This window comes from Zalophus californianus, chromosome 14 (genome assembly GCF_009762305.2).
Source record: "Zalophus californianus isolate mZalCal1 chromosome 14, mZalCal1.pri.v2, whole genome shotgun sequence".
NCBI lineage: Eukaryota > Metazoa > Chordata > Mammalia > Carnivora > Otariidae > Zalophus > Zalophus californianus.
The window spans coordinates 67,693,669-67,837,847 of NC_045608.1; the positions used below are offsets into that span (position 1 = coordinate 67,693,669).

The window sequence follows — 144,179 nt, forward strand, 5'->3', positions numbered from 1 at the left end:
ATCATTTAATCCTCTCCACAACATCATCAACTCCATCAGAAGGGTGAGATGTTGAGCACAGAGACACACAGTAATTTGCCCAGTGTCACACAGCTAGTCATCACAGGAGCCAAGAATTGGACACAGGAAGTTTGGCTGCAGCACTCACACTTTTTAACTCTCATGGTTGGTCTGGGGGAATATTTACCAAATTATTGCCTTCGGGAATTAGGTAGCTTAGCTCCGCTGAGAATACTTTGAATCATCAAAAACAAGAACCACAAAATGCTGAAGGAAGAAATATTTAGATAATTCTTTCCAAAGTGGCACAATCTATATCCTAATTTCCCCGGCTGTAGTCAGCCTCCAGCCGCCTCCTTGATTCCGCCCTCACTGCCGTAACCTGTACTCTTAGTCACTTAATATCTTTTAAATCAATTCAATTGTTTTGCTTAAGTAAATTATTTTAAAAGGAAAGTGACCTCATGTCACTATTGTAAATGGAAAAGAGTATCATTTACCTTAAGTAAGTGGTAACCTAAAAATAAAGACCATAGAAACAAAACAATGTCAATAAATTACAGTTAGATTCTAGTGCCTGCCAAAGGCTCTGAGCCTCAACGAGTGACGTTCTCTTGGCTGAAGCAGGGGAGATTTAAGCAAGTGTTAGAGACGTATCAGCACCAGAAGTAATCAGAAGAATTAACAAAAAACTGAAAAAAAAAATGATCACAGCTTTCTCTGTAATTTGGGATAAGGAGACAGAAACCCCAAAGGAACAATGGTTTAAGCAAAAATGGAAGCTTACTTCTGTCTCACACAGAAAGTCCAGAGGTAGTTGGACTGGGACTGGTGTGACACCCCACAGGGTCATGGAGAAGCACGTTCTATTTTGTGGTCCCATCAGGTGTGGCTTACAAGGTCACTTCAGGGCCAAGATTGCTGCTCTGATACCAGCCATCACATCTGCCTTCCAGGGAGCAGCAAGAAGGAAAGGGGAAGAAAAAGGAACACTCCTTCTCTTTAAGAAAACGTCCTCACTGTGGCTTGCGTTCCGTTGGCTAGGACTTAGTCACATAGTCAGGGAGCCAGGGAAAAGTAGCCTTTGTGAGGGGCAGCTAAGTGCCTAACTTTAAAAAAAAGGGGAGGGAGTTCTATCATTAGAGAAAAAGAGGGAAGTGGGTGGACAATAGCAATGTCTGTGATTTCATGGCTTACCATGCTGCACCAGTGCGGACCCCTGAGTCAGCCCACGCCCAGACCTGAAGCAGACTGCTCCACCTGCCTCTAAAGTTGGCCTTACCCCCTGCTGCTCCTTTGGACACCCCTGAGCTGAGGAAGGCACTTCTCTTTCCCCACGAAAGTTATATTTTGTTAGTAGGCCCCTTGAAGCCAGCCCTGCCCTCTGGGTCCACCTCCTACAGACGTGGCCTAATGCCATCACAGAGAAAGGAGCACTGCTTACAAAATCAGTCGGACCAGGATTTGCTTCCCGACCGGCCCCCGACTAGCTGCACCAGCCATCACTGATTCACCCTCAGAGATTCTCCCTCACTGAGCCTGACACCACAGTGCCAGAGGCAGGGGTCCTGGCCACGGGCTGGAAGAATCCATGGCCCTAGATCCAGTTACAGGCCGTAAATAATTCTATCCCGATGCTCAAGGAGTCGCACTTCTTACGGGGAAGGTATGCCACGTGTGACCCAAAGACATATTCAAAAGTCATTCTCAACACGAAGATATATACAGAAATTGCCAAGGATGATCTTAGCAACTGGCAACAAATTGGAGATGGAAACCCTTTCATAGCAGAGGACCTTCAATTATAACCCGAGGAGGGAGGAGGATATGGCATGAGCGGGGGAGGGAGGAAAGTTAGGGGACACAGCAGCTGACGAAGACGGATCTCAGATGCTGGGCTCCCGCCACCTGGATCACTGAGCCTGAGGGCACCAATCCAGGGTAGGGCTGGGATCACAGGCTTTTACAGCAGGCAGCAATCTGGGGGCCTCAGCCCGATTGTTCCCCGCCTTTTTAGAATCAAACATGCCTTTTAATAAGATCACCCCAAAAGGCTTCTATTTGAAGAGTTGCTTGCCAGTTAAATTGTACAAATGAGAATTAATTCATGTTTCCTGCCTTTTTCACCTAAGAGGGTCCGGTGAGCATGGGCAAGATCACAGGACCAAGCCGGGCTGACGGATGCCTGACAGGTGGGTGTCCTGCTCAGGCTCATGTTGGAGAAAAACCCACCACTTTATAAGGAAGTTTTAAACACCAAAAATAGCTGGTCAGCCAGCCCCATGCTTGGCCTCTTTTACCTTCTTTGCAGATCACCCCCCTCCTCCCAGTTTGGAAAGAGCTAATCCTCCCGTCCAAGCCCCTCGAGTTACTGGTGGGGAAACGAGGACACAAAAGGGGGTGTGGCTTGGCCAAGGCCGCACAGCTCTGGATTGACAGCTGGCATTGGAATACGTGTCTGCGGACCCCAGGGGCCCTGTCCTTCCCCCCTCCACACACTCCAGCCGACAGCACAGCGTGGGAACCAGCGAGGCAGAGTCTCAGGAGCGGGGGGTGGGGGGTGGGGGGGTGGGGGGGGTTGCTCCCAAGGCAAGAAGTTGAGAATCATCCACACCCAAGGATACAAAGCAGAAAGGACGCCTGGATCAGAAGGCCAAGGCTGCGCCAAAATGCCAAAGGTGCCGTAAATTAAGCCGCCAAACGTGCCAGACTCGTTCTAATTATCCAGCGCGCTGACAGCATGTCTGAAGGCTGCAGTCTTTATGACGAGTCCCATGACATTAATTTGGCTTGTTATATGATCTTGTACAGGTGATAAGCGAAAGTATTGTTTTCCCCAAATACCGTCTAGATCCAGCTCAGAACAGACCACCCAGAAAGCAGTTGTCACCGGTCATGCTTAATAGAAGAATAAATTGCATTATGTTTTTCCTCCCAGCCCCTGAAGAACTCCCTGACTCCCTCCTATGAAGCGTCAAACATCCTGTGACAGTGTCGAGGCAATCAAGCGTTAGCTTGGTTTTCTTAGCAGCTGTGTGACCTTGACTGAGCTCCACTCTCGGGGGTCCCCAGTTCCTCCATCATAAAGGGGTAATATTAGTCCCTGGATTAGTTTGCTGTGGCTGTCAGACAGATGGCCCATGGACTGGGGAGCTTTAGCAACAGAAGTGCACTGTCTCTCAGTGCTGGGTACCGGAAGTCCAAGATCCAGGTGTCCACAGGGCTGGTTCCTCCCGGGGGCAGTGGGGTGTCTGTTCCACGACCCTGCCGTGGCCTCCAGCGCGGTCCTGGGCCTTCCTTGGCTTGTCAACACATCACTCCGACCGCTGACTTCACCTTCACTTGGTGCTCTCCGTGTGTGCACCTGTCTCCACATCTCCCCTTTTTATAAGGACTGCGGTCATCTTGGAGAAGGGCCCACCCGTCTTAACCCGTTCCACCCGCAATGACTCCATTCCCAAATCTGGTCACATTCTGAGGTTCTGGAGGTTAGGACTTTAGCATATGAATTGGAGGGGGGAACCCACTTCAACCCATAACTCTCCCCCTTCCCCCATCTCAGCAAGGCCCACAAGCATTACATAAGGCCATGCAGGTGACAGTATGTAGGGGTAGATAAAGCAGACAGGATGGAAGAGACCATGGGGTCTCTCCAGGCCATGGGTGCCCCAGGGATGTGGCTGTAGCACCTCCAAGAGGCGGGAGCCTGGAGGCGCCAGGGGTTCGTGGCCATTCCAGAGCGCTCGGCAGAGAGTGTGGGTGGGCAGCGTATCCATGCTTCCCCGAAACTCTTGGTGTAAAAAGGGAAACTCATGAAAGTGTTTTCAGAGGCAGGGCCTGTCGGTCTGCAACTGGCTGGGGAGTCTTTGCTTTCGTTCCTGCCCTAGCCAAGGGTCTGCTGCGATCTACAGCAAATTTGCTTCACATAGACTCTCTTGGTGCCCCCAGTGAGCTTGCACACACGTTAGGACTGAAACGGAAAGGATTGCTGCTAAAATAACTCAATCCCGCATGTGGCCCTTTCCTGCCGCCATAGAGAAATATGACCTGGTCCATCTGTGCCAATAGCCCAGCTCAGCAGAGGATGAGGGTCACCTGCCCCCCCGGGAGCTGCCCCTGCTCCCCTCTCCAGCCGCCTGGGCCACCCTCTCTGCTGGCGCTCCCTCCCTCCTGGCGCACAGAGAGTAGAAGGAACTTGTCCCAGGTCCCGCAGACAAGTGGCAGAGCCAGCGGTCAGACCCGGCCAGTGTGGCTCCTAAACAGCATGCTTGCATCAGGCTGACGCTGCGCCCTACGCAGACCAAAGGTCCTTGGTGTAGGATGTGGTGTTAAGGAAAAGACTCCATGGAGGGGCTTAGCCTGGGAGAAGTGTGGAACTTTCCGCTTTGTGCTTTAGATTCTTCCAACTAAGCTCCTTGAAGAAGAGGGGGCAAGTCCTGGGGAGCAAAGACTGAACCCGGGACAGGTGAGCCATCTGGAGTGGGAGGAGCTTTTTTCATTAATTGATTGATTTTATTGGAAATATCAAACATACGGACAAGGACAGACAATAAAAAATCCTCCCGCCACCTGGCTCTATCAGATTTAACACTAAACCATATTTACTTCATATTTTCACTTCTAAGAAATGGAACAAGAGCTGAGCTCAGGTGCCCTGTGGACCCCTCCTGCCCTCCTTCTCCTAAAGCATCCACTGTCATGCAGTGGTTACTCCCATGAACATTTTCATCCTTTCAATGCACACTTATGCATCCATATGCGTTTTGTAGTACTGACCTGCAGGTCCTCAAGCTTGGTCCCCGAGGTGCCATACCGAACCCTCCTTGCGTGAATTGTTTTCTCCACTCAGCCTTATGTCTTTGTTTGTAACCATGTTGATACATGTGGCTGTGGTTCATTCATTGTCACTGTTACATAAACAGGCCACAAGGTCAAAATTTTATTTTCTGGTTGTGCCCCCCCCCCTTTTTTTTCCTGTTACACATGATCTTAGAAGAAGATTCTCCTCCTGACAAGACTCCCGTGCTCCCCTGTGGCAGAGACCGAGAAGTGGGGACGGGCACCCGGGGCGATGAGGCAGGGGCATCTTCAGCTCTTCTGGCTATTGCCAAACTGCTCGGGAAAGTGTTTCTCCAGTTTAGACTCCCACTGGCAAACGTTGGAACTCACCATATCCTTGCCCACACTTAGTATTATCAGACTTTTCTGTTTTTACCAAGCTCATGGGCATGAAATGGTGACTCACGGGGATTTCAATTTGCATTTCCCCTTATTAGCAGTGAGATTGAGTGGCTTTTCACGGTTTTACGTTAAGGGCCTGAATCTTTAGGTATCTCCCCCTGTGAGGTTCAAGGGGAAGTGCCAAATAGCCTGAACTTAAATCTTTGTCCGGGCTCTCAGTAACTCCAGAAACTCTCCCAGCCCCTACGTAAGATATTCCCCGTTGCCTGAATAGCCCGGAGTCGTGGATCTTGTGGACGCTGAAGGGGAGCAGTGAGAGAGGAGAAGGGGCCTGTTCCAGCCCATCCATCCACAGAGGCTGGGCCTCCGGTGCAGCACCCATGGTGCGGACCCACGGCATGGGAGGGCAGACCACTGCAGAGCTCCTCAGTGATGGTACAGGAGCCCATGACAGTACCAGAACCTTCTGGAGAGAATGTAAACAAGAGAAAGAGTCAGATCAAGAGACAGCATGCTCCCCCCTTGAGCAGAAACCACAGGGAAATTCTGGGTGATATGCTCTAAGTAAACTCTAGGGAAATATAACAGAGGATAGAGAAGTACACAATTTTAAGTGCTCGGCCCAACTGATTTTCATGAAGTCAATGTATTTGTGTAATCACTACCCCGATCTGGACAAGAACATCACCAGCCACCCCAAAAGTTCCTCTCATCTACCCTCCCATCACAATTCCCTCTCCTCTCCAAGGCAGGGCTACATATATATATATATATATATATATATATATATATATATATATATTTTTTTTTTTTTTTTTTTTTTAATCTGTTATTCTGGCTGTTGGAGGGTAGGAGAACACAAGTTTTCTGGATCTTCCCTTGAATCTCACTAGGGAAGTTACCGAAAGTCTTAGGTCATCATAATACCATATGAATTTTAAAATATTTGAGCACAGAGCCTCCAAGGATAGCACAGTGTCTGAGGTCCCTTGCTGGGGCCTACTGGAGGGAGGCAGGTTGGTGGTTGGGATAGGGCTGGAGCCCTGGGCTGGGGAGTGGCTTGGTGCAGTGATAATTTACCAACTGGGAGGACAGATAGTTCTTCTGACATGGACTTGCTATGTGTGTAGCTGAGGCTCAGCAGAGGGTGCAAGTGAGAGAAACAAAGCCACTTAGAGGCCTCCGTAGTGCAGGTGAGGGAGGGCGGTGGCTTGGCATGACTGTGGGGAGAGAGAGAGAGAAATGAATAGCTTGTCAGGATATATTCTGGTGGAAGAATTCACAGGATCTGGTGATGGATTGGAGGCGGGGGTAAAGGTGAATGAAGGAGGTGTACCCAGGGTTCTGGTACATCTGCCAAGACAGGGTTGGCCCAGAGGAGGAGCAGAGTGAGGGCGAAAATCATGAGCTCTGTCTGGGACACATTACATCTGAGGTGCCTCCAAACCCGGCACGTGGAAATGTCAAATAGAGAATTAGACATAGGGTTTGGAGCTGAAAGAAAGATCTGGATTGAAGATTTAAGCCTGGAGTCACTGGCTTATGAAGGCTGCTTAAGACCCTGAATGTCAATGAGATTCCATGGACCTAACCAGTTATTGTTAAATAGACTTGAAGTGTGTTAATGATATGAAGGCTATGTTTTTAAGAGTCCTTATCTTTTAGACAAATATACCAAACATTTACACATAAAATAGTGGGGAGTATGGTACTTTACCTCAAAGTAAACCAGGGGAAGAAAGACTATTATGAGTACGTAGGCCTTAAGTCGGTAATTGTTGAAGATGGGTGATGAGTACATAAGGGTTCATCATACTCTTCTTTCTATTTTTATCTATGTTTGAAATTTTCTATACCGAAAAGACTGAAAGAGAAACGAGGGTGCGACAGAGAGCCTTGAAGACCTCCAGCATTAGGCCGTCCAGGGAGGGAACGTGGAAAAGCCTGTAAAGGAAACAGAGGAAGAAAGCCAGCCAGTAGAATGGGGTCCCTGTAGTTAACGGGAGGGAGGGACCGAAGAAGGAGCGAGATGGCAACCAGCCTGTTAGGGACTCGGAGGGCAAGTTGGAGAGATGTTTGGTTGTGTCTGCCGGCTTTAACAACATGGAGGCCACTGGTGACCCCAGCAAAGGCAGTGACGAGAAAGCAGGGTCAGGGTCAGGACCCCACCTGGAGTGAACTGAGGATCAGGAGACGTGAGAGAGGGCAGGAAGATGTGTGGAAAGCTCTTGTGACAAGCCTAGTTGAGAATGAGAGCAGAAGGCGGGCAGCTGGGAGTAAGGTTTTCTTTTGCAACGGGAGCGACAGAGCATTTTGATCCAAGAGAGAAGGAGAAATCAAGACGCAGGGTGGGGTCAGCGAACCAACGGAGTGAGGCTCCGAGGAAGCCCTTGCCTCTTGTTACAGGAGGGCAGGGGAGAAGCCGGTGTGGACGAGGCAGGCTGGAAGGCTCACAGGCCAGTGCCCAGCTGGCGGCTGTTCTTTCCTCTTCCGGGAGCAGGACACTTGGTCCTCCGATGCCTAGGATGGAAGGGCACATAGGGAGGTTGGGGAGAGTGAGGTCTACTTGAAAACGGTCGTGGAGAATGAGCCGTGGGCGGGTTAAAGGAACCCTGTCAGACTGTCTCCCCCACCCTCCAGTCACCACTTTGTGAATGCAGATTTTAATTCTTGTTTCAAACTCAGAGGGCAGGACTGCTCACCAACGTTGCAGGAGGACCAGGAAGAGGAAGTGTCACCGCACTCGGGCTGGAAGTCACTGGGACACCGAAGAGAGGGGACCCATGCCCTGAGAGCTGGAGGCCACCTCTGAACAAGAGACAGGGTCAGAACTGACTCAAGACAAGGCTCCAGGAGTGACGGGTGTCCCCACGCTTGGCAATGGTGTGTGAAAACACCGCAACTCCAAACTGGAGATATCAAAGAGCAAAGTAGCCACGAAGATCGGCTTGATTCCATATTTCAACAACTTGCCCTCTTCTGTTTATTTCACAAATAAACATTTTACCTTTTCTCTTTCTCCATAAACTGTGTATTCATATAATCTGGCAGAAGGAAAAGAGATGGGTGACAGTTTCTGGTTAACTACTAGCACTTAACTCTTGCTTTTTCTTTATTGTTCAGAAAATTGATCTTGACTTAAATATTTTTCATTACCTCCCCCTTTTAAAGGCTGATACATCCCGCAACTGGCTGTCTCCCCCCAGATGGCAGTGCATTTATTTAAACAAAAAATGTAGCCACAAGCCCGTTATGCACACACTGCCCTGCACTTTCTAAGCCACGTCTTCAGCCGCAGCAGGTTGGAGCTTCATACAGACTCATGTTCCACGCAGTTGGCAAGACGGGGTGGTGGTTCTTTTCATTTTTCATTTTAATCTCTACTTGCCAGGTGAAGAACATGGGGGCCCGGGGGGAGGCATGATTTGCCAAGACGAGCCGGCTTGTTAAAGGAAGTTTCCACTGGAGCTCATCCTCGGGCTCCCTGGTCAGGGCTCCAGGAGTCAAGCGTTGGGGTCGGAGGGTCGGAGAGGCTGGGGGGCCGGGGGCTGGGTGGCGGGAGGGACCCCAGGATGAGAGAGCCGGCCGGTCCTCGGGCGCCCTCTCCTGGTGTCGCATGGTTAACCAGCCGCAGCGGGTTTGAGCAGGAAGTCTTCTTGTCCCCAAAGACAGCAGCCCTCCCACGGCCGAAAGCTGTGAAAAGCTCCTTCCCTGCCAGAGAAAACCAGCGGCCTGCCAGGCTTGGGCCATCACTTAGACGTGCTCCAAGTTAGAACAGAACTCTGCTTTTCTTGAGCCAAGAGGAAAGGGCCAAAGAAAACCCTAGTGGGACCCCCAGCCCCTCACGGCAGCCTACCCCTCTGCAGAGGGACAATGACGGATCTAGTGACTCACTCCTTCCCAGGGAGCAGCCTGTGGAGGAAATGGCCCGGGGAGTGCATGGGAGGAGCTCCGTATGGACGGACCTCAGGAAGGTCCTGGTCTCCAGGAAGGAAAAACAGAAGGACTGAAATCACCATAGTTGACAACAGTGCTATCTCCAGGGTGTGCGCGTGCCTGGTGAGCGGCCGAGGGAAGGACGGTGAGGGCCTCGGCTGCACTGGGAGCCAGCTTTCCTGGCCGCGCTGGGATGCCCCCTCTAGCTTGGTGGCGGGGACCAGGACAGACCCCCAAGGGGCCTGCCTGCTCCTACAGGCACAAGATGGTGGGACCACCGGGTCTGGGGTGATTTGCTGATCACACCTGTAGCCAGAATCATTTAACCAACTGAGCCACCCAGGCGCCCCTAGCCAGAATCATTTAGATTTCACTTGTCCCAAGGCTAACATTTCTAAGGACTTTCATTGTGGACTTCTTACCAAAAGAAAAGTCTTGAGTCCTGATTCTTCTGTGTCTCAAACCCCATCTTTGAAGAGAATAAAGCATAAAGTAAAAATACAAACAAGGAAACAATGCAGACCTTCAAAGTCATGCTCCCTTATCGCCAGAGCCCATGGAACCTCCATCCCAGACCCTGGGAGACACATCTGTGTTGGCTCTCTCTGTTGGCAGGGCAGGACAGAAGAGTGCAAGACCAGCTGTGTGGGGCTTCCGAGACGCTCCGGGTGGTCAGCTTCTCATCCAAGAGAGGAAAGTTCCAGGATGGAGCTCCTGGGAGGGGAGCGTTCTGTCACCTTTCCTGGGGCACGAGGACGCGAGTGGACGCAGGGAGACAGACGCTGCGGTGCCCGGCACATGTCCAGAAAGGCACTCACCTCTTCCTGCGTTCGCACAGCCATTCCTTCTGCCACCTGAGGGCAGGTGCCGGGTGCCCCCACGTGCCCGACGCCGGGCTAGGCTCCGGGGAAGATGCAGAGAGCAAGGAGACGGTCCTTGCCCACGAGTGGCTCCAGAGGCCAGAGCAAACAGAAGCTTGAACAACCATCACTCTGGCAACACGATGCAATACAGGCCCCAGCGTTGTCCCAGGCCCCGGGCCATGCTGTGGGAATAGCCCGCAGTTGCCCTGCCGCTGGGGTATCTGCGCCCCCACCTCCTTCAGGGGCTGTTCCGACTCCTCTGTGCTGGAGGCCTTCCCTGACCACGCCCCACTGCCCCCTGTCCTGCCCCCTGAGCCTGCTCTATGTTTCTTCAAGGCACGTATTCCCACCTCCTGGGCTCACACTGATTGATCATCTCACCCAGAATGCCAGTTCCATGAAGGAAGAGACATGTTGGCAGCTTGGAGTCTGCAGCTCCTGTGACAGGGCCTGGCACAGAAGCTGCCCGGTGCCTATTTGTTAAAAAGAAGGAAGGAAGGGAGGGAGGGAGGAGGAGGGAGGGGAGACGGGCAGGTGCCGTGACTCTTCAACCCTGGCAGATCTGCGAAGGGCTTCCAGGAGGAGGTGGCCTAGGGCCAGGTCTTCGAGCAGGAGTGGGATTTCCCTGGGTGGAGAAGAGAGGCCAGGCAGTCAGGCAAAGGGAACGGCACCTCCAGAGTTAAGGAGACTGGAAGGAGAGCCATGGGCCAAGCGCGAAGAGCTTGGAGCAGAGCTGCAGGAGAGGAGGCCACAGTCATAGATGGGACAGCTCCTGAACAGTCCGGAGGGTCAGGGCCGTGTCCTTGGGCTGCAAGGAATTGTCTAGAGCAGTTAAGCGGAAGACAAGGAAGGGCGGGGTGTGCTGGGATGGAGAGATGGAGCCCGGGAGGGGGACTTGTTGGCAAAGAACTACTTGATTTAGCAGTGTCAGTGCCAGCAGAGTGGGAGGACATTCAGGGGGCCGGAGGGTCCCGAGCACAGAGGCGTAGCCCAGGCAGAGCCTGGGAGGCTTCGTGGAGGAGACATGCTCTGTGCAGGCCTCCGGAGGCCCCCAGACTGCACCAGAAGGAAGGTGACCTCTGGCTCAGGTGGGTCCGGGTGCCACTCGGTCAGCAGGGTGAGAGGAAGGAAGGCACCAGGGCAAGCTCTCAGCAGCTGACAGCCTCCCAGATGGGCATACTCACCCCGCCCCGCCAAGACGGCTAACTCTGGCCAGGAAACCCCTGTGTAGACAGGCCCACACCCCAGCCAGCCTCCCCCTTCCTCCGCCTGGGCTGGCCTTGAGTAGCCTCTGCCCACCCCTTGCCTGGTGCCATCTCAAGGCTGGAGACTTGCCCCAGACACAACTCAGCCACCCACCCTGCTCCCGGGGCCCTCCTTGGCTCTGTCCCAGGCCGGGGCCCGCTCCCCACACGCCACCCCCCCCCCCCCCCGCCATTTGGAGGACGCTGTGCTTTGGGTCTCTCCAGGCCAAGCAGAGCCTGGGGGAGAGGAGGCACAGGGGCTGGGTGTCCTCTTATCTCTGTAGCTCTCTTAACTGTTGCCTCCTCCAACCCCTCCTTCCCACCCCCACACGGGAGAGCAGGGCAAGAGGCACCCCAACACAGCCACCTCCCCCTCAAGACCCACCCACCGCCAACATCAGGCTCTGGAGGCCTTGCAGAACGACACAGACACTGACAATTAGCAAGTCCACAGACGTCACCCCACCCAAATTTGGGGAGTAGGGGAGACACATTATCTTATATATAGCACTGTTCCTTATAGCTCTAAAGTCACTTTTTGGAGCACAAACATAAAAAATGTATTATGTATGACTTGATATCACATTTGATATATTTAGATAATTTTTCAGAAAAGAAAACCAACAAAACCTCTCTGGGAAAAAGAAATTCTGTTTTCCCCCAAATTTCCAGGTTATTTTGGGTGCCTTCCTGGCTCTCCTCTGGCGAGCCAAGGGGTTGGGCCCCATCTCCCAGCCCCAGGAGCCAGGCTCTGGGGAGAGGCGAGCGAGCAGCTCTTCCTCGGGCACACACGCCCCACCGAGGGGTGTCAGATTGATTAACTTCTTGATGGTAGAGAGCTCCCTAATGTTTTTCTTTACAATGTCTCGGCTCTAGACGATCGTGACCCAAGGCAATTTACAGTTACTTCCATTTTTTTTAATGAAGTCTGATTTAATAGTCGGAATGGTTAATGGCCTCGTCTGTCACACATAATAAAACAGAGCCTAATTGTATTTTAAAAAGGCCCTTTTGGTATGAACAGAAGCAACAACTTGATTGCATTCTGAGAGAGGGTTTTGGTGTGTGCTAAGATGGCTTTTCCCAAGGGCACCAGACACGTTGCCCTGGGTTGCCATTCACCCTCCCTCCCCCTCCACCCCCCTCATCCATAGGTCTTGCTTCTAAAGGAATTTCTCAATTCCCCCCACAGCCAGTTAAAACCCGGGGCCATCCTGCCAGCCTCCTCAGGACGCCCGTCCTGGGCTCCCAGGGCCTAACACACCCTGCCATAATTATAGCCCTGCAGGCCCTCCCACGGAAGAAAATGGCCTGACACCCATTTTATACCTGGGAAAACTGAGGCTGGCTTGTCCGACTGGCCCGGAGCCCCAGGGCAGTGAGTCAGTGCCTCTGGTAGCCTCTGCTGTCAGCTCTGACCACCGACGCTCTCCCCCCGCCCCAGCCAGACAGCCTGCTGGCTCTCCTCCCCGAGGCAGCGTGGGGCCCCTGTGAACCAGGGGGGCCCGTCCGCTCCGCATCACTGTGGCTGACCCCCGAATGCAAAAGCCACAAGGACACAGAGGCAAAGAGAAGTGATTCACGCATGAGCACAGGGCTTGTTCAAAGGGACCTGAGGTGAAATTTGGGGTCCCTCCTCAAATAACACACTTGCCTTTTATAAAATACAAAAGAAGCCTCCTTCCTTCCCGAGAGCCTGGAGCCGGGGGCTCACGCACCAGCCCACGGAGGCAGGTTGTCACAGGGAAGGGCCTGCAGACCCAGGGCGGCCTGGCCAAGGCGGCTAGCCAGCACCACGCTGGGTGCACAGTGACCCTCTCCCCGGGACAGAGAGATAGCGAAAGGAGCATGGGACCCGGAGTCATGAGGCCACGCGACCTTGGGTGTGTGTTCCCTCCCCGAGGGCCAGCTTTCCTTCTGGAACACACATCCTTGCTCTTCACACCTGCCCTTCCCTACCGCCCGGCCGCGGGGTCGTCCCCCCTCCAGGCCCCAGCCTTCAGTGGGAGCTTGGCCAAGGGCGGATAAGGGTGCCAGGTGGGCCCACAGAGTCTGTCTGGAGTGAGACCAGATTTCTGCAGAAGAAGAGCCCGGCCAAGGGGGCGGCTTGGTCTCGCCGAGGCACGCACCCTGCGGTCCTAGAAATGGGGCCTGTCTGGACATTCCCATCCTGCGTCCTGTAGTCTCTCTTAAGTGCTGGTGCCCAAGTGGAGGCCGAGGAGGAGCGTGAAACATGTGGACTCTTGTCCAGTGTCTTTGGCCAGAAGGGTGGGTGCCTGGGAGAGTCATCCAGGCAGGACCGCCGCTGTTCCCCAGGGCTGGCTGGGCAGAGGGCCTGAAGGCTGGTGCCAGAACTTGCAGATGTGTCTGCGGGCAGAGCCCATGGCTGCAGGCTCCACTGATTCTCTGATAAGGGGGAGGGGGTCATGAGGATGGGGAGCCTTCTAGCCCCTTGCTGCTACTACGTACAGGGGAAAAAAATGGGCTTGGAGTCGGCCAGACTGGGTTCCCGCCTGGCCAGCTTCCAAAATGTGTGTTTGGACAGCCAGTGATCAGGACGTGGAGGGGATGAGCAGACCACACAGGACCCTCCTCACCTAAGCAGAAAGCCCTATGGCTTAGGGGCAGGTAACAAACACTTCGGGGAAATGGGGAGGGAGCATGTGCTCTCTCTCCCATTCTCTCTCTCTCTCTCTCTCTCTCTCTCTCCAATCTTCAAGCTGAAAAGGACAAAACAAAAGTGAGTAGCAGAAATGGCTACAGCAAAGACTCTGCTGGAAAGAAAATTAAAACGAGCCCTTGCGAAGAGAAAGCTTGATGACTCTCAGTATTGCCAGAAGTTTCAACTGGGCACAGGGACAATTCTCTTCGGGGACATGAGAAGGAAAGATTTCCTCCCGATTGTCTCTGGCAGCCCTCCGGCAACTCTAAGTATAGTAAGGAACCTCAGGATGAATCTGGCATCTCCCTTCCTTCCCTCCTCACCCAGCCCCAGCCTCGTGAAACATGCCCGGTGTGTGTTGTCTTTGTCCCCTGCCCCCTCCGGCATGCCTCTCCAGGGAAGTCCCAGTGCTGGGTAAATACAGCGTCCATCCTGTCTGCTCCTACACTTAGGGAACGGAGCTGGGGAGAAGCACGCAACCAGGCTGGATCAGTCAGTGTAGGTCACGCTACGGTAACAAACAACCCCCAGACCTCAGGGCCTTGCCACTGCAAAGGCTCATTCTTCACTCAGAGAGAACAGGTGCACCGCAGGGGGCTCTTCCCCGTCGCCCTCGCGCCGGCATCCAGGTTGTTGGGGCGGCCTCTGTCTGGGACAGGGCCCGGCTTGAGGCAGACAGAGAAGAGAACATGGTGGACACACCTGATGTCACAGAGCTTCCGCTTCCCCTCCCAGGTCCCTGATGAGTGCAAGTCTCCTGGCCAAGGCTGATGTCACTGGGTCAGGAAAATAAGAGTTCTCCCCCAGGGAGTGCTTGTGACTATTTTTGCAAAATAATACAGTCTAGCCCATGGTGGGGGAACAGTCGCACTTGCGAGGCATGCCATGCACCTTGAGTGGGCTCTGGTGCCTCCAACGGGCCTCCGTCTGCCCTCTCCATCCGTCCCCCAAGCCCCTAATTCTCTACTGGACGCGTTCTGCACGCTTCTCAAATGCCCGAGCCCCACCCCCCCAACACACAACTCCACTCTAGCTGATGACTGTCCTTAAATCGCAGAAGACACCTTTCAATGCCTTCAGCACCAAAGCGACCAACTTAAAGGCCCAAACACGTGCTCCCCGCCTTCTCTCCCCTGTAGTCCTGAGCTCTCTGTGTTTCTATCCAGAGACTCTTCCACTGGGGCACCAGACTTCATCCCCTTCACCTCCTCCCGAACACCCCTCTGTCCCCCTGACACACCGCCCCCCCATATTTCCTTCTCTGCTGCATCATTCTCCTTAGACTCAAACATGCTGCTTCATCTAAAAGCACTCTCTTGACCCCACCCCCCTCTCCAGCTCCCACGTCACATCTGTTCCTTTTTATGGCAAAATTCCTACAAAATGTGGTTCTGCTCTGTCTCCAATTCCTCAGAGGCCCTTCTCTCTGGGCCTGCTCCACCACCCACAGAAACGGGTCTTCCTGGGCACCCAGCCCACTCCACATGGTTAATCCGATGGTCAGTCTGTCCTCCCCTTTCTCGGCCACCAGCAGCATTTGACACACAGTCCTGTCTTCCCTGAACCTTGCTCTCAGGGACAACGCTGTTCCTTGCTTGTCCTATTTCACTGGTCACTTCCGTTTGACCTCCTTACTAGTTTCAACTCGTCTTTCTGACCCTTAAACTTCAGAGAATCCGGGACTTCACCCTCACCCCCCCTTTCCATCCACACCGGCTTCCTCCGTGGCTCACAGACCCACGGCGTGGAGCACCACCTGCAATCCTGATCATGTCTCCACGGACATCCCTGGCCCCATCATCACCCCTGAACCTCAGCTTCATCTATGCAGCTGCCTGATCAACAGCTCCATTGGGACACAATTAAACAGGTCCAAAACCAAACTCTTGATTTTAATCCCAAACCCATTGTTCCCGGCCCTGCTGTTGACTTAACCGTTGTCTCGGTTGTTGGCAGCTCCACTCTTCAAGTTAGTCGGGTCGGAAACGACAAGCGTTCCTTGACTCCACATCCTCTTACTGTGCTCCCTGCTCCTATCCTTGCCCTTCCTAGGAGGGAGCGATCCTTTAAGTCGAAGTTAAAGCAAGGCCTCCTCAAAATCCCCCAAGGCTATCACCACAGAGTAAAACCAAGTGTACCCGCCATGACCAACAAAGGCCTGTGTGACCTGGTCCATTGCTCCTACCTCTCTGTCCCTCCAGGCCTGCACCTCAGCCATCCTGACATCCCAGAACTCACTAAGCAGTTCCCACATGAGGGCTCTGCCTTGCTTTTCCCTCAGCCTAGAGTGTTCTTCCCCCAGATTTCCCCACGGCTTGCTTCCACGAGTCTCTGCCTAAATGCATCTATATCAAAGAGGTCTTCCCTGATCATTCCATATAAAATAGGCTCCTCACAACTTCTGTCACTTTATAGTCCCCTGCCTGGCTTGATTTATTTTCATATCATTTATCACATGTGCCCTTTTTTTTGGTCCTCTCTTCTCTCTCCCCAAAATAGAATGTAAATGCCAAAAGAGGAGGTTTTATTTGTTCTGTTCATTGATGTAGTTCCAGCCCCTAGAGCAGTGCTTGGCATGGAGTGGGCCCCCAATAAATATTTGTTGAATAAATGAATGTGTGAATGAATCCATGGGGAAGATGGCGGAGCACAGAGACAGGAAGCAACTCACTCCCTTGGCACTCAGGGCCTAGGCTATTTTGAGACTTCTATTTTGTGAGACGTTAAGCTTCTTTACTACTTAAGCTATTCTGAAAGGGGTTTCTGTTCTTTTCACTCAACAGCATCCTAACTGAACCACTGCCACATAGGCCACTGGACAGGGAGCAAGAGTTCACAGGACCCAGGCAGGAGAATCCTGTCAGCAGCCAAGCTGAGTAAAGTCCATCCAGGGCAGCATGGGGTCAGGGAGCTGCCACCTCAGATATGGTTTTAGGGGCCTCTCTCCCAGCTTCCCACCTAATATGGTGGGACAGTGCCTCAGATTCCAGCACTATGCTAGCAGGGCACCGCAAAACCCCACAATCGCCCAGAGCTCTGGGACCCTGGGTAAGGAGCTTGGAGAGAGAAAAGGTCACACTAGAACTCTGGTACTTTCCCCTTTAACCCCACAGAGCAGCCCCCTCAGCCCTGGTCCATTCTACTGCGGGGCCAGATCAATGTCAGCCTCCTTCCAGAGAGAGATGGAGAAAGAACCAAGTAGTAGTAGGCCATCTCTATGGGCCAGGTGTCCTACATGCATTTTACTATTTGATCCTCACCTGAAAGGGGGCATAGAGCATGGGTTATCTCCTGACACTATCCTTCCTTTCTGTATTGTTAAAATTCTCTTAAATTCACTCTGATCAGGACTTCACTCCCAGCACCCTACCAAATAAACTCCTGTTGCATTTGTCAGTGGCCTCCAGGTTGCTAAACCCAGTGATGCCTTCTCAGTCCTCATCTAACTTGACCTCATAGCATCAGCAGTTATTTGACAGGTTGACCATTGGGGGAAGTCCCCCAATACCACACTCACCTGCTCTTCCTGTTTCCTTTCAGGCAGTGCCCCATCAGTCTCCTTTGCTGGTTCCTCCTCATTTTCCCAACCTCTGGAAAGAGGAGTACCCAGAAGCTCAGTCCTTGTATGTCCTCTCTCAATATTCATACCACTTCCTTGAAGATCCCATCCATCCCATGACTTTATATTTATCCACTGTTAGAGACTGAATGTTTGTGTCCCTCCCCACCACCCAAGTTCATGCTGAAGCTCTCATCCCCAGGTGTGGTGCTATCTGGAGGTGGAGTCTTTGGGAGGTGATTAGGTAGTGAGTGCGGAGCCTTCATGATGGGATTACTGCCCTTATAAGAAGAGGAAGAGACCACAGCCCTCTCTCTTTCTGCCATGTGAGGATATGACAAGAAGGTGGCCATCTGCAAGCCAGGATGAGAGCTCTTACCAGAACCTAACCCTGTGGGCACCTTGATTTTGGACTTCTTAGCCTCCAGAACTATGAGAAATAAATTCCTGTTGTTTAAGCCACCCAAACTCTAGTATTTTGTTATGGCGGCCCCACAAAGACACCTGCATACTTACCCATCCAGTGTTCTTCATCCCTTTCTACGTGGTATCATTTCCATTCTGATATCATTTCCTCTCAGCCTGAAGAACTTCCTTGACTATCTTTCCTTGTGTGGGTCTTGCTAGCAACAAAGTCTCTCAGCTTTTGTTTATAGGAAAATGCCTTTATTTCATATTCATTTTTGAGAAATATTTTTGCAGGATATAGAATTCTAGGTTGACAGGATTTTTTCTTTCAGGGCTTTCAAGATTCTTTCATTGTCTAGTAACTTATTTTTTTTTTTTTTAAGTTGAAGATATTTATTTATTTATTTATTTATTTATTTATTTATTTATTTGAGAGAGAGAGAATGAGAGATAGAGAGTACGAGAGGGAAGAGGATCTGAGGGAGAAGCAGACTCCCCGCCGAGCAGGGAGCCCAATGCGGGACTCGATCCCGGGACTCCAAGATCATGACCTGAGCCGAAGGCAGCCGCCCAACCAACTGAGCCACCCAGGTGCCCTAGTAACTTATTTTTCTGATGAGGAGTCAGTCATCATTCCTACAGGGGTGTGTCTTTTTTTCTCTTGCTATTTTTAAGATTTTTCCCCCTCATCTTTGGTATGCTCGTTTAGCAGTTTAACATGTGTATCTAGTACTTTTTAAAAATATTTATCTTGCTTAGGATTCACTGATATTCATGGATTTGTGGGTTGCTGCTTTTGAGGAAACTTGGAAAATGTGGACTACTATTCCTTCAAATAATTTTCTGTCCGATTCTCTCTTCCGGAATTCCAGCTACTTCAGTTGAAAGGCACACTTTCTGATACAGGTCACTGAAGCTCTATTCATTTTTTTTTTTCAATATCTTTTTCTCTGTGTGCTTCATTTGGATATTGACTGGTCTTCAAGTATATGGTTGAATCCAATCTTCTAAATTTTTGATTGCATATATTGTATAATCCAGTTCCAGGGTTTCCATTTGGTTCTTTTTTTAGAATTTTCATATTTCTCCTGCAATTTCCCAACTCATTACCAACTAATCCATTATTCCTATTGGTTCTTCAAAAAACTTATCACATTTATCTTAGAGTCTTTATCTGCTGATTTCAACATCTGTGTTATATTTGTGTCTGCCTCTGTTGACTGATTTTTCTTTGACTAGGGTTATACCTTTCTATTTTTAAAAATTCCTTGGAATTCTGGTTTGTATGTTGGACATTATGAATGACTTATTGTAAGGCTCTAGATTCAGTTATCTTCCTCTGAAGAGTGTTGTGTGCTATTCTAACAAGCTGTTAAATTACTGGCAGATCATCTAAATCCTCAGATGGCTTAACTTTAGGATCTGTTATGGTGGGTTTATTTCAGTTTTGTCCTTAGTGGTAGAGTGAATCCCTTAGTCCTGGGATATAGCTTTACTTCTAAAGTGTGGGCTTTCTGGAGTTTCCATGGAAAGTCTGAAACTAAAACCCCAGTAACTTGAGTGCAATGGGAAGCTGAAATTTCTGCTCAGTTCTTTCAGCCTTCCAGTTGTTGATTTCCTTGAGGCACCTTGGAGTTTTGAGCCCCACAAGCACAGTTAAGGAATCAGGCAAGGATTTGAGAAGAGTTTATATACAGATTATAGGGCTCCCTGCCCGATGACTCCCGCTTTCCTCCTCAGTTTCCAGCTTCTCTAAAAGCCTTAGCTCAGTAAGAACTCTGCTTGAGTTCTTCCACTGTGCATTGTGTGGGCCAGTGTGTACCCTCAGCAAAACACTTGTATAAACGTGGGTCTCATTCAGTGTGTTCCCTTCTCTCAAGGACTGAGTCTCCTCCAGTAGCTGTTTGCGTTAGGTCACTCTCCCATGCCTCCAGAGTTATCATTATCATCAGCACAAGAGTTAGTCTGCTACAAGCTGCTCTGTGATTACCAGAGGCTGAAGGTTCAACCTCTTGGCTTTAGATACTAGCTATTATTTGACAAATCTCAAATTTATATCTATACCCTTGATATCCAGACTTGTATATTCAACAGTTTCTATAATGTCAAATAGGAACTTCAAACTGTACATGAACATAAGTATTCCCTTGATCATTTCCCTCACAAAATTACTCCATCTATAGTCTTCCCCCATCTCAGTAAATGGTACCTCCATCCTTCCAAGCAAACTTTGGAGACATCTATGCTCCTCTTTTTTCCTCACATTCCACAGCCAATCCATCAGCAAATTCTTAAATGCATATCCAGAATGAAATAAAATACTTGAGATTTGCATAAAAATAAAGTGGAAAGGGAAAGGGGGTAAGAGTATAAATGAAACAAAATCAGCCACGAGATGGTAATTGTTGCAGTTGGTTGATGGGTATATGGTTACTTGTTATTCTATTCTATTGTATAAATGTTCAAAATATCATATATATAATCAAACCACTTCTCACCACCTCTATCTTTACCTGGTCCAAGTCCTCACCATCTCCTGCCTGGATTATTTCGTATGGCTTCTATCCGTGCCTCCGTACAGATATGTCACTCTCAGCTCAAAACCCATCAATGGCTTTCAGGCTATTTACTTCTTTTTTTTTTTTTTAAAGATTTTATTTATTTATTCATGAGAGACAGAGAGAGAGAGAGAGAGAGGCAGAGGGAGAAGCAAGCTCCCAAAGAGCAGGGAGCCCGATGCAGGACTCGATCCCAGCACCCTGGGATCATGACCTGAGCCGAAGGCAGACGCTTAACCATCTGAGCCACCCAGGCGCCCCTGGGCTATTTACTTCTTAAAAAACCCACGAAGACCTTAGAATAGTCTACAAGGCTCTCTGTTACCTCTCTGTGTTTATCTTACTCTTCTACCTTCTTGTGACAATTAGTTTGTAGAATGTCTCCAAATTTGAGTTTTTCAACTGTTCATCATGATTAGATTCAGGTTATGTATTTTGGCAGAGAGCTGGTGGTGGCTGAGCCTGGGTGGCAATGTGAAAAGTCATGTGTCCTCCATGGCCATTTGAACCCCTTGTGCTCCAGAACTTCTGTGTGCCACTTTCTCTCAAGAATGTGTCTGAAGAAGACACCATGAAACCATCCCAGTAAAAATGCCTTTGTCAGGCCCAGAGAGGAGAAGGGTCTTGCCAAGACCAAATAGCTATTGGTGACAAGTGGGTATGAGACCTTAGGTATCCTGGGTTCCAGCCCAGTGCTGACTCATTTCGAGTTATTACGGTCTTGAAACCAAATCCCATCTGCCTCCTGTCCCACTCTCCAGGATGTTACCCTCCCACCGGCCCCACCTGGTAATCCACAGGCAGCGGCAACACAGGTTCCATGACCTCTAGGGTCTTCTCTCTTTTTAGCCTTCCTTCTTGCCTGCTTTCCTCCCCTGCTGTGAAACTCAATTATCCCACCCCTCCTTCTCTGAGATCCCCCTACAAATATGCACACACACACGCACGCGTGCGCACACACACACACACACGCAGCACTAATATTCAAGCTCTCTCCAGGACCACCACCACAGTGTCTCCACCCATAGGACCTCCCAGCGTGACCCGTTAGACCCCTAGCCTCTCTGTCGTAAACTCACCTACAACCTTTTCCACCCATCAGGCTCAAAAGTTGCCCATCCTATGTCCCCATTACTGTGAGTCCTTTTTGCTAACGGATCTAATTAATAACAACTCCAGCTTGCCTTGGTAATGGAGTGTTTGTTTCATCACTGCCCTGGGTGAGAAGCATAAGGGGCAGGCTTTTCAAGCTGTTCCTTTCAGATCCACTGAGCACAGGTGCGAGGGCACTCCCTACCACCCCACCACTGCCCCCTAAGACTCCCAGGAGGGGACCCGGGTCTCTAGACCCTATGCTAGTTTGATGCTCCCTATCCTACTCATTCTTACTCTAATTTTAAACTAAGAAGTCCATGGATGAATCCTACCTTGGCCCATAAATATCTGCATGTGAACCAGAGACTTTGGGAGCCACTAACAAGAATGACTAATTATGGAAATGACAGTCACTTGGCAGGCAGACCGGAGTGTTTCTCCTGGGACAGGCTTTCACCTAATTCCAAGGATATCAAACACATCTCTCCACTCTTTTCCTGGAATGTTGCTGGCTAGAGGGGTCTTGGGGCTTAGGTAAGATTTTGTACTCTGGGAATTTTCTTGTATAGATTCTGTCTTGCTCATGCACGGACAACCTCTCGATCCCATGACACCATGTACCTCGACCTCATGACACCATGAAGAAAAGTAGCATGAACAGACCTCAGTGCGGACGAATAAGAAGCCACAGACCTCAAGGTGGAAATAACTCGCTGTGTGCTCACAGGGGCTTGGGCTCTGAGCTCTAAAGTCTCCTTCCTTTGTTCAGTGCTTTATACAGGGTGGCCACAAAGTAACGCAGGCAACTATACCAAACTAAAGGCTTTATTAATAATTCAACACATGATACGTTCAATGACATTCCATGGCATGTTTAATGTGCTGTCCTTCATTAGCAATGCACAGTTCAATGTGCTGTGCAAAATCACAACCAACACACTGCTCTAATGCAACATTCCCATCCATCCTTCCCAGTGTGTTCGTGATATATTGCCTCAGATAATTTGTATCTCTGATTTTTCCTGGATAAGTCTGGGGCTATAACATGCCCCAAAAGAGGCAGTCTCAAGAGGGCTCAATCTGGAAAAATAAATGAATGAATGAACAAATAAAGAAGTAACATTATCTACATTTTCCAACTTGATGGCCCCTTTCTAGTCTCTAAAGCACTTGTGCAATCATTATCCGTTATTCTTGGTGTTTCTCTTCTATCAGCTATAGCCCGAGAAGAGAACCCAAGACTCACCATAGAAAGTGTCCCGAATACAACAGCCCAAAGTGCTGCTCTGTCCGAAAAGAGTAGAGACCATGCAGATGTTGCTTCTTCCTCCTCTCTACAAAGCCATGTCCATCCTCCACCCTGAACTTGAGGCTGTTCTGATCACCAGCTAGCCCCATGTCTCCAAGGGAGATGAAACTGTAGAGCAGGGGAGGCTAGAGGAGCAGTGGGCAGGACTAAGGAGATGGGGAAGGGGTTGCTACAGGAGGACAGCTGCGAAAACACACCTTTTGACCCTCCACCCTTCCCATCAAACAGGAGCCAAATCCCCCAGATGGTAGTGAAGGGGCTGAGCAGAGCCAGGAAGGTTCTAGTTCAAATCCCAGGTCTGTCACTTAAAACCAGGTAACTGTGGGCAGTTACTTGACCTTTCCACACAGCTCCGTAGAGATACAAATTAGAAGACAGCCTCTGCCCTCATGGAGCACAGGCAGTGTGACTTGAGTAAAAGTTCTTAAATCAATGGATCTGTTATTTTCCGATGAGAGATGCCCCTCAACGTAGAGAGAGGCAATGCAGTGTCAGGATTGAGAGCTCAAGCTCTGACATCCAAAAGTCCTGGATTCAAATCCCCACTCTACCATTTACCAGCTGAGTGGCCCTGGGCAAGACGCCTGATCAGTGTGTGACTCAGTTTCCCCTTCTGTGAAGTGGGGCCATTACTAGGAGTGTTGTAAGGACTAAGGGAAATCATGTAGGCAAAGCCCTTAGTACAGTGCCTGGCACACTGGCTACACCTAAGACCATCTACATATCCCAGTGAGACCTGCTTTCTGAACTTCTCTTTAAAGAATGGATGTCAGAATCAGTTCACAAACCACAAGGACAAACAGTTTCATTGCCTCAGTTCCACCTTTACTGCTAACACCAAACAGCACCTTATATGGTAATCAACCCAGTCATTTGTGGCTGCTTCCAACAGTCTGCCACTGGCCCAGCCCGTGTGAAGAAAGACTAAAGGTGTCAACGAAAAGGCTCGAGGAAGAGTTCTCAGTAATGTTCTCAACACTAGCATCACTTCACGGTACCAAGTACTGTCCCCTGGCCCCTCCACGGGAGACGGTGGTCAGTGGGGTGGAGACGCTCTGCACGGTCATGGAAATAGGCAGACTCTACGCTGCAGGCTCACGACTTCTGCGGTCTAATTTCCCTAGTCATCCCTCCACCCCCACCCTCCCCTAAAGCCTATGGCAGATGTCAGTTTAGTGGTAAGGGGATGTCACAGTGTTCCAGGCCACAGGCCGGCAGGGCCAGTGGGGGTGGGGCGGCACTGTATTATCCCTCCGGTCTGGAAACCGAACTGGGCAGAGGGTGAGGAAAGCCACAGGGGATTGTAAGTGAGCCTAGCTGGTCTAGCTTGGTGCACTCATGAAGAACGGCCCACCCCTGGCCCCCCTTCCCAGGGAGCTAAAGAGGATCCAGAACCAGAAAGACAATTCAGCACTCTTGCGTCTGTGCCAGGTCTCCCAGACTCCTCTTCCCTCCAGGTCAGAGCTCAAGAGCAGGGCAGTGACTCCAATCTTTTAAGAGCTTTGTTGGATGGCGTCCAATGTTCAGCCTTGTCTGGCTGTAATTCTCTTTAAATCTTCTGAGGTTTCCCCATTATTGAGCACTCCCCTGACCCTCTCCTTGTCTGATTAAGCATGGAAGATGTTTTTTTTTTTTTTTTCCCCCACCACCTACCTGTTATTTGGGTGGAGATTTCTTCTTAAATCTTCAGCCCAAGAGAACAAGCTACCTACTCCTTTGACTCACGGTCTGAGACATACTTGGACGTGGAGTGGAGCAGACTTGCTACAGAAAACCTTTTAAAGAGAAGACTGAGTATAATTTAAATGTGTAATAGATTTCTATCCCATTTGCCAAAAGCCATCCTAACAGGGCTGATCCAGTCTGTTAAACACTGCTAATTACATAGTGGAAACACATACCCTTGTAGACATGAAGTCAGAGGGCTCCTGCCATCCCGACCTCCTAGACCAGTTTCCCTGAGCAGGGTCACAGAGGGGCCACTGGAAAATACCCCCGGCCAGGTAAACAGGGCCTATGGGATGGCCTCTCATCCTAGAAAGAGGTTACCTGACCCAGGAATACCAGGAACCAAGCATATTCCAAACTGTATACTCATGAAAAGAAACCAAGTGGCCAACCATTCAAGCCCTGTCCCTGTTCATTCCAGAAGCTCTTGGGCTTTCTCCTTTTCCCCTCCTCCCTCTTCTCTACCACTCACCCCTGCCCCCAACTTCCTCCATGCTCACATTCCCACCGTGCCTCTGCTCAGGCTGTGTTGTCAGAGTCAAATGCTACCTCTCTCTGCCCCCCTTGGCTTGACTTAATTGCTCCTTCTGGGACCCTCTGGCACTTTGTGCCACAGGCTCTGCTTTCGATCTTCTGATTCCACACGGCTTTATAACCTAAGTGGTTGTATCCATGACACCTATCAAGGTCCTCCCAAGCAGGTAATGCCTTTCTCTAACAGTACCCAGAATGCTAGGCCCAAAATCAGTGTTTAAAAAGGCTGGTTGACCCACCAACATATTTGATTTAGAAATGTAAGTAATAGGGGCACCTGGGTGGCTCAGTCGGTTGAGCATCCGACTCTTGGTTTCGGATCAGGTCATGATCTCAGGGTCGTGAGACGGAGCCTGGCATCGGGCTCCGTGCTCAGCGTGGAGTCTGCTTGAGATTCTCTGCCCTGCCCTCTCCCTCTGCCCGTCCTCCCACTCACCCACACGTTTTCTCCACCCCCGCTAAAATAAATAAATAAATAAAATCTTAAAAGAAAAAAAAAGGAAATAATATAACCCCATGCATCAGCAAGGGCAGCCATGGGCTAACCCTTGAGGCTCTCACACCATCATCTGTGCTGGGCATCATCTCCCTTGCACGTGATCCGAGGGATGCAAATCTTGGTTTTCCTACGCCGAGACAACGTCTGTGCCACCTTGTTCTCTAAAGACAGTAACATTTACCCAGAGGTTTTTCTGTCAGGATGAGCACTACCATCCCCCAAGGATTGTTGCACCAAGGGGCACTCGTTAGGATCCCTGTTGCAGCGTCTAGAGCTTCAACTGAGACCAGTCTAACCTCGAGCCACCAGACCCAAATGTACAATAAAGAAGGTAAGGACTAGTTGCTGTCTGCCTGGCTTTCAGGGGCAGGGTGAGAACCACAGAGCTCACCGCCGCCCACGTGGGAAAGCCTACACTGTTGACAGGAGCTCTCTCTGAAATCCGCAGGAGTGCTTCTGCACCCTGCCCCCAGCCACTTCCCTTCCAAGCGCTAAACTGGGTTGGTCCCCAGTCCTGCCTCTCCCCAGTGCTCCTACCCCAAATGTACATTTTAAGGCTTGCCAGAAGATCACAAAACAGAGAATGAGAGCGGCTGATCAAGACGGGATCCTGTGGAAGGCAAAAAGAAGGTGGTGTGTGTGGGGTGGGGGGAGCACACCGAACACTTCAAGGAAAACAACTTAAAAATTAATGGGCTCTCAGGAAAGGAAGGCATCACAAGAAAATCAATCGGGCTAGGTTTTCTGAGCACCTGTCAGTCGATCAAAGACATTCACCGGCTGCCTGCTATGCGTAAGGCACTGCCGAAAATGCTGAAGTGGACGCTGAGATGGAGCATATATATAAAAAAGAAATGTTTGGGGAAAACCGATTTAATCTCTGCCCTTCAGGAGCTGTAACTCAAGTGGAGGCATCAAATCTAAACCGCTCTTCCTGAAGGCCCCTATACTTACCCACTCGCCGCCCGGGATCCTTTCTCAGATGCCCGTGCCAGTGTCTCCCAGGGCCCCCCCCATCGCCCAGGGCTCCCTTGCGAGTTTCCACGCATGCGTCTCGTGAGCATTCGAGCGCGCGGCCCGTGACGGCTCTGGGGGCAGGTCATTTCCAACAGCAGTGGTTAGGGAAGACTTCACAGAGGAGGTCAAATTTAAATGGGGGTCTTGAAGAACAGGTAAATTTGGAAGGCCGAGGGCTTTCCAAGGCAGAAAGGAGCTCACGATTTCGCTATATGTTAGGCGCAGATAGGCCTATTTAGAATGTGATGGATGCTCTCTCACCGGGATAAACAGATTCTGAAGGAAGTGCTGGGAAGGGGCCTCGAAGTGAGGGAAGAACCGGCAAAGGTCTGTGGTGGGGGTGACATCGGAACCGGGCTTTGAGGAACGACCAGTGTCACAGCAAGCTGTCAAGGGGAGGACTTTCAAGGTACTAAGGCCAGAACAGGCAAACACGGAGGCTGGAAAGAGCAAGTCTGGGGCAAGAGTGTCTACATGGGGCCTATACTTTGATAATATTAAAGACCCCATGTTCCTTGTAGATGTCTCTACCCACCGCCCCCCAGTCTGTCCCCGTGAAGATTAGTAATGGCATGAAAGGAAAGGAGGTATAGTAGGGTAACAACAGTCACTATTTAGCTGTGACCCTCAGAGTCTTTTATTATTTTACTATTCTTTGGCATCTCTAGGAAGATGATAAGGAGTCTTGAAAGTCAGGTTTTATTGAGAATGAAAAGAGAGTTTTATATTTTAAGAGCCCCATTCACATACTAAAAGTAAAGCTTGGACGGCTGAATGTGCAGTTTGTCTCTAAGCTGTAGACAGAGGGAACTTAGCCTATGATAAAAGCAGAGCCCCTTCGTTAGGGAGAGAGTAGAATGACTCCTAAGACAGGGAGAGAGACTCAGAAAGGAAGAGTAGGTTGTTAAGTTAGGACACCTGTGACTGCACCTGCATTCCTGAGGCCAAACCTGGAGTATGCAGTGGGGGGCGGGGGGGGGGCATGCATGGGTAGGGATGGAGAGTGAGACAGAAGTTGCACGGTGGGGTCATGGATCGCTTTCCTAGGCACACCCAGTATGGCACAGAAGCACTAACTCAGCACTGGTAGAGGGAATTGTCTAATTAGTCTGAGAAAATACTGTTGGCTTCCCCAAGCTTGAGCAAGATGTTCAGGATGTTCCAAAGTTCCAACCTCCTTTCCCACCCCTGCCCCCAAGGGCCACACTGATAAATGGTCCTAACGTTGGAAAATGGAGGCCGTCAAAGGCGGAGACCTTGAGACCAAAGGTGATGGCAGAGTTGTGGTCAGCAGCAGAACACGCCAACATGTATGTGAGCAAAAGTCAAGGAGTCACCAACATCAACCAGGAGATTCAGCAAGGACAGAGCCCGATGACAGAGACTGCAGCAAGACTGTCCAAGGACGTGAGCCCAAGCATTGGAGGACCCACTTCCCATAATCTCTACCCTCCCATCTGTCAGATGCCACCTCAGGGAGGAAAAAAGGAAGAGGCTCCGAGACGCTGAGCGTTTCTTCTAAAGAGGCAGTCTGAAGCCCAAGACAGAATGAGTTATCTTTGGTTTGCGAGTTTAAGGCCAACCACTTCTTCCCACTCCCTCCCAAAGCTTGATGGTGCTCATGAGAGATTTTAAATTAGTGGCATGAAATGAAGAAACTGCAACTTTGTTTGCACAGTCTGAGTCTTAACGTGTGGGAGGTGGGAAAGGGAGAAAGGTCTGAAAACCCACAGGGAACACGGTCTCATGCAGTGGTTTGCTGGCTGACAATCACTTGGAGCTTTCTAAAAATGCAGATCCCCCTGTCTCAATTCCAGACCTGCCCAGCCAGCCAGAATCCTGTAGGGGAGGCCAGGGAAGCTGCATTTTAACAGCTCTCCTTGTGACTCCAATACGGGAAGCACAGTGAAGCCCTGGGGCAGGAACCAGACTGGGACAGAGCATCTCTTCCTCTGACTCTGAGGGAAAACAAGCGCAACCACAGCAAGCGGAGGTGAGTGCAGTAAGGGGGCCGCGGGGGGGTGGGACAGGAAAGGGAGCCAGCTGGGCTGAACTGGTCTCAACCCATTGGATTGCACACAGAAGAGACAGGAAGTAGTTATGCAGGTTGCAAAGGAACTTTGTTTTCATTTTCCAGTTGTTTTTTTCAAGTGAGAGTCACGGAGGCTGTGTAGGCCGTGGGGACAGGCAGTGGCAGGGAGAATGAAAATCTGAGAAGGAATGTCTGATGGGCAGTGTTCTAGAGAAGCCTTGCAGAACTAACTAGGGCTCCGAGCACATGGCTTAGCCCCGACATAAGACACCTTTCATTCTGCCACCAGGCTGAGTGGGTGAACAGGAAATGGCGAGGAGGATGGGATCGGAGAGTCACTATAGGAATAGCAGGGGGTCACCTAGGGGATGGTAAAGACCCAGGTCACAGGGGGTCTTCTCAGAACCTGGAGACAAGTTCAGCTTCCTTGGAAAATGTTAGCTCCCATTCCACATTTAGTACTAAGATAAAAATACTAAAAGGCATTCTTCAGGGAGGGCAGTGGAGAAGGGCTGGAATGGAAGGAAATTTTTAACTGTACCTGTGGATTATTTAGAAGTTTTGGTTTTTATGAAAAAATGTTCTTATATAACCATGTAGCTTAAAAAAAAACAAACACCCAAAGCATATCATCACATTTTGGGATTATATGTGGAATGTATAATACTTCTGGGTAATACATTTTATAGGTTGGAAAAAAAAAGACAGATCTTGACTTATTAAGTGCCTAACAATTTATCAAAACATTACAAGTAATCACAAATGTTTTAATGTAATATTATTAACTGTTGGCATCTTTAATATTCTGTGTGTCCAATATACTTCCATACTCATTATATCTGAACACTTAATGCTAGCTCGTCAATAAATTCTTTGGCTCCATTGCACACTTTTATTTTAGGATACTTAGACAAGACAAAGGAATGTTTTCTTCCAAATACAGTAATCAAAATATATACTCAATTTAGGTCCATTAAAAAAAATCATGCATGAAAAGAATGTCCAGAATTTTTATATTTAATTTCAAACTCCAAATTTTTTTTCAGGATGCCTGGGTGGCTCAGTCGGTTGGGCATCTGACTCTTGATTTTGGCTCAGGTCATGATCTCAAGGTAGTGGGATCAAGCCCAGTGTTGAGCCCTGAGTCGGGCTCCACGTTCAGCAGGGAGTCTGCTTAAGATTTTCTCTCCCTCTGCCCCTCCCGACGTGCTTGCTCTCTCTCTCTCTCTCAAATGGGTAAATAAATCTTTAAAACAACAACAAAAAACAAGCTCCAAATTTTTTTTAAAGACTTATTGAGAGAGCGCGTGTGCTTGTGGGGCAGGGAGAGGGGCAGAGGGAATCTTCCAAGCAGATGCCTCACTGAGCTCAGAGCCCGATGCAGGGCTCCATCTCACAACCCATGAGATCATGACCTGAGCCAAAACCATGGGTTGGGTGCTTAATCGACTGAGCCACTCAGGCGCTCCACAAACCCCAAATTTTAAGTGGACCAACACAGATCTTTTGTGTTCCCCAAAGCCAGTGAAAAGAAATTGTATTACATGTCCATTACGGCTTGCTGAATGGATTAATGTGTTTTAGAGATTTTTTCTTATGATTTCTAATAGCTTTCTCTAACTGAATGTGCTGTTAGAGAAGCTTCAAACACTTCCTATGAAATACATCTACACATCCGACAGTGTTTTTCCTGATTGTTATAATCTGGATTTTTTTTTTTTTTTTTTTTGGTGGTCTTTTTGTATTTCACAAAAATAGTGGGTATATTAGGGGGGAAAAAAAAGACTTAAAAAAGCCCCCTTCACTGGGTTGCCAGTAAGACTACAAAATACCTTTGTGTATTTACATGAATGTGATAATCAAAAGGACTCCTGTGACCATTAAAGAGGAGTGTGGGGAAGGGGAGCCCATTTAAACATATATTCAAGGAGAAATATTCAGTGCTCTGAAAAATGTAAATAAATGTTGGACACAAAAATGCTTAAGGCTGAGGTCAACTCCACTTGCTAGGGCTACCAAGCATAACCATACCACCAAAGAGGTGCTCACTTCCTAACTTCCTCCATAGCAGAGACTCAGACTCTCCAGACTATTCTTGATTCGTAATATAGAAATTTAAGACAGAAACAGGGCACAGATAATTGCAGTGTTTCCTTCTTAAAAATCTGTGTCAGAGTTACAACATACCGTGATCGTTGCTAATGCATGATCATTGGGGAAGCTTCCCTAAAGCACTCCACGCTTCCAAAGATGGCCACCACGGAGGACAGCAGGTGTGTAGATACCATCTTTGCACTGAAGAGGTCCCAGAAATGTTTTGGAAGTGATACTAATGAATGTAAATGCTTATCGTTAAAATCTTCTCTGAAGTGAATGCTTCCTTTTACCTCATTTATGAGGTGGACTCTTCTAGTTCTGTACATGCGAGGCTGAGTTTAGTGGGTGTCAACTCCCGTCATGGGACAGTGTGCAGGAGCAACCCCAATGATCAACCTAGAGCAGACAGAAAATATACTCGTTTGGTTCTAACTCACCTTCGTGGTGTATGTTAAAATAGGCTTCTACTGAACGTTCCAGGAATTAAAAAACAAAAAAAACAAAACACACTTGAACAAAGTAGACCCCGGCTTGGGATCTGTTCAGCGTCTCCACACTTCTCACTCTTCCCTGGCAAACAAGTTCACCGGTGGGACGACACAAAGCCCGGGTGTGGCGGATGGAGTGCGCGGAGAGCCCCCATTCTTCATCCTTCCCTGTCACCGGCCCTTGGCCACTCCACTCTGCGGCCTCGCCCTGCAGCTTGCTTCTGGGGGGCGCTGGTCAGTAGGCAGCACGCAGACTCGAAAGTGGCTGTGGGCTAGCGGATGGAGGACGAGAGGGACGTGGAAGAGGGCTGAGCCACTCCAGGCAAGGCCAGCTCCGCGGTGAGCCGGGCAAGACTGGAAGGTCTGCCCAGAGCCGCCCCGCCCAAATCACGGACCGGACTCCCGAACGAAGTTAAACATCTACTGTTGCACGCCACTGGTCTTCCTGGTTGTCCTGCATTACTTTCGGGGCAACGGAGAATTGCTACAGTAGGTTTTCACTGGACACCTCAGAGTGTGACATCTGTCGCAACTTTTCTGCGAGAGCAGCTGGCAGTGAAGGCCTCGCAGTTCCCCGCTCCTCCCTCCGGCAGGCCCCGCAGATTCAGGCATCTGCACCCAAGCTCCGACTTTGTGCTGAGGGCTCCTGTTTAATGCTCACAGCCGCCCTCAAAAGTCACTTCCTCATTTCGGGGGACCTGGGGAAATGAGGAACTGGAGGCAGTCTGATGGCATGGTTTATCTAAAGTCACCATGCCCTGGCAGAATCAGGGCCCAAACCCAAGACCTCGGATTCCGAGTTAGTTGCATTTTCCATGACGTCAGAAATGATAACCAAGGCTTCAAACCAGCAGAATGTTATTCTGTCCAAAGTCATTAAAGACAGAAAAAGTTTGTTTAAAGAACGCAGCGGGGGTTTTTATTCCATCATCCAAGATAACTGAAGTATTTGACCGTGACAGGGCGGTCTCCTTCAAGCATTCCACCCTTACTTAGCATTCCTGTGGCTTAAATGACCCTCAGGATACTGCTATTCCCAGCTGAGAAACACCCAGACCACCTGAATTATACAGATTTTCTCTTTCCCAGTGTTATCTTAAAGGATTTTATATTCAACACCCCGCTTCAGCCAATCACTAAATCTGTAAATTGTAAATTTGAGTATCAGTTGATTCTTGGCGGTAGTACTGATTAAGAAAAAAGCACACCCACGGGCAAATGTTACATGAGGGAATGCTGGACACACAAAATAGATACCAATTTTCCCAGGTGATCTTTTAAAGAACATAGCAACCACCCAGATTCTTAGACCTCTCTCCCGTTTGTGATTTCAGTTCTTAAAAAATGTAGGAACAAATCAATGAAATATTCTAAGAGAAGGCAGTTTTTTCTAAGGGTTTACGTGCAGGGATTATAGGGGTAGAGCAGAAAAGGGGGAAACAGGACAGAGGAGAGAATGTAGCTGACATTTGGCAGATGAAAATCACACCACGAGAGGTCATATAGACATTGCTAGAAACTCCAAATTTAGTTTGCCAAATCTCGCTTGGTTTTATTAATGTGTTTGATTTTATACTGATGTAAAATTTAAGCACCTGGATGCTGAAATGATAAAAGAAAATAATGCTTTAGTTAATAAAATAGTTAAGCTCTTTAGAGTGTAACAGTTTGTCAGTGATTGTCATTGAGATTTTACAAAAACTGAATTTCCCCTGCCTCATACTTCTTTATACAAGTTACTTGCAGTGGAAAAGTCCCTTCTGACAACTTCTGAGCATAGGAAGAAACCACAGCGGTTTGCAGGCCACTAATTCTGTTACAGATGAAAGCATTCAATTATCTCTATAAAATTCAATTCCTTAGAAAATGTGTTTGTGATTGACTAAATACGTTTTTAAAATGTGGTGCTACCGTACACTATTATTCAAGATCTTGATTTAAAAGTTGGGACGATGTAGTTTGTGGTTCTTGGGTAAAACAAAGACAACAAATCTGTTTTTTTTCAAGACAAATACTCAATATAAAAAGGCAAGCTAGAATACTTTTATTCCAGATGTTAAGCTAGGCTCGCTTAAATCTTACTTTTTCCCACTGCAGTCCAAACATAAAAGCTTCAATCATTTCAAAGTGGGTCATCATTTGCATTAAAATCTTATTTATATGGCATTCATATTTAAAAGTGGGATCAAGTCTAGTTTAGAGATAAGGTGTCTCATGAATAAAACGAACAAGATTTAAAATTGGAGTAAATTCTAGTTGAAGTTCAAGATAGGTGGTCTCAATGGAGAATCACTGTTTGGAAGTGGTTAAGGCCTCTGATGATTGCCACTTTTCATCAGAAAAATCTACATATACACAAAATCCTGCATAAAATTCCAAAGGGTTCTCTAGATTAATAAACTCTAGCTGCACGTGAGCAAAAAGCTGTTTCAGTTAATACACACACACGTGCGCACGTATGTGTTTCAACTCCCCATGCCAAACAAGCAGCCCCTCTTTGGCTGGGGCTATGGCCGGGACTCTCCCATCCTTTGCCCCAGACTGCCTGCAAGGTGGCACACTCTCACTGCCGATGATAAAACTCAAGGTGCTGTACAGCTACCTGGCTTTTACCTCCTGGAGACCCAGGCTCTATTATTAGGTGTGGGCTAGCATCTGCCTAGCTTGTGGCTATCCGTTTTCTGCTCACCATTCACAGCACTAGCTCAGCGGTGTCGTCCGGCTTTGGTGCACATTCAAAGCCACAAGCAAGTTTGGCTCCAAGAGTTCTCGAGTCCTCTCCATCCGTCCACATTCAGTGCATTCTTGAATACCGTGCTTCGATGGAATTTTGTCCATCCTCTTACTGCACATTATTCAGAAGCACCTCCTTCCTCGGCGATCATCTTTCCTAAGGACTTTAAAAACTTTTTAAGCAATCTTACTTCCTCTTAGCACCTAAGGTAGGTGCAGAGGCAGCTGACAAAACTACTGAAGACAGAAGGTAATGTGGTGGTGAGTCCCTATCTCGAACTCCATCTACCCCATAACCAATCATAAGGTCACGTAGCTCACCCTGGAGCATAGGAACGCATTCTTGCTGCTTCTTAAAGGCAGGCTTAGTCTGTTGTGGCTTATCCCTGAACTTGTTACTCAGATGTGATTCAATGTTCTTGCCTTCCTATGTTTTAAAAATATAAAAATTTTTAAATTTTAAATTTTTTAAATTTAAAAATTACATTTTAAAAATGTAATTTGTCTCCCTATGTGCAAACCAGCATATTTGCTTTTTTTTTTTTTACAAAATAACCATTAGTTAAACCAATTCTACAAATATTTCCAAACCTATTCATCATTGCAGGAAATAGCTTTTAGGTAAGCCTTTGACTTCTTTTGTATTCTACATTTGTGAATTTTTAATTTTCACTTTGGGCTCATCTTTATATTCTGATGAAAAGGATGAGTCTGTTAAAAAGGAAGCTGGACAACTGCCTGCTGCAAATAGCTTCTTGAGTAGCAAATGAACACGGTCTTCACCTTGGACGTATCAGGTGCTTAAAATGACCACACCGGAATACATCAGTTTGATGGTAACAGGACTGCTTCCAAACTAAAGGGCTTTCAATCTATTTTGAAGCGAGGGGGAAAAAAGGATTTGCCAAATGGGGATAAAAACCCAAACGTACCACATACATCCCCCCTAGTCTTCAGTCCCTTGATGAGTATGTGCAATTATGGACACTGGTTCTAATGAGAATCTCCTGGTGCAGAAAACCAGTTTCACTAACAGGTTAATGAGCAGGAATGTTCCCAGGATGAGATGACAGTGGAAAAGGATCTCCTCTAGCCATCTGTCAAGTGCGGTGATGCTGCAGTCAATGCTGGAAGGTTCCTTTTAGATTGTTTATATAGAGTTCTATGGTGTGGCAATTTAAGTAGGATTTGTTTACATAGGCTTTTACCAGTGTACCATGGTTGATGAAGCCATGCCAGTCCCTGGGCCATTCAAGGCCAAGCAGGGCAGTGGATTTCAGCTTCTGAGGCCCCTTGTGTTGCATCCTAACGTGTGTCTGTTTTCAATGATTTGAAGAAAGAAAGCAGTCGGCTAACCAAAGAAGTACTGATTCATCCAAGGAGCTGAGCTCTTGCAAGGCACAAAGGAGTTGGCTGACCTAACGTTATTTTAGCGTTTTCAATTATTTCATGACAATATAACTAATTATGAGTAAGCTGTGTCTTACCTAAGATTTTTCAATGGAATCTTACAAAAGTTTGTTTTGTTTTGTTTTTTGCTAAGAGTGTATTTGGAGAGTAAGTGTGAATTTCACCTTCTAGTCTGTTTTTGTTTGCAGCACAGATGATGTGTATCAGAGACCATTAATTTGGCACAAGCAGGCTCCGGAATAAACTAAAATGTGTAATTTACCAGCACTGTGGGGGTAGGCATTACCTGTGTGTTGGGTGGGGGTGGGGGATGGGGGTGGGGTGGGTTAATTAAGCAGTGCTATCTGTCTGCCAGGGGAGGGGAGTAACTTTATATAACACTAAACTTAAAAAAGATGAACCCTTAATATCATACTGCCAGTATGTGAAATACACACACATTTCTTTGTTTCCATATCATTTAGGGCATGGACAGCAAAATGTAATCCCCTCTGAAAAAGATCAGTTTAAATTAAAATCAATTAAAACAATTAAAAATTAGTCCCATAATAACATGGTAAACAACTCAAATGGCTTTTTCTTTTTAATGCTAGGAAAAATGTTCACCTTTCAATGGTGAAAGTACTGTTAACACAGGTAGAGAGCAAACAAGGTAAAAAGTGAAAGCACATACAGACAACACACAAATATATATATAAAAATTGACCAGAAATCACAGGACATTTAAGCAATGTTTTCTTAAGTAGAACTATTTTTTTTTTTTTGTACTTTAAATAGACTAAAATATTTGGTGTGGGCGGGGGGAAGGAAATCAGTATTTCACAATTTTAACTCGAAAACCAGCTGCAATAAAGCCTCAGCTCATCGTTTAAAAAAAAAGTGGAACCACGTCGTACTTTTGACAACCATAGGATTAAAGCTTACAAAGAACACATCTACCGTCTACATCACAGTGCACAGAGGATGCAGTCTCTGAGGACCACAGGCAAACAACAACAGACTCTGCATCCAGCATATTGCATTACAAAATTAATGCTGTATTAGAACAATCTCACCTCCCGGGGTTGGTGTTCTAGCTGGTAAGCACCTGAGGGGTCGGGGGCCACCAAAACTGAGGGCACTGCTCAGTCTGGATCAGGACACCCAATTCCTTCACCTGCCATTGGCTGATGCATTCGGTAATCTCAATACAACATTCACTGAGAATAAACACTACATTCTGGCTTCCTGAGCAGGACAGTCTGGGGAATGTAGCAGAGGACAGAGCATGAAAGGCCAGATTTTCCCTCAAGCGAAAAGAAATCCACAATACCACTCAGTTTTCTCTTACTGTTAAAAAGTCAAACTTCAGATGAGATTTAACCCCATCAAGACATGATTTGTACTTCCATACACACACAGGTTCTGAAGAACTTCACTATCTAGTTGCCTCTTCTCTGTTTCATTAAACCCCCGGTTACCTTCCCTGGATTCCTAAGTGTTTGTCTCACCACCACGTTGGGTCCATAGCAGTTATTGGTTACAAATCTCACATTCCACCCACAGTAATAAGTGATTGGAGGACACCTATCCAAATATTGGAAATGTTGACAACCCGAAGACAGCTGAATGTAATTCCAACGATTACAACGTTTAAGGGAGTGAGGGTCAATCACAAAAACACCCAGGGTGACTCTTCCTCCCGGTGTGCCCAGGACTTCCCCTGGTTTGGAACAAAAAGTCCTTCAGTCAGGGAATGCCTCAGTCCCAAGCACCCCAGGGCCGTCGGTCACCTTGGGCGCACCACTCACTCTTCCCTTAGGATCACTAGGGAAAAGAATTTTCAAGAGCAGAAAGCTACCTATGCGGGCATCAGCTCAAAAAAATTTTTGAGGACACTAATGGCTAGCTCCTAGGAAGTCCGCGCATACCTTATTTAACGGTGTCGATTTTAATAGTCGGTAGTACCCTAAGCAAATGAGTGATCAGTGTATATAAAAGTTCATGCTTGAAACCTGTTTTCAGACAAATCCTCTAAAGGTCCTTCTGGTTTTGTCCAGTTATATAGTATTTCACTGAATCTTCTTGAGATTTTCAGAGCTAAATGAATAAATCAGTTTTATATGTCTTTTCATTCCCTTTTTCTAGGTGAAAACACTCTTTGCCAAGTATTTCCCACATCCTTGCTTCATATACTGCCAACTGGAGATATTCCCCTCAGACTATAAAGGCCCTGAATTGTTACTTTTAACAGCGTTCTGCCAGAAGGTCTGGCCTTGGGAAGAGATGGCAAATAGTATTCTCAGATATGAATGTTTTTATTTTGCCTACAGTGCTGTGATCTAGTTCAACAACTGCACAACTGCTTTCATTGTACTCTTTCGTTTTTCTTGTTTTGCCCTCTTATATCAAAACGGTTAGTGTCACAGCTTCACTACCACTAATAAAAAAAGGATACATATATTTATGCCTTAAAGGTCAGGGTCAGAAAACCAAAAATGAAGCCTGAGGTAAAGTTGGTCTAAAAGTGACCAACTTGGGTTCTGCGTTTTGCCAGAAACAGGATTTACAAAACAAAACAAAACAAAACAAAACAAAACTTATATCCATGCAGGTTACCTACTTGCTACATATGTGATTATTTCCCCCAATTTTCATTAATCTGTATGTATATTAGTTACATAAACCAAAAAATGACTACATTCTTAAAGCAGGTACATACACTCACCAGAAAAGCACCCTATTCTTTCTCACCGATGTATTTTTTTTTGAATAATCCAAGAATGTGAATGACGAGACTGACATATTTCTTAAGGGACTTATTGAAAAACGGAAAATCTCTTTGGGAGAAAAGACTTTAGTAAGACTTCTATCCCTACAGACAGATGCTGAGAATCAACTTGCTGCTACGGCATTGTAAAGGGTAGAACTTAATATAGAACCAGAAATATGGCAAGTTATCTAGTGACTAACAGCATAAAATAGCCAAGAGCTTTAAAGCCACAGAGAGAAAGAAGAAAAGTGGAGTGTGAGATGGAAAATACATAATGAAGTATTTTTAGAATGCTAAAACTTCACTTTTGTCCCTTTATCAATATATTATGGATTTCATGGTTCAATAAATTATCTTTAATTAGAAATAGGAAGTAAATGCCTAACCCCCCACCCAAAAGAGCAAACTGAAAATTCTGGAGAAACTAAGAGCTTTTTTATTCTTTCCTCTTTTGTTGGAGGGTAGTACATCATTTCCCAGGAACTGTTTTGAAGAGAAATCTAAAAGTCCTTTGTCTGGTATTCACGAATCCTTCTCACTGCCATTAGCATCAGCATTATTCTTCCAAGGGCCCTTACATCTCAACCAGTGGCTAAAATTTGGGGTCTATTATGGATCTCATGGCAGCAAACCAATCGATGCTGAAGATAACTTAGGCTAACACACTCTGGTCAGATCCTCTGTGAGTCAGAGACGACCCAAAGAACTTTGGGAAATCCATTTCTGTTGAGCACAGCTAAGAAAATTAGATCTGAACCACCTTCGGCCGCAACTACAGGAGAACTTGACTTGGTGGTGCTACTTCCCACGGTATCTGAAGCAGCTTAGCAATCTTAAACCAAGAGGAAAAGAACAGGGAGAGGCAATCCAACATTAAAAAAAAAAAAAAGTTAATGCTAAACTAGTACCTTCCAGAGACCACTGGATATATAATAATGAGTGGGTGTCTGCTGCCGCTTTGATGTTCATGAATTCCAGTTACGATTCTTAATTATCAAGCTGCCTAAAAATGGCATACTAACTAAACCACCAAATCACGACTCTGGCAGAATAAATAAATTACTCTGAAGATCTGAAAGGAAAACGTCTGCAAGCATATTAGGAAACTTTTACTGAGATCAGAGATTTAAACAACAGAATCATTCAACGGTGTTAAGGTGTAAGCAGATAAATGACCCCTACTGTTCAGGTTTTTCTAGGAGTGTGTATGTATACATAAATGCATACACATGTTAACAATTTATTTCCTACTAAAAAGATTTAAGGCAGTTATGCTATATATAAAGTTACCTATAATATCCAAGATAAAACAGTTCCTACTCAAGAAATTACATAAACACATTAGACAAGTTCTTATCATAAAGGCTATTATGAGGTTGTCTATATCTAGTATAGCTGACATTTCCTGGTTGAGGCTCCAAACACAGGAATTCCACTCCAAGAGATGATTTGTCCCTCAATCCTCAAGCATAAAAGGTAGTCTGAACAGATAAAGGAAGATATAAAAGGAACTCAATAGGAGGATTCTGACTACCTCTAGAGACCACTCACTACCGTCGTTACTCTTGATTGTACTAAATACAACAATCCAATATGCTCCAAGGTGGAAATGGGCTAGGATTATAGGAAAATCATTAGCTGCAACTGCTGGAAAAGTTCCTAATCCTAAACATAACTTAAAATACAATCTATAACTCATGCCATTTGCTAGTCACAAAGACATTTAACTGGAGGGAATTTCTGAGCCATTTGTAAGATTTAATAAGTGATTGACCAAGTGGAACAACATCTACCTTCATGGCGAAGAAAGGACCCTGGTATGAAAAGCACCATCTTTTTTGGTCTTTAGTAAAGTTCAATGGAGAGAAACATTCTGATGTCTGCAGATAAAACATGGCTGGCAAGGAAGAGGGCAACCAGCAAGACCACAAGGGATACATTCTGTTATGAGAAGGGGAGGAAGAATACAGTTCAGTTGATGAATATCAAGAATTTAGCCAAGTAAAGCTCATGAAGCAAAGAAACTGGGCAATAATTTGTCATGTCTGAACCATCAATGAGTTAGATCAGAGTAAGAGAAAAGATCATGCGTTGCTTATGTCCACAGACTACCTAGTTATCTAAAGAGATACAGGAGAAATGGTGTGGAAGGGGGGCAGTCTGTGAAATTATCATGTGCAGCTATGAAAGTATCTGAACATACAGACAAATTTTAAGTAAGGTGAACATTTTCTGTGTTACTTTATAACTCCCCATCAACCAGACCAGGAGAGTACTGAGTACTGAATAAATGCTCAAGTGTTTAATTATTAAATAATAATTAAAAAAAGACAAAGATCTTAAAGGTATATTTGGACAGCTTTCGGAAGAGGTAGAGAAACCAACTGGGCCTATATAATCTTTCACTTGATTTCAATTAGCAAGAGACCAGACTGATTGTTTTTCACCTTCAAAGTCTTAGTCTTGATTGAAACCGACCTAAAAGGCACAAATAAATTGAACTTAAAATAATTTTGACAAAGGAGCAAAATCTGGTAAGTTCAAAGGCAGGTGAATCAAGCAAAACTGATATGGTTTAAGGTTAAGAAAAACGCTAGATATTAAACAATTTGCAATTATGTACTTAGAATACAGAATAAGAGTACCGAATAAAGAATATTTTTTCAAGAAAAATTAGGGAGATTTCCTTCTGGCAAAGTGAAAGGTCCTGAGAGAGGAGTAACCCCACAGCTTGAGGGCCAGGACAAAATCCTAGCCATCTTTTCATTACTCAGCACCTAGCGCCGTGGCTGGGTAAAGGGCAGACATCAATAAATGTTTACTGAATGAATGGATGACATAATGTATAATTAGTATAACTGGTCTAGGTCGAACCTCATCAGGAAGGTTCCCTGAAGTAGGAGAAAAGAACACAAGCAGGGTTGTTCCAAAAGGTGGGCCGAAGTCCACTCATTTGTTTTAATCCTAAAGAGTGCTTACACAGACTTTTCAAACTTTTTTTTTTTTAAGCCGTAAAAAAAAGAAATCTATATAAACTCCATTACAGAATAAAAACGAAGCTGCCACTAGTTAAACCAAAGTCAATGGGGACGTCACCAGCCTCCAATTCCCTACGGCGGCTCTCAACGGACTTGACTGCAAACCACCATCCATCTTAGAAGTGTGATGGAAAAACGTGTTCACTCAGTTCTCACGTGAAACCAAGAAGGTTACCAGCCCTGTGGAGGGGGAATTCTAAATAATGCTGGCTCATTTAAATAGAGACAAAATTAAACATGGAGAACTTATCACTCAGAAGAATGAAAACAACCCCAATAAGGGGGGGGGGGAGGGGAATCAACAAAATTTAAGCTGCAGTAGACAAAACAGAATGCAAGAAATAGCGTCTCCCAAAAAGGCATGTAAGATTACTGAACACCAATGGAGTCAACTGCTGGACAGGTGTTAAGTGCTCAGTATAACAGGTATTTCCAAAGAGCTGAGTCCCAGTTTAATATTGTAGGGGATGAAGCCCAACACAGCTGCTGGAACGCTGTCCTTGGCACTGCTTCGCTAAACACCTCCATCCAAGACTGACGAACTGCCAGGCCCTTCTGCCACTTTCGGAGTTGTTCTCCGCCCCCAACACTGTTCCCTGACATCACTGCAAGTTCTTGGGGAAGTTAAAGCCTTCCAAAGGGCAGAGGCTGCACTGGCTCTCTCCAGCCCGTCTGACAGTAGTCCTCCGTGGGACACAGGAAGCCGTCTACCACGAAGTAAGGCCACCCTCAACTATTATATATTACAGAACCCTTCTGGTCCCCAAGTTTGGATCTGGGCAGAGACTTCTGTGTAAGCATGAAGACCTAATAGGGAGTTTCCTTCACAATGAACCTTGGCATTTGATGCCTTTCTCCTTGCCAGGAGTGCCAATCTCCCAGGCTCTCCCCATGGCCTGCTCCCCTTCTCACGTCAAATGTCAGCGCAAGCATCACTTCCTTAGAGAAGCCTTCCCTGCTATGCTCCACCACAGTTCCCTGCTTATCTCCTTCACAGACAAGTGAGCTGATTAAGGGTTTATAGTAACTGATGTCTCAGCCATGGCAGGGACCGGATCGGACTTGTTCACCTTTACCCAAAGCAAAGAAAGTTCCTGGCACACACAAACAGGTGCACAGTAACTATTTGTTGACAGAATAAAAAATTACTATACCAAGTCTGCATGACCACATACATGTACACACAAATATAGGAAAATGGGGGAATACCTAGTAGAAAACAATCAAATGCTGAGAGTATTGAAAATGATACAGTAGAGACAGCTGAATATGGTTTCAAAGAACAAGTACCAAAGGTATCTATGTCCAAAAATCTGAAAATTTACTAGGAGGGGGTCAGGAGTGGCTATTTCCCTTTTCTCAAGAGATGCAAACAAGAACTATTTAAACGGCAGAGTCAACATTAGACATAAGGATTATTTGCCACCGAACGGACTGCCAACAGAGCTTCTGGAATCTCCTCTAGCCACAGAGCATAAAATGTCATTGGTTATAATATAAACAACCACACATTCAGGATTAGTTAAGAACAGCTCAGACTGTAGGTAATTATAGGCTAAAAAACTTGCTCAACTGCTTCTCCCCCAATGTTTAAAATTCTGAATTCATAATTATGTAAAATAACATAGATTTTACAAATTTAATACAACATACTTTAAAAACAGATGGCCCTTATCTGCTGATCATACCTCAGCATCACTTCTGTAGGTATTCTGCAGAAGCAATTACATTTACAAAAGGTCCATTTCATAATACAATCTGGTAACGAAATCAAATGAAAACTCAGAGAGCACTAGGTCTGCTATTGAAATATTTTAAAATAGCTTTTAAAAAAGAGTGTTTATATCTATAGATTGGCTTTAAAAAAAGGATAAATATACTGAAGTAATTGTAGCATTTCCCTGAAAATAATTATACTGCCATTTGTGTTTTGATGAGGTGTCAGGATAAATCAACAGACTGCTTGGTTACACAAGTCTATTACTATCCGTTGAACTCTGATGTAAGACAAAGGGACTTACCCCGTATGAACTCGTACTGTGCCCCAGAACTAACTGGTGCTGGCAGTATGTGAGCCACCATGACTAGTGATGGATGTCATGCTACACAGTTTTGGTATCAGGGCAAAAGTGGGAATGGAGAAGAGGTCTGGAAAGATTTTCTGCAAAGTTTCCATCTAGTGAGATTTAGCAGTAAATAACACAAAATGAATGTTTAAGATCCACTGAATACATTAAGGTCAAGGATTTCAAAAGTTAATCCACTTTTCTTCCCCCAAGGGTTTATTTTTGGTAAAAGGCAGAAAAATTAGTTTTTCTACAAGGGAAATCTGCTTCTAAATGATAATTTGAAAATCTTGATATATATTATATATTAAAAAAGACGCACAAAAATAACGGAGAAGTGGGAATAACAGATTAGGTACTGTAACTTTATAAAGGCTTGCCTAAATCAAGAAGCAGCACACACACACCTAATTTATGCAAACTAAAAATGTATATAAACAGCACAATACTGTGATACTGGATCATGATACATTACCTGTACACATAACTACTACTGTTATTAATAAACCTTTGGGACACTCAGTTTTATGCCCAACAAGACATCAGTGAAGTCTTTAAAATCTTCTCTTTCTCCTGTATGAGAGGGTATTTCTAGACACTAATTTTCCCATCTAATATTCGAATATAGGAAACTGATTCCACAAGGTGCTTTAATTGATGAGACCTCAAGTGCTGTTTTCTCTCTTGAATTTTTGGACAGTAAACAGTCCATGGGGACCACACACAAATACTAAGACAGAAGAGTTGTTACATTAAGTCTTTTGATGGGACTTGAGTGGTGACGAAGCTTTATGACATGCTCGAGCAACGCACTGAAGGGGATCCCATCTGAGTTAATACTTTGTCCAACCACTGTAGAGGTCCATTCAGATGAAGCTCAATCCAGCAAGGAGTGCTCGTTACCGTCTGCCTTCTATTTAAAAGAATACAAGAAAAGAATTATGAAATTAAGAATTTAGATAGATTAAAGGGCTGTATATACTAAAACCAACATTCTTTTGAACAAGTATTAAGCCAGGATAGCTATTACTTTGAAAACTATTTAATCCTCAAAGTCTAACAAAATATTTCTAATGACTTTTTTTTGCTTTTAAAGAGATTAACAAAAACATTCTTTTCTCCTCAAATTAAAATTAGGAGGGTGACCTGACTACTTTAAGTACCATCCGAACTGAGGCACCTTTAAGAGTGAAGATACTGATAATCAGGCTAGGACAACACTCAAACCAGGACTGTCCTAAGCAAACTGGCAGATACAGTCACCCTACTTATTAATCAACCACAGAGCAGAGGATACTCAAATACCAAGTCAAGTCTAAATGGAACAGGGTTCAAATTTCAAGCATACCAAAAAAAAAAAAAGAATTCTGACTGAAGCTTATCACAGAATGTTCAGAGCTAGAGTTCGGCTTTCCCTAAGCCAATGAGCAACAATCCCCAGCTTTTAATAAGAAACACCCCTAGTGTTTTGAACTACAAATCGTTCAATGACATCCTGTCACTTGCACGTACTGATCTGCGTTCTGCCTTATTTATTATATACAGTAAGTCGGTGAGTCAGCTTGCTTCTTCAGTGTGACGGCCCTTCAAGCAGGAGAAAAGGCCATTATCAACTCTTCATCTCCAAGCAACACATGCTCAATAAAATTACAAACTGTATTTCAAAGGATGTGGTTTTCTCTAGCAGATGGTGTCAGTGCCCCACTATACCCTTCAGAGTTTTCAGTGTTCTCTAGCCAACTTCCAATGGTGTGTGTCTGACTTTCTGTGCCTGAAAACTTCTCTGCTCTGGCCACGTGTGCAGCAGACTACAAGTGCTAGGAAATGAAGCTCCCCGGTAGCAGCCCCCACCCAATGACACGGGACCTGGCATTTAAATGCCCAGTTTCCTTTCCTTCTGGGTGGGAGAATTCTGCATGTTCGTTACTGTTTCCCATGTTTTCCTAGGGGAATAGCTCTAATGACCCACCCAATACAGCAGATGGCTTAATAATGCTTTTGGCTGCCTTCCCTCCCCTACCTCACTTCCCTACTTCCTCCTTCCCTACCAGTGCTTCCTCCATTTCCTGAATAAACTCCTTGCATTTGAATCCTTGTCTCAGGGTCTGAGACATACACTGAGACATGCTGATATGCGATTTCTAAAACATGACACGTGGAACATAAAAAGCACAGTCTCAAATCTGACCCGTACAAACTCACTATCTTACTTTGATTTAGATAGTACACTTTGGTTTACACAGCTTAAAATTGCACCGGAACACTTCCCAAGTTAACTCACATCATCCCGGAGGCAGAGGCAGGACTGACCCTTATCCATCTTCCCCTCTGTTCTTCCTGTTGTTCGTCAGAGAAAGCTCCTCCTGCCTTCTAGCTCTCACTCAGATCAGGCTTTTGCCAAGATCACTTTTAATTCTGATTCTGTCATTTGCTGAATTCTGCGTATTTCTCAGTTTGTCTTCAATCAGATCATTTATTACTAGATTAGCTGAATCTTCAGGAATAATTCTTAATCCAGGCCACTGAATAGGGGAGTAGGTTTCACTCTTTTTATTTGGGCACAGAAATGCACCCGAGACATTATTTATCCCCTATTTACTCACTTCAGTACTGACTCACTTAACTCAGATATCTTTCTCACTTAAATAGAAATTCTTGCACATCTATATTTCCTGTTTACTACATTTCCTGATCTTTATATTGGCAAACATGCTGGTATTACAGAAACTGAAAAATAGTTTTAGAAATCTACCCATTAGCTCTACCTCCTCAGCTCCAGTGTCATTAAGGATAAAAGGTTCCTGGCAACCACCAAGAGTTCACAGATCTAGAAGTACCTGACATTATTCAGATCTGTAAATGTTAAAGGAAACTAGTTTATTACCCAAAGCAGATATATCTCTAACTCTATGCCAATAAAAACATATTGTATATTACTGCTTCTCATAATTACAGATTTTAAATTCTCTCTGGGTTTAAGAATGGCAGAGTCCACACAGTGCACGAAGGGCAGCATCTCTCTCCAACAATTAAAACTGTCCTTAGCAGGAGAGCTACAAACAGACGTGGAATTCTCCCTGCAGTTCATGTTTAATTGCACTAAATTTCTACTACCATGTTCTGTAATATTCTCATCTCACGAAGAAAAAAAAACAAACATGTGACCTAAATGCCTGGTATCAGATAGTGCCATCTGAATCTAATTTTTAATACCAACTCAGGCCAATTCAAGTCCATGGCAAAAAGCAACTCTGCATTCTGTAAAGGCATCATACCGCAAAAGGGAAATGATTAAATGAATTATTCTACTAATGTAACTTGGACAAAATAATGACAAGTCTTCAATCTAGGATAGAAATATATAATATATATTTTTATAAAAGTATTCAACCAGCAGAACTCAAGTCTCACCCTCTCAAGAGGCACACACCTCCCAAAATTTGTTGAAGATAGAAAATCGAGTCCAAATGAAATGAAATACATTCTGAAGGGCCCAAACTGCCAGATGAAAGAGGAATACTATTGCTCTGCTATATGAATGCCTTCATATGCAGGTGCTCAGAGTAGCAGTATGCGCTGGAGAAGGACTAAGTATTTTACTTATAGTTCTAGCCTTAAAGATGCTAAGGAAGTCTTCCCTTTCTCTGATGTGGAATCCAATCCATTGTTTAATATGGCAATAACCTAATCTATCTTATCCCCCGATGACAAATTAGCTTCTGTAGAACTCAATTATGTAACTGTTACTACTATCATTGGAGAGGGTGTTGAGAGTCAAGGAGAGCTTTCTTCAAGTCCCAACTCCACCACTCACAAAGTGTCCTTGGGCAAATTATCAAATCTTTTCTAAGCCTATTTCCAAATAGGTATTAGTTTGAACCATTTTTTGCAACCGTATAAAAAAAGAGAGCACAGAAACAGTAATTCTTAGCCAGGCTGAAATGCGTGACGTGCAGCAGTGAAAACATGGCCCCAGTGCCTGACACGGGACAAGTACGCTCTTCTGTCTACCTCTCAACCTTATAGTCAGCTGGTCTCAACTCAGCTGTCCAGCCGTATTCTTCTTTCCCTTCTGAACTCCAGTCAAACTGAACTGCATTCTCGTGTCAGGATGGTAGTTTCCCAACCACTCCTGCCTAACTGAAATGCCACGCACCTTTCAGAACCTAGATCGTGTGCCGTCTCTACCAGAAGGTTTCCCAGAGCCCCAGTGAAGATGTCTCTCCCTCCCTGCATGAACTGACATACGCCTTCAAATATACCCCTTTGATGGTACTTCACACCCTGCATTATGTTTCAGTGCGCGTCTGAACAGGTCTTAAATCTGCCTTCTGCAATGCCAGCCCAGGCATTTGCAGGAGTTGTGAGTGCAGAGACCTTTAACTCCCTTTTGTTATTTTGCATAAACTCTGCTGACTCCATAACCTTAAGGAAAATAGATACATGGGAACTTCAGGAGATGCAAAAAAAGAATTACATTGTGGAAATTTAAGAACTGAATATGTATTTCATACCGGTATTCTGCTCCCCACCCTTTCACAAAACTCATTCTTATGGTGCACATTCTAGTTAGCTGATACACGGCTTCAAAACCCTGATTAACAGACTGAGCCAGAAGAGCAGCAAATTCCTGGTTGTTGAAGATCTTCAGATTACAGCCTATGATTGAAAAAAGTAAAAATTGTGTAAAAAGAATATCACTGTAAGGCAGTAATTTTTAAAGGGCGACAGATCTTTAAAAATGAGCATGCAAATCATCCCCCGATTCCTAAAATTAACAGCAACTAGAAAAGCTCAGCAAGTTGATAGGGTGGGTCGACTGACACTGGTGTATCCATACCTGGTGGAATCTTACACACTGTTGCGGGGTGCCACCCGTATCTCTGATTACAGTTGGGGCTCTGCACAAAGATTGCACTATCACTTAGGCACTCAGCAAAAACTTCTCCACCTATGTAATATAAGCGCACTCCTCTCCCTAAAACAAAATACATATGGGATTAGTTTTATAACATTTCCTGTTTCAGCATGACTTTGGCACAGTCTCTTCTTGGACGAGTATTAAAATGATGGAAGCTATTTTGATAACCCTTCCCACAGCGATGCTTTTCTGAAGCCTAACTTTGAAACATACCACTCGATATTTTTCCAAGTATTTTTTAACAAAGATTTTATTGATTTCAAAATATAACACATGCTTATCAAAAGTATTTTGACAATGCAGAATAGTACACAGCTAGTAAAATAATTTCATACAAATTATGTATTATTTAAAAATAAGTAAAAGAAGTTAAGTTTAAAGGAATTAACTCTTTGGATAAATATGCCTTCACTATAATAAATAGTATTTCCTTAACAATGCCACTAAGGTTAAGAAAAAAAGCAAATAAAAATCAAGACATTGGAATCATCTGCCCTTTTTAAAATTATATATTAAGGTGACAACCAAATCCCTAGACAGATAAGCAGAATTAGGTAAGGAAAGAATAAGCTGGGAGATTTTAATAGACTTCTTTCAGAATCTAACAAATCAAATACATACAAAATATCAGAGACAAAAGGATTTAAAAAAGCCAACCACGAAAGGCAGAGACCTAAGACAGCACCTAAGGTTCTCACCCCTGGTGTGTATACATCTGTATTAGTCAGTCAACCATGAATCTAGGTGCCGCTGTTAAGAAGGAGTTTTTCCAGATGTAATCAAGATCTCAAATCAGCTGACCTCAAGACGAGGCAATTCTCTCTTGGTGGGCCTGACTTAATCAGGTGATATCCCTTAGAAAGGACTGGGCTGTCCCTGGTGAAGGCGGATTCAAAATGTGAGCGAGAGGGTTCAACAGCAGAGATTCTCCGGGGCTCACTGTGAAGACGGAGGGTCCATGGGGCAAGGAATGCTGGTGGCCTCTAGCTGCTGAGAACAGCTTCTAGTGGCCAGGCTGCAGGAAATGAGGCCCTTGGGGCTACAACTTCAGGGAAGTGGACTCTGCAACAATCATGAGCTCAGAAGAGGACCTCAAGCTCCAGACGAGAACACGGCCCAGTCCACAACATGGTCTCCCTTTCTGAGACCCGGAGGAGACTCCTAGCACATGCCTGGACTCCTGACCCGCAGCAACTGTGACATCACAAATTTGTGTAGTTTCAGGCTGGTAAGTGTGTGGGAATGTGTTATGCGACACAAGAAAACTAACCTACAGGCCAGATTTAACACATAAACACCCTGCTCTCATGACCACAGACCATTGTAAAACCACCAAACATGTCCTTGACCATGAGGAAAAGATTAAATCCAAACAGGAGAAATTTTCCAGGCTATAGTCTCTGATCAAAACCACCCGGTAAGTTAGAAATCAAAAGTAAAAAGACAATCCAAGAATTACAGCAATCTAAGATTGTGTAGAGAAGTATATATGGTAGAGAAAACCTTCTGTTATCTGATGCAGAACCCCAATTAAAACACAGGCAGAAACAGAACTATTTAAGGGTCGGGTGGGTATTTGGAAGCCCTCCTTACCCACAAGACACCTAAGATTACATAAAATTTACACACCACGCAAGATCTGAGAAATTCCACACAGAGCCACGTCACAGCCCTGCATAGAATCACACTTGCTGTTTAGTGACCAGCATTATTTCTCACAAGAAGCGGTGGTTAATTCATCAGAAACAGAAGCAAACCATTGTTAAAAGAGGTTCCTTTAAGGTAATGAGAACTATGTTCAGTTATATTAGTGGCACTCAAACTTTTTTTTACCTCACTGCCAAAAAAATACTGGAGACCCCAAAGAGTCGCTGTTTATGTGGATTGCATCAATGGAAACTTACCACATTCGATATTAAAACTGAGATTCAAAAAAAATGCATTAATTCATTTAGAAATCTAAATAATAAACCTATTACATTTCACATAAATAACATGGTTATGAAAAATAACAATTTCCCCTCTCCCCCAAAACTAGTGAGAAGAGCAATGCTTTACATTTTTGCAACTCTCTCTAATGCCTGGCTTAACAGAAGAGAGTTGGATTCTCGGCAGATCCTACATGTAGTTGCTTGCAAAATCACGTCTTGTAGTTTCTGGAATATTTCACTGTACATTCACGAGTGAATGAGAGTGAAAAAGGCTAATAGGATCTTAGTAGCATTATGAAAATAGTTTTGACCTCACAAACGTGCTAAAAGGATATCGGGACTACTACCTTTTGAGATCCCCTGATTTATTTTTTCAACTATGTATTAAATAGCAGTTCTTGTTTAAAATCTCTTGCTTCAGATTAATGGTGAGCAGATTTAATTACTTAATATATGAACTCACGGGAGGGAGAAATACTAGGAGATGTCAACAAACTGAAAAAAAAAAGTCATGATTTGTTAAAATTATAATTCCGAAATATGAACACGACAATCCTACGACTGGTACAGACTCAGCAAAGTAATTTTAACACCTTTTTTTTTAATTGACGGACCTCCCAGTATCAAGGGTGCCAAATACAGGGAAGCCAGCGGCAAGAGTGGGATCTGTGAAAGCAGCGGAGCCGTGCACGGACACTGACAGAGGCGGCAGGCGACTGCACACAAGCCCTTGATGCGGTAAACCACACGGTGCTCCCACTATGAGTATGCGGCATCGGTTCTTCACACAAGGGAAAAACACATACCTATATGTCTTCTTGTCATTTCTACAGTTGCATTTCGGTTGACGTTGGAGAGCAACCCTAGGCAGAACCTCTCTGAATTGGATGGATCTGTGAAACCGTCTACAGTGAGTGAGGGCTGTGACGCGTGGAAGGTCTCGCCGACCCTCTGGTTTAATTCATAATATGCTATTGAACACCAAAATGCAGGTTCTGAGTAAGTAACTGGCTGCAAATCTGGGGAAAAAAACCAAACCCATAAAAGCAAGAAATGTTGTGTGAACAGTTCAAGCCAAGAAGAGACTGAATATCATCAGCTATCTGTAATGTGCTCTACACCAGCCTCCCCTGGCTACTGCTCAGGAAGCTGACTGAAACATCTACACCACAGACTCCGGTCTCCATTAGATCATACCAGATTGTCAATGTTTCAGATTTTCCCCATCTCATACAGTCATCTAATCTTCAAACACCTTCTTTAGACTTTACGGTGGGTCATGTTCTACTAGTAGTTTTATCCAAGTTCATGTTCAAATATAAAACCATCGCAGGCAAAGTACATCAACTTGCATAATAAAACTAATTTTGGGGTAGGATGAAGTGGAATAAAGCTGGAGCAAGGACTGAGTTAAAAGCCAAAAGATAGAAGAAAAATTCTATCATAATAATAGGATATAAAATACGACATATTTTTGACATTGTTATTTTAACAGGAGATTCTCCGTGAGTTACCCTAGTTACAAAAATAAAAAACCCATGCATACACAAGGAACAGAAAGTAATAAAACACAAAAACCATGCAAGTGAAAACAGAATATGGAATCAAAAGAATTTACATATTTAATGGGAAAACTAGGGCCACATGAATTTAACTTCTATAATTTTGATTAAAAGACACAAGGAGGGGTGCCTGGGTGGCTCCGTTGGTTAAGCATCTGCCTTCTCAGTGGGGAGTCTGCTTCTCCCTCTGCCCCTCCTGTGCTCTCTCTCTCTCCAATAAATAAATAAAATCTTTAAAAAAAAATACATAAGGAATATCATGAAAAACATGAAAATTTTTCCTAATGTGTGCAGAAACTGAAGAGACATTGTGAAATACTGAGGTAAACTGAAGGATAAGAATTAACTACACAATGTACACACAAACACACACACACCCCCTCCCATACCCTGTACACATGTGTGTACACATACATATACATATATATAGATATACACCTCGTATTAATAACTGCTATTACAAAATACATCCTAAACTAAACATACCCATATAAATCTAGCCATAATAGGTCATAACACTTTCCATGAAGAATATGATTTCCATGAATAGAAAGATTAGGTTTGTATGCTCATCTGTGCCAATAGAAAACAGTTTTAGTAGTATTAAGGCAAATTACCATTTTTAAAAAGCACAAATTTGAACAATCATTTGATTATTCATTGGGATCCACTTCTCATATATATGAAAAGTAATTATCAGAGAAGACATGTAATTTACTCACATAGTGTAAAGCGGCGGGGGGAAAGTATTTGCAACTTACCCAAACTATGATTAACGGGGGAAAGAGTAGTAGGAGATAGTTCTGCTGGAGATCCTGAAACAAAAGGATTCAATCTTATAATAGATGTGCAAGTATTTCCAGAACTTCTGACCAAATAATAAATGAATAAAATGAGGATACATCTGGTTGTAATTAATGATCACAAATAATACACGTAAGTTACATCCTAAGAATTCAAAATATGCAAGTGCTATATGGGAATTTAATTTTGAAGGTTTCAGTATATACAAGGTACAAAAGAATATAAACAGTCCTGGTTTCTAGCCACCCAGTTCCCCTTCCCAAAGGCATCCAATGTTGCCAGTTCTTTGTGTACTCTTCCAGAAATAGTCTATGAATCACACAAGCAAATATATTTTTCTGTACCCCCCCACCTTGCTTTTTATATACAAATAGTAACAGTTCTGAACTTTGCTTTTATTCTACTTACTGATTCAGGAATGCTGATGTGTCCTTATTTCTCTCTCCCTCTCTCTATATATTAGCCACATAAGCTTAAATTATGGTGTATTATGATCCTATACTGATAGATACTATTTTCAATCTTCTGCTTTAGGAACCAAGACTGCACTGACTAATCTTGTATATTTTGCATACTTTCAATCATATCATTCTCTTAACAGAGAAACCGCCAGGTCCAAGGGCTATACAACCGTGATTTTGATAGATTTTGCCCAAACTGTCATCTATAGGGGTTGTACCAGTTTACAGTCCCAGTAGCAACTGGTGTTACCAGGATGAATGGTGTTAGCTCATATGTTAGCACTGATCGGTGAAAACATGGTTTCACAAGTATAGTTTTAATTTGTATTTCACTTATAAATGACATGGAGCAAGCAGCTTTATACTTCTTTATATTGCAGTTCCTTTGTGTGAATAGTCTCTTGGCTCATGCTTCTGTAGTGATGTGGATCACTCTTCTCACTGATTTCTAGAAGGCTCTTTATGTACTCGGGCTATTAGTCCTTTTATGTTATGGGTTGTAAATATTTGGTCATCTCTCTTCTGACTCTTCGTAATTTTGATTAGGCAGAATTAAAAAAACTTTTCATGTACTTTATCAATCATTTTGGGGTGTCACACTTTGATAAAAGGTCATGACAGCTGGATATTCTTGACTTACTCTTAACTTTAAGGAGATACTTCTAGCATTGTCCCATTAAGTATGACGTGGATTTGGGGATGAGAGATAAAATTCCTTTTTTAGCGTTTTTGCATCAATAATCTCAAACAGGGGTGCCTGGGCAGCTCAGTGGGTTAAGCATCTGCCTTTGGCCCAGGTCATGATCCCAGGATCCTGGGATCAAGACCGGCATCGGGCTCCCTGCTCAGGAGAGAGTCTGCTTCTCCCTCTGCCCCTCCCCTTGCTCATGCTCTCTCTTCTCAAATAAATAAAATCTTAAAAAAAAAAAAAATCTCAGAAATACTGGTCTACAGATTTACACTGTAAGTGCAATGTTACACTGCCTCAAGAAGACAATCTAGAACCTTTATGTCTTTTTTATGTTCTGTAACAGTTCAGCACTGTAATAAAACATTTTTTAATAGTTTGGTAGAATTCCTGTGCAAAATTGTTTGCAGTGAATAATTTTCTAGGGTTTACCCTAGGATACTGCTCTACTTCTTCTATGAAAGTTCACTGTTAAGGTATTTTCTGGAGTCAGTTTTGGTAAATTATATTTCTTGGAAAATTATCCATTTCTTCCAGTTTTGGGTAAACAGGTTAAACCTAATCAAGAAAACAATGGGAGGGGGCAGAAATGCATAAAATAAGAAAAAAGAACCACCACAAACACAGAGAAAAAACAGAATTATTCAGAGACTACTTCACTCAATTCCATGTAATTAAATTTTAAAACACATTTGTAGCAAATGTTGTTAATTAATGTAATTACAGAATACATTGTTTTCTGATCATCTTTTCTACATATCTTCGGAAAGTTATGTAAAAAAGCATGCATACTTCAAATATCACAGCAATGGTGTGGCTGTAGACTAAGACAGGTCAGACTCCCACCGCTACCCCCACCCCACAACAACCACAGCATAAAATAGCAGGTGACACAGGTGGAATGGCAACCCCCAGATAAACAGATGAATCAAAACTACAGAACAGGTAATAATCAGAACAATCTTCCATAAGAAAATTAAGTTCTTTTTTTGTTCCTCAATTTGAAAAATCTGTTGGCAAGTCACAACAGGTCCAACTAAGAAAGGTCAAAATATATTTAGAACAATGAACTAAAACTCACCATTTCCTGAAGCTGACATAAAATAAACAAAGCTACTGTGAGAAATGGAGGAAACTGCCCAATTATTCATATCTCTTAACTATTGATTCCTCTACTAAATACTTATCACTTATCAGAAGTGACCAGTTAGAATTACAGATTTAGAATGGTTCATTATAATCATACATAAAATTTTAAAAAAGTTAAACTAACAATTCATTAGAAACTTTTTTTGCAAAGAGGCAAATTAATTGATAATTAACCTATCAGTTACTCATATAGTCATGCTGCTACTTAAGCCTGCAACTTCCAGTTATGAGAAGTAATAAGTACCCTAGTATTTAGGCAGTGGTTACTAGTAGTATTGGCAGCTAAAACATCTAGAGGAATCCTTGTGTATTTTTGTATACAAATTTGCATATAGTTGTAGAATACATTTTTCTTTTTTTTTTTTTATTATTTTAAAAATTTGTCAGAGAGAGAGAGAGCTTGTACAAGCAGGGGGAGCAGCAGGCAGAGAGAGAAGCAGGTTCCCCACTGAGCAAGGAGCCCGACGCAGGACTTGATCCCAGGACCCTGATGAGCCAAAGGCAGAGCTTAACTGACTGAGCCACCCAGGCATTCCAGGATACATTTTTCAATGAGGAAACTTTAGGCCAAAAGGAATGTGTATTAAATTTTTGTAACTGCCAAAGTACCTCCCCAAAATGTCTAGTCCCACCAACAATTTATGAGCTAGTGTTTCTTCACACCATGTCACTACCTTTTGACATTTGCCTATTTGATGGATAGGGTGAAAGAGACTACTCTATATTTTTTAATTTTTATTTTTGTTGTAAATAGTACATTCATATACTTTTTGTCCATTTTTCTATTTATTATTTTTCTTAATTTGTAAGTGGTTTTAAATTTTGAAATCAATTAGACTGGTCATTCGTTAGCAAGTATTTCCCCAAGTTTTTGGTTTCTTTTGATATAGCTTTCAAGGTGACATTAAATTTTTAAATCAGACATTACTTTTTAGAGCAGTTTTAGGTTCACAGCAAAAGTGAGCAAAAATTACTAAGAACTCTCATATAGCCATGTAAACATACATATATAATCTCCCCTGCAATGAGTACCTAGCACAATGGTTCATTTGTTGTTATCAAGGAACTGACATCGACACATCGTTATCACCCAAAGCCCATAGTTTACATGAGGGTTCATTCTTAGTGTTGTACATTCTATGGGTTTTGACAAACATATAATAATACCTATTCACCATGTAGTATTATACAAAATAGTTTCACTACCCTAAAAATTCCCTGTGCTCTCCCTATTTATCTCTTCCTCCCCTCTGACCCCTGCGTATCACAGATCTTTTTATTGTGTCTATAGTTTTCCCTTTTCCAGAACATCATATAGTTGGAATCATAAAGTATGTAGCCTTTACAGACTAGCTTCTTTCACTTGCAATATACATTTAAGGTTCCTCCATGTCTTTCATTACTTGGTAGCTCATTTCTTTCTAATGCTGAATAATATTCCATTCTCTGGAAGTACCACTGTTTATTTATCCACTCACCTACTGAGTGCTTCCAAGTTTTGGCAATTATGAATAAAGCTGCTATACACATCCATGTGCACGCTTCTGTGTGTCCATACATCTTCAACTCATTTGGGTAAACACTATGAGCATGACTGCTGGATCATACGGTAAGAGTATGTTTAGTTTGGTAAGAAGCTGCCAATGTGTCTTCCAGAGGAGCTGTACCATTTTGCATCCCCACCAGCAATGAATGAGAGTTCCTGTTGCTCTACATCCTCATAAGCATTTGGCATTGCCAATGTTTGGATTCTGGCCATTCCAATAGGTGTGTTGGGGTAACATTTTAAATTTTATTTATTCAAATTTGTCAATATTTTCTCTGATGGTCTTATACTTTACAATTTCTTAGTTTATTTTAAAAATTCCTCATTGTCATGTACTAAAAATTATAGGGTTTCATTTTTTAAGTGTTTGCTCAAATGGAATTCATTTAGTATGAGATGAATTACATGTTCAGCATTTAATTTTATGATTTTTTGGAGAAATTTTAAAATTAGTATGAATTTCCTAAGCAAAATTAATGGCTAAAAATATATTAATAAGTTTGAGTAAATTAGCCAACCATAAAAATAGCACACGAGTGAAACAATAAAAAGAGAATTATTCTTTCAAAAGGCATATACAAAAGGACTTATAGGTCTTAAATTCATTCCTTTGCTTTCCTATTACAGAGAAAATCCTAAAGAACTGAAATTATCTACTATTTTGTTCTTAGACCAAAAAGGCTTAAAAAGCAAGCTTTAAAAAACCTAATTTACTGAGTACAGACCCATCGCTTTCACAGACCTTTCAGAAAACTGGGAATCATGCTGGGGTACTCCTTCAACCTTGCCCTACCTAATCACCAAGCAAGTCCTACACCTCAGCAATGTATCTCAAAAGCATCCAGAAACCAGCCAGAGGAAGTCTACTGCAGTAGTCAGGAATAGGGTGTCCAGAATCTCACATCCTAGGTGCAAATTTCTGTCACTTTTTAGCTCTTTTTCTATGATGTCCACTGCAGTGTTGTGTTTTTATTTTTAGTTTTTATAAACACTGACCCTTTTAAAATTAAGAGTATAATTATTACTAGATGAAGGAAATTACATGTAATGCTTATACTTTTTTGTTTTACCTAACTTTAATTTTTTATAATAAACATCCACTTGGTATAGAATTCAAAATATTGCGGCATAATTTCATCTGTAAAATACTCTTTTATTTGACATAGAATGGTAGAAATATTAGATAAAGCAAAAAAAGAAAAAAGAAAAAAAGACATTATATGTAATATGTCAATTCCAGCTCAAAAAATATACATTTTCCTCATGTTTCTTTATTATGTGCTACGCATTTTCAAATTTTCAGTGAGCATGAATTCTGTTTATAAGAATAAAGGTACTTTTCTTTTGCTTTTATTAATAACTTCTACAGGGTTCCCCTTATAATTAGAACGTAGAAGACTGAGAAAAACGCTGGCTCCCAAAATAACCATAAGAAAATATTGGAAACACTAAAACAATTTTATTTTTCTTTAGAGTTACCAAAAAGCTGTAGATCTATTTAAGTCAAAGTGAGCCAGTTTGCAGAGGGGGATGAAGTCTTCCTATGGAAGCAGAGAGTGGGGACCATCTTCATCACTGAGAGCACCTGCCAAGTCTGGACACACACACACAGGACTGGGCTGGTCAAAGGAAAAACCAACTAATATTCTAATGGCCAAGCGCAGGCAAATGGAATCTGAGAAGCCGCCCAAGCATGGGCATAGTCCTCCTCTTCATCAGCCAATTCTAACCTGAGTTAGCCAATTCTAGCTGAGTACAGGGTAGCACAGGAAGTTTGGGGAAAGGCTGGAAAGCAGCGAGAGATCCTGCAGTCTTGCCATACTCGTATCTAAAAACCTGCCGAGGTAGAGGCTACCCCTACCTTCAAGCCTGTGGTGATCTAACACTAATTAAAACATCAAATCATCACCCATCCAACTCAACTCCTAATCATGTGGAAGAGATCAGATTAAAAGGGGAAGGCTTTCCAGGGGAGAGTATTATCTATGTTACTCTCTAGTATTATTTTAGACGTAATACCCAGCATACAATTAAAAAAACAAACACGAGACGTGCAAAGTAGTAGGAAAAACTGACCCTTAATGAAAAGACAAAAGTCAACAGAAGCAGACTACATATGAAGCAGGTACTGGAATTACCAGATAAAGACTTTAAAATGGAAATTGTAAAATTAAAAAATAGATAATCTGACATGAATTCACTGAACTGGCTTAACAGCAGACCAAAAGTTGGAGCCACATATAGACAAAGGAGCCAAGGTAAATCAATGGAGAAAGGAACGTCTCTTCAACAAGTAGGGCCAAAACAACTGGACACACGTCTAGAGGAATGGAAGAAAGGGCAGAAATGGTAAATATGCAGGTCAATACAAAAAGTTACTTTTTAATCCTTTAAAAATTAAAAAAACTAAACTTCAAAGTCTAAAGCAAAAATAAGATACTCTGGGGTTTATACACACAGATAAGTAAGACAAGTGACAAGGGCAGCACAAACAGGCAGGTAGATGGAATTAGTGTTATAAAATTCTTACACTGCCCACGAGGTTGTAAAAATATTACAACTTAACAACCTAAGCAGTCGATGATGAAATTGGGATATACATTGTAATCATGAGAACACTCACTGAGAGAACACTACTAAGTGGTACTGTTAAAAAGTCAAGAGAGTAAATACAATGGATTCAAACATAAATATATTTGATTAATCTGAAAGAATTCAGGAAAATTAAGAACAGAGGAACAAAAACCAGATGGGACAAATAGAAAAGAAACAGTAAAATGGTAACCCAAACCCAATGATATCAATAAAGACACTACATAAAAACAGACTAAATATTCCAATTAAAAGAGATTGATAAAGACATGCAATGCTGTCCAGAAGGAACACATTTTACATATAAAGATACAGACAGACTGAAAGTATAAGGATGAAAGCTATACCATACAACCACTGAAATAAATAAGATATGGTGATGTGAACAGGAGACACATTTTACAACAAGGGTCAATTAATCAGAAGGACATAATCATTCTAAATCTGTGCCAGTTAAAGACAGAGATTCAAAATACATGAAGCAAACACTGACAGGACCAGAATCAGAGCTGGAGACATTAACGCTGCTCTCCATTACTGAGTATAAGTAGAAAAAAATGAGAGGATTAGGAAGATCTAAACACCACCATCAAACATGCCTTAAGTGATGTAGAGAACTCAGCAAGTGCAGAACATTCTTTTCAATTACACGTGGAACTCTTCTCAACACAAATAAGACATGTTGTGGCATAAAATAATTTTTAGCAAATTTCCAAAGACTCACATCATGCACAGTATATTTTGGACTGTAATAGAATTCAGTTAGAAATCCATGAAGTATCTAGAAAATCCCCACAATTCTAAAAACCAGAGTTTAAAGAGAGTTCCATTTTGTTCTAAATTGGGGTCCTACATCAGTTAGAACTTTCTTGCCATGGCACCGAGAAAGGAACGGACAGCAGGTAGAAGACTGGTAGTTAAACCAACTTTTAGCATCTCATGAATCAAATATGCACATTATCATTGTAAGAAATAATATATATGTATCATTTTGAAAAAGTAACAGAATTAGAAATATTAGGTTAGGTTCAAAGCAAGCCCCCAAACACTGAGACGTCTTTTCAATTTTCTTGGGTATATACCTAGGAGTGAAACTGCTGGGTCATACTGTTATTCTATATTTAACTTTTTAAGGAACAATAAACTTTTCCAAAGCAACCCAACCGTTTTGCATTCCCAACAGCAACACATGAAGACTCCAACTTGCCCACATCCTCACCAAACGCTTCCACTGTCCTTTTCTGATCACAGCCACTGTAATGGGTGTGAAATGCCCAAGTACCCAAGTGAAGTGGGCACTGTGGTTTTGATTTGCATTTATTTCCCTGATGGCTAATGATGTTGAGGATCTTTTCTTGGCATTCACTTTTAAATGTCACAGTGGCAGTGGCCCATCAAGAAAGGAACATGGTTGGTTCAGGAATACCGATCTTTGGCATATACGGGTGTATTAGGAAGATATATTTAGAAAGCCAAATATCATTTGCAATAAGACATCTGCATTAAGATGTACATGTTTTATTTCCAGTCATCATTAGATTACCTACATTTATTGGTTATTTACTACTCTGAACAGTTACAAGTATGATTAGCTACAGCAAAAGCTTCTTAATCTGGGAGTCTAATAATGGAAAGATTTAAACAACAGAATTATTGTAAAAGCCAGTCCCCAATCCCCCCCCACCAATGTTAATTCATTTAAAAATAACTTAGATTATCATAACTACAGAATGCTTTAGTATAAACTGTGTAGAAAAGCTGATGGTGTAATTTGACAGGCTGTGATATTAAAGTATCCAAACCTTAATATTACAGACAGCGTGGAACAGAGCAAACCAGACAATTACAATGACACCACAGCTACTTCACTGGTAACCTAATTAGTTCTGGTGGATTATACATTTTATTAGATAATAACTGTTTTAAATCTTTGACATGTGTAATATTTATTACATGCTAAAACTTTTTTTCCACTGTGTCTCGAGTGGATAGCTAAAAGTTAGAAATTAATTGAATTAGGTCAGGTACAAGGTATTTTGTGTAAACAATCTACTACCATTCAGAAGTCACTATTAAGCTAAAGGAGCACTGGAAATCTGATCTCGTCCCCCACCTCCAAATTTCTCAGAAAATCTGTTATTGGGCTCATTATGGTTTTTCATCACAAAGACATTTATTTATTCATCGGGTAACTAAAACTTTGAACAGAAGCACACAATACTTAAACAGAAAACTACTTGAGTGCTCTCAAACTTACATTTAATCTAATGAGAGAAAATTATAAATTATTCTGCAGAGTAGCATGTGTAACTTTTTCATTGACAACAGGGCCCTCCTTTGGATGGTTCAAATATAATTACGTCAATACAGAAGGTTCTTTTTATGATATATGTCCCAACTTCTCCACATTGAAGACTCACAAATAATACTTGTGGGGTTTTAAAGAGGGCAAAAATGTCTATGTCATTACTGAGGAATTTTGAAAAGTAAGTTTTACCTGTATCCATACTTTGGTTCAACTGTTGATCACTTGTTTCTCCATCCTCACTGATATATCCAGGAGGTGGCGTTTCTATAAAAGTTTAGAACAAATCAAGCACAGTTGCAACTGAATCAATCTCACCACTTTTCTCCTAGCTACCAAAGATAACCAAAGAATCACTCTGAATAATAAATATGATTATATAACATTATTATAAAACGTAGTATTTGGTACTGAGGACTTATGATCCAGGTTCTGATCCAAATCTTACAGGTGAATCCTTAAAGCCTACTTGTAATATAATCAAGCTCTCTAGGCATATTTTCTTAGCTATTATTTACATATCTGGCTCATTCCCATATGTATATTTTCTGGGGCAAGAGCCAAAAATAGAACTTCCAAGATGCCTCAGTTCTGAATCAGTATGCTTCAAAGACATTAGTACCTACTTTTTTCTTTTTTTAAACTAATGGCCATCATGGATGGGTACATCTAGGAGATGATTAAAGAACACACAACACACATGAGATTTTGGATTACAAAGTAATACGGGCTTACCCTAGGTTCTATGGGGCAAAATATGGTAATATGTTTCAGGACAGGTCTAGTTTGAATTCCACCTAAAAAGTACATTTCTCCAGGGATTTCTAACCTGAGTGTTTGAAGCAGAAATTTAAATTCAAACACAGACTACTGCACAAACCTGAGGCAAAATACTCCCTGAAAAAAATACTCTAATGTGTCATTTCCAACATGCTTAATGAACAAAATGTTTATATTCAAGAGGCATCTGAAAAGCTGAATAAGCTTCATGTAAAATAAATACATGTATATAATTTTACCAGTTAGAATTTCAAGGAAGAAAAATAAGTTTAAGTGATTATCAACAGTTTAGCATTTTCATGGCTGGGCAGTTTGAAGCAGTTCAAGATAATGTAATTACCAAAAGGGAGAGGGAGAAATGTGGGTGAAAGGGCTCATTCGCTGAACCCTTCACACTCTCCCTTCAATAAGCTAAACGCAAATCTGAACCTAAGTAGAGAACGCTTCATGCAGTGTCAGTACCCCAAAATTGTTACTGATGAAATTCTAGGAATAAAATAAATACCTTCCTAGACTCAAACAATAAAGAACATAAAAACAAGATTAATATGTATCAATATGTACCATCTTAAAGGTTAAAGCTAACAAAATTAAACAGGGGGACGTTTTGTCAGTTTAACCACTCATGTCTCAAAGGTCTAAACAGGAAGAACTACCTAACTTTTAAATACTTTATCCTGTTTTACTTTTCTCCGTTATTATCTGTAAAATAATAAAGCTATTAAGCATTTTGGAAAAAATACTGAAATTTCTTTTGAAGTGGAACAGAAAAATGAACCCTTGGTCTGCACTGTCAGTTGGCGCTGGGTAAAGCCCCATTGTCCGGAAAAGCAAATAGGTGTGACCCACTTTTGATTTTGTACTTTGTAAAATAAACCAAATCTAAACAAATAAAGAAAGGAAAATAAACCCAAACATCTCCACAAGTAAAAGCCAGTAGCCACTTTGATTAACATCCCTCCAAATAATTACTGGGGAGGTGTCTTACAAGACTGTGTGCTGACACCTTGGTTTCCTGGTATTGTTGAATAATACAAATTCCTGCATCAATGACTGAAAGTGCACCCCCCACGCCACACGCACATAACTACCTCTGGCTAAGGCTTCTCCCCGGAGCAAGGGCCTGTTTCAGTCCCGCCCCCCACCCCATTAGTCTTCATACCCCACCCACTCTACACCCTTCCCTCCTAACTTCTCAAAAAGTTTGTTTCCTATCAACGTAAAAAAAGTCTTAAACCCTCTTTCGGAATAACATAATAGTTAAAAAGATGCACATTAAAACAATCAGGAAACACTTTCTACCTTTAAAATCAGCTATTTTAAAAAATCCTTCTTTTCCTTATGCTTTTAAAATTGTCTTCAATAAACAAGCATTACATCCATGAGACACATTAACGAAATCTTTTTTAAATGTACTTGAAACTAAGTTCCTTATATATTTCGTCATATTAAAAAAAAAAGAGTGGGGTGCAGAAATATTACAAAAGAAGAACAAAACTGAGACACTAAAATATCCAATGTATAGCTCAATCCTCATCCTAGTATTGTATCTTTAGTTTCTACTAGGAAAAAACCCAAAAACAAAAAAGGGAAACACAAAGTAAGAAAATATTAGTTGTTCTTCTAAAAAACAATAGTGAAAACTAAAACTGCATCATGGAATATTATTAGCATAGAGCCATAGTAATAGTATAGTATAGTAATTTGAGAACCATGTGGTTAAATTCATTCATTTTTCAGCAGAGGTAACTGAGGCCCAGATGAAAAAACTAAATTAGAGGATTTCTGATTTTCAGTATAGCAGTGCTGCTACATCTTAGGAATTATATCTCCTATGGAAATGTTACATTTCTCTCAAACATTATCAAACTATCTATGAAAATGATTATTGGGTCGATTTTCAGTGACACTTGTTTCAGGAATACTTTTTTCCTGTACCTCTTATTGTGCTTACATTCTGCCTCTCTCAGCTTCAACAACTAAGACAAACTTAGTAAGATCTTTTCTTTTCTGCTTCTCACAGTACTTTGATTAAAGCCACTGCAAAAGAAAATGAAATATAAAGTAAAACTTTTCTCCAGACAAAAGCGTTTAAAGTACAACGAGGCTTATACATGTCACAAAATCATCAACCCACAAAGTAGACTTTTCTATTCAAAATCCAGAAGCCTTTTTTAAAAAGTCAAACCACAATTTACGAATACTTGAATGTTGAGGAACAAACTTTGTATCTATCCCAGTTTTCAGGAGATTCGGAAGGCAAAAATACCTGGGATGTAATTACTCTGTGGCTCGATTCCCGCTGGGAAATTAGTGTTTTCTGGAATGGAGTGGGTATAATCGTCCAGAGGAGGCAGTTCTGTCAGGATCTCAGTATGCCGCGGCACTAGTACTGGAGGCAGAACTGGAAGAGACAGAGAGGTCCAGGTCAGCAGCAAGGAAGCAGGGATGGGCACTGGGGGAGGGGGACAGACCAGACCTTCGTCGAAAAACTTCACACACATACGAAAAGAAGAAAGTAACCTGCTTAATTTTTAAAATTTAGGGTTCACCACTTTGGCATTATACTAGCTACTGAGAAATAGACAAATCTGATTAGTTTTAACTTGCCATGTAGTCCAGAATCTAAATTTCCAAGTACCAATTTATCCTGTACTTTGACGAACAAGGTCATTCTGGTAATATTATTATTATTACCATAAGAGTTCATAAATCCCCACTGGAAAAGGTGCAGGAAGAGCTGTGAAGTCAGATTTAGGCCATTTCTAAAAATATATCTATATTCTCTTTAAAAGTTTCAAGTACACAGCTAAGTAAACTAAAAGTCTTGCCATGAACTTCACTAGTCTGCTTAGATGCAATCAATACCATTAAAGTACTTCAAAAAGATGCCCAAAGAACAGAACGACTGAACACAGCTCAGGCAGCAGACAGGTAAAGAGGTCTATCAGTTTAGTTCCAAGCAGACTGGGCATCTGGGGATTAGAATTTCCTAGATATGTAACTCTGAGGTCAAATAGTATGCTCTCCCAAGAAACTGACATATCTGACCCTCTAAGGGTTTATTTTTCCCTATTTAAAACACTTAAAAAGTACTTTTAATTACTAGCAAACAATACACTGTATTTTAGGTAATTTATTAGAATTTTACACCAAAGTTTCCCAGGGGCAACTGCCTATGAGTACCTAATATACTTAAGGTCAAGCATTAAATTTAAAACAAGGAAAAAAAGCCCCAGTTTTTCTACCTGGTGTCTCAACTCTCTGGTAGTGGTAAGGGTTTACACATACTTCATCCTTTTTAAGATTAAAAGCATATTCGCAGTTTTCGATTGCTTTGAGCTCATGGTGACTGTGAAGGTCAGGCCAGCGCCACAATCGGCAATATATCACGTGTGGCAGTCCTTTTCGATGAGATACTTGTAGACGGCCATCCAGAGACCTGTTGAGAAGCAAGGGGAAAGAAAAGTGGGAACTTTAAAAACAAAATAGGCACAGTCGACTGGGCTAAATTAATACAATAAGAGCATAAAGAAAAGAATGACAGACAGTTAGTTTCAGTGAATACAAGGAAGAAAAATGCACTATTTAATGGAGCTGCTATAAAAGTAAGCAGCAGCACTAGCAGATGTTTCTCATAAATACGCTACATAAATGACTCGGATGTCAATGAGTGGCTAACCACTTGGGAAGAAACTGATTTTTAAAAAAGGATCATATAGTATACTTGAAAAACTTTCTGCCAACTTCTATCTTGAGTAAATCAAACTTTTATTTAGGGATGCTTTGGAGGGCATTAATACTGTAGGTGACTGAATTATCAAAAAAAGGAACTAGTGTGACGAATGGTAAGTACCAACAATGATGTAAAGTAACTTACTCAAACTAATGTAGCTCATTACCCAGCTGTGACTGCTTTGAGTACCAAGGTGTAGTTCTATAGCTCACACAGTAATGCAGATGGTGATGAAATACAATGAGATGAAATGGACAAATACCAATATGCTCCAAAAGAGAATAAGGTGATTTAAAAAAAAAAAAAAGAGAACATAAAATGAGTTAGCCTAGTGTTAACTGTGTATAAGGGGTTTGGTAGATAACTATGTTATTTATTAGTATAAACAAGATGAGATTTAGATGACAGCAAGAAATTTAGCAAAAACTGGTTATAGATCTACTTGAAAATTAGGCCAACAGATTAAAATCTAATCTCAAACTCACATGAGAATATAGTTATCAAAGTTCCTATTTTTTAGGGGATGCAGTAATTTAAAGAAGATTCAAAACTAAAATTTCATCGATCAAAACATCAGCTGACACATTTAATATATCGTTAATACCGGCAAGCACGTATTTTAAATGCCATGCCTTATTTACATTAAGGAAACATCCTAGGCAAAATGATACTGAGCAACCCATAACAGGTCTTCCAAAACAGCCCCCCGCCCCAAGATTGCTAGGATTCCATAGAGGGCAGAATATTCACCTGGTTTGTTCAGAGAAGCTGTAAAGGCCTGTTGTATCCCACTGATCTATCGTATTTGGTGTACTCAGTCCCCAAATTTCAGAGCAAGTGCTGTGCATAAATTGAAAAACAAAAAATTGATGTGAACATGGAAGCATGGTTATTCAAAATACCATGATGTAAAACATGGAAAATGTACAGAATACTTCCTTCACCCAGAAAATATATATATCGCTTCACTTTTTCATGGGCTTTTACTGCTGGTTTCTATATTTTCCATATGAAGGAAGCCAATAAAATGGAACATGTGACTCCAGATAAGTTATGATTATGTTTTAAAAATGTGAACACCAATGCTCTCTAGCTTCATGAAATCATACCTATAATGCCCTTTCCAATTTCCTCTACTCACGACAAAAGACTAATACCTGTGCCTTTGGCCTTACTAAGAGTGCTTCATTTTATAATCTAGTTTTTTTTTAAAAATGGATGTCAACTGGTCTTTTCAATACAGGAAAAATTTCACTTAAGTTAGACACATATCCACAGTTAAGATTTTCACATTATTTGTTTGAGAAACTTATCTATTCAGTTTTACTAACACTACACAGGAGAAGGAAGTACATTCTGAAGTCATTCAAACATAGCATACCACCTTAAAAGCTTTAAGAAATTACTGTGAGGACTAAAGATATTTGAAAGCACCAAATTCTTAAAAGATGATATGAATATGAAAAATCACCTATATCTAGTTTTTCAAAACTCAATACACCTGAAGGACACAGACCAGGAAGACCTCAAGCTTTTTCTTCCACATCTCATTCCAGACCATGGGCAGCCCTGAGAAAATTCTCCCTACTTCCCTGCAATGGCTTTATGTCACAGTCACTTCTCATTGTGGGAGAAGGGCTTCAAAGGCAGTCTGGAATGGACCTTTTGCCTCTCAACAGGTCTCAGGTCATAAGTTGCGCTTTTTACAATTACAGTCAAAAGGTAATTTCTGAAACAAACTCAAACTCCATTTCTCACATCTTACAAAATCATCAAAATTTCAAAGAAGAACAACCATTTCAAAACAATTTTTGGAAATAAAATCAAACAACTGATTAAATCCAGATGTACATGTTGCTAATGAACTAACTGACTCAACATTTCAGAGGACACTGGTGGCAGGTGCTGTCTTCCTGTGGCCTTGGCAACACACCTCGAAGGGGCTGCTGGGCCACCACAGAGCCACCGGGCTACAGACACATTTCATGCCATGCCCTGGGGGCTACAGCAGCCATACTGGACAGTTTTTACAAATGCATTTGCAGACACTACCCAGCATCCTCTTAAGGTATTTTACAGATTCTCTTGCTTCCTAGGCTGTAGAAATCTTTCATTTCCCAAACAAGAGTCAGAAAAAGTCAAGACACTGGAGGATAATGTAAATCTTTTCTTTTTTCCCCAAAGATGTATTGACTAAAAAACCAGTAACATACATGGTTCTTTTATTTAAGATATTTATCAATTATCTACCGAAAACATAGAGCACCAAGTTGTTTAAATCACAATAAAATCAACTACATTCTAGAGTGTTATGAATCTGAATTTAAACCTCAGAAGGGAAAGTATACAGCTTACTCTTCAACCTTTGAAAATAATTCGAGGAAAATGACTAACAAAAGATTAGATTAAGAGGCTATTCTGCTCTTATGAGAGTTTAATGAAGATTTCACTCAAGTAATTCTGACATGGACACAGAACCAGAATCTAAAAGAGAGCACAAAGAGCTTAAGTTGGGCTTGAATCAAGCCTTGAAATATATCAGACAATAATAAACAGTCCTTGTTCAGAACATGCAATCAATCTAGAGGCAGGCCGACCTAGATCCCACCCCCAACTCGGCCACTTTCCAACTTCCATCACAGGGTATGGATAAGCCTCAGTCCTACTGTTTACTGTAACATCCCTCTCCAAATTAGAAGATTTACTTAAAAATATTAAATTTGCTTCTAGCTAGTAAAATTTTTGCTTGTTTAAGAAAAATGTCTTTTTTTAAAAGAATAAATTTATAACAAAATACACAAAGCACCTGGAATAAATGAAAGTATAAATGTGTCAAAACTACACAAAGAAACACTTTAATTATTACTACAGAACACAAAGGCAAAGTAAGCAAAGGGAAAAGCATCTATCTTCCTAGTCAAGAAGACATCATAGTGACATCAATTCTGCCAAAGTTATGCATTTCATGCAATCTCAATACAAATCCCAAACAAAATTACTCCAAATATAACAGCAAAATAAATAAGAATGACCAGGAAAACTTTAACAAAGAAGAGTAGAGACTGGCCCTACCAAACTCTGAAATGTTATAAATTCTCAATAAAAACAGTATGCAATTAGCAAGAGTACACAAACAAAACACAAGTCCTGCCTGCAGAGCAGCCTCAATTAGGCAAATCTTCCTTCAGATAAAAATGACAGCCTCTCAACAAAATATAGTAAAATCAACTATTTGAAAACAGTGGAGAGAGACCAAAAGGACAAAAATCAAAAGGAAGTCAACCTTTGTAAGGGGGGAACTATACTGGATGAGCCGCATTTAGGTGGCTTTGTATGTAAGGACAGCCCACAGTCTGAGCTTGGCAGGACATCTAGACCTTAAATAGAAAACTGCAGTTTGACTGACTGGCACAAACAATCAGAGAATGGACATGGGGCTGCCAGAGAGGCTGGAAAAAGAAGGCGGAAAATCTTGTAAGAAGGCGTGACAGGGGGAAAAATATCAAAATATGAGTGTGAACTCTGCCCAAATCTTTGACTGACCTCTCAACCACATATGTGGGAGAGACTATACGGCCTGCTGAAAACTAGCACTTGGAAATCTAAAAGAACAAAATCCTGAAATGTCAGCTGTTGCTTACATCAGAGGCAAACACTATGGAGTTTGAGGCTGACCAAAACTATCTGCTAGAACAAAAATCAACTCTTCAGAGGAAGATAGCAGAGTTTAGAGTCTCTACAATATTTCATCCCAAATTATCCAGTACAAAAAGCACAAATTACTAAACATATGTAGAAATAGGAAAATGTTACCCCCTAGTCAACAGAAAGAATGGCCAGTAGAAACAGACCCCATAATGAAATAACAGACAAGGATTTTAAAGTAACTACTGTGAATATGTTCATGGACTTAATGAACAGATGGGAATCTCAGCTGATTAATGTAAACTATAAAAATGAATCAAATGGTAATTCTAGAACTGAAAATTATAAAATCAGAAATTAAAAAATTAACCTGATGGTTGGGGGAAGACAGAAGAGTCAATATGAAGATGAGTCAACAGAAATTACCTAAGCAGAAGAAGCAAAATGAAAAAGACTGAATAACAAATGAACAGTCTCAATAACGTGCAGCCCAAGAGGAAGCAAAAACAAACCAGAAGAAATATTTGAAATAGTAATGGCTGAAACATTTTGAACTTCAGTTGAAACTAAATTCACACTTTGAAGAAACTCAGTTAATACCAAGCAGTTTAAATACAAAGAAAATCACACGGGCACATCACTGTCAAAATATTAAAAACAAAAGATGAAAAGAAAATCTTCAAAGTGGTGAGAACTACAAAAACTCCTGGCATAAAGGACTCCATCTAACCCTGCACTAAGAGACTTGATTAAGCTCTAGCCTGGCTTCTAGGAGCCTAAGGCCAAGTCCCTGGTAGGATCCAGACCCTTTTGAGTTCCTGTTGGGGAAAAGGTCAAGACAGCCAAAAGAATTTACCATTTGTTCCTGCCAACACTTGTCCATAGACCCCTGACCTCCTTTTTTAGAGCATTTATTTAAAAAACTTGCACTTGTAAATCCTTCCCCAGTCTCTTTGAGATGTACTGTGTGTCTCCTACAGCTCAGAAGTCTTTTCTCAAGTACCTGAAATCTGTTCCTTTGAAATGTAATCAGTCACCAGAAAGGACGTATCTGTCTCCCAGATTACCCTCAGAGGGAGGGTAGAAGCCTAACTTCGAGAAACGCCATTTAGCAGGCACAGATAGATGGCCCAATCACACCGATACTGACCAACCCTCTTACCCATTTTTTTGCTAATTTTTCTCTTCCATGACTCCGCTCAAGCCTCTACTCATTCCCCCAGCCCCACTCCCGTATTTTCCGTCACCTCTAAGCAAATCGAAATTGAGCCCAGCTCTTCTACCACCATTATTACTGAATAGTCTGTTTTTACCACCTTTAATCAATGTCTGGCTTTAACTCTGACAGTAGCCAGAGTAGAACAATCCACATATGTAGAGAAATGAATACATGAGTAACAATATCTCATCAGAAACAGTAGAAGCCAAAAGACAATGGAACACCTTTAAAGAGCTGAAAGGGGAAAAAACCAAACTCAACCTAAAATCTATATCCAACAAAAATATCCTTCATATAAGAAGTCAAAACAAAAATATGTCCAGGTAAACAAAAACTGAGAATTCATTTGTAGCAGACTATGCCCAAAGAAATGCTAAAGGAAAGTTCTTCAGGGTAAAAAACAGCAACAGATGAAAACTCTTAAGTCACTGAGAAAAATTAAGAGAACTAGAAAGCATTAAGTATGCAGATAAATGTAAAGAACGTATTTTTCTCTTAATTTCTACAAAAAGGAGATGGCTATTATAACTCTAAAAGTATGTGGATGCAATTTGTATGACAACAGCCAACAGAAACAAAAGGATGTGTTAAAGAACAGCTACATGGTTGCAAAGCTAAGGACTCATATTGTCACTGAGAAAGCAACCCCTGCCCCAAAAAAGGAGGGACATAGCAAAAAAAGCACAGAGAAAATTAAAATGAAACACTAAAAAATAACCCCAAAGGAAGGAATGAAAAGGAAGAACAAAAATCAGATAACAGAAAACAGAGAATAAAGTGTAAAGAGTAAAACAAGAGCAAATCTAACTACATCAATAATAACATTATACATAAATACACCACGCATTCCAGTAAGTGGCAGAGACTTGTCAGAATGAATACAAGATGTAAAATATCTACAAAAAAGATGTACTTCAAATAGAATACATTGAGTAGCTGAAAATATAAGAATGGAAATACAGTTCATGCAAGCAATAAGCTTAATAAAACATAATATCAGAAATAATAAGGCTTTAAGACTAAGAATATTACCAGAGGTAAAAAGAGACATTTCCTAAGAAGGCCAATTCATCAGAAAATATTAACCATCCTGTATGCATCTAAAAATACATTTCAAAAAACATTAAACAAAGACTAACAGATCTAAAGGAAGAAATGAACACATCAATAATCAGAAACTTCAGTAACTTTGGATAATTAGACTGAAAAAAAATCCATCTATCATAGAAGAGCTGCACAATACTATCAACCACCTGATCTAACGGACATAAACAGAATCCTTTTCAAGTATTCACGGGACATTAAGAAAAAGAGACCATATACTGGGGCCATAAAGAAGGGTCAGTTAATTGTAAAACTTTAGAATCTTATAGATTATGTTCTTTGGCCACAAGAGAATTAAATTAGAAACCAATGACTGAAAGATTCTTAGAAAAGTCCCAAATATTTGGAAATTAACAACACATTTCTAAATAACCCATGGGTCAAAGAAGAAATCACAAAATAAATTAGGAAATACTTTCCATGATAATGAATCTACGATATAAGAAATTTGGGAGGGGATGCTAAATCTAAACTAGTGCTTAAAGGTAAATTTATTGCTTAACAACTACGTTAGAAGGAAGAAATATTTTAATGACTTAATCAACAATGATATGATTCTAATTAACATTGTACCGCAGGTCCTAGCCAGCACAATATGGCAAGAAAAAGTGAAAAACAAAATTGGAAAGGAAAGAAATGAAACTTCTCACTTTTCCTTTTTTGAAAAAAGCCAAACTCAAAGAAACAGAGAGCAGAATGTTGTTTACCAGGGGCTGCAGGGTGGGAAAAATGGATATACCCCGGTCAAAGGATACAAACTTTCAGTTATACGAGTTATAAATCTGGGGATCTAATGTACAACATGGTGACTATAATTAACAATACTGTACTACATATTGGAAAGTTGTTAAAAGAACAGATCTTAAAAAGTTCTCTCTCCCCACACAAAAAACGTTATGTGAAGGGATGGAGATGTTAACTAACTTTACTGTGGTAATCATTTTGCAGTATATGTAGACCAAATCACCACATTGTACATGTTAAACTTACATGTTGTATTGGCAATAATCTCAAGAAAGCTGGAACAAAAGCCCTGCTTTTTTTGGACAATGATATAATTGTTTATATAGAAAATCTCTGAAGCAACTTCTAGAACTCATTAGTAAATTTAGCAATACTGCAGGATGTAAGGGCAACTTATAAAAATCCATTATATTTCTATATACTAGCAATAAACAATTTGAAAATTAAAATTTTAAATTCCATTTACAATAGTGTCAAAAAAACAAAATACTTATACATAAGGTTTAAAGCAAAATACACAAGGCCTGTATACACTAACATCTGAAAACTGTGCTGAAAGATATTAAATAAACCTAAGTATACAAAGAGATACACTGTTATCTAAAGATTAAATGACTTAAGATTTCTATCTTCCCTAATTCCCTAATAATATTTGGTCTGTTTTTTTTTCCAAATCCATTGCAATCATGATTTCAGCAAGGTATTTTTATAACAATTGACAAGCTGATTAGAAATGCAAAGGATCCTGAATAGCAAAACAATCTTGATCAAAAGAAGAATTACAACCCGGGTGAGATGTATTTATCTCAGAAATACTTAGTTAGCTAAAAGAAGCTGAACATAAAAGACTAGATATTGAATTATTCCATTCACATGAAGTTCTAGAAGGGGAAAAAAAAAACAAATTGAAAGCAAAAAAAAAATTCAAACAGTGGTTGCCTCAAAAACCACTGGGAAAGCACAGGAAAGAATGTTCTGGATGATGAAAATGTTCTATTATCTTGATACACTGTAAACGCATTTGTCAAATATCATCTTATTGTGCACTTATGATTTATGTACTTTGCCATTTGAAAACCGTACCTAAAAAAACAAAAACCCAAGAAAAAAAAACAAAAGAACTCAAACAATTAGACAAAACTCAGAATGAAAATCAGCAACAAAAAAATATTCATATAATAATTTAGTATATGATAAAGCTCCCTATGAACTTATGGGGAAAAATCTCTAAAACTCCTATTAAGTGAAAAAAGCAAGCACAATATGTATAGTAAGCTATGCTCTTAAAAAAAAGAAGTATCTATGTGTATGTGTATATGCAGCAGGGAACGCACGCACATGCACACACCACGGACGGGTTATCTGAGGTGGAGGAGGGGAAGATGCATGTTCCGTTTGTATGCACGCATGTCTATGTGTATGTGTATATGCAGCAGGGAACGCACACACACATACACCATGGACGGGTTATCTGAGGTGGAGGAGGGGAAGATGCACGTTCTGTTTGTATGCACGCATGTCCATATGTGTATGTGTATATGCTGCAGGGAATGCACACACACACACACACACACACACACACACACACACACCACGGACGGGTAATCTGAGGTGGAGGAGGGGAAGATGCACAGTTGTTCTGTTTGTATGCACGCATGCATGTCTGTATGTGTATACATATACAGATTTTTAAACCATGTAAATATATTGCCTTTTTTCAAAATTAAACAAATGAAACAAAAGAAAATACTGCCACAGAATTAAATGCAAGTCAAGTCATCTTGACATTTCTATAAAAAGATACGCTTCTAGCCTTAGATAACTAAGCATAAGAAGTACAGACTGTTATTTCCTACTCTGCATCATTTCAGCTCACTTTGGGCATTACTGTAGGAGACGAGAGAGTGCCACTGAGAGTCCTGTTCGTTTTCCTCCGGCACAATGTCTTCTCTAACATAGGCCTTTGGAACCCATTTTCTTCCACATGCACCTATGTCAATAGCCCCTTCCTAGCCATCTTTTGACTTAACTACTAATTCTTTAGGTATGCCTACCAAACCAGGGCAATTTTTAAGACCTAGCAATCTAGGGGATTTAAATCAGGTGGTTTTAATCAACCCCTCCTTCCTTAAGCATTGATTTTCTATAACCACATTTTATTTGGCCCGTAAGACCCTGAGCTCCCAAAGATGTCTGTATACCTACCAACTAGCAACAAGGTAGACTAAATTAGTATTTGTAAAGCATAAAAACTGGATCACAATACTCCCAGTCAAACTAAAGCATGTATTTTAAGTAACAGTGCAGAAAAATGGATCTCTCAGGTTTTCAGTTTGTTTAATAAGGAGGGGCAAGTTACAATTTCAAGTATGGACAGTTCCTAAAAAATATTAAAAGAAACGAATGCAGGGTGCCTGGGTGGCTCAGTCGTTAAGCGTCTGCCTTCAGCTCAGGTCGTGATCCCAGGGTCCCGGGATGGAGCCCTGCATTGGGCTCCTTGCTCCGCAGGAAGCCTGCTTCTCCCTCTCCCACACCCCCTCCCCCTGCTTGTGTTCCCTCTCTTGCTGTATCTCTCTCTGTAAAATAAATAAATAAAATCTTAAAAATAAAAAAAATAAAAGAAACGAATGCAGGAAAAATGTTAAAGAAATAGCTCTAATTGTAACAACTATATAAAAGATCTCTTATACATTCCCTATTCCAATAAATCTAGAATATCATCTATTTAAAAAACATTACTGTGTTAATGTAAAAGAAAACACTTCTAATTTTATTTAGAAGATGCATCCCAAAGTGAAAATATGTTCATCTTAGAATCGGTGAAATATGTAGTAACAATTACTTTCATGCGTTAACTACTACGTGTCAGGTACTGTGTAAGACTTTTACATCATGGACCTTTGTAATAACCTGCAAGCTATGTATTACTATTTCATTTTAAATTTGGGAAAACTCAGCCTCAGAAACAAAATAAAATACCCTCGGGCGCCTGGGTCGCTCAGTCGTTAGGTGTCTGCCTTTGGCTCAGGTCATGATCCCAGGGTCCTGGGATTGAACCCCGCATCGGGCTCCCTGCTCAACGGGAAGCCTGCTTCTCCCTCTCCCACTCCCCCTGCTTGTGTTTCCTCTCTCGCTGTGTCTCTCTCTGTCAAATAAGTAAATGGAATCTTGAAAAAAAAAAAAGAAAAGAAAATACCCTCACCAAGGTCATACACCTAACAAGTGGCAGGGCCAGGATTCTAATCCACATCTTACCAAACAATGCTTCCCACCCTACCAAGAGCTTTCTGAGCTTTTACTTTAATACCAACTACACCAGCATTTCTATGACTAAAGCCTAGGGATCTGTGGGCACCTCAAATATAGTACTTTTTTCAAGGGTCTGTCTGGTTCCCACAATAACTTGATACATTTTTTATACATATTATTTTTTTTAAAGATTTTATTTATTAATTTGAGAGAGAGAATGAGAGAGAGCACGAGGGAAGAGGGTCAGAGGGAGAAGCAGACTCCCTGCTGAGCAGGGAGCCCGATGTGGGACCCGATCCCGGGACTCCAGGATCATCATGACCTGAGCCGAACGCAGTCGCTTAACCAACTGAGCCACCCAGGCGCCCCAACTTGATACATTTTTATTGTGAGAAAACAGTAACTTCCATATCCACATATCCTGGGTCACTGGATAAGCACCAGTCTTCACTGCTTTATCACGGCAGTGTCTGGGCTTGGGTCTGTTACAAACACCTCAGCGCCAAGGGTAAGTAGAGAGATTGACTTAACATGGAAATGATGACATCACACCATTTGAAAGGCCAAATGAATCAGGGTGTGTGCTATTTAAATGTTTCATAGTAGTTGCAGAGAAAAGAAGTAGAATTTAGCAACACAGGGCACAGGGTAGTACACGGACCTCAAAAGAACCCTAGTCATGGGTAGCATGCAGTACCACAATCACAAATGGAAACAGAAAATTATTAACAACAACAAAAAAAGCATCATTTGTTAAACTGACATTAGAATTTTATTAGTTACAGAGCTCAGTATAAATTAGCCTTTTCTGATAACCTTAAAGTTTAGGTTTCCTTTTTTTTTTTTTAGAATTTATCTGAGAGAGAGAGAGAGCACAAGAGAGCTCAAGCAGGGGGAATGGCAGAGGGAGAGGGAGAAGCAGGCTCCCCGCTGAGCAGAGAGCCTGATACAGACAAGGGGCTCGATCCCAGGACTCTGAGATCATGACCTGGGCCAAAGGTAGATGCTTAACAGACTGAACCACCCAGACTCCTCACTAAATTATGTTCCTATATATTTACACATTCTATTAAGGGAAGCCACAAGAAATGTCTGTACGTTACTTGAATGTGAAAAGCATCTACCTGCGTATCAAACTGTTTACAAGTAATAATAGAGGATAGGTCTGAGAAGGCTAAACTAATACACACACTTGGTGAAATCAACACTATATCCCAAAGAAAGTACTGAACTTTATTATCATTAATATTATCTTAGCACTATCCCAAACACATTAGCTCAACACTTCCTAAATTTATTTGACCAACTGACTTCAGGACGTTCTAAAATTTGAGTACTAAAAAATATCATATTAATGGTTAAAAACATGAACTTGTCTCAGATAAATTCCGACCGATCAAAGCTTGATATTGTTCACTAATGCAATTAACATAGAATATTGCAAACATGTTTAAATAGGATGTAAGAGACCATAAATCATCTACAATGCTGTCTCTGCAACAATACACAGATAAGCAAGCATACCCATGTGAGAATCTCATGCAAAGTCCTGCAGTCTTTGTATGGAACACAATTTCTTACAGGCAGATTATCCCCTAGCAACTGTGTAAGCTTCTTGCATATACTGACTGAATCTTAAAAAATCTGGGGAAAAGAGGTTAAAACAGCTATTACAATCATCAGGACACTAAAGTGCCAAAAAGTAGGTGTGGCATACAATGTATTACTGATCACTGGACTAGTCAGATGATTAGCTAGGTTTACTTGCTAGTAAGTCTGGCAGAAATTCTTACAGAATTTCCCTAGTAATCACTTTTATAAATATCAGTAAAATTAACGCTTAATGCTTTTCTTCATCTAAGAATAAACTGACCTTCGAAAACTGAAGTTAAAATTTTAAGTCTAGTGTACAATTTATCAACTATATACATGCAGAGGTGTTTTCTATACACATCTACGTTAACATTTTGTACTTCTTTCAAACAGACACTGTTTGTTAATATACTGTCTATATTAAGGACATGTATATTTATTCATATACTTGTTATCAGGAGACAAAAGAGAAATGATGAAAATTAAGTTCAAGACTGAAGGCTCAGACCACAGAATCCTATAAACTATTAAATGAGTTTTACTGTTCTTGTCGTATTTGCATGATTTACTGCAGCAGTTCAACTACCAGTGTCAAGTAATAAACCTTACACTGTTTTACCAATTTATTATTTTTCAATACCTTCTTGCCTAAAGAGTATATTTCTTCCAGAAATCAAAAGGAGTAAGAATCCAGCTTGTCAAGATTATAAAGCATGCTGAACACTGAGTAAAATTAAAGGAGTTAACAAATTAACAGAATGGTATCAACAAAAGAAACTTCACTCCAGGCTCCAGCTCTTGATTACAGATGCACTCAAGAAATATGGACTTCATGGAACAATCTGTAACTACCCATCTGTAATTATTTCTCCTTACAATAGAACACCCCTTTCATTTCATATGTAACTAGCAGGGACTAATGTTTATATTTTAAATAGCTCAGGAATCAAGAACTGATCGTTATAATAAAAAGACCATGTGTCTCTGTAATTACACATACTATAACCGTCTGTGTACTTCATCACCGCTCTGCAGCTAAGGGGTGGGAAACAGAAAAAAAAAAGAAAATGCCCACCTCCAGATTTTTTTTTTTTTTTTGCCTTCCTTCTATCAGAAGCTTTAGGAACAATCTTGTCCTTAACAAATCAGCAAAGGGTCCAAGTGAACAATTAAGAAATTTTCATTGGCTACAGAAAACTTTAAAAATTGCCAACACTTAGGGGTGCCTTAATTAAGCATCTGACTCTTGATTTCTGCTCAGGTCGTGTCTCAGGGGTTGAGAGATTGAACCGCGCATCTGGGTCCGCGCTCATCGCAGAGTCGGCTTGGAGATTCTCTCTCACCCTCTGCTCTTCCCCACCATGCGCATGCGTGCTCTCTCTCTCTCTCTCAAATAAATAAATCTTAAAAAAAAAAGAAAGAAAAAAGAAAAATTGCCAACACTTATTTTAAGCATTTGCTATGTACCTAGCATATTCAAAGTGCTTTACATATACTATCTTTTATACTCGTATCACCCCTATAAAGTGAATTAACATTACCATTATTTTCAAATAAAGAAATAAATGTGAGCAGTTAAATAACTCAAAAGGTCACAGAGCTATTGAAGTAAAAGCCAGGACTTATATCCATTTCTGGCTGGCTTAAGAGCCTAAATTTTTCAAGGTACACACTTCTGCAGAATGATGGTGTAAATGAATGACTTCAAACTTTTATACTAGTATGTACTGAGTGTATTTGCTTCTTTTCTGTATTCTTAATACTCTGACATTTGGGGCCTTGATGGGGAGGCTGTTCCTCCCAGGGCTAATTCCTAGAGATACAAGAGACTCCCTGGGGAGTGCACCTTTCTCACATAAAAACCAACCACTCCAGAGCCCATACCCCTAATAAACTCTCACACATCATGCCAATACTCTTCCTGCCATAAATCACCCTAGAGCTAGGTACTGGACAACTAGGAGTGACCCCTAGTTCCAGAGCCTGCTGAAATTATTCAAGCTACCCAATCCTAATCTCTCTCGGCATATCTACCTGGAATTGCCCATTCCTTCCCTGGAAAATTCCAACAAAGGTTCTGGGCTGTGCTTGGGCCTTGCCCCTCTATTTATCAACCCACCTTATTTTTTGATATATTAAAATTTAAGTTGCAGATTCCTCAAATCTAGACACTTAAACATGCATATATTAACCAGAATTCATTGCTCACTTGTTTTTTTTTTTTTAGGTAAAATTACATAACATGAAACCTTAATGGTGCCATCTTGTTTTATCCACTGCATAAAATGTGTTAACCCCCAACCCTGACAAGAATATCCACCCAGAAAGCCCCTCATGCCATTTTATCAGTCAATTCCTGCCATCCCCTCTCCCATCCTGAGGCAATCATGGATCTGTTTTTTTCACCATTATCTTTAATCTCTTTTAGAACTTCTATATAAATAGAATCATACAGTATATTCTCCTTTGGGTCTGGCTTTTTTGACTCAGCATAATGATTTTGAGAGTCACCTATGTGACTGAATGGTGCTTGGACTTTCCATTACATAAACCACAATTTGTTTAGTTATTTTTTACCAATGGACACCTGACCTGCTACCAGATCTGGGGTATTATGAATAAAGCTGCCGTGAGCATTCAAGTAAGGGCATGCCTTTTTGTGGACACATGTTCTGTCTTGGGTAAATACCTAGAAGTGAAATTCTTAGAAGTTATTGGGTAGATGCATGTTTAGTTTTAAAAGAAAGTGCCAGACCTTTTCTCCCAAGTGGGAAGTACCATTTTATATTCCCTCCTTCAAAATATGAAAGTTTCTGGTTGTTCCACAGCCTCCCCAACATTTGGTGTGGTCAGTTTACTTAATTATAGCCATTCTGGTGGCTGTGCAGTGGTATTTCATAGTGGTTTCAATTTGCATTTTCATGACGACTAACAATATTGCACTTTCCACCGGTTTACTGGCCGTTGGTATGTCTTCTTTTGTGAATATCTAAATTTTCCCCCATTTTTAAAATTAGATTCTGAGTTCCAGCAATTCTTTATAAATTCTGGATACAATCTTTTTGTCAGAAATGTTTTGCAAATATTTTCTTCTATTTTATGATTTGCTTATTCATTTCTTAAATGTTTTCTGAGATCCTTTTAGTATTAATGAAATCAAAATTCCTCTTATTGCTTTCTATATAAAAACCACAACAACCTTTGCCTATCCCCAACTCACGAATATATCCTCCTATATAGGCTTTTAGCTGAGAACTATGATCCATCCGGAATTTTTTTTTTTTTTTTGAATGGCGTAAGGTGGCATCAAAGTTCATTCTTCCATATGGATATCTAGTTCCTCCGGTATTTTATGTTGAAAAGACTCTCCTGTCCCTATTAGATCACTGTGGCATCTCTGTCAAAAATCAAATAACCTTATCTCTTTGGGGTTATCTATTCTATTTATCTTTTTGTTTTTATGCCAGAACCACACTGTACTGATTACTGTAGCTTCATGGAAAGTCTTAAAGTCAGATAATTTAAGTCCTCTTTGTTTTTCCTTCTCAAGATTGCTTTGGATATTCTAGGCCCTGTGCATCTCCATGTAAATTTTAGGGTAAGTCCGTACATTTCCACACACACCAAAAAAAAAAAAAGCTTTTTAGGGAGATTGATTTGGATCAGACTAAATTAGAAGAAATTGACTTAATATTCCTGAGTGTTCCAACTCATAAATATGTCAATTTATTGCATGGTAGTTCCAACATGTAGGTCATTTCAGGGTTGGTCTCCATTGGTCTCCTACTGAGATAGGGTCACATTTTCTTTGTTCTTCACATGTTGAGTAATTTGGGACTATATGCTGGACACTGTGATTGGTATGTGATAGAGATGCTAGCCAGATTCTGTTATTTTTCTCCAATAAGAGTTAACGGTTTTTGTTTTGGCTGGCAATTAATTTGTTTGCACTTAAACTGCAAATTCTGTCTTTGAACAATTCAAATCCATTTTTTACCTTTAGCTAGGCTGCACTAAGTCTACCCTACATATGTGTGGGTTCAGGGGTCAGCCCAGTGATTTTGATGACGTTCTTAAGCAGAATCTGGGACTCTCGCATTCCGTTCTATAGCTCTTTCCTTGCTAGGATTTTCCCCTCACTCTTCAGCCATTATGGTTGTCCTCAACTCCAACCTCTGGTTTATCAGGACAGAAAAAGTGGATTTGGAATGAAATTTTACTACTCTGCACATTCTGCATGGATAAAAAAAGCTTATTAAAAACAAAATTCACCTTTTCTTCTAAGAGTCAAATCTCCTCCAAAAGAAGTCTATTTTTGTTTACTCTCTAGTGCCCTGTTTTTATCTTGTGCAGTTTATAACTGTAATCTGAGGGAGTGGCAGTCTGGTAAAAGCCTGTCTGTATAAGAATTCTCTCTCCATTCATCTTTAATTTCCCTCATCAGGGTTTTGATATTTCAGTGTAGAGATCTTGTGTGTCTTTTAACAATTTTATTGAGACTATTTTTAAGTTTGATACTATTCGCAGCACTTGTTTCTTAATATCACTTCCGTATTTATGAAAAAATGGATTTTTAGACACTGGACCTGTAAAGTGCAGCCTTGCTAATAAATTTAATCATTTGTTTTAGATGTTTTTGTAGATTGCTTTTAAAAGGTTTCTTACATGACCGTGTCATCTACAAAAACCAAGAGTTTTGACCCAATCTTTCAGATCTTTATGCCTTTTACATTTCATATTCCACTGGCTAGGTCCTCCACTAAAATAATGAATTGAAGACACAAGAGTGGACATCCTTGTCCTGATTCTGATATTGGAAAAAACACTATTTTATGATTCTCTCAGCTGTCAGTTTTTCTTAAATGTCCTTTATCACACTGAGGAAATCCCTTGACATGTCTCGTTTGCTGGAGTGTTTATCATGAATGGATGAATTTTGTCAATTGCTTCTGACCAAGTGAGGTGATCTTATGCTTTTTCTCCTCTGTTAGTGCAGTGAATTACACTAATTTTTGAAATTTATAAATTAACCTTGCATTTTTGGGATAAATCTCACCTATGATGTATTCTTTTTATATGTTGCTGCAGTTTATTTATTTTTAAAGATTTTATTTATTTGAGAGAGAGAGAGAGAGAGCCCAAGAGGGGGTAGGGTCAGAGGGAGAAGCAGACTCCCTGCTGAGCAGGGAGCCCGATGTGGGACTCGATCCCAGGACTCCCGGATCATGATCTGAGCCGAAGGCAGTCGCTTAACCAACTGAGCCACCCAGCCGCCCTGCAGTTTATTTTATTAACAATATTTTTCATCTATGTTCATGACAAATATTAATCCATAAATTTTCTCCTTTGGATGCCATCTTTGCCAAGTTCTGGCATTGGGGTTATGTTGGCCTCATAAGAGAACTTTTTTTCTGAGTTTCTGTAAGACTGATATTATTTCTTGCTCAAATGTTTGAAATTACCAGGAAAGCCACCCAGACCAGTAGTTTTCTTTGTGGTAAAGATTTTAATTATAAATTCAGTTTTCTTTTTTTTAAAAGATTTTATTTATTCTTCTAAGAGCGAGCAAGCATGAGTGGGGGGGGGCGCACAGAGGGAAAAGCAGACTTCATGCTGAGCAGGGAGCTGGACATGGGGCTTGATCCCAGGACCCCAGGATCATGATCAGAGCCGAAGGCAGATGCTCAACCGATAGCCACCCATGGACCCCATGAATTCAGTTTCTTTAATTGATACAGAGCTACCCAAATCTTCCGTTTCTTCTTGCACCAGCTAGGATAACATTTTTTAAGAAAGTTGACCATTTCAAACTTAATAGCATAAAGTTATTTAAAATATATGCATATTAGGCTTTTAATGTCTGTAGGACATTTCATTTCTAACAGAGATAATTTATGCTTATGGTCTTTTATCATGTTCTTTCTCACCATTAGTCTAAGAGGGGTTTACCAACTTTTTGCTCTTTCTAAAGAACCAGCTTTTGGCATTGATAACTACCTCTACTTTCTTTCTTCTAATCATTGATTTCTTATTTTTTTTTTCCCCTTCTACTTACTTTCCATTTTCTTTGCCTTTTGTTTCTACTTTCTTACATGAAGTCTTAGGTAAGTTTTCTAATATGGTTATTTAAAGCTATAAATTTCCCTTTAAGCACCGTTTCAGCTACATCCCACATATTTGATATGCTGTAATTTCATTATCACTTAGTTCAAATTATATTCTAATTTCTCTCATGGTTTTCTTCTAAAAACCCATGGGTCAAAGAATTGTGTCATTTAATCTCCATTTTTTAAGATGTTTTATTGGTATTGATTTCTAATTTCGTTCTGTTGCTGGCAGAGAATATACTTTTTTGATTTCAATCTTTTAAAATTTATTGAGACTTGTGCCCTGCAAATAGTCTTTCCTGGTATAGTTACCATGAGCACTTGAAAAGACTGTATTACACTGATATTAGATTTAGTAGTCTATAAATATCAAGCCAGTGGTTAACAGTGAAATCTAGATCGTCTATGTTTTTACTGATTTTTGGGGGGCCTAAGTGAACTCTCCAACTGTAACTGTGGATTTGTGACTTTGATCCATTAATTCTTCCAAGTTTTACTACACATATTTTGAAGCTTTTTTATTAAGCAGGTACACATTTATGTTTATGGTTTCTTGATGTCAGCACTTCAAAGATGTCATTTTACAATGTACGTATCAGCACTAAGCCCTTACACATATTAAATCACTTAACCTTCCAACAACCTACGAATCAGGCACTGTTACCCCACTGGACAAATGAGGTAGTGGAAGCACAGAGATAAAGTAACATGTCATCATGCAGCCAGCAAGTGGCCAGGAGAGGTTGCATTCTTAATTACCAACGCTATTCTGCCTCTTATATAGTTATTAAAAAGAAACAATAAAAACACAGCAAGACAAAACTAAAACAGTAACTTTAGTATAGTATCCCAGACAAGTAAAACCTTCACAGAATGTGCTTAATTATAAAAATTAGAGATTTTGCGATGAGTTCATTTTCTCAGGGAAAAAAAAAAAAGTTGTTTTTTTTAAAAGATTTTATTTGTCAGAAAGAGAGAGAGAGAGAGAGAATAAGCAGGGGGAGCGGCAGGCAGAGGGAGAAGCAGGCTCCCTGCTGAGCAAGGAGCCCGACACGGGACTCAATCCCAGGACTTTGGGATCATGACCTGGGCTGAAAGCAGACACTTAACGGACTGAGCCACCCAGGCATCCGGGGGAAAAAAAATTCTTTAGACTAGTAAATTGGCACAGCCACTCCCAAATCAAAACAGGAGGAGACAATAGAATCCCTATGGTCAAAGTCCTAGAAGGATAAAATTGGTAACTCTTACTCTTCTTTGGTTTGGTATAGCTCTTAGAAGCAGAAGGACCAAGTAAGGATTGAAAAAATATTTCACCTTTACCTCTAAATGTTATATTGAAAACACTACTTTGAGACCTTGCTAGATGCTCCAACTGCCTTTGAAAAACATCTCCCACACAAATAAAATAGTCCCTATCACTGAAGTCCCTACAATTGATTTTAAGTATCAATTCTAGGGGGGCCTGGGTGGTTCAGTCAGTTAAGGGTCGGACTCTTGATTTTGGCTCAGGTCATGATTTCAGGGTTGTGAGATTGAGCCCTGCATCTGGGTCTTCGATCAGTGGGTAGTCTGCTTGAGATTCTCCCTCTCCTTCTGCCCCTCCCAACCCCCTCACACTCACTCCTGCTCTCAAATACATAAATCTTTAAAAAAAAATTTTTTAAATAAAATAAGTATCAATTCTAAAAATAGTTGCTCAAAATATTTCAAGTCCATCCAAAAACAAACTTTTCACTTACGAAAAAAAAAAGCTAATAATAAAATGGGCTCAGAATATTTATTTTAATAATGTAGCTAATAGATTTTTAAAATTTATTTTTATATATTTTTTAACAATTAAAAATGTATCCTAAATGACAAAAAAAATCCTAATGGAAAATGTAAGTACATATCATTCCAATCTTTTAAACTAAATAGATAAAACAAGAATTAAAATACAGAATAGAATTCTGTAAAAACTCAGCTAAGTCATACATTTTTATGGTGCTTGTATTTGGTTGTAAAGAAAGGCTTTTTAATCTGACAATTTTAAAAGTTAGCATTAAAATAAAAATCAACTCACATTTGTAAACACTTTGAAGTTGACAATATGTTTTTACATGAAGAAGTTATAATGTATAGGTAAGATACATAGACAAATGTTATTATTTATAACTGTTAATGCAAATTATACAAGCCATCACATAAAAACAATGAGGAAAAAATTCTCTCAAACTCTTAAAATATTTTTCATTTTAAGTTTTTGTTCAATATCGAACTCTGAACCTTCACACTGTCCTTAACACAAATATAGCCTCCCTTCCCCTGCTCTCCTGCAGTGGCCCGGCAAACTTGGAAGTAAACCAAGTCAGGGAGAAATTCTATCTTCTTACAAACATATAAAGTCATACGAAGAAGTAAAGTTCATAAAAGAAAAAAGCATGGGAGGAGGGAGTTAATCAAAACTCTTACATAGTTCTAATGTAACATTATGCATGATCAGTTTCCTAAGGGCCTGAAGACCACCATTCCGCAGTGCTTCCCATAATCACTCAACAGCAGAGCTACAGCTGGATTCTGAAAGACTAGTATAACTGTTCGAAGGGGGGAAAAAAGATGGTAAAAGAAAACTCCAATTATAATAAAATCACCTCTTGGGAAATAAAGCCTCATTGGATAATCTGACAGGTATCATGGTCAATTACACTGTGTTCAGAAAAGAAGTTTTGTGTGTTGTGAAAATGGTAATGTACCATCCCTCCATTCTCATAAATTCTATCCACCGCCAGCCCCACTAACCTTGGACTCCCAAGTTTTCAAAAACAAGAACACAGATGGCTTCTTTGACAAGCGGACTCGGTGAGCTCCGCCCACTCTCACGGCCTTTCACGCTCCAAAAAGCTCTCGTCCACCCGCTCTCCTTCCAGCAGTCACATTTTGGAATGATCCTAGGGCTGCTTGAGTCCTACTCAGATGTATGCAGGAACAGTAGATCTCTTCAGAAACTAACATGTTACCCTGCCCAAAATGAAAACTTTATTCTCCCAATCTTGCTAACCCCACCTCCTCCGGGACTCTGCAGCTCTTATTTTTAAGAGGGGGTTTTAGAGGAAAAAGGAGCAGCCTTCTGGGGCTGACCAGACTGAGAGCTGATGTGACAGCAATGTGGTGCTGACGTCCTGTGAGGCTCAGAAGGCCAGTGCTGCCTCTTACCTGCAGTCAGCTCTGGTGCAGGTACTTCCCTGGCTGGTCTGCCTGGGCCACTGCAACACTCCAGGTTGGGCCTCTTGATCATTTCGAGACAACTTCAACTACCTTAGTGTAAAGTCTGGACCTTGGGAAAATTTGTGCATCTCTGATCCATCAAACTCCGAACATGTGGGCTCTTCTCACTGTGCCTGCTCTTCATTCTGCTGATGCAGAGGCAGCTCTATCTGGCCTCTCACTTGTCAGCCATTTTCAGGTGGAAGGCAGGTCCAGTCTTTTTATTTCCCAAACCTCAGCAAGTCAAATGGGTACGTTCTCCTGAAGCCCCTCAATGTGGATGAAGGATAGGAGAAATGCCACAGCATATACTGCGTTCTGCAAAGAAATTCTCATATGGGATCCCTCTTAACAAGCTCCTGCATTTCTTCTATAGAGCCTAGAAGTGAGTGATGGGTTAATCATAGCCATAACTGTCTCTGGAATCCCGTCTGCAAGTCCTGCATCTGAATGGTCTATTGCATCTCAGTTTTGAATATAGGTTACTTGCAATCTACTGATCTCAGATTTGGGGGTCTCTGAATAAATACCAGAGGAGTTCCCATTTGAACATTCTGTTACAATCCTACTTCCAGGGGCGCCTGGGTGGCTCAGATGGTTAAGCATCTGCCTTCGGCTCAGGTCATGATCCCAGGGTCCCAGGATCGAGTCCCGCATCAGGCTCCCTGCTCGGAAGGGGGCCTGCTTCTTCCTCTCCCTCTGCTGCTCCCCCTGCTTGTGCTCTTTTGCTCTGTCAAATAAATAAATAAAATCTTAAAAAAAAAAAAAAAATTCTACTTCCAGGTAAGATATAAGGTCATAGCAGGCTAATGCCACTGTTGCAACAACCAGAGGAAAAAAGATAACAACAACAACAAAAATTGTGCAAAAAGACAAGGAGAGCTGCTGACATAACCAGATCAGAATGAATCGAAGTTGTAAGAAGGAGAGGGCGCCTGGCTGGCTCAGTCGGTTAAGCGTCTGCCTTGGGCTCAGGTCATGAGCCCAGGGTCCCAGGATCGAGCCCCACATCTGCCCCTCCCCCCTGCTTGTGTTCTCTCTCTCTCTCAAATGAATAAATAAAATCACACACACACACACAGGAAAAGGAAAATATTCTAAGTGAACTGAGGACTGCCTGTCATTCCCCTCCCAGAGCTTGTATGCAGACTCCAGGAACAGGGTGAGGGTCAGGCTTGATCTGGGAAGAGAAACACTACTGAAGAAAATAAAACGTTCAATCACAGGATTCTCCTCCCTCAAAGATGTTTGCCAGATTGTAAAGATGCAATCCATAGGCGGCTCAAGAGCCAAACTCAAACCATGGAAAGAAGGACAGAAGTGAATGTCCTACGGTGTTTGTGGCAGGTGACAGAGGCCTGCCAGGCTTTCAATCACAATCCCAGGGAAGCCCTATTCAAGGAAAAGGTACGAGCCAGTGGTAGACTGAATCACAATAAATGGCAACCGAGCCCCAATCCTGCTCAATCCCCACTTAGATTAAGGGGATCAGCCCCTCTATCCACCTGACATAGGAAAGGTCAAATACTTTTTGGGGAAAGCATCACTTGCAGCACCTGTCATTCCCTCATATGCAATATGGCATACCAACAAAACTACATGGCACATCAAGAGGCAGGGAAATGTGATCATCCAAAGAATGAAGAGACCACGACGGAAGCGGGTCAACAGATGACCCAGATATTAGAGTTGGCATACGGACTTTAAAATAACTATCATAAATATACTAAAGAAAATTCAGGAAACCAGAGATGACAAATTTCAAATGAGAGTTGGAACCTACAATATCAAAGGAACATAATAAAACAGAAAAAGACAGTATTTTAAATTAACTTATTGAATGTGTTTAACAGCAGACTAAACAGCATAAAACAGCATCAGTAAATGCAAAGTTAGGTCAACAGAAAATATCCAAATTGAAAAAGGAAGGAAAAATAAAAGAATGAAAAGAACAGAACATAAGAAACATGTAGTATCCAGTCATTTTAGTCCAAGTACCAGAGAGGATTTAAAACCAGATTGCAGGTTACCCTAAACTGGTGTTTTATTATTACTTTCCAACTCCATGGTCCATGTGTGGTGCTTTCTATTTCAGGTCCCTTAGTTGGTGGTACATTTACTCGTGAATCACTAGTGGGGACCACAGAGGCCTGGAAACACTCCACCGCAAGACAGGAAAGAGGAGTGAACAGTACGGTTAAATGTTGTCCCCAATAATTACGATCTTCCCAGAATGTGGTTAGTAACACAGAAACGGTCTGGGCAAGCTGCAATGGCTCCAGATACAACTGGAAACAGACCAAGGATGCTGGCAAAACAAAAAATGGTTGTAATTTCTTAAATGCCTATTATTTTAGCTAGGTTCATGAATGTATTCTTTAAAACCAAGACAGTGCATCAATGGGGCAAGAAAAGTGGAGAGGATGTTTAGTGCATCAGGTGTTAAACGTTACATTTACAGAGATTAATCAATCTGGGTACAATTCAGTAATTTTATGAAGAGACAAGAGTCCTACAGCAGGATGTTTTCCCTGATAAGATAAATAATAAAAATGTCCTAGGTAAAAATATATCCTCTACACAAAAGAGCTCTCAATACCAGCGTCCTGCAACAAGAGCATCCTCAAAACACCTAACTGTAAATGTAGGTACGAGGTAAAGGTTAAAGCATCTTTCAAACTTGTTTCAAAGGGCCCTACACCTTCCTCAGAAGGGCTTTCTCAATTTACACACAGAACACACAGAAAATGACAAACTGAAGGCTGATAGAAGGTAGCTGTGACCCGCAATTTCACAGTTCTCATTTGCAGCTATAAAAAGGCTCACTGTTCTGACTGATTTTATGAATAAATGTTATACATTTGAATAAACTAAATTCTACGTAATGCAATGTCGCCTGGCAGAAACTTTTTCTAAGCATAGACAATACAATTTAATGTCTACAATTTAAGTCCTCTTAGAGTAACTGGAAGGAGAATGAAGACACAGAATATCTGAATAGTTCAAATAAATCACACTCATGATTATAGAGCTTCACAATTCACAAACCAAATTTATATTATTTCAAAGGACCCAAAAGTAGTACTGAGGAAATACTCAGGCCGTACCTACCACCCCTTTTTCACAGATGAATATTAAAAAGTAGTCACATGCCTCAGGATCCACATTCATCCAGGACTGAAGTGGACTCAAAAACAGGTTACCAAACCTCAAATTCAGAGTTCTCTCACATTCTCTCTTTCTCTCTCTCTCTCTCTCTCTCTCTCTCTCTCTCTCTCTCTCTCTCTCTCTCTCTCACACACACACACACACACACACAGATACTAATAAGTTGTATGTACCTATCTATGAATGAGGGAGAGAGGATTATTCTTACTCTCTTCTGAAAAATTAAAAGGCACTAGTTTAAGAAGAATTGAAGGATACCACTGCTTGGGTTTTTTAAAAAGACTTCTCTTTAATTCTTCCTGGGTTATACAGAAAAGTAAAAGAGTAGGAATATGAAGTTAGAAATAAAAGTTGACAATCCATTTACTTAAAGTACTCTGATGTTTAAAACTTTAGAAGATGGAGAACAAAACCAAAAATCAGTAACAGCATTAAAAAGAAACATATTATCCTGAAAGGATACATAAAAAGCGGATAATACAAGGATTTCTGAATAAAGTGGGCAAGGAGATGGGGGACACTAGGGTAGGGGAGACACTTCCCACTGTTATCACAGGCGGGTGAATTCTGAATCATGTATACATACTACTTTTTGTTTTTAAGGAATACACTTTTTGAAGGAAAATACAGATATAAATGTATATATTTCTAAAAGAATGTTAACAAAATGGAAATATAATTGCCCTTTAACAGAAAAATGACTTCAAAGGGTAAAAAAAAAAAAAGTAAAGACAAGAACAGTTCAAGTACTGGGAAAAAAAAAAGTTTTTAAGTATCGCCCAAAAATCCTATTTAAACATTTAATTGTGCTGGCTATAAAAGTAAAAAACTTTTATATATATATATATTTACACATATTAAGAAAAAACTACAGGACATTCCTTTTCTTAGATTATCCATAAATAACCACTATTAACAATTTGGTGTATTCTCTCTAAAGATTCAAGGTTAAGTGTTAACATTTTCAGAAGTATGTTTTATCAAGTTAAGAAAATTTCTATTTCTAATTTGTTAACATGAATAAATATGGAATTTTATAAAAATCTCTTTCTAGAGGGCGCATGGGTGGCTCAGTCAGTCAAGCGTCCGACTCTTGGTTTCATCTCAGGTCAAGGTCTCAGGGTCCTGAGATCCAGCCTGGCGATGGGCTCTGCGCTCAGCACAAAGTCTGCTGAAGATTCTTTCTCCCTCTCTCCCTCTGTGCCTTCCCCACCCCGCCCGTGTGCAAGCTCTGTCTCTCAAATAAATACAATCTTAAAAACCTCTTTCTAGATCCATCAAGATAATGAGTTGTTCTTAAATAGGACTATAAGGTATCTCATATTAATAGATTTCCTGTAGTTGAATCATACTTGCATTCCTGCAATAAACCTTTCCTAGTCATGATTTTGTCACTTTGTTTTTAATAACTCTAGTTTCTGATATTTATAATTTTTGCATCTATTTTTATAAGTAACACTAGTATCAACTTTTATTATTCATGTTCAATTCTGGTATAAAATGAGCTGGTAAGTTTCTTTTATTGTTAGAGTTAAGAAAACTAAGGGTCAGGATTGGGATTTTTCTAATTCTTTGCCATTACAAACAAAACTGAAATGAACACCAGCAATCTTTGACCATATTCCTGACAGTTCCCTTAGGATGAGACATCAAAAATGTGATTTCATGGTCAAAGCACCACCCAAGCCCTTATAATTTATGTTTATGAAAATGAATTCTTCATTCCTACACATTTACATATAACGGATATTGTAAAATTGCCATGTTACAACTCACAGACTCTTACTTTTAACTTTAGAGTCTCCAACCCTACAGCAGGTTTGGATTTTGCTTTATTGTAGATAATACAGACTAAAAGCTTTTTCTTCTTCTGGTTGATTCATTACCCAAATATCAATGCCATTCTCATTTTATGACGGAGTTGTCTTCCATTCCTTGGTCTCAAAAATGTCTGAGATATAAAAGCCTCATGAAGCTTTATTTGTACTATTCAGCTCATTGCAGCTTGACAGGTGAAGTTCTACCAATGAGTCACTTCGTGTCACCACATTCGACAATGGGGAAGAAGCAGTGACATGTGTGCTAACTAGTTTCTATCCCTTCAGAGACAAAGCTATGAAGGCTGAGTAATTATATGAGGGGTGGGAGGGACATGGAGCCAGGACTGTTTCTGCCCTAAATTTAGTCTCACTTTACGATTAAAAGAAAGGGGGTCGAGGGTGAAGAAACAGTTAACAGTCAATGCAACAGATATTTTAACAGAAAACATTTGCCATTTTTAAAAATTAAGTAATTTATGTTTCATGTTCATCAGATGAACTTATTTGTATTTTTGGGTTTGTAAAACCTTAAGATTTTTTATTAACAACTTTCTTGCAATTTTAAGTACATAAATTTATACAGTAAATCCATTCTGTATCATATGTTAAATAATTTTTCCTAAACTACGGTTTGGATTTACCCATAATGGACCTTTCCTGCCCCTACTCCCCAACCACTCTTTAGTTGTTGAGAAATAACTAATAATCTAACACATATTAACTGTTCTTCTACTAAAAACAAAACCAACTCTATAAAATATACGGGACCAAACCATAGTGTAAGAAGCTTCAATTTCTTGATAGACAACAAGTGGTATTAACAAATCTACATTTCTTACCAAAAAATCCTCCAAAACACAAATAAACACCCACCAAATTAGGTAAGCCAAGTTTCCAAGCTTCAAAGAACTTCTGACTGTAAAAAACACAGTAATGGTCAACCACCACTTGACTTTCACTGTTCAGGTAAAAGAGTAAAAAAAAAAAAAAAAATTGTCTTTAATGTTCGAAAAAGCCCTAGAATATGGAAAAATCTTAAAAATAGGCTATACGAAGAAGAATGGAAAATAGGAAAAGAATGTTGACCAAGGTGACGTGCACATATTTGAATCATCGGGCGCTACCTACTGTATCACTGTCTCCTTAAAGGAAGGGACGGTGCAGCTCTCCTCTCAGCTCCACTCAGTCTAGAACCACTGCAATGCAATGGCAGCCTGAGGCGGGCTGCACAGAGCCGTGGCTCCCTGGCTCCTAGCACACACAGCTTCTTTGGAGGAGGAAGAGAACCTACCAACCGGTCTCCCTGCATCCACTCTCGACAGTCTCACAAACCATTCTCCTCCCTGCAGCCACATGCCGAGCTGAGACTCTTCGGTGACTCCACCTTCACCCACGCTCAGGTTGAGGTTCACCTTGTCGTTCCTTACCACCTACACAGCCTCAGCCGAGCCACATCCCGCCTCCACTTTACAGCCTCCCAGGACACCAGCCGGCTTAGCACCCTTCAGCAGTGCTCCCCTTAGCGTCACTCTCAACACCACAGGGCCACTCTGGGAGAACCCGGCCTCTCCTGACTAAATCCCTCCTTTGCACCCATCAAGATTCAGCTCTGGCATCAATCTTTTTCCAGAAGGAAACTCTCCACAAGCTGCAGGGTGGGCAAAATTCTTTTCCTCTGGACATAACTCCCTGAGCACACATCTTTCTTAACACCTACACTACTTATGAAATGATCTTGATTTTGTAAAGTTTATCTCCCTTACTAGAAAACAACTCAAGAGCAAAGACCATATTTTAACTCCAGCGAGGAAGAGCATATCACACATGTAGTGGGTGTTTTTGATAAATGTTTACCGAACTGAAATTCCAGGCACTATACAATGAAAAATTAGCAAATGTAGCTTGACTTATTCTTAGCCAATTCATTACCAAGTCCTGTCAATTCTACTCCATCCAAATCTGTCCACTTGATGTGTCAGCACAGCCACCGTGCCAGTCTACCCTCCAGCATCTCTCATTTAGACTACTTTACTAGCCTCCTGATCTCCCTCCTTCCAGACCCACTAGTGCAGTCTACTACCTACATACACATACACACACACAGCCCCCACTTCTTAAATAAAAAAAAAAATCTGTTTAAAAATCTTTTTGCTTTCTATTATATTTAGTCTAAAATTCAAACGCCCACTGTGCCTTACAATGCCGTATTATCTGACTCCTTCCAAGTTTTATACTCATTTGGTATTCCTCCATCTCTACTGGGCTCCTTTTAAAATCCTCCAATACGATAAGCTATTTCTCACCTGTCTTTACACTGGCTCTTTCCTCTCCTAGAAGACTCTCCCTTCAGCTAGCTGCTACTTCTCAAAGCTCAGTTTAAGTGTCACAATCCAATCCAAAGCAGCTTTTTTATCCCTCAGTCATGGTTTTCTTTGTACTCATTATCATCTCAAATTATTATCAGTTTACCCACTTGCTTGCTTAGTAGATCTACTAGTGTAGATCTATGCCTCAGAAGAGGAGGAACTTTGTTTTGGTCAGACTGTACTCCCAAGGGCCTAGAAATAGTGCCCTGCATTCAGCAAGCCCTCATAAGCATTTGTAAAACAAAAGCATAAACAAAAAAAGTGACTCTTATTTAAGATATACATGAAACAAGTAAAATAAAAGAAATGGATAATTAACCTACCAAATAAAGCAGGAAACATTCTACTGTTAGTATCTGTAAGTAGACAGGCTGGTGTTACTGGGATCTAGTATCAACAAGCATCCAGACTGTATTTTCCAAAGCTCACTGGAAACCTGTCAATCAAGTAGCATGGTTTCATGTGCTATATGCTAGCCCACATGTCTGACACTACCAGAAGTCATTTTAGAAAATGCTATATGCTGCCACTCCCCAAAACCCTGTAATGTTTACCAATAGTAGTGGAACACTTAAAAGCCACTTGCTACTTTGTTAAAGAAACGGCATTTCTGACAGTGGTACTTATCTACAAGTAATTAAATTTACACTAATAAAACTTCAACCTCTTAAGTAACAGGCCCTTCTAAGACAAGAGGTAGGTAGGTCTTTGCGCCAGGTTCTGACTCTCTGGACATCTAAGAAGCTGCCCCCTAGACTGTTCTTTCTAAGAAGTAAAGCTGCAACTCAAAACAAAAATTTTTATAAATAAAATTCACCACAGTGTTAGCTGCCTCTGTTAACTCTTATATTGACTGGACTTTTGACCAAGGTGGGAGAAAACTGTCAGTCACCACTGCACTATGAGAGGAAAAGCCTTGACTCTTTATTCAAATGTTGTTCAATCACAGAAATGTGGATAAGCTACAATGAAGCATTTAGGCAGTGAGGATAAATGAAGGCAGTGAAGATAAAACAATACAACTAAGTATTTTATTTTGCTTGATTAAACTTCATTGTTCAAGAAAAATGACTTGTAAAACAAACAAGTCTTAACTAATCAAACAAAACTGAAACGCCTAGAGTGGTCATATGTTTTAATAATCGCTATTCACAGGTGACTTTACAGTAACAAAATTTCAGTAACTTTCCTTTGGCTTCCTTTAAGCAATTTTCAACAGTATGACCACAGAAGTTCTGCTCTATCGACACTTACCTTGGTATGGTGACACATTTAGTATTACAATTTTGAGTGGTGATGGCTTTCTCAAGCTCATCTAATCGTCCTGTTTTCTTTAGCTTCTTCACCAAACTTTTAACTGCTTTCTCACACCACTTTTCTTCTTGTCCGTTCTGCTCTCCTCCGCCTGCTCCTCCAGACCCACCGGCTGATTTCTTCCATCCCAGCAGCCTTTTCACAACCGGTGGAGTGAATGGCAAGATGGACGACATGCTCTTACCAAAGGCCACAACCCGCACTGAGAGAAGACGTTCCTCTACCTAACCTAGAAAAGATATGGAAGGGATCGTTTAGAGGCTAACTTTAAAATCCAGTCATAACTTCAACATTGTCTCTAAAGCAAATTTGAAAATGAGACAGAAATTCAGATCATCAGAGCAGACTTTCAGAAGTCATCTTTTTCTCCCATGATAATGTCTTTATGACTTTAAAGCAACTGTGGAAATAAACTCTAAAAAACAAAACTATGTTATAAGTGGACAAATACAATAATTTTGCAAGCAAAATCTTTACCAACACTGGGCAAATTTATCACTACAAATACTACTTCATTTTTAACTTTTAATAGTGTCAATAATTAAAATATTTTCACCAAATAATGAAAACCAATTCACCAAACATTAAAACTTTCACCAGAAAGTTTTTCTGACTTTTTTTTAGGACACTTAACAAAAATATTTTTAAAATGTATTAAGTCTACTCTCCCTGAAGTTTTAAGTTTTCATAACTAAGCATCATAAAGTAAAATCTAAAGTTGTAAGAAGGGAAAAGGCATCATGTGTGAAGTAAACAACAAAAATTTTAAAAAATAAAGGTAAATACAGCTTGTGAAGAAATAGTTTGGTTCACTTTTATGATCCCTTGAGAAGACTTTAAGTTAGGCCTCTTTTCAAAAATATTTTTTAATTTTTATCTAAGTAACAAACAATATGTGTCATGACTAAAGTCAAATATATATACTCTTCTCACACCGAAGTACAATTCCTTAAAATCTTTTAACTTTGATTCTTGCTATTTATACCTCAAGTAAGAGGCTCATGATGGTATCCCTTGAAACATCAAGTTTAGGTATTATCTACTGTTTTTGGAAAATGAGGATTTACATGACAACCGCTCACTTTTCTCCAACCTGAATAATTATCTCCCAAAGGTAGTTTTGTCTGATGAGATTGGTGGTAAACTACTATATAATCTTCCCTTTTTGTACAACTCTTTGTTTTCCCCAGTTAATGATCTCAGTTTTTCATGTGCTTTTAGTTTTCTATGAGCCTACCATAAATTCTCCCCACACTCTTCACAAGTGGATGACTTTAATCTCAAAATAAGAGATAAGATCATTTACCACTTGAGGATGGAACTGGAGAGCTGAGACTTGAGAAGAATGAAGATTTAGAAATGTAGCTCTAAGAAATATCTACAGGGGCACCTGGGTGGCTCAGTCGGTTAAGCGTCTGCCTCCGGCTCAGGTCATGATCGCAGGGTCCAGGGATGGAGCCCTGTGTTGGGCTCCCTGCTCAGCGGGGAGTCTGTTTCTCCCTCTCCTTCTGCCCCTCCCCTCTGCTCCTGCTTTGTCTCTCACTTTCTCCCTTTCAGATAAATAAATAAAATCTTAAAAAAAAATCTACAAAAAAAAATCAGCTAGAATGAAGCAGGTATTTCCAGGCTACAAAGTAAAACGTATAGAGGATCCCCATTTCTAATCAGGATGTAGAAATGACAACAGACCATCATTTCACCCTAACAATCAAAACAAGCCAGATAAAGGCTACAAAATCATGTTTTTTTCTGAACCCATCAGAGTTCAGGATGCAAAGTAACCTAAGTGGAACTAAATTCCAGAAAAGTGCTGAGCCATGAAATAGAGGCCCACAAATGGTTCCTTACCTGGTGGAGTGGCTAAGGAGGAAGAATCCCACCCTAGAGGAGGGTAAGGAGAAACCAACCTACTCTTTAATAAATGTCAATAGCAACATGTATGCTGACAAGACATACTAAAATTCCGAGGATTTCACAGAGCAAACCTGTACCATCCAACCACTCATTCCCACTACATGCTTGTCAAAGTATGCCTAAGGTAGGGAGAGAGGCCTAGGAAGCTGAGAGATGCCCTAAGAAAACTTATGGTCTCCCTCAAATGCAGGTAATCTGTCCTCTAACAAGGAGGGGAAAGAATGGGCAGGACAAATGAGAGAAATCAACCCAAGAGATCCCAGACATTCAGCTACCAAGAGCTGAGGTGGGGCAGCGGAGCAAAGAGAAAAACTTCCACCAGACACTCTGGACACTGAACTACCAAGGCTGGATTAGGGAGGGGCTACTGCAAGAAACCCCTGGAAGATGTTACTAGCAGAGAGAGATCTCACTCTGCACAGAAGCCTAGGGTAAGGCTAGAGCAAGAGGAAACGCAGAATGACCAAGGGATTGACAATTGGGCTGTAAAGCAGAGAAACTGCCCCAGGTCAAGAAAGCTGAAGGCTCAGATACACAGCACAAAGAGTTAGCCGGAATTACACTCAGACAACAAATCTTCGGAAGGCAACGTCTCAATCCTGCTCTCAGAACATCTGAACTCAATCAGTCTGAAGTTCCAACAAAACCCTGAACTAGCCCAACAACACAGCTTACTGATTTAACCCCACCATCTATTAAACTAACACAAGAAATGATGGGCAGTTTTCTGGAAGTAAATACTATTTACTTCAATCTGTATGGTTTTTATACAAATATTCAGCAATCAAAAATTACAAGATACAGGGAATAGCAAGCCACAGGCAAAAGATGAAATTATGAATATAATCAGATTAGAGAAGGCCCAGATGTCGGAATTATTAAACTGACTAAAATGACTGAGACAAAAACATTAAAGGACCTGACGGAAGACACAGACAACACGCATAAAGAAATGGGAGAATTTCATTATAGACACTGAAGCTGGAAAAAAACCAATCACAGGGAAATGTTAGAAATGAAAAATACAGTTTCAGAAATTAAAAAATTTCTTTAGATGGATTTAATAACAGACAGTAATGAACAGTGAACTTGGAAAACAGGTCAAATTAAAGTACCCAAATTGAAACACAAAGAGGAAAAAAAAGCATGAAAAAAAAACCCCCAAAAGCCCTGAATATCCAAGAGCAAATGTCTACTGGGTTTAATTGGAGTTTAACTGGAGTCCCAGAAGGAGAGGAAAGAGAGACTAATGCAGAAAAAAATACATGAAGAGATACCGGCCAAGAACTTATCAGAAATGATGACAGATATCAACCCACAGATACAAAGGAAACACAGTCATGGTCAATGCCTGAATGTTGGAGACAGAAGTAAAGATAAAGGCTGAGTGTCGGCTAGGATTGACAGTTAAGAATTTGTGGAAGATCCAGACCGAAGAAAACTGCACTCATTCACAAGCTCTTCTCCAAGGGCTTCAACTGAGATCTCTTCAAAGACTGGCATGGGGCAAGAGATGGGAGACAGCTCTTCCCCCTTAGTCGTGTATCTCCTGTGAAACAAAAGCCTTCAACTAGGAGGGGAGAATCAGGAAAGCCTTCCACACCCAGAGCCCAAGGGAAAGAGTGGAGCAAAAGCTATGGTACTGTTGGGGGAGGAGGAGAGGTAGGGGGCAGAACCTACTTGCCCACCTACCACACACAAACAAGTCTTTCACCATGTAACAATAACCACAGTCTACTCTGCTAGAGGAAGGCAGGAGACACTGCTACCACCAGTCCCAGACAAAGATACACTGATGCTAAGGAATGAGTAGAAAAAGCTACCTGACCCTGGCACAGGAGCAAGAAACTGGCTCGGACCCAAGATCCTGCACTAACACAAAGCAAAGGTCTTCTACTCCTAGATGGAAAAATCTGTAACAAATATTAGCAAGTCACATTCAGTAACATATACAGAAACTGTAATATCATCACCCAGTGGGATTTATCCCAGGGAGCAAAACTGACTTGACATTAAAAAAAAAAAAAAAAAATCAAGCACCTCATTTATAGTATAAAGGAGAAAATCCTTATGATTCTCTTAACTGATACAGAAAAAAGAAAGCATTTGACAATGTTAATTTAATATCCATCTATGATTAAAAAGTCTCAGCAAACTGGAAGTAGAAAAACAGAAAAGAGGAAGAAGTTCTTTATTCTGAAAAGGGACATCTATGAAAAACCCAGAGCTAGCAACATATGTAATGGGTGAAACATTAAATTCCCCTTTCCTTATTACTGGAAATAGGACAAGGATGTCCACTGTTGCCATTTCTATTTAATAAAGAACTGGATGTTCTAGCCAGCACAGTAAGGCAAGAAAGAGGGGGGGAAAAAAAAGAAAAATGAAGGCATAAAGACTGGAAAGAAAGAGGTATATTCTCTGACGGTCTCCATAGAAAACTGCATGGAATCTGCATGGTAGTAAGGTTGTTGTAATAAACCTACACATTTACTAAAAAAAAAAAAAAAAAGAAAAAGAAACAGAAGTATAACTCTCAAAAAAGGACTTGGGATTCTCAAAAGACCATTCTCAAAATGATCTCCCAACTGAAGATATTTAGGCCTTGGTATAGTTTGCTAGAAAAAAAAATGGTCACAACCTAATGAATAACCCTATTCATTCCCTCAAAAGGGAAGAACCAGTAATGAGGTTAAGGTCCCCAGCCTCAATTCAGGAGACTGTCCCAAGGGTCTCAGAAGAGGCAATACAGTATGCCAAATTTCATAACTGATTTGGCCATGGATACACTTTTTAAGGGACATCTCCTGGAACTCCACATCACAATGCTGCCCAGGCACTCTTGATAGCCCAGCTGTGGTTTAGACACTAAAAATTTGATAGGAGCAAATAAGCAGGATTATGTGACTTTCTTTAGCAATACAGCAGAACTGGTGAGAAAGTGAAGTTCGCTCTGAGCTAGAGATCTGTAGGGTAAGTAAAGAACAGAGAGAACTTGAGAGTAGCCCTGTTAAGCTGTCCACAGTGGTAAACTCTGTCATAATACACTTCAATAAGCACTCTAGTACATAAAATTACAACTTGACAAATAAAGCGAACCCACAAAATTCCATCAAACACACGTAATAATCCACCAAAGTCGATGTTTGGGACTACCAGGCAGCAAAAGGTATAGCTGGCTACCTTGGGCTTCTGCTGAATTCCTACTCTGCCACAAGCATGCTGAAGGGGAGCCAACTGTATAAACCTCAATACCATGTAATATAGTCTTATCCGGGTTTGGAGAATATGCTTATTAATTCAACCTTTAGAAGGGAGAGGTACCACAAGAAAGACACCAGAGCAGAAGCCTGAAAAGACATCGAGAGGAGAAAACATCAGGCAGAAAGTTCAGCCAGCATGTTTTCTGGAGATAGGCAGCATTTTAGGAGTTACAAAAAAATCTAGGTATTGCTACAATATGGGGTACGAGGAAGCAATGCAGTAGGCCACTGGGGAGAGGAAAGCCGGCTCGGATTACGGAGCTGAAGACAAAAGTTAGAGTAGTATTCCTTCAGTTAGCCGTGAGACGATTCACCGGTTACTGACCAAGTGGATGTAGACATCTTAGGGAAAAGGAGGATTCACAGACAACTACCACTAAGGAACATAACTGAAGAGCATGTGATGGTAGACAAATCACCATCTGGAACAGAGAAAGAGAAGCAAATCTGAAGGCTGTTACAGGGTGAGCATTATGCAGGCCTTTATTTAAGTCACCGTGATCACCACATGACCAAAAGACCACAGAGGCCCGGGAGAGGGTAGTCAGCACACACGTAAAAGTGTGCCCAAGCAAGGCAGAGACACCTAGTCCTGCTGAAAAACAAGAGGCAGCCAGTCTCCAGGCGTGGTTTCTAAGGACCCTCCAGGTCCAGTTCTGGCCCCACACCAATTTTAGCCTTAGAACAAAACTCTGTACATTCCATGAGGGATCCCTGTTCCTTGTGAAAAACTGACAGAACAAGCAAAATATAACAAGAATTTATCTGAAAGTGTCTACACCTTTGGTTCAATTAATTCATGTATGAGAATTCAACCTAAGAAAATGAACAAAACTTAAACTTCCGTATAATCAGCAACACTGAAAGGGATTCTCAGCAGTAGGAAGAATCTGAGCAACAGGTTCTCTGTGACACTTTTGTTAGGAGAAATGTTTCTTAGGAGTTCAGATGTATTCTTGCGGACCTAAAAGTTTTCTATGAAACCTTTTAAATTTTTTTTCTTCATGGAAATAAACACATGAAAAGTTTAAGTCTACTCTGGGTCATCTGAGTGACCTCATGGCCTAGTACAACCACATGATCTCAGTGTCCCATGTCTTAGAACAGCACTTATGACCACTTTGGAATGATGTAATCACTGAAAGTTACCAGCCTCAACTTGTCATGTCTCTGTAACCATGGCTGGCTGACACCTGGCTAATTATCTCTGGAGAATTTTTAAATTATTCAGTAAAATATTTTTCAGTAATGCTGATAATACATTTCAACCAGTTGAGCGTTTTAAGTAGCTAAGATATATTTAGCCAACAGTCTTGAAATAATAGACTGAATTTAGGTTTTTACAAGGAATCTATGTCAATATGCTCCAAGCCGAAGACAAAATGGAATAAGAAAACTAGATTTATGATCAAGTTACTGAAATATGAATGAGTCATTTGCAGAATATACAGATTTCCTTCCACAGTGTGGCAGCAAGTGCTGTACTGAAGTTAGAATTTTTTTTTTCAACATTTGCGAGAACTGAAAAACAAGTTCAGATACTAATTCTGTTCCTAATTTCAGCAGTGAGACATACAAGGCAGGATTCATTAGAATAGGAAGACTTTATCTGTACAGCTCAATAAGAAAGCTTATCAAGTGATCAGTAAAATTGGGATTCAAAGATTACTCACTGGAAAGTTTCACTTAAGTAAGAGGTCTGATTATCCTGAGCTCACAAATAAAGCCTGCAAGTTATTAATCATTGTATAACATAGTTTTACAAATAGGATTCGCTACATCATTTCCTTAAACTACAGCTCATGTTCTTTGTAGTCAACCCTGTTGTACTTTGCTTCTTGTTCTTATTCTGATATAAACCCTATCACTGCACATGTATTAAAAAAAAATCTCCAAAGCCTTACGTTTTCTCATTTTCTTATACCTTTACAGTACACAAATTTACACTTTAGAATCTTTTGATTCACTTTGCTTCTTTCTAGAGAAACCCCTTCCTGCCCCCAAACACAGTAGAAAACACTGAGTGCTTACTTTATGACACAACAGGTTAGTCTCAGAGTCCAGGTAAGCATTAAACTCAACTCTCACAGGCACCCAGCGGGGTAGATACTCTTATTCACAGATGAGGAATCTGAGACATGAAGGATCCAGATGTTACAAAGGTACTCCTCCCTAGATATTCTTGTGGACATTTTAGTTCTGCTTTTCAAATTTAGGTTTCTAATATACGAGGAATTTGTTTTTGGTTAAGGGCTGAGATAGTGACCTAAACACCTCCTGGAAGGATAGCCCACTTTGTCAGTGCCATGTACTAAATAGTTTTATCTTTTCTCTGGTAACTCACGCAGCTCCTGTCACTACCTAATCCCTATAAACCAATGTCTGATTGTGGGCTTTTATTCTGTTCATTGTACTTGTTCAAACCTACACCAGTATCACAGGATTTTACTTACTCCTGCTTTCTAGTGAGCTGATTATCTGCAGAGTGAGCCCCTCTCTTATTTTTCAAATTGATGTTAGTGATCTTAAGTTTAAGTTCCACCAAAACTCCATAGGATTTTGATTACAAGTGCAATGGACTTACATTAATTTGTGAAGAACCAACATATTTATAATACTAAGTATCCCTATTTATGAAAATGAGATGTTTCTATTTATTTTGGACTTAATATCCATCAGTAAGTTGTATAATTTTCTCTGGAAAGGTCTCACACATCTTGTTGAACTTATTCTCCCATAATAGCTTGGGTTTCACTTATGGTGTTTATCTTAAAGAGTTAAATATTTCAGTCATACCAAAAAAAAAAAATATGGAAACACCCTTGGGCCTCCCACCTAGCTCTGTCAATTCTTAACATTCTGTGGTATTTGATCAGCTGTAAGAAGTAAGACATGATAGATGGGTATAGCTCAAGTCCCTTATATATACCTTTCCATTCCCATTCCCCTCCTCCTTGCTTCTCAGAGATAATCAGGACCCTGATTTTCCCCCACTGTCACTTAATGGTTTTGCTACATATTGTATTCATAAAATAGATCTTTGCATTTTATAAATTTCTATGAAACTTTAATACTGTTCATGTCACTGTTGCTTTTTTTCACTATTATTCCTATCCATGCTGATACAATATATAACCTTGAACTCTATCTAGCTCATTCATTTCAGCTCCTACTGCACCGCACTGTGTGACTATTACAGCCCACTGTCCATTCTCCTTTTGATTCCTATTCCTATTGTTTCCAATTCTCCAACCTTACCAAGCTGCCATGAGTAGTCTGACGTATATCCTCTTCTAGGTATGTGAGAGCTGTTTAAGGGCAGAAACTTTCAAACTTCTTGATCAAAAAAGAAGATCCGCAGTGAGAAATACATCGTACACTGCAACCTAACTCTTGGACTCTCTCAATTAAAAGAGACATTTTACTGCATGTTATCCTCTGCTATTTCCCTAAATTCAGGGTCGTGAACCACTGGTGAACATGACATCAATTTAGTTAATTCTGAAAAATATCTTTCAAAAAGCAAAAATAGACAAAAAATAAAACTCACAGAGAAAATAAGCCAGAATACAGTAGAAAACAGAGTACACTTATTTTAAGATTTTTAATTCAGTTTTTGTCACATGCAAAATATTATTTTCCACCAGGGTCTGTAAAAAACATGATAGCCACCGCCTTAGGAGCGGCACAGGAGGACATCCACATGTCCTTCACCAAATTCGGTCAACCTGATAAGAGCAATTGTCATTCCCACCAGGGAAGCAGGAGTTCCTACTTTACCCAACATTTGACATTATTTCGAACCTCGAACTTTTTCCAAAAGGATGGGTGTGACACAGAGGGTTGCTGATGTTTTGCACTTCCCTAAGAAGTTTGAGAATATTTTCATGTTTATTGACTTTTCAGGATTCTGTTCCTTTGAATCATCTGCTCATATTCACCATCTTTTCCTTAATTCACAAGGTTTACATATTCTGGATGACAATCTTTTGTTAATCACACATGCCACATTATCTTCACCCAGCAAGTTACTTTTGATGGCTTTTTATACTTAAGATTTCACTTTAATGAGCTCATCTTTAATCAATATTTTAAATACTGTATTATGTATACATTGGATCTTCTTAAAGATCCTTCCATATGTTGTCATCTTTTAAAAGTCATAAAGTCTAAAGTTTTGCTTTTCATCCTTGTAACTTTTTGTGTATGCTGTGAGGTAGGGATCTTCCCCTCCCCAACAAAGATAACCAAGTATACCAGTACCATATATTGAATCTTCCTTAGTAATTACAATGCTACTTGTTTTTCCAGGCTTTTTTTTTCTTCCATTAATCTATATCCGAGGCAAATACCATCACATCATAACTACTAAAGCAAAAGAATATGTCTTGGTATCTGATGAAGTGAATCCTCTTTCACCTCCTGGGATTTTAATTGGAATGACACCAAATATATAAATAAGTGGAGGAACACAGACATATTAATGATAGTGTCTTCCATTCATAAACACTAGTATATCTGCTTAAAATTTCAATTATAAGGGTGTTAAAATTTTCTCCATTAAGGTCTCACACGTTTGTTTTATTTTTTCCTAGGTATTTTGTAGTTTGTGTTGTCATTTTAAATAGCAACTTTTTTTAAATTTTGTGTCTTGCTGGTATACAGAAATGCATGGTTTTTACATACTGTTTAAAAATCAACTTTATTGAGGCATACTTTACATACAGTAAAATGCACAGATGTTAAATGTAGTTTGATGAGTTCTGACAAATGTATACATCCACATAACCATCATCCCAGAAAGTTTCCTTGTGTCCCTTTTCAGTCAATCTACCTTCCTCACCCCAGGCAGTTACCGATCTGATTTCTATCAAAGTAATTTTACCTGTTCTAGAAACTCATATAATTGGAATCATGCCTTACGTACACTTCTGTGTCTGTTTTTTTTTTTTTTTTAACCAACACTCTTTACTCAAATTAAGCAAGTTCTCTTATACTCCTAAGTTTTCTAAGAATGAGTACAGAATTTAATCATATGCTTTTTTCCCCTTCAACCATGAAGATTATCATACGGCTTTTCTCCTTTGATGTGTTGATTTCATTTACGGGTTTTCTAATGTTTAATCATCTTTACATTCCTGAGACACACCCTTATTAGTCATGGTATTTTTTAAGCAAATAGTAACATTTTACCCAAAATTTCTATTACCACGTTCATTAGTGAGATGTGGCCTGTTCATCTCCCTTTGCATACTACACTTGTCCCACCCAGAGTATCAGGATTACGGTAGCCTAACAAAATAATTTTTTGTTATTTTCTATAACATTTTGTATAAGACTGGAATTACTGATTCTTCATGGTTTTTTTTTTTTTTAAGATTTTATTTATTTGAAAGAGAGAGAGAGCACACACAAGCAGGCAGAGGGGCAGAGGAAGAGGGAGAAACAGACTCCCTGCTGAGCAGGGAGCCCGAAGTGGAGCTTGATCCCAAGACCCTGGAATCATGACCTGAGCCAAAGGCAGACACTTAACCGACTGAGCCACCCAGGTGCCCCTCTTCGTATGTTTTATACAACTTGTCCATCTGGGGTTTTCATTTAATCTTATTTTGCTGTAAGCAGATGTCTAATTTAAGTCTTTAAATTATAATCTTGTCTGTACCCCTGGGTGGCTCAGTCGGTTACACACCTGCCTTCTGCTCAGATCTTGATGCCAGGGTCCTGGGATCGAGTCCCTGCATTGGGCTCCTTGCTCAGCGGGGAGCCTGCTTCTCCCTCTGCCTACCACTCCCCCTGCTTGTGCTCTTTCTCTTGGACAAATAAAACCTTTTAAAAAATAAATTATAATCTTGTCAAGTTTCTTATTCTTAAGCCAATTTTGGTCATTTACTTTGCAAAAAATTGTGCATTCTGTTTTCAAGTTTAAAGGCAAAAAGCTCTTCACAGTGTTCTCAGTTTTTAAATCTCAATTTGTCTGTAGTCATATCCCTTTTTGATTTCTAATACATTTGCACCCTTTTTTCCTCCTCTATCAATCTTGGCAAACGTTACCTTTCATTTAGTTGATCTGATTAAAACTTTTTTTTCATTAACATTTCTCAAAAAAAAATTTCCTTTCTTTTTCTAACTCATTACATTGTATAGTTAGCTCATTAATTTTTAGTTCTTTACTAACAAACATCTCCTCATGAGTGGGATTAGTGTCCTTACAAAAGAAACCCTAGGGAACTCCCCTGCCTCCTTCCACCATAGGAGGTAACAGCAAAAAGGGAGGTATCTATGAAGTTCGAGGAAGCAGGTCCTCACCAGATACCAAATCTGCGGGCACCCTAAACTTGGACTTCCCAGCCTCCACAACTGTGAGAAATAAACTTCTGTTGTTTTTGAGTGTCCCAAGTCTACGGAATCCTATTATGGCAGCCCAAGATGGATTAAGACATAGATTATGCCTAGTGGATATTTTTTTTATTCCTTTACTTTGAAACTATATCATACTTTTAGGTATGTCTACTAATAAAAAGCATTGAGTTTGGGGTTTTTTTTATGTTTCATTCTCTTTTACTCAGCAAGCTTTACCTGAAATTATGTATTAGGTTTATGAAAATACCTCGCTAATTTTTATCACCTTATTTTGTTTTCTAATTCCCAAGCATCTTCTTTGCTTTTTTTCCCTCCTCTTCTGCCTTCTGTTGGAATGATCAAATTTATTTCCACTCCCTCATTCCGATTTGAAGTTATACATTCTATTCTAATTCTTTCAGAGGGTTATCCTTAAAAATTTAATGGAAAACTTTAATCAGCAGGTTGCACGTGAAAACAGCAGCCTATTAAAAACCATAATAAAAGAATTAGAAAAAGCAAAAAGACAATCTCATGAGGATAGAGAGAAGAGTTAAAAAGAAAACAAGCAAAATTTTGGTAACCGGAAAACGAATGGATGAGTAGTCACTGTTGAACAGATCAGAGAACTATTAACTCTATGCAAGGTGTGGGGAAACATCCTGATTTTCACAGCAGAATCCTCAAAGGGTTAAGTAAAAAAGACAACACCAGTCACAGCAAACACTGAGGGCTGAGAGAAGAGATGAAATAGGCAGGATTGGGTGAGAGTTATTTGAGAAGCAATGACATCCTCAGGCCTGCTCCCCCACTTTGTCACTGGGTTCTTGTTCCTCTCCCTCTAGGGAAGACTGAATGTTTATTCTCAGCAGAGTAAAACAGTCTCATTGGACTAGGAGACGGCCTGGGGACCACTAGGAAAACAGAGGGAGTAAAGGAACAGGGGGAGTACACTGTATGTTAAATGTGGACTCCTAACCCCTTCCTCCACTGGGTTCTGGCTCCCAAAATACTAGCAGCCAGACCTTTACCCATTTAGTCAGATCAAGACTCTTCTCTGGGGTACCTGACCAAACCCAGGAGGGAAGACGTACAGACACTAATACTGAGAGTTTACCAACAAACAGCCCCCACAGATCACTCTACAATGAAACTGAAAGGAGACAAGACTCACCCACATGCTCAGTTTCCAAGCAGTTTTTTTGGACCCCTACCTTTGTAATTAGGGATGACTCTCATTACCTAAGGGAAAAATGGCTAAAAACATAAAAATATTTTAACTCAAGAAATCTGAGACCATACAGAGAAAAGAAAACATTGTAAAAATCTTCAACACGGCCATAGAAACGAGAGAGCAACCCTGAAGAACAGCTTGCTTTACAAAAGAAACATTCAAAGAATAAGAGTTCTAAGATAGAATTGATAGTTTTTGATAGCAGAAGGGGGCGGAGGCATCAATAGAAGGGTTGGAAAGTAAGGTAGAGGAAATCTTCCAGAAGGTAAAAAACTGTAGGATGGAAAATAGCAAAAAAAAAAGTGAAGAAAACTGGAGGACCAATTCAGGAGGTCCAATATCCAAACAGGACTTCAAAAAGACATCAGAGATTGGCCGGGGCGCGGGGAGGGGGGTGGTGTCAAAGAAATCTAGAAATAACCTCTGAACTGAAAGATGGGAGTTTCCAGATCTAAAGGGCCAATCAAGGATCAAGACCTCAGGACAAAAGAAGAAAACATACCTGCATCCAGGCTGGTGGGGGTGAAACTCCAGAATGCTGAAGACAAAGGAAAAGCCTAAAGGCTCCTGGGAGAAAGGGGAGATTATTTAGAGAAGAATCAAAAGAACTTGGGTTTTCTCAAGACTAACACTGTAAGTGAGGTCAATAGACCGATGCCTTCATAATTCTGGAGAAAAAAAATTACTTCCAACCTAGAATTCTATTACCCAACCAGGGCAGAATAAAGGTATTTTCAGGCATGTAACATCTCCATATATTTACTCAACACATTCTCTCCCAAGGAAAGTCTTGAAGGGTATGTTTCATCAAAAGGAGAGCCAAAAGAATAAGAGATCTAACAAAGGAGAAAGTGAAGAACGCTGTAAGAGGACAATGAAGGGGAATCCCAGGATGACAGCCATGTCCTAGGTGTAGAGGCAACCAGTGCAAATTAGAGTAGGTTCAAAAACATAGAGCCAAGAATAATGTGTCAGGCTTCTCTCCAAAGTGCACAATGACTTTCATTGATGAGACCCACAATGATCATGGTAAATGGATAAGAGTAAACGAGACAGTGAAGAACTGCCTGATATGTCTCTTGTAACTATCATCTTAGCAAGAGATTTATGCTCCCACAGACTACAATGCAAAAAACACCTGCCTGAGAAGAGAAATTCTCATATATTCCTACATGTTTGTATCCACATGCAATTTTTTTAGGCCAGTGCTGCCCAACAGAAATAGGATGCCATCCACACATGCAATTGTAAATTTTCTACTAGCCACATTAAAAACCTAAAGTAAAAATGTTAAATTTATCATTTAAATAATTTATCCCACTATGTCCAAAATATTATTTCAATGTGCAATCAGCATTAAAAATTAAAATACATTCTATTTTTTTGTACTGTTATAAATCTCCTGTGTATTTTACACTTGCAGGCCATCTCAGTTCTGACTAGCTACATTTCAAGTATTCAGTGGCCACATGTTGGACAGAGTAGCTCTAGAAGGATACATAAGAAAGAAGCTCATTAACGGTGGTTCCATTTCTGGAAAGTGGAACTGGGTAGCAGGAGATAGATCTTAAAAAAAAAAAAATATTTATTTATTTGAGAGACAGAGCATGGGGGGCGGGGCAGAGGGAGAGGGAGAAGCAGACTTCCCATGGAGCAGGGAGCCAGATGCGGGACTAGATCCCCAGGGATCTGGGATCATGATCTGAACAGAAGGAAGACGCTTAAGGGACTGAGCCACCCAGGTGCCCCAGCAGGAGGTAGATCTAAGGGAGACTTACTTTTCACTATTTACTATTTTGTTCCTTTTGAATTTTCCACCATGTGCATGTACTACCTACTTAAAAGAAAAAAAAAAGGAATAAAGTACATTCCCTAAAATAAATATACAAATGTAGATATCCTTTAACCTACTTCTAGAAATCTACCTCATGCATGTACAGAATGATGAATAAACAAAGTTTACTTGTTGCGACACTGTTTTTAATACCACAAGACTAGAAATAACCTAAATGTCCCCATCAATGGACAACTGGTCAAATATATTATAGGCACCCATTCAAAGAATACTGTAAAACTGAAGTAAAAAGGTACTTATGTCCTGATGTGAAATAATCTACAAGATGCACTGTTATGTAAAATATATGACCATTTGTACTAAAAGGTAATATATACACAAAGTTGCTCATATAAGCACAGAGCTTCTGGAGCATTACACAAAAACCCAGAAAATGCTACTAGCCTTTGGAAAGGCAACTGGGTGGGGCAAGGGACAGGGTGACACAGACTTTTCACCATAAATCCTTTTGTACCTTTTGAATTTTGAATGACAATAATGTATTACCTATTTTAAAAGCCCATCATTTTACATCTAGCTGGTATCTACTTTTTATTTACCATGCTTGACCTTCATATTTAAGTCCATCTATAAAGACTAGTGGTTACTACTAGTTCCTTCATAGAGAGGTTTGAGTCTTGTTTTTCCCAGAGGCCACAGATGTTTTTTATTAGAATAGTTTCTATACACACACATACACACACACACACACACTTAGCATATAGTTCCCCGAGTCCAAGCATTACAACTCCATCCTTAGCTACTGGATTCTTATCTAGTAAATTCCCCCAAAACCAGTTTTTCCTTAACACAGACTGATTTCCAAATTTCTGGTACCTGGGAACATTTCTCTCCCTCTTCTTTCCTCTCCCTCTCTAGACCAATTATATACATAAAAGAAATAAAGCCCATCATTTTATTCAGTATTTGTAGCCGGTGGAATGGGCCTAATCTGGGTCTGTTTCAGCAGGCCTGTGAGATTTTTAAGAAACCTAGGTAGAGAAAAGTATAGTCAATAGTGGCAAACACTGAAAACAATAGTATAACTGAAAAAGACTGCTAAACTTGGCTGTTCAGAATTCACTGGTGACTTCTCAAAGGGAGGTAAGAAACGGAGTATGAAAGAGTGGCAAAAAAAAACATTTCACAAGGTTCAAGTCTAGAACAAAGGAAGTGATTAAATATAGAAAGCAAATGTAGGTTTCAAATATCTTCAAACTGCAAAGACAAAATATTCCCCAAATACCTATATGAATTTTTATTTCAGATGAAAATCAAGTTAGATATTTCAACATAAAACACTTGAAATGTGATGGTACTATCTCAAAGAACACCTAAGGTCCTTCTAGAAATAGTATAAGATCACTATTAGATTTTTGGCAATCCACGTTCATACGTATACCACACAGGTAGAGAAAAAAGCAAATTACTAATGGCGTGGATTTTTACAATGGTTTTAGTCAAAGAAATGAGGATCACAGAAAGCATTAAAAAAAAACAGATACATAAAAACTAACTGAAAAACAGATTTCTCAATTCTCACTGTTACTATGCTTTTTTCCAAAGTTGTAAGGAGGTAAGGAAAGACACTGCCGTTGGAAACCTAAGGTGGCCCCACGGGATGGAGAACGATGGGCACCTTTTAAACTAAAGCAAATAGAAAACATTCATGTATTCAGTTTTATGGACTCTCAAAACCTAATGTGAGAGCTTGAATTTAACCCTGAAAGTAGGTCATTAGTTCAGTGCAAGTCCATATTACATAGGGATTGCTGTGTAAAGAGACTGACTACCTGATCTTGGGAGTTCTATTCCTTTCACCTTGAATGAGTTGTATGGAATCTACAGGTCTATAATCAGCTTGTAAACATAAAATTACATGCTGGTTTTATCATTTCCAGATTTAAAGAAAAAGGGGGCATCCAATTATTAGGGGACCACACAGGCCCAGGCCCAGACTCAACTCAGCACGAATATTCAGTACTCCAACTGCCCTTCAAACTCCCAGAGTCTGTCTGTCTTGACCTTCTGCTGAAGCAGCCACTTCAAATGGGTACAGTCCTCAGGCTGTGAAAGTGTAATCAAAGCCAAGTCTAGCGTAGGGTTGTTCCACAGAACTTTCTATTAAATTAAATTTAACATTTATTTCCTCAGTTACTGTAGTCACAGTTCAAGTGCTAAATAGCCACATGTGGCTAGTGTCCACCCTGTTAGTTTGGGTCTACAGCCAAGGTTTTTCTCCACGATTACTCTTCTTCAGGGGAGCTCCAAAGGCTTCCTGGGGAAGAGGAAAACTAAGTAGGCAGGGCTTCAGCAACTGCCCATTCCCCTTACATTTTGAGATTCTGCAGAATGTTTCATTTTTTGCCTTTTTCTTTTTTTTCAAAAGCCTTCTGGTTGTTGTTGTGTGCATAGGTGTTTGTGCGCTTTGTCTGAAAACTGCGGGTTTAGAGCAGAAATGACCAACGTACAAACCTCAGGCCAAAGCCGGACCCTCCTGATACTTAAAACATTTTATAAATAAAAGTTTAATTGGCCAGTTTACATGAACTACACCTAACCACCTGTCTAGGAAGTAAAAGATTGGTCTAAACATGGAAAATTTGCATTCACTGCCACAGATAGAACAGCTCTAGTCAACAAAAAAGTTTCCATAGTTCATTCAAATCAAGGGAGAAAGCTCATGGGTCCAGCTCCCATGGTAGCATTTATCAGGAGTTTATTCTGTGAACTTTGCAAATCAGATTCACTGCCCCACATTTTGTAATGAAGGATGGGATTAAGATAGAACATTTCCTTCATATTTACAAAAGCTTAACCATTATCTCCTTACAGAATTGTTGGAAGAGCTGAAGCAACATATGAAAATGTACTTTACCTTAAACACAGGCAAATTACAGGATCACAGATTTCCCATGTTACTTCCTGAGATCCAGTCTTTTTTGAATTGAAAGACTCAAGGTAATGAACTTGATGGACTTCCAGTGGCTCCCCCATGATTATTCTTCCTTACTAACTGAATACATTAAGCCTGAAACTATGCCCTCCCCCTACCAAGTTAGGAGTAGGACGCCAGATTTAAGGAAATGCAGGTTTTCAGATGCAAACTGGACCCGTGGACTGAACAGAGAGCAACTAGGGTCTATACTCACTTTCCACTGTTTTCGTCTTGAGGCCAAAGTAATTTCAGGTTTTGAAAAAGTACAGAACTACCCAGGAAAATCAGTGACCATTTCATAGTTTAATGGTATTAACATCACTGACTTTAGGATTTCTGTTTTCTTACAAGCACAAACTAAAGACAGATCTAAATTACCAGGCACCAGTTCCACTGCTATGGCTCAGATGCATTAAGAGGAACCCGTCCACTCTAGAATGTAAGGCAAGTATGTAAATCACAGAATTACCCTGATGTTTCTGGGTGGCCAAATCAGAGGCAGTGTCTAAATTCAACTAGCTTGGCAAAATTCTATTCTCCCCACATGAAATTACTGAAATTGAAGCTAAGAGCTATCCTCGATCTATCTAGAATCAGCACTGAAATACGTCCTAATTGAATATATTACAATTATAACAATCTGGAGTAATGATCAAAATTGATCAGAGACAAGCAATAAGCCCCAAACTGCATTTTTAAATGAGTAAGATTGAATTACTTTTGTACTACTGGGAAAAAAAAAAAAAAACCTTCAAAAAATAGCTAAGGCTATGTATTACAAGGTCAACAATTAGCATTTAATAGAGTATATGATTTAGAAAGTAACTCAGAGGTAGGAGGGAGAATTATCCAAAAAAAATTATTAAGGCTAATACTGGGTCAAACTCACACACACATAAGCGGCAAAAAGCCCTCAACAGACAGACTAGCCAACTGTCCACACTTTTGTTCAGTTCTCGAAATCTCTAGCACACGGTCTCAAAGCTAGAGTCAAACATTTTACATGACACCCCTACAGACTGACAAAGAATAACTTACTCTGAAGAAAAGGGGTGGCATGGGGTGCTACACCACTTAGATCACCTTTCTTTACTACTGGCCTAAAATGAAAGGCTTCTCAGACTGGAATCGTGCTGCTGCTCTAAATGGCAAAACAAATGAAAACCATGTTGGTCATAGTAGGTACTGTGGATCTTTCATGAAGTAAGTCATTTGAGGGGCGCCTGGGTGGCTCAGTCGTTAAGTGTCTGCCTTCGCTCAGGTCATGATCCCAGGGTCCTGGGATGGAGCTCCACATCGGGCTCCCTGCTCAGCGGGAAGCCTGCTTCTCTCCCTCTCCCACTCCCCCTGCTTGTGTTCCCTCTCTCAGGTCTCTCTCTCTGTGTCAAATAAATAAAATCTTAAAAAAAAAAAAAAGAAAGAAAGAAGTCATTTGATACAGCACAACGTTCTAACCCTTTAGGAACATTTGTTAATCATCCTGAATAACAATCTAAAGTATATTATGTAGATTACTGCATTCTTAAAAGATCTTCCCAAACATGGTTTAAGCTAATTGATGAACATTCATTACTACGCTTTCAGGTCTGGTCCTGCACTGAATGGTCCCAGACATGCTAGTTAGGCTCTGAATATTTGTTTTGTGTCTTGTAGATTAACTCTATTATCCTCACCAGGCTGTTATCTGTTTTTTCTTACAACGGACAGTAGGCTAACAGTTCCCCATCCTCCTATCCCAACCCCCACTACACTGCCCTAAACCTCCCACATTACCCACAATCTACTTCTTTCTAATCTACTGTGGGCTTAGAAACTAGGTAACTTTGTTAGAAACATCTGAAATATATGCCAACAGGTTCTGATGAAGGGTCTCAATGGCTCTCCTGTGACTAGAACTTTCGGTGTGGACTTAGGACAGTTTACAGCTATCTCGGGCCTTTTTTGCTTAGTGTCTGGTCCTCAAAAGCATTTTATAATTGGAAAGAATAAGAGTGTAGGCAAATCATCTGGATTAGAAAGAAGACAACTAAAAGCCACAAGGAGAAGAGAGCAAGAGATCATCTGCGAGGACCCTATATCTGAGGCAAGTTCTAATTCAATCACAATCATTTAATCCTTGTAATAACGGGAAGAGGCAGGTGTCATTACCTCTGTTTTCAGTCAGAAAACCAAGGCTCATGAGTTAAGCAATTTGCCCAACATAGTAACTGAGAAACCAACCATTAGCCTAGGCCTGACTCCACAACCCATGGCCGTTCCACTACATGAGACTAGCCCAATCCTTATTCTCGATGCAGCTCAGTGTCTTTGCACTTTATTTCCAATTCTTTCACTGGAACCTGTCGGATGCAGATCTGCTTTCTTTCTTCAGCCAGTTTCTAGAACTAAAGGGCAACAGATAATCAAACTAAGGCCTAATTAAGCTTAGCTCTACACGTGTTCATCTGTTCAGCAACAAGTATGTTTCTGAAACACTGGCCATATCCCTCAGTTTGTACAGACTGTGCAAAAATGGTGACAAGTCTCCCCCCCCACCCCCCAAATACAGACTGTTACCAGTGACACTATGAGTTAACACTTGACATCTTCCCTGGTGATGTCCTCTACATTCGACAGAAAGCAATGCAAGCATACTTTAGGAACTGGCTCAGTAATGCATCACAAGCTCCCTCAATTTGTACAATAACATGATTTTCTTACTCTAAAGACTGCAGGAGAGGCAGAAGATAGGAGTGGTTTCCACTTTTCTAATTCCATTAAGGAACAGGAGTATACTTGTTCCTTGTTAGATCCTTTATTACTGAGTCCAGGGCCTGACACAGCAAAGGCTATTTTGTTGAATAAATGAATACTACCTGTTCAATAAATACAAATTATTTTGTTGAATAAATGTCCTGATTGCTTTTGAAATCTTTGGATTTCTCATTTCTGACATACCCTTGCAATACTTGGTAGAAAACAGCTTTCATCTTATAAAAACTAAAAGCTTAAAAACGGTTCCTCTCCTCCCATCAGAAGACAAGGTATCTTAAAGACATGCCCCTCTTCATCCTCTAAAAATGACTCTTGTCCCAAGAACGTGAATAAGCCCCCATCTGCTAGACTGCACTGAATACAGCTTTTATATGCATTAACAAAAACACCTGTATAAAAAGCTGCTACAAAACAAGGCCTTTGGAGTCCTAGAGCACAAAGCCAACAGAATGAAAACCAAACAAGAATAAAGAGAGCTTTCAGACATTTACAAAAGCCAAAACTGAAAATATTTGCTCAGTGTAAAAATTTAATGGGTCTTTGATCAGCAGGTGATGCAGCTCGACTGTTTTTCACTCACACATCTCCCCTCAATGTGAAGTAAAAAGATTATAGCGATAGGATTCTAGTATTTACAATACGAAAATGAAAAGGGGACCTTTTGCTATCCTGAAGTAGAAACCACCTTTGTTCCTATTAAAGAGAATGACTGCTGAAATACACAAAACCATCCCCAAATTCCTACTTAGTTAAAACACATACCAGGCCTGACAAGCCACAAAAAACAGGAAATTACCCTGCATGGTTTCTTACAAGACTATTATTACATGAGCCTTACAGACTGCTTAGAGATGTGATCACTTACTTACTAGGCACAGGTAAGTTACAACCATGAAAAAAACCAAACTTTTGCTGAACACCTACAATGTGAAATCACTTCAGAAGGCATAGCTACAAAGTACAAAAGCGACTCTAAGAGCCATTTCTTCCTGAACAAGCCCAAAAATGGATGTTTCCAATCACATTAATAAAAATCTGCCAATGAACTACTTTAAACTCAATTTTAACATTAAGAGTACTAAGTGGGCACTTGGACTCAAAATATCCTTATCTACTACCACAACTAATTTTATGGCAAAAATCAGGAAACTTAAAAAAAAAAATCAGTGTTACTTTCTGAATTTAATATAAATGTTTGCTAAATGACCTTCTGATTGAGAAAAATTCCACCAATATCCTGTATGTTGTTTTAAGGCAAATGAAAAAAATCCTCAAACTAGGATACATTTATGAAATCCATTTTATATTATTTCTCCCATCTGTGTTACATTTGCTTCACTTATCTCTTTATTTACATTGAAACTCCTCAAACTTCACTTAACTAACTTACACTTCTATCTAAGGAAAACTTTTTAAAGGGAGTCAAAACTAGAATAGCAGCAAATGTATTTTCAGAGTAATAGCAAATTTATTATCTTATTCGGCTCAAGGAAAAACATCCTTACAACAGAAATGCAGTACGGTTCAATTCATATAAAATCAGAAGAGAGCAAATGAAAAGAAACTTAACAGAATTATTAAGAATTCTATAAATTAATTCAAATTTCTGGGAGCACTCTTTTGAAAGATGGAATTACTCCAAGTAGGTTTGCGTGACCATTTATTTATTCATTAACAGTTACTCTTCGTGTGTCACTTTAGAAGTCTAAAACAAAATTTAGGACACTCCAAACTATAACAAACAAGACACGATTTTGATGGAAAACGCTGCGTCCAAACGCGTTTTACCTGGAGATGCTTTTTTAAATAAAAGTTTAATTGACGACAAACCGGTAGTATTTAGCTTTTAAGGGGTCAAGAGGAAGGAACAACAAAACCAACCTGGGTATTGTTTTTCTTTTGTTTCGGATCAAAAGGAAACCATAACCACAGAAAGGTTAAGTAAGTAAAAAGGCCAAAGTACCCAACCCCAAGGACTGTATCCCCCGAGAGCGCGCAAAACAATTAAAGTTGCAGATTTGTAAACCAAGTTTGAAATACGTGAAATCAATTAGCGTGCTTTCTAAAGGCGTGTGATAAAAACTAATAGGCTCCACTCACAGAGCAACTTTCACAAGTGAGCGCAGAAGGATCTCGACAGTTATCAGCCGTGTGCGTGCTTGTGTGAGAGTACACACAAGCAATTCAGACCCCGGGACTAGAATGGTTAACAAAGGTTACAGGACAAAAAAAAAAGTGGAAGCAAACTATCGCACGCTCCTAACACGGCTTGCCAACAACTCCCGAAACAAGAGCTCGGTCCCTCCGGCTTTGAAAATCAGAGCCACAAACTACCAAGCGTGTTCGCGGCGGAGGGGACGGGCCCCGGCCGGCCCCCGCTCCCGGCCGGGTAGCTCGTGTACCGACCTCTTCCCCTCCGGCCCGCCTGGCCCCGTGCCCCCGCGCCCCGACCCCGCCACACCCCGGCCCCCCGGCCCCCGTGGCGATGTGACGCGGCGAGCCTCGCCGACCCGAGCCCGACGCAAACACACCCCTAGCCCCGAGGGCCCGCCGGGCGCCGCCGCTTTACCTGCACCGAGGCTCCGGGTCCCGCCCCGTCAGAGCCGGGGGTCCGGGACCTTTTGTTCCTTCCTCTTCCGAATGGGATGAGGGGCTGGGAGGGGAGAGGGGAAGGGGCGATTGGAGGCGGAACTGAAAACACTCTCGCGGCCGCCCGGCCCGCCCCGCCCCGCCCCCCAGCCACTGCCCGGCCCGCGGCCCGCGCGCGGGGAGGGGGCGCGGGCTCGGCCACCGCCCGCGGGAGGGAGGGGGTGGGGACGCGCGTCCCGCCGCCGCCGCCGCCGCCTCTCCTCCCCTCCTCCCCTCAGGCGCGCGCCCGCCCGCATCCTCCACCAGCGCCCCCCCCCGGGCCGCCCGGACGGCCGAGCCCTCCCCCGCCGCGCCCGCCGGCCCACCTCCGCTTCCGCCCTGCGCCCTCCGCCGCAGCGGCGCGGCGCACCCACCTCCGGGCAGATCTATCGGCGCTCGCTGGCTGCTGGCTGGGAGCTGCTCCGCCGCCGCCGCGGCCGCGCGGTAGACCCGCCTCCCACCCCGGGCCGCGAGCCCCGCCGATTCGCCGGCGCAGCCCCGGGGCTGGCACCCTGCCGCCCGCTGATTGGCGCCCCCGGCCGCCCGTTAGGGCGCGAGGCACGCCGGCCGAGCGCAGCGCTCGGCGCGCACGGAAGACAGGGCGAGCGGAGGAGGGAAGGAGGGAGGCCAAGCGCTCGGGAAGGGCCGGGGCGCGAGCGGGGCTCGGAGAGTCGCGGGCCACTACCTCCCCACCTCCTTTCCCTTCGGCCGCCCCGCCCTCCCGGCCGGACCGGCGGCGCGCGCAGCCAATGAGCGCGCGTGGTGCTCGGGGTGTGAGCCGCGCGTCGGGGGCCTCGAATCGGAAGGGAGACGTCGCTCGCTGATTGGTCCCGCCTCCCCCGTAGAGCGTGAGGCGAGGCGCGGCCGAGCGGGAGGGCTGCCGGGCGGCCGAGGACGAGGCGGGGTGGTACGCTCATGGTTTCGGTTGACTTCGTCTCGGGCGCGCTCCCACGAAAGGCTCTGGGAAGGGAAGGGATGGGGGCAGGCGAGGGGAAGGCACGTAACCTGCCGCGCTGCCGACCACCCGTCCCTCATCGGCTCGGCCCGGGGTCCCCTCCCCGATCTCCTGCCAGCGCCATTGGGTGGGGCCTGTGGGGACCGCCGCCTAGTCCACCTTCCGTACTCTGACCGGGAGTGGACACGTGCTCGTCCCTGGGTAAGGCCCGAGGGCCGCCTCGAGGACGGGACGAGCTGGGGCATTAGAGGGGTCCGCAGAAGCCTGGGGACCCGACCCAGCCTGGGCCCGGCCAGAGGCAAATGAGTGGGCGGGGCCCTCGTGGTGGTAAACGGGGCGGGGTCCGAGATGTAAATAAGCCCAAGCGGGGATCTTTTGTGGGTATTATTAGGAGCAGGGTAGGGGATGCCAGGTATTTTTGAAGAACCGGAATCTTGGTTTTGTCTTCGTTAAAAATGGTGCTAATAATGCATGCTCTGAAAGGTCCTTGCGAAGTCTAAAAGATAAGCGCCTAGTACGATACTTAATTGCTGGGTTGTCTTCCTTTAAGTTTCTCCAGTGCTCGGGCGATGTTCTTAGGCCCCAACCTCGCACATCAGCGATACAAGGCCCTAAGCTACTGGCTGCCCAAAGCTGGTGGATGGGTATCCACACTCCGGTAATCCTGTGGCTTTTACCCTATGGACACTCAAGCCTCTGCCGGAAACATTGAGCCCAACTAATCACATCAAGTATTTATTAAGCACCTACTATGTTTGGCAGCGAACACCGTAGAACTACAGTTGAAAAGAAACTGAAGTCTTAACACAGGTAGTTGGTGCCAGAGACAAGACTAGAACACAATTGTCTTGGATCCCTGGCCAGCAATCATTGTCATCAATCTACTTCGTGGGTTCAGTTGGGAACTCAAGATAAACGAGGAAAGTGGCACTAGCAGTACCAATCTGTTTACTAACGGGTAATAACAGATGACCATTTCAAACAGCAAGAGTTCTTGAAGCATACTCTACGAAAGCTTCCCTGAAGAGAGCGCCTCAGATGGGCCCGGAGACATATTTGGCCATTCTCGGTGTCTCACAGCTTTTCCAGGCTTCCTTTCAAAATCTTCATTTCTACCATCTCTCTCCTCAAATATGGAAGCCCTGGGGTTAGGCAGATTGTAGTTTTGAATGCTGCTCTGTTCCAAATCTGTGAGCTTTGACAAGTGGAACTCACCTGCAATGATAGCTGTTTAAATATAGTTCTGTGGCGATTAAATAAAACAATAAACATGAATAGCATTGGGCTTTGAAGTTAAAAGAAAATTAATCGTTATCATTTCTTCCCTTCTGTTGCTTTCGTGGGTTTGTGCTAAGGTGAACCTACTCAGTAGAAATCCTTCCTTCAAAAGTTTACCTCTGCCTTGGTTTCCTCCCATTGTCCGGTTACAGTCAGCTATTATTATTCACCTCTTTGAAAAAAATCGCTTCTGAAGGAGACCCAGGAAGCCAATTGGTGGAGCTGTTCCACCTCCTAAGATTTCTGTTTCCACTTCCCAGAGACACCAGGAAGGATAGTCTAGGGCAAAGGCTGTTCAATTTAGAAGTAGGGAGGCTGTTTTTGGTTTTTAGTCCTTCTTCCTGCAGACACAAGCCAACAGTTTTAATATGAAATAACATAAAAAGCTTACCCAGGATCACACAAATCTTTTCTCCTTTGTGACCAGGATGTGCATTTTGGTGTCCGCGTGCGTGAGTGAGTAGGAGTGGAAACAAAAGCAGGACTGGCTGGAATTCCAGAAGAATCTGCTCCCAATATGGGAGTTTGGTGCTTTGGGGTACATTAATTCAATGGATAATATGCTTAAGGTCTACGTTAGAGCATCTCTCCAAAGTGTCAGAATTTCGATTCCTAACTCTTCCATTTAGAAAGCTTTCCAGGATTTCAGATTGAGGAAAGAGGAGGAGGGGGGCAACCTGACTACAATGATGTCCCCAAAGGGCTTAGAAACAGGAGCATGCCTTACTGCCCCCCTCTGCTAGAAATGCATCTAAACCAAAGTGGGTCAAGACAGAAACTAAAGGCAGATGGAGAAGAGATTGCTGTGGTGACAATCGACTTGGAAATCCACTGGTGTACCTCAAGAAAGACCTAGATAGGTCCCTATTGCATAAATTATATTGAGTGGGTCTTATTTTTATGTGGATAGACAACAAGTTTAACACTTCATTACGCATGACCTCTCAAAATCAAAACAAAATCAATTCAGAATCCATTTAAAAGTAGTTAAATGTACTGGAAAGACCTATAGGAAAAACAGCAATGGTGGTTGCTTCTGGAAAGCGATCCATGGAGTCATGAGTGGAAAACTTAAAATTTCATCATTAATTCCTCTGCAGTTTGAATTTGTAGAAAACATACCCTTGTTGCACTGATTTTTCAAAAGATGTAACTCCTATTCCATATCCTCTCTGATAAATCTATAAAGCCCTTCCTGGTTACCCTGGCCCAGAGGATCTATCACTCACTTCTGATTTTCTCTCATGGTCGCAATGACTTACATACCATGACTTCGCTTTGATTAATGTCTTGATCTGTTAGTTTAGTCTTGAACGGTTTTTTAACTTCTCATGTGTATGTTTTGTCTCCCCGTTTAGATTGTAAATTCCTGAAGGACAAGGACAGCATCTTGTTGCCAGCTGTCTTCCCACACTCTAAGATAAAAAATACTAAGTAATTGAAGAAAGGTGAAATACAGCATCAGGATAGCAGAAACATGCTCTGTGTGGGTCAGGGGTCTGCGGGCGTTCTACCCAGCTTTGCCCCATCTGTTCAGTTGTCCTCCATACAACTGTTGAGTATGTTGTCAGCATCCAGTCTCTATATTCTCTCATCCTGCTGGAACCAAATTGCAGTGACCATTACTGCACCTTAAAGAAAGATCCGGTTATTTGCAACTAAAAGAACGCCTATTAAATGAGATAACCTAAGTAAAAATTGTAAGGAATAGATGTGTGGGGTTATTTTTGTTGCAAATGATAATGAAGAAATCCAACACCAGCTGGATTTTTATCTCAATATAGTGAAATGTCATGTTTTAAATGAACTTGTGTTGAAGATGTGTATACCTGCCTCTACGCGGTCCATATTGACATGCTAGTTTTTATTAAAAATAAAAAAAAATATTTAACATCTGATGGGAAATGCTAGAGACAAGTATAAAGTATGTACAAGAACAAAGAATTAAATTTGACATTTAGCTGGTATCTGTGATGTGCCTATCGTAAAAGCATGCTGGAAAATTCTCATTTCATGGCCAAAATCTCTCAAGAGAAAAAGACATACATGTAGGGTTTTTGAGATTTAAAGAGAGAAAGGAATTGAGAAGTTGGCTCTGGTTGAGAAAAACATATGTAGTGAAAACTAAAGTTATATATCTCATCATTCTCCAGGCATCTGATAATTAATATTATATTTCTTATCTATACATTTAAAAGCATAAATAATCATTGGATTAATTAGTTATTGGGATAGCTAATCCAATGACTGCTGAACTATTACTTGGTAAATTTTAATACAATTTTAATGCAATGAGCACACCCATAAAGCATTTAAGTATTATTTGAGATCTACATATTTGGGGAAAAAAATAGACAAAGGCCCATGTCTAAACGCTGAAAGAACAATGTACAAATTATTAAAAGTTCTATTGTAAAGAGGGATAATTTGGTAGTCATATGTCAACAATAGGGCCTTATGCCTTGATTATAATTGTCTGTGTGTGACAATATTGACTGAGCCAGGCTGCTGCTAGGCAGGATTAGTGTATGAAGGTATAATGCTCTTGGAAAATTTCAAGCATGTTAGCATAATTGCTCTGATGAAAAATGAAGAACTTATTTAACACAACTGACTAGAGTAGACAATAGATGCATAATCAGTGTCCAAATGATTGAATTAATGAGCCCCAGTTGTTTGTCCTTACTATAAACAGTCCTCAGCTATGAAAAAGACATTTTGCTGAAGGAGTCTGACGACAATGTTAGCTGATGAGTGGCCAGAATATCATTAATGGTGGGAAAGAACCAACTACTATTGGGTCCTACAGATATCAATGGTGGATTTCAAGGAGTAAATTATTTAGCTACATAGAAGTTTCATATCAGCTCCTCCTTGCCTTCATATAATCATGGAGGCTGATCAAAGCCCTTATACTTAGATAAAGAAACCAAGGCCCAGACTTCTTCAAAACCCTATGGCCGCTTAGTGCCAGAAATTATACACGGCGTCTACCTTTCCTGCTCTGACACCCCACTCATTCTTCTCCCCTGGCCCTGGTCTGTACCCTCACCCATGCCTTTGCTACTCTCCCCAGCCTCCCTGTTTCCGTTACCTTCTGTGCCCATATCCTGACCAACTCTTTCACAGTGAAAATAGAGACAAATTTCCTGTCCACACCTAAACCCCTAGCACTAGACAGTATGTCTGTCTCCAGGTTTATGTTTCCCTCCACTTCCTGCTCCTGCTTCCGGAAAAGGCTTTCCCTTCTACGTATTCTCTGTTCCCTTGACCACCTACTCTAGGTTAGCATACCATACCCCCCCCAGACACTCACACCTGCCACACTATCATATCACCTAATTAAATTTCTCTTCAAAACTCTTCTCACTGTCTGGAATTACATCCATTTATTTCTGTGCTGATTTATCGTTTGTCCCTTCTTCCCACTAAATGTAAGCTCTGTAAGAGCAGGAAACATGTCTGTTTTGTTCACCACAGTGTCACTACTCAAGCATATCTATTTTGTTCACCATATTATCCCTAACGTAAGCATACCCGGAGGCACTCAATAAATATTTTTGAATAGATGGATAATTTTCACTCAAGTTCACTCAAACTTAGCATGTGAAAACGGAAGTCATCATCTCCTTCTGTTTTCCTCTCCCAGTGTGTTTTAGTCCACTTTCCTGGAAAACAGAGCTTGATGCAAGGATGCTGATGTTTTATTTAGGAGATATTATTCCAGTGCAGTGACCAGGAGAGAAAAAGCAAGGAAGAATGAGAGTCATGCTTAATGATGCCTTACTATGCTAACCACTGCTTCATGCTAAGCCTTGAAAAGATACAGCCAGTCTCTTGACAGGTGCAACCACTCTTCCACACAGGACATCTCCAGACAGACAATAAGGAAAAGTCATGTCTTAGAGCAATTTGAGAAAGGGAGGAATTTTATCTTCATGTCTCCTGTCTCCTATTGGTCAAAACTTGTCCCACAGGGAGCTCGCTTTCCCATACTTCCTACCGTGTTGTCCATATTCTTTGATAGCCACTCGGAAAGCCAAGTGCCCTGCCCTGGAGTCCAGGAGTAGCGTGAGGAGACTGTGGGTATGTGGCTGGTTGGTCTCAGTCAAACCACCAGGGACTTAACTAAGTCACTCATGGTGGCAACTAAGACAGAGAAGAGGCCCAGAAAATCTGCAAAGACACATAAATAGAACCTGATATAGAGCAAAGGTAGGACCACAGTTAAAGGTAGGACCAGGTCTGTTTCATTCACTTCATTGTACCCAGCACTTCCCACAATTACTGCTAATTAAGTTTTGGTTGAATGAATGGATGCATGTATAAATGGCATCACCATCTACTGATTTATTTAAACGGAAACTTTGGAGTCATTGTGATTGTCCTTGCTTAATTCTTATACATCAAAATGGAGACAACATTCCTCCTGGCTGTACTTCCTTAATATATCTCAGATCAATGCCTCCTCTCCACGCTTACAGCCTTGATTCAGACTTCATCATCTTCCGTTGGAATTATTGCTATAGCTCCTTAACTGGTCTTCCTGTCTCTAGTCTCACTCCCTTCCAGTTCATTCTCCTCGCTGCTGCCAAAATTTGCTTTCTTTATAGCATATTTTCCAAATGCAAATCTGATAATGTCACTATCTTGATTAAATTGATAGTTTTCCTTTTTTTTTTTTCCCCAGGATAGAATCAAGACGCGTTAGCATAGCCTAAAAATCCTTCATGATCTGTGCTAGGCTAGTCCCTTTAGCTTGACACCTTACCACTTCCTACCTTGCTCCTTCTACCTCAGCCAGACTGAATTCGCAGCAGGACACCAGGACATCTCACTCCTCAGTCCCTGTGCTGTGCTCTTGGTTCAGCCTGGAATACATATGTGCCTGATGAGCCTCTTCTCATACTTCAACACTGTTTCCCTGAAGTGCCATTCAGCCATTGCTGCTTCTGTCCGTCCCTCGACCCACCCACCCGGTATTCATTGTAACAGACTTAAGAGAAAGGGCGCTTGTGAAAGGGTATTGGCTGGCTGACACAGTAGCTGAGAAGGCTACAGAAGCAGGCCAGACTATAAGCAAGAGCAAGGAAGTCTGGGCAGCAGCTAGGGTCACAGCCAAGATTACAGCACTACATGTTGAGGGAGGTGACCATTGCTGCCACCACCATTCAACACAGGACCCCTCAGCCCACGCTTAAAGGTCAATGGTACTGGACTCTGGCACCATCTACCACTGGCACTACCAGAGCTGTTGCTCCTGGAACCAGATGTCACCGCAATGCCTGTTCTTGCCATCAGAATGGATTCTGCACCAGCCCTGCTTTGCCTTACGAGAGCTTCTTTGAAGCCTGGGGCAGATCCATTAGGTTTAGGTTTACCAAGCTTAGCATATGTTTCTTGCTCTAGTTACAGGCAGGGCTGGACAAGCAAGGAGCTGAATTTTTTTTTTTTTTTTACACTTCTCTATTGTAACTGGGATCTGCTTCTCTCCAGTAATCATTAGATTACCCCAAACAAAGAAAAGTGGGTCAGATGCCAGGGAGCCCCCAAATGGCATATGTTCACCATGTTCTCAAATTCATTCAACAAATAAATTGTACATCTGCCTAGGCCAGGTTCTCTTTGAGGCACTAGGGATGCAAAAATGAATAAGGTGACCACTTCACACCCACAAGGTCCAAAAGACAAAAAAAAAAAAACCAAAAAACAAGCATTGACAAAGATGTAGAGAAACTGATGGGAGGAATATAAAAATGGGGCATTCACTGTGGAGAACAATCTGGTAGTTCTTCAAAAGATTAAACAGAGTAAGCATATGACCCAGCAATTCCACTCCTGGATATACAACATAGGGGAGAAATGGCAACATATGTCCCCTCAAAAACTTGTACACAAGTGTTCACAGCAGCATTACTCATAAGAGCCAAAAAGTGAAAACAACTCAAATGCCCATCAACCCATAAATAGACAAACTGTGATATGTCCATACGGTGGGATATTATTCAGCCATGAAAAGGAATGAAGTTCTGGGGGCACCTTGCTGGCTCGGTCGGTAGAGCACGGGATTCTTAATCTCAGGGTTGTGAGTTTGAGCCCCACGTTGGGTGTAGAGATAATTTAAAAAATAAAATCTTAAAAAAAATGCAGTTCTCAGACAAGCTACCACATGCAAAGCGAAACGAGGCAGTCACAAAGGGCCGCATACTGCATGATTCCATTTATGTGAAACACCCAGAATAGGCAAATCTATAAAAAGTAGATTAGGGGTTAGCTAGGTCTGGGAGTGGAGTGGGGCAGGATGGGGAGTGGCTGCTAATGGGTGTGGGGTTTCTTTCTGGGAGGAGTAAAAATGTACTAAAATTAGATTGGGTGATGATTCTATAAATCTGTAAATACACTAAAAACAATTGAATTGTGTAATTTAAATGGATGCCTTGTGCAGTATGTGAATTATGTCTCAGTAAAGCTGGCTTCAAAAAACAAATAAGAAAAGTCTCCCTTTTCGTCAAGGAGCTGACTAGCTCCTTGGACAGCAAACAATTAATAAAGAAACAATACAACTTCAATTAATGGCAAGCCTCCTCCTCACACCTACCTCCTCCTTCTTCATTCCTTAAGAGGGAATATTTTCCTTCCTTCCTGTTACAACACTTATTAAACTTTTGAATTGTCGTTCTCTGAAAAGTGAGACACTTGTGATAGTCTGTGGGTCAATGGGACTAACTTGCAAAGCCTGGCATACAGTAGCCTTACAATTGTTGTTTGCTGAATGGTGAATAAATGACAGAGCCAGGACTAGAATGTGGGTGTCCTGAGTCCCAGAGCAGCACTTCTTCCAACCAGACCAAGCACATCAGTGCCTGAAATGAAGACTCCCCAAATGTGACAGCTAGCCAGGAAGAAGTCCACACAAAAGCAATCACGTTTTCTACAAGCTGTCAGTTTCCAGGTATGTGTTTATGCTTTACATTGTAAACATAATTTTGCTGTTTCCTTCCTAATTATGCTGTGTCCTTTGAATAATCTTTTTTTTTTTTTTCTGAGAGAGAGAGAAAGCATGTGCTGGTGGGGAGGGGCAGAGGGAGAGGGAGAGGGAAAGAGTCTGAAGCAGGCTCTGCGCTTAGCACAGAGCCCCAGGTGGGTCTCGATCTCACAACCCTGAGATCTTGACCTGAGCCGAAACCAAGTCTGACGCTTAACCAACTGAGCCACCCACACGCCCCTTGAATAATCTTTCCTCTTACTTTCTGCACAACCCTCTCTCTTGAGTTCATTATGCAGCATCAGCTTCTCTGGCATCTTTAGCATCTTGTAATTGTGACTTCTTACCAATTGCCTGGTCAACAGTGAGCCGGGCTTCCTGGCCTATGCACACAGGGTTCAAAGGCCTAAGTTGTAGAAATTTGGTTTTTCACTTACCAAGAAGCAGCAGGTAGAACTATTACAAATAAAGATTACTTAGAAAAATAATTTTGTACAGCCTACTGAGGTATAACTTTGCAACAAATGTTCCCTGCTACTTTTTAAAAACTGCTTTATTGAGATATTAATTCACACACCATATAATTCACCCATTTAGGCTCTACAAGTCAATGGTTTTTAGTATAGTCACAGAGCTACATAACCATCATCACAATCTAACTTTAGAACATTCTCATCCTCCCAGAAGTAAACCCTATACCATTAGCATTCACTCCCCATCCTTCCCCTTACTCCAGCCCTAGGCAACCTGTCATCTACCTTTTTGCCTTTATAGACTTGCCTGCTCTGGACATCTCATGTAAATGGACTCATACAGTATGTGGCCTTTCATGACTATTTTCTTTCCCTTTGGTTGTCATCAAGGTTCATCCATGTGGTAGCATGTCTAGGGATTTCATTCCTCTTCATGGCCAAATAATAGTCCATGTGGGAATACGCCACTCTCTGTTTATCTACCCATTGTTGATGGGCACTTGAGTTGTTTCCACTTTTCGGCTCTTATGAATAATGCTGCCATGAACATTCAGGTGTACATTTCTCTACTACTTTCTAGATCATAATAACTGTATTCTAAAATGTCCTCCCCTATGCTGATGCTCTGTCTCTAAGCATGCTGCCTATCAGTTTACAAGATTCTGCCAGGCTTTTTCACAAAAGATTCTTAATGAATATCGAAGGGCTGGCAAACATAAAACTTTGCTGCTCTTGGAATTGGCTGCCGATATATAAAATATTTTAATGAAATAATAAAATGATGATCTCTCCAGTGACATTTTCTGACTTCTGTTCAAAGATGCCAGGGAGCCAGATTTTCCCTTCATTCAACAGAGTTACGTGTTCTGGAGAATCTATCTACTGTGCATTAGGGAATGTGCACTGTGTGGGAAGCAAAATCCTTGCCCTGCAAAGGCTTCTATTGTGTTAGAAAAGAGAGATGGGGGAAGGGGCCCCTCACCTAGTCGTGGTGGTCAGGGTAGGCTTCCCAGAAGAAGAAGCAACTATAGCTTAGATGGTAAAGCTAGGAGTTCGCCTCGTGAAGAAGACAGAAAGCAAAGGAAAACACACATATGAGAGGAGCAGATGCGGATGGGAAAGAGGAAAGAAAAGAGAGAAGGGAGGGCCTAAGCGGGTGGGGGGAGAAAGATGAAACTGAGCAAGGCCAGAGGAGCCACACTATTCAAGGTTCTGAATGCCAAGTAAAAAAAAGATCCACAGCCTGAAGGGGAAGTGTTCAAAATTCAGCAAAATTAAACATTCACTGGGTATTTGAACCTCTGCAAAAACAATCGCAAGAGCTTACTGAAAAATATACAATGTGAACAAGGACTCATGGATTGCTACTTTTTAATCTTCTTATTAGATGCAAATAGTTTTCTCTTTTAATCAAACTTTTCAGATTTGGTATCTATTTGTAATAATAGTGATGTTTAAAATTATTTTATTTTATTCTTTAAGAAATGTGTTTAGACCCTCCTGTGTAAAACAGATCACTCTGATCTCTGAGGCTATAAAATGGTTCATAATCTTGGCTTCTTAACTTCTAGGCATGATGTGGTCAACCAAGTGAGACACAAGAAAAGAAAAAAAACCCACAAAGGTATTTTATATATTATATATATTTAAGGAATGATTTATTTAGAGGCCAAAACATTACATTATGATTCAAAGAGTATCAGCACTACTCTCTCTCCTTAGCACAATTATAATTCATACAATTTTTTTTAAAGAGTTCTGTACCAAGAGACCTTCAACTAAGAGTCTCTTAAATACTTTTGCTTTGGAAATCTTTGTATCCTCTGGTCCAATTCAGGATGGAACACCGGGGGTATCATAAGTAAGCATTTATTAAACATTACAGCCAAAGTACTATTCTGTGGACTGTGAGAACATAGAGGAATGGCAGGTGTGGTTCCTTCTCTCAATGAACTTCAGCTTACCTGAGAATATGGGAGGTGGTGTGAAGGCCAGGGAAGGGAGGAGAGTGAAACTTTATTGTTAGTGCTCTTACTGTGCAAGGCTCCTAAAGCTCATGGTATCTCACTTCATCTTCAAATGACCCCCGAAAGAAGGAATTATTCTTATAAACAACAAAGTCTTCAGAGAGGTGAAATAACCTGCCTAAAATCAGCAAGTTACGGTGGACATTTCCAACTGAGGTACACACCAGGAAATCCACACCAAGTGCAGACATGTGGGCAACCTCCTAGTTCAGGTGGGCAGAGACGGGGCTGAGCTCTCTCATAACTGACCTTCAGGGGTCTCGTTTGCACCTCTACTCGTTAGCTCCAGGGAAGGTGATGATAAAACCTGAGGCTTGGCCCGCTGGTCACCAGGGAAATGAGGGTGTGTTTCTGCAAGGCCTTGGTTGTACTTCTGTGCCCGGGGGGAGCACAGGGGCAGGCATGCTGCCGTGCAGGCCCAGGCATGCTCCCGTGCAGGCCAACTAAGCCTGTGTGAGTCCCCAAGATGGGCTGCATCATGGGGTCCAGGGGACTTTGGAGAGTGGAGAGGATGCGGGGAAGGACCAGAGTTGCAGCTAGGAGCAGAGTGCTTTTGCCTTCATAGAAGAGCAATGTAGCCCAGAGGGTCCAGAAAAGAGGTGCCAAGTAGCTAGGGGGCTACATTTCAGAGGGGCTGGGAGTGGAAGTGTCCCCAGCAAGGCTTACGGAAGACTGAGACAGTCAGGCTTACCGATGCCAGGGAGTCAGTATTGTACTGTTTCTGCAGGGCCTGAATGAGAGTCGTTCTAAAATATCTACTAAGCATATACTAGGTGTCAGGTGCTAGTCTAGATACTGGAAAACATCAAAAAGCAGTACATGAAACTAACAAAAATCTCTATTCTCTCAGTGCTTGCATTCTACCTGGGGTGGGGGGTAGAATGAAAATATGGAAACTGAGCAGTAAATATCAGGGGGTGTTAAGTTTGGTGGAGAGAAATAAAGCAGGGAAGGAGAACAGGGGTAGAGGGCCATTGCAGTTTTTACTAAGTTGGTTAGAAATGTCCATACGGAGAAGGTAACATTGGAACTAAGACTTGCAGAAAGTGATGGAGCCCACCATGTCCTGCTGGGGAAGGAGGCTCTCAGGTAGTGGAAATAGTGAGTACAAAGGTCCTGAGGCAGGAGCATGCTAGGCAAGCCAGTTCAGGCATAGCAAGGAGGGACAGAGAGAGCAAGGGAGAGGGAGTCGGGAAAGAGGGGGATAGGCCTGTGTTGGGGATTGTGCCTCCTGATCTGAGTAACGTGAGAATTTCCAGCATGTTCGGCTGTGAAGTTGCAGGTGTGGAATAAGGGGAGAGTTGGATTAGCCAAGGTGGGTGGGTTTTTGTCATGTGAAAATAAAGAATTGGAAGGGGGCAAAAAAGTTGAGGAGTAATTACAATGATGCATTGTTCCAGTTATTACTGTTGTGTAACCAGCCACATCAAAACACAATGGCATAAAACAATCACAGATCCTGTATGTCGGGAACTGGGGCAGGACACTGGGGATGGCTCATCTCTACTCCACGATGTCTGGGGTCTCAGCTAGGAAACTCAAAGATTGGAGAGTGGGCTGACTCAGCTCATGCTGGCATCGTCTGGAGACGTCTTCACTCTGGAGAGTGATGCTGGCTGCTAGCCAGCACAGCTACACAGGGTCTCTTCATGCAGCCCAGCTTCCTCATAGCCCAGAGCCCTCAGACAGCCTAGGCAGGGTAGGAAAAGGAAGTGTTGATAAGACAGTGAAAGGTGATAAGATCAATGGATTGGAGGACCCAGTGAGGTCCAGGAATGTTGGAGTAAGGGTACCTGAAGTAGTGATTTGAGAGTAGGACACTTGAAATTGGGAATATGCAGTTATTGGTGAAGATAAACTTTAGTGTATGACCACAGGAGTGTATGACTGGTGAAGCGGAGGGTAAGATCATCACAGGTGAAAGATCAAGGACCTGAGAGACCAAAATTACCTATAGAAGAGTGATTGTTTTTTATTTGCCTTCTACCTCTCCTATAGTGTTATTCTGAAAATTAAATGATGTAATCTACACAAAGGTGCCGGTACAGAGCTTGGCACATAGTAAGTGCTTAACAAATGTTAGTAGAGGTCCACAGTGGGCATATAATCCAAACCACACCAGCAATCCTGCCCAAGGATTGTTATAACTCAGTCCATAAAAGAAGCACTCTCTTTCCTCTTTGGGTGTAAGGTTGGAAGGCTACATACAGCTGCCCCATGGAGAAAACGAAGGACTTAGGGCAACATAAAGGCAGAAGAGAGAGAAGATGGAGAGAGGATCCTGGCAGTGTTTGATTCCCTAGGGACAGTTGTCTCTACAGTCAGATCTACCCTGCCTTCTCTGCAATTATTCACTTCATTTCAATAAGACTTTTGTAAAATCTTTAATTTCACGTTGCTTAAGCCAGTTCGAGTTGAGTTCCTATCACTTGCTACGACAATAAAAACAATAAAATAATTGGTAAGGGAATTCACCTCTTGCCTCATGCTGGTCAAGGGGATCTACTAAAAGTTCATACGTGGCGATCTTTTCAAGCCTACACAGAAGGAAGTATTGTGAGGTTTAAAGAATATCTGAGGAAAACATGTACCTGAGTTTGTCTCAACTCAGCCATTTGCCTGCTGCGTGGGCATTATGTCTTGACATTTCACTGGGAGCCTCTGGAAGAGTCAGCCTTCCTAATTTATGTTGTAGCAAAGTTGTTGAAGACTTTATCTACATCACCTCTCAGTGTCTTCTCTATGATGCACACAGGAGAAATTTAGAGTTTGTGGCCAAAAATCTTTACTTTTCTTAAAGAACTGGCAAGGGTTTTCTTTGTGGAAAGAAAGAACTAAGTAATCAATTGTGTTTACTTGGTGACCAGGTGACTTTGGTCACCTGGAAGCTCAGAGCCAAGAATACGGAAAGACTGTAATCATGACGTGTAATATAATCCGCATATGTGAATATGTGAATTTTATGTTTTCCTACTAATCTTAATTTCTATTCTAATTTGTACTTTCTTTACTACTTACTTATATTTTACTATTTTATGACAAGTGTTATATAAAAATTCCTCAAGTCATTTAGGGAATAAAGCAAAGGATAAATAAATAAGCACACATGCTAGTATTCAACCTGAGAAATATCCCTTTGCCTCTTTACTGTCAAATGATGGAGTTAAAATTTCCAGTGGAGATGGCAAATCTGAAACAGCCCCTTTACTCTAAAATATGGCAGTAATAGATGACTATAAAAAACAAAACTAAAATAACACAACTGGGTTCACAAACAAAATAAAAATTTCCATGACCCAGAAACAAAATAAAAACATCAGAAAGTAAACAGGGCTGAAGCCATGGCTCCCTGGGCTCCTGGTCTAGAGACATGGCCATGGCCAGCAGTTCAGCTCCTGTAGAATAATGGGGACCAAATGTGCTCCACAGAAGATGAAGTATTAAAGCCAGAAATACCGACCTGACCATGAAGAAAGGCTGGAAAAGAAAATTGTTTTTGGCTAACGTGTGAGCTTACAGCCTTCATAAAGGCAGAAAAGAATTCTGGGGGAGGTAGGAGACAGAAACACAGTCCCACAAGCAGAAACTAGTACAAGCTGCCCACTGGCCTGGTGATTGATCTGAAACATCCTCAGTATCATCATAGAGTAGGAACCTCCAACCATATATATATATATCAGATCTGGTTCTAAACTCAGATACCGGGGTGAAGGTGGGGAAAACTTAGAAGCATTCACAAATGAACTAAACAGAGCAGGGAGATAGAAATGAATCTCCCTCTCCAAATGAGTTTACAAACTAAAATTACTGCATTTGAAGAAATCTAAGGTTAAGAAAGATTGCAATCATGATCAGAAATTTAAAATACAAATTTGTTCCATTAGGAATAGATTTTAGAGGTATTCTAAGAAAAGACTTAAACATAAGTATGTTTAATATGCTAAAACCAGGTACATAAAAATAAAGACAAAAAAACAAACAGGCAGAAATAAGAACAGCTTTACACAATGAAATTGATCAGAAATTTTGAAAGAAAAATAGATTTTGTAATTAAAAACTTACTAGGCCACTGGGCACTTTTGAAGAGCAACTTAGTGGGTTAGATGACATTATCACAAAATTCACCCCAGAACACAAAGTGTTGAAGAATAGTTAAGAGACATGGAGAATAAACTGAGAAGCTACACGATACATCCAAAAAGAGTTCCAGATGAACAGAATAGAGGAAATGAAGGAGAAACAATAATTGAAGAGGTGGCAGCTAAAAATTTATCAGAATTAAGGGTTGTTACTTGTCTTTGATTTGAAAGTACCAAGTACCAAGTAAGAAAAATGAAACTAAATGCACACTTAGAAACTTAACAGTAAGACTGCAGAACATCAAAAATAAAGGAAAAATCTTTAAGAATTATCAGAGAAAAAGATAGATCACCGAAAAATAAATGACAGATTGAGAGCAGGCTTCTAATTGGCAACAATACACACCAAAAACCACTGGATTAATAACCTCAAAACACGAGAAAATATATTTGGCAAGCTTGGATTTTATAACCAGCTAAATTGCAATTCAAGAGCTAGCAAAATATAGACACATACACATAATCTGAGCATTTGCCACCCACAAATCCTCACTAAAAATGAATAATTGCACTTTCTAATTTAAGGAAGTAAGAAATGAAAAAGAGGGGAAAAAAATGAAAGAAAGAGAAGCAAAGCCAGAAATATAAGAAAAAAGTTGTGAGCACAGAATGAGAAGATATGTTTTTTTTTTTTTAAAGATTTTATTTATTTATTTGACAGAGAGAGAGACAGCGAGAGAGGGAACACAAACAGGGGAAGTGGGAGAGGGAGAAGCAGGCTTCCTGCGGAGCAGGGAGCCCGATGCGGGGCTCGATCCCAGGACCCTGGGATCATGACCTGAGCCGAAGGCAGACGCTTAACGACTGAGCCACCCAGGCTCCCCGAGAAGATATGTTTTTATAAATTTAATAAGAACCTGGCTGCATTAAAAATAAAAATAATGGATGATATATGTTTACAAAAGGAGAGTAAATTGATATTCTAAACAATAATAGGAAGATTGGGGACACATTGTTCAATAGGTAAAGTGTATTCATGCTTGTACCATCTTTAAAGAGGAATAGAAATATTGGCCAATTAGTTAAATATGTACAAATTAAACATTTAGAATAACTGCTATAAAGAATAAAAATAATACCTAGAGCTTCCTAAGATGGGGATGTAAAAATAGAAAATTTTATCTATATACAGAAGTAAGGAATGCAAACAGAAAGCAAAGAGGAATATGGTAAACAGAAAGCACAAATTAAGATGGTGGAAGCAAGTTCAAATATATCAACAATTTTAATATATAGAAGAGGATTAAATTTACATATTAAAAGGCAGAGATTATCAGATTGGATTCAAAAATCTATGTGTTGCTTATAAGATACACCTAAACAGTCCACATAGAAAAGTTAATAAAAGGATGGAAAAAATATACCATGGGAATACTATCCAAAAGAATGTGAGGATAGCAGTAATGATATGGAACAAAATAAAATATAAGGCATAAGGCCCATATAGGGATGTACCACATAATGATAAAAGCAACAGTCTAACAAGAATATATATTAATCAGGATCATCTAACCACACAGCCTTTAAATATACAAAATAAAAACTTGTACATTCACAAGGAGAAACTGACAAATCTGCACTCATGGTGTAAAATGTTACCTGCCTCTTTTAGAAATTGCTAGATTGAGCAGACGAAATAATGGAAAGAGTATAGGAGATTGAAATAACAGAACTAATAAGTATGATCCAATAGATTATTTAGAAACCCTGTCAGTTGGGAGGTTGGTTTACAGGCTCTTTTGGAGAATACTAGAATAAACATTCACAGGTTTGAGCTTTGGGACATGGGGACATCCTCAGGCAGCACACCGGGCCTCACTGATTCTGAATTCCAGGGCAGGGTCCCAGAGGTGCCCACTGTAGGGCAGGGACCTAGGGGTGGAAGCTCAAGACAGTGCCTCCTGGCTTGACTGAGCCACTTTGGGCAAATCACTTTGATCTTCCTAAACCCCAGGTTCTTCTTCTACAAAATAGAGATAATAGTAAGACATATATCTTTTGTTTTGTTATGAAAATCAAGTTGTTGGTTAATGTCTATGAAAAACTTAACAGAGTGATTGGCCCATATTAAGTGTCTGCTATGTACAAAGCATGATGGTGGTTGTAAAAATGACAAAGACAATGACATAGAACCTACCTTTAAAGAAACAAGATCGGGGCACCCGGGTGGATCAGTCGATTGAGCATCCGATTCTTGGTTTTGACTCAAGTCATGATCTCAGGGTCATGAGTTGGGCTCTGTGCTCTGTGTGGAGTCTGCTGGAAATTCTCTCCCTCTGCCTCTCTCCCAGCTCACGTGCGTGCTATCTCTCTCTATAAAACAAATTAATCTTTTAAAAAATAAGTAAATAAAATAAGTAGGATGGTAGCAATGGTCCAGCAACAATTTACTTCATCGCTTAGCCAGACAAGCACATGCTTTGGTATCCAGCACACCCAGCTCTACCATTTTCTCTCTAATGTGCCTTTTTTTCTATTTGCTAAATTGAGATAATAATAGTACTTATCAAATGGGGTTATTGGGAGAAATGATTGGAATAATAATTAAGCAGAGTGTTGGACACGTCTACAATATTCAGTAAGTGGTTATTTATATTACCTATAGGATTCTGTAAAGGACAACTATTACCATAAATAATATTAACAAGATTAAGTAGTAGAAAATGATGTAGAGTTATGATAAATGAAGATGAAGAAAAGACCAAGGGATTTGGTTGAAAAATGTATCTCAATGTCTCCACGTCCAGACTGACATCAGGAACAATATGATTTGGTAGTAGAAAAGTATTTCTCTTCCCTCAGGCAACCATCTTTGATGTGATGTAGGATTATCAAATTCAACCACTCACAATTTTTAATTCCCACATAACAATGGCCACGTCATAATTCCCTGACAAGAGCCAACTGATGAAAGCATAAAAATCGGTAATTAGGGATCTTACTTGGATTGGTGAGGAGAATCATGTTACCAAATACTGCCTGAAGATTAATCTTAATTCGCCAACACAGATTATTGCATTTCCTCTGTTACCAACACTTTCCCATTCATTAGTTTTGCTCTTTGGGTTTCACAACACCTTTCTGAGGTATATCTGAGCACATATGATTCACCCCATTTTCCAGAAGAGTAGATAGAGACACAGAGAGTTGACGTACCCATCCTAAGCTAGCTATCTAATTACCTAAAGCAGGTATCATGCTAAGGTGAAGCCAGGACTAGAACCCAACTGCCTGCCCAAATCCATTAAACTAGGTCTCTTCCTAAGAGAAAGAATATGGGTCAGAAAATCTTGCTTGGATAGCACAGAGGCCAAAGAAAGTAGGTCAATCAATTCAATGAGAATGTTCCATACTCAGACTAACCACCTAATAAATGAGTCGCTGTATTCTTTTAGCAAATAGCATTTGCCCCGGCTCTGGGAACACATGGAGCCTCCGTCATTAACCCATCAGAGTTTAAATTTAGCAAAGATGGAGAGTGGAAGGAAGGAATTTTTCAAAGGAGAGAGAAATGTACAATAGGCTCACAAAACTGCCATAGCGGTGTAGTAGAAAATTAATGTATCACCTCCCCAGCACATCCCCTTCTTTATGAAACTAGACCCCCCTTCTCTACAAGCTGCTCCCCTTCCACTTATAATGATCCCATAGGGGCTGCCATATTCTTCGATGACCTCAATCCTACGGGCGTAGTTGACTGGCCCAAATTGTGCCAATCAGAACCTTACCCACGGCCCAACCACCAGCCCATATGGCGTCTTTGTGGAAATTAGAAAGAGTGCCCCTTCCTCAAGACACTTTATGCCCATCTGTGAGAAAATTGTTGCAATCTACAATGTTTATGATATGAATGGCACTCTTGGGTTTGTGCAGTGGCTCCCTATGGCAGGATTTTTAAACTTCAGACTAGAAACAGTAAGACAGTGTCTCTCCAGTAGCAGAGATAATAACATTCAGGAGTTTAGGACAGACATCGACTCTGACACATGGAGAAGGCTGGTGTGCAGTGAGACAGAATGACGTCAGTGTGTGGAAAGACGCCAAAATGCAGAACAGAGGGAGATGGTTCTGGTCATATTTGGGGCTATGATTCCAATTGTTCCTGGAGGCTCCACTGTATCCCTGCCTCTCTCATTGTTTGGATGTTCGACTCTTTTTTTTCCACAAGCCAAAACATTCCTCTTTTTTGCTTATGCAAGATCAAATAGAATTTTTTGTGACTTGCAACTAATGCAGCTGTGAATTTAATTTCACTAATTTCCACATCCCTCAATTTTAAAAGCAAATTGGGGGAGAGCACATTAGCTTTAATCTCAACTTGATCGAGTATGCTTTTTACACAAAGGGAAACAGCTCTGTTTCTATCTATTCCAACCCAGTAAGTAGTTTCTCATTCTATGTCCATGCCTAAAAAGAAAATTACATGTTGGCTGCCCGCTTTAATTGTTTGTAATCACTGAAATTTGCAATGCTATCCTGTGGTGTGTTCTGAGACCTCTCCTCATGGGGCATTCTTTCAGTGTGGTTTTGTTGTCAGTAGCTGTAGCAATTAGAAAATTGGGAAATGTATAAAATCCAGAGGGATATCAATTTTGGCATTTCTTTCCTTTAGTCAATGTTTTTAGAAATGTGTAAGGCCCTAGAAAAAATTAAATGGAACCATGGGCTTTGCTGCTGAGCTCATCCTGTTTATACAGAGCTCATCCTGTTCCAAGAATCACTCGTTATCCCCATTGGTGAATCTAACTCTAGGGGGATCAGGGTCCGACGACTCTCTTCCTGGAGGGAGAGGAAGACCACTGGGTAAATGTAAAGGTCAGTATCATTAGTGGGCCATCTACTTTCCCAAGTGCACATGACCCTTTCATAGGCTTCTCTTTGTCAGAGTAGACCATAATTTACAGTTACCAACAGATAGGCAGGGCAGGAAGCTGAAACCTTATTTGTGTACGTGCACACACCAATTGATCAAATGCAACTATAAAGTCGTAAGACTAATTTTAAAGCAAACATAGCATAACTTTCTCCACCTTCAGAATGCTTCAAAAGTGTATTTTCTCTTTGGATATAGGAAGGAGCAATTTGGAACCACATTATCTAGCAAATAAGGTGGGTAATCAAGCTGCAGTATGCCGTTTTGAGTCCCCCCCCCCAAAATGTTATTAAGTTATAAGACTGGTTTTTCTATGTGGCTCAAAGGCTGTTTTCAAAAACAATTTCCAAAGGAGATCAGCAAAGAACTTTTCAGCGATGCACGCATCCTTGAAATAACGATGTGGTCTTCGAAAGAGATTACTTAGAAGGGGAAACACTCATTTGGATATAAGAGGCTTTATACGCTTACCAGTCAAAATAAGTTAAGTGATGAAAAGCATAAACTAATACGTCTGCACCAAACATAGCAACATAAATATTTATGTTTCTAGAATATTCACCAAATGATTCTGGAAAAATTGGCAGCTTAAAAAGAGTCAAGTTAGAGCTTCACCTTACACTATAATGTAAAATAAGTTCACAAAGTATTAAAAGGAAAAAATAAAATCCTAAAAAATTTAGTGATTGAAAAATGTGAGAGAAATATAAGTGAATATTTTAAATGGTCTTAGGACAGATTTTCTAAGTAGAAAATTATGAAGGAAATAGAAGTGTAAGAATGGTATATTTGTCTACATAAGACGTTTTATAAGACCAAATGTATTTTACAGGAAATGTTAGATTAAATAATGTTTTTCCTAAATGTTTGATCTTACTAGGCACCAAAAAAATTGCACATTAAAAATTTTGTGACTGGAGTAGTATTTCCAAGTATATTAATGTGCTTGTTGGCTTAATCGTCCTATGCATTTACCTTTAATTGGCCTGTGAAATCCATCTGTGTTGGGTGGCAGAGGCGATGGAGAGGAGGTGGGGGCCTAGAGGGTAGGAGGGGCACAGAGAGTGCTTAGCGTTAAGAAAAAGGAAGAGTTAATCATTTGCTTTTGATATCCAAAATCGGGTTTTATGCCATGAAAAAGGTCTTGAAAGACAGACTTTGTCAGGAAAAACAGGATTTCTAAATTCCTGTAGCTCCTGTTTAACCAGATTAGAGACTAATCCAAGAAGGCTCAGAGCATACAGTTTGTTCCACTGTAGAAAAATCGTCCACCTCTGCCTACGATGGCTGAACTCTGAGCTTTGCTGACTCGGGGACAGAGAGGGTATGATAACGGAGACAGTGGAGAGTCCAAAGGCATACCTGTTTTGCTTGGGTGGGAAGAACACAGGAGAAAGACTGGTTTTCCTCTCTGCTCATGCCAGGCAGGCACTGAAACATTCAAACGAGTTTTGAGAAGCCCAAGGCCATTGGAACTAGCTCCTCACTGCTACAGATACAATGTACGAGAAACCCTACCCATGGCCCCTTCAAGTCCCGAGAGGTGCGGAGGTGGGATGGGCAGGAGATGGGCAGTTAGACAAACCATAAGCTCCTGGTTCTCCGGGGTCTGCTTGCTGCCAGCCAAGGATCTGCAGGAAGCCAAATGCCTTAGTGGGGAACGCAACGGTGTTGGCAGGGTCAGAGGACCGAAGAAGCAAAGGGGAGCTGAGTTGCTTGGCTCATGGATGGAACAATGGTTGGTAGCACAGAATCCCAAGAGGCTGGGTGGGGACAGGTCCCCTCAGCAATACCAAGTACAGGTAAGAGATCACTCTGATCCCCAAGCAGTGGACAACTTACGGGGAACTGATCTCTGAGGAGAATTTATAAATTGAAAGTACATGTTTAACCAGAGGACAAGGGAATACTGTTCACTGGCAAATCTCAGGGCTCCCACCATCTAGGGCTTATAAGGAATATCAGAATATTTTTAAAGCACAATGAAGCACCAGTTTCTTAACACAGCTAACTGTAGCTTGAGTAATTCGCCATCCTGCTAACACGGTACCTTCTTTTTTTTTTTTTTCTATCACGAGTTTTATTTTCCAATTTGTTTTTCTATAAAAAGCATGTATTGCCTTTGAAATATGATTACCTTTCTATAAAAGCATGCATTACCTTTGAAGTTAAAAAATACAATAAATGTTTTTACAGATGTTTGTATATTGAATGAGATCAGAAGAGAATCTAGGGTGGTGTTTCAGTTAAGATTAGTTTCTGTAATGTTAAGTATACAATAAAAATTCAAAGGTTAACAAAGTTGGCCTTCTTGATTTCGTTACACCTTACCCATATGTCTATCTTTCAGCATGTATGTGTGTGTGCGTGTGTGCGTTTAAGATGAAAACGCACCATCTTCTGCGCTGATTTTCAATCATCTGTATTGTGGAAGTCCAACACACCCTTCCTAATTAGGCATATGCTTACTGGAATTAAAGCTGGAGAAGAGATTTACCATCTAACGAGGCTTGCTCGGCTCTCAGCACCATCTGTGGGGTGAGCTGTGCCTAGAGCAGCCTGGGACAGAGATTTGGTGAGTTCGCTGGAATCTGGTAAAGAGTCTGGCGAGACTCTGACAGAAAACAGGATATGGTAATTCTCTCGAGGCTTAGCCCAACTCAGCTGTGGTTTCCTTGATATGCTCTCTGATTTCCCAAGACCAGCCTTTGGTTTTTATTGCTCTGCAGTGGTTTTTCCACACACACCCCGGCTCAGACAGAATGAAGTAGATAATGAATTTGTGTGCTTGTTACTTCTCCAGGAGGCCCAGAGGCAAAGAGCGTCTTGCCCAAGATCACACCCCTGGCTGGTGGCAGAATGAAGACCCGACCCAGATGTCTGGACTGCTTATCCAGGAGTATAAGAATAAGATGGAAGTGCTCACAACCCAAGGTAATAACACTTGTTTACTTACCAACAGTCCTGAAACCCCTTCTCATTTTTACAATCCATTTGAGGGTGGCTCAAGTTCAAACTCATCTAGTCCCATAAGAATACACCACGAATGATTTCTAACCTTCGGCAGTGTTGAATTGTATTAAAATACAGGCATTCTCCTCCCTGGGATGCCCCACCCCCGAGCCCTCCTGCACTTGCCACTAATGAGGGTTTCTCAGTAAGGCAGCTAAGATGTGTTATTATTGGTTTGATAGGTAGTATAAGCACATTGCCCAGAAGTAAAAACAAAACATAACAAAACCAAAAAAAACATAAAAGCAAACAAACAAAAATCTAGGGGAAAGTAATTCTCTCTCACGCTCAGTCACTTAGTTCTCCTCAGACACAACTGCTGTTATCAGATTTTCAGGTATCTTTCCATGAATATACAAGTGTCTATATTTATATACAAATATATGTCATTTAAAAAATGGATGGAAGTATGTGCTATTAATACTGTTGTTTCTTGCTTTGTTTCACTTGCTGTATCTTGACAATTGTTCTATGTTAGCGCGCACAAAACCAGGCAGCGATATCTTTTCAGTACCAAATTTCTATTCTTCTCAAGATTACGACTGGGAGGATTTGAACAATTAATGGTCAGGATACAAAGTCATCCACATACATAAATGTTGGATGCTCTCCTTGTACAAGTCCGGGCCAGTGCCATCATATCAGGCCACACCTTGGCATTGGAAGGGACTTTAAATGTTCTATGGTCTGACTTTTTGCCCAGAAAAAGAATCCCTTCCACGTTTTTCCTGACAGTGTCACATAATCTTTATTGAGGTAAGCTCTGTAGGCATCCCATTTCTTCCCCAAATAAGCCATTCAAACGCCATGGTGTTTACAGCCTTCTGCTATCGAGATAAAGCTTGACCCCTTTTCAGGAATCTGATGGCTGCTACCATGGCACCCCACCTTGTTTTCAGACGGCCCTTCTCTGGAAGCGCCCAGGTATCCACACCTCCACTGTCCTGGGCAGGTGCCTTGCTGCCATATTGTCTGAAAGAGAGGGGCTCAGACCGGGTGCGGCCATAGGACCGGAGCCTGGCCAACTCAGAGCAATTGGCAGAGCCGTGCCTAAGGACAAAATGATATTGCTGGAGACCTTGCTCGTCCTTTCCACATATTTCTCTCCTTTCTTTGAAAACACCTGGAACAAATGTTATCCCATGGGTCAGTGGCCATGTTTCCTGAGCCAAAAAGGACACACATTGGCCACCAGGTGGAAGGAGGAGGCACAGGCACAAGTGGCCTGGTACCTCAGCTGAGGGGCTCCCTGCTCTTAGAAGTTCATGGGTTGTCTCTGAAAAGACAGTATGGCCACCATGGGGAGTTGTGTTGATTCTGTGATTTGAAGTTATGATATCGACTTGGAAAGAACCGAAGTGACAACTGTCCACATTTGCCACTGGTTCACAGGGGTGTAAGTAATGCACCCCCAATTTTGAGGAAGAGACTGGATAACTCTCATTCCCTGAAAGGGAAAAGGGTACTAACCAATGCATGACAAATAAGAATAACCAACCCCAGAAGTCTCTCCACCGAGCTACAGGTGGCTTCTAAATTAGTTGCCAAAAAGAAGGGACGCACTTGCATCCGACCTGCCCAGGTGACCAGGGTGTGTCCTTATGCTCAGATCAGAGCATGAGGAGAGCCAGGGCCCAGGCAGCCGTGAGGGTTCTGTGTGACCGGAGAAAGGTTTGGGGACCAGAGCGGAGAGACGGGCACACAGCCCAGAAGAAGGGAACCAGAAGGGGACCGTTTGCACCGCGAAAGCACGCGCACTCAAGCAGGAGTGCTTTTATTCTGCTTCTGGGCTCATCAATCTTCTGACTATGGGCTGGGGTTCCCAGTTACCTGGATACAGGTGGGGGCAGCCAAGAACAACAGATGTAACTCTGAGTGTGCTGATGAAGGAAAGGCAGGTTTTCCCCCTGCGTTAGTCAATAGGCACATGGCTTTCTAGGTCCAACTTTACTAAGAGTGAGCGGCTGTTCCCGAGCCTCTAGCCAACCATGTATAAGTGGAAGCAAACTGAGTTGCTGTGAAACCATCAAGACGACACTGGCTGGTGAAACCCGGACTGGGTGCTGGTTCTTCCTCTCTTTAAATGTAATGCGCTGTCCTGCTCTTTGGGACCCTTTCCCAAACTCCTAGCTCACTCTTTGGCACCAGCCTTTCATTCTTTCTCTCCATGCGGCCATCATCCCCGTAACTTTCAACATGCATGTCAACAACCTGACAAACGCCTTGACGTCTGCCTCCTCGACTCTGTGGATCGCTCCTCTAGTCCACGCGAGC

The 144,179-nt window shown here is 41.5% G+C and overlaps 1 protein-coding gene and 1 long non-coding RNA gene across 9 annotated transcripts in view; one reads left to right on the top strand and one right to left on the bottom strand.

Moving 5' to 3' along the window:
• LOC113913276 overlaps positions 1–8,197 on the top strand; it is a 12,188-nt gene extending 3,991 nt beyond the window's left edge. The window contains exons 2-3 of the long non-coding RNA XR_003517138.1: positions 2,133–2,192; positions 7,867–8,197. This is a non-coding gene — a long non-coding RNA (uncharacterized LOC113913276). The remainder of the gene's footprint in view (positions 1–2,132; positions 2,193–7,866) is intronic.
• Positions 8,198–35,910: 27,713 nt separating this feature from the next.
• Positions 35,911–118,841, bottom strand: SMAD2 (SMAD family member 2). Of its 8 annotated transcripts, none has more exons than XM_027577384.2 (12): positions 118,538–118,840; positions 118,105–118,188; positions 95,200–95,488; positions 66,435–66,524; positions 65,197–65,390; positions 64,218–64,352; positions 61,361–61,435; positions 52,385–52,438; positions 50,868–51,032; positions 48,050–48,187; positions 47,724–47,868; positions 35,911–44,122 (listed from the first exon to the last, which is right to left on the bottom strand). In XM_027577384.2, the coding sequence occupies exons 3-12, from the start codon at positions 95,433–95,435 to the stop codon at positions 43,999–44,001; spliced, it is 1,356 nt and encodes a 451-aa protein (XP_027433185.1). In that variant the 5' UTR covers positions 95,436–95,488; positions 118,105–118,188; positions 118,538–118,840; the 3' UTR covers positions 35,911–43,998. The 8 variants fall into 8 exon arrangements, with proteins under 8 accessions (XP_027433185.1, XP_027433179.1, XP_027433182.1 ...); XM_027577378.2 differs by having other exon boundaries at positions 50,868–51,080; positions 118,538–118,838; XM_027577381.2 differs by having other exon boundaries at positions 50,868–51,080; positions 118,490–118,838.
• Positions 118,842–144,179: the final 25,338 nt, after the last annotated feature.

Coding starts and splice junctions, on each gene's coding strand:
- SMAD2 (XM_027577382.2), bottom strand. CDS start 95,435: ATGTCGTCCATCTTGCCATTCACTCCACCGGTTGTGAAAAGGCTGCTG. Junction 61,436..64,217: donor ACAGAGTAATTACATCCCAG/GTATTTTTGCCT, acceptor AAACTTTTATAG/AAACGCCACCTCCTGGATAT. Junction 51,081..52,384: donor CCCCGTTAATCATAGTTTGG/GTAAGTTGCAAA, acceptor TTTTTTCCCCAG/ATTTGCAGCCAGTTACTTAC.